Source organism: Platalea leucorodia (assembly GCF_965183815.1).
Source record: "Platalea leucorodia genome assembly, chromosome: 9".
Classification (NCBI taxonomy): Eukaryota; Metazoa; Chordata; class Aves; order Pelecaniformes; family Threskiornithidae; genus Platalea; species Platalea leucorodia.
In genome coordinates this window covers 15,438,461-15,574,913 of record NC_138831.1, presented here as the reverse complement: position 1 = coordinate 15,574,913, position 136,453 = coordinate 15,438,461, and the positions used below count along the sequence as shown (strand labels likewise).

At 45.7% G+C, this 136,453-nt stretch overlaps 3 protein-coding genes across 8 annotated transcripts; 2 read left to right on the top strand and 1 right to left on the bottom strand.

The window, feature by feature from the left end:
- The first annotated feature begins 26,611 nt into the window (after nucleotides 1-26,611).
- RAD18 (RAD18 E3 ubiquitin protein ligase) lies at nucleotides 26,612-88,953 on the top strand. 6 transcript variants are annotated; one of them, XM_082322804.1, is made up of 14 exons: nucleotides 26,612-26,731; nucleotides 27,291-27,372; nucleotides 32,284-32,345; nucleotides 33,815-33,885; nucleotides 41,851-42,206; nucleotides 44,357-44,456; nucleotides 47,188-47,372; nucleotides 51,229-51,305; nucleotides 52,018-52,078; nucleotides 58,400-58,534; nucleotides 61,732-61,888; nucleotides 66,225-66,369; nucleotides 74,376-74,438; nucleotides 88,506-88,953. In XM_082322804.1, exons 1-13 carry the CDS (start codon nucleotides 26,672-26,674, stop codon nucleotides 74,412-74,414), a joined length of 1,530 nt encoding a protein of 509 aa, XP_082178930.1. In that variant the 5' UTR covers nucleotides 26,612-26,671; the 3' UTR covers nucleotides 74,415-74,438; nucleotides 88,506-88,953. The 6 variants fall into 6 exon arrangements, with proteins under 6 accessions (XP_082178930.1, XP_082178931.1, XP_082178933.1 ...); XM_082322805.1 differs by lacking the exon at nucleotides 88,506-88,953 and adding an exon at nucleotides 85,502-85,580; XM_082322807.1 differs by lacking the exon at nucleotides 66,225-66,369.
- A 33,672-nt stretch (nucleotides 88,954-122,625) lies between these two features.
- On the top strand, nucleotides 122,626-128,814 carry OXTR (oxytocin receptor; the record flags this gene model as incomplete). The annotated part of the gene is made up of 2 exons (XM_082321220.1): nucleotides 122,626-123,556; nucleotides 128,582-128,814. The coding sequence occupies 2 exons, from the start codon at nucleotides 122,626-122,628 to the stop codon at nucleotides 128,812-128,814; spliced, it is 1,164 nt and encodes a 387-aa protein (XP_082177346.1).
- Nucleotides 128,815-132,846: 4,032 nt separating this feature from the next.
- Nucleotides 132,847-136,326, bottom strand: CAV3 (caveolin 3; the record flags this gene model as incomplete). The annotated part of the gene is made up of 2 exons (XM_082322710.1): nucleotides 132,847-133,188; nucleotides 136,213-136,326. 2 exons carry the CDS (start codon nucleotides 136,324-136,326, stop codon nucleotides 132,847-132,849), a joined length of 456 nt encoding a protein of 151 aa, XP_082178836.1.
- Nucleotides 136,327-136,453: the final 127 nt, after the last annotated feature.

Sequence of the window (136,453 nt, the reverse complement as noted above, 5' to 3'; positions counted from 1 at the left end):
TTTAGTTCTTTTTCATTCCCTTCATAAAAGCCTTTTTAAAAATGATAGCAAGTGCTGAAGCCTGCTGGAGCCCTGGGGTGGAGCTGGGGAAGTGCTGAGCGGCTCAAAGGCAGGACCCCAACACTGGGAGACCAAGAGCACCTCTGGAGCGGGGCAGCAGCCGAGCCCTTCACAGCCTGGGGCTGGGATCACAGAGCCTGCCCGGGGAGACTGGCACTGCTGCAGGGCCGGAGGGAAACACCAATAAAAGAAAACAGCTGCAGAGCCAGTGCTAATGGGATTATTAACATCCTTTGGTTTATCGCTTGGCTTTCAGGTGCTCCACGGGGCTTGCAAAGAAGATTGCTGTGCCGGGGTGGTCCTGCGCGGTCAGGAGAGAGGCACTGATGTGCGCTGCGGTGGAAGTCACCTCCTTTTTGCTCTCCTCACCACTTTGAAACATGAACTTGTTTTGTGCAACGTAGCTGGTGCACAGCTGCAGGGAGCCCCGTTGGGGTGCTATGTACCTCTGAACGTGTCCATCACCTCCTGAGCCCAAACCCGGGCAGACGTTGGCTCGTCTGCAAAGCCTGCCTGGTCGGGGACAGGCTCATGAGGGTCCCCGGAGCCAAGTGTGCTCAGTCACCAAAACATGGGCTTACATTCTGTGACTGTGGTTTAGAAAGCTCTGTACCTTCCCTCTGTAGCGGTCACTGTGCTACTCAGCAAAAGAAATGGCATTATTCCTTGCGGGAGCAGAGCCCCAGCTTAGCAGCTTTCTCTGCAATCCTGAGGCTTCTTAACTGCCCAGGCCCTGAAATGACTGAGGGTGAGGGGGCTCTCAAGAAGCCTCCGGGGTGAGATGCAGCCTTTTTTTAAAGGAAGGAAAAAAAGAAAAGTCTTGCGTAAGTCAAAACAGCTGCTAGTGCATGACTAATGCCTTCCCTTCTCCCTCCTCCCCTCCTGTAGTAACAGAAGTTCACAGGAATTATATAAATGATTGTTTCCTGTAAAAAGTTATACATTGTTCATAGGTCTTTTGGGGACAAACCTCACGTTCAGCAATCCATTACCTTGCCGTGTTTACTAATAGCTTTGGATCCAGCTGACGAACGCTCTCTGCTGCCCCGCTGCATTTCTGAAATGAGCTGATAACAACAAAGTCCAAACCCGTTGTTCCCGGCCCGGCTGGTGCGAGGGGGGCTTTATTCCTGCCAAAGTCAACTTAACTGGGACAATTCACTACATTTTAAAGCAGAGGTTATTGATGCATAGTGTTGACAGCTGAATTAGCTGGGCTCCGCGGGCGAGTAATGGCGCTGGGCCGTGCGCGGCGCTGCACCCGTCGGCGTGGCTGGTGCGGCAGCCGCCGGCGGCACTGGCCGTGCCCTCCCAGGCCACCCTGCCTGGCGGCGGGGCTGCCGGGGCCTTCCCCAGGGAAGTGCTGACTGGCAGCCAGTGCAATGACAGAACCAAGGATTTGCATCTTTTTGGTTTAAGGGTGTGCATTGGCAAGCTCCTGGAAAATTATGTTATGGTTGGTTTGTCTTATGAAAAGTGCAAGGAAATCCTTTAAAGAGCTGACAGCTAAACTGGCCTTGAGACATTGTTTCATTCAAGCCGTACTTTCCCATTCTGGCAGTGCTTCTCTGCAATATCTTTCTAACTTCTTTGCTCACTTGTTTGCCTCTTGCTGGTTTAAACCTTTGGTGGGTCCGGCTGGCCTGTGTGGCAGGAGGGCAGCAACTGGGAGGGGATGAGGGGCTCCCTGCCCATCTTTTGCTGCTGGGAGCAGCCCCAGCACCCAGCTCTGCAGTGGGAAACGTGCAAAGCCTCGTGCGGGCAGGTGCCTGCTGCCCAGCCGAAGGGTGCTGGCCTCCCCTTCCTCCCCTCCTGTGTCCCAGCGGGAGCGCTGCTGCTGCTGGTCTGCCCAGTACCACGCAGTGGGGAACTGGGATGAATCACTTTTATGCTGAATTTTTAATGATATGTCTTGCTTGAGTCTTGTTCTTGTTTTCCTGCATGGATCTCTCGGTTCTGGATGTTTTGGGTCTGTGTCTCTGTTTAGATTCATGTGAGTTCACAAGTCTGCGGCAGAAAGGATCGGGGTGTCAGCAGAGGTTCCTCAGCCTGAGGTTTCAGGGTCTTTTCTGAAAAGCTTTTCTGAAGGTTCTGAAAGCTTCTAGCACAAAAGGCTGAAGAAATAGGGGTGTGTATATACCAACCACTGGACTTCTTTCAGAGCCAGTGACTCCACAACCTGCATTCAGCTGAGTGATGTGACAGTACATTCAGGCCAGACCTTTCTGTCTGGCCCCAGCACGAGGCATGCCAGCGCTGCTGCTCCCCGTGCTGCTGGGCACGGTGCCGCCCGGGAGGAGCAGCGCTGCTGGGTCCGGCAGGGATGAGCACCCCCGGCAGAAGGAGCCAGTGCCCGAGCGCCTGGAGCACTGGCTGTGCTGGGGGGCTGGAGCGGGGACGCTGCTGCGGCCGGGCACGGGCAGGGCTGGGGGAACGGGGCTGGTTTGGTTTCTTGCAGCTGATGCCTTTCCCCCGAGCACTTGTCTTCCCTCGGCCGCGGCTGAAGCAGCTGAATGGACACACCGTGTCTCTCTGGTTTCCAAATATTGCACTGCCACAGGACATGCTCCCGGTTTCTGCTTTTCTGTGGTCTAGGAGGTAGACTGCTGCTAGCGTTACTAATGGACTTCTGCTTTTAGCCTGAGTGCTGTGGGCTTCTGTACCAAGGTAGGAATCATGGAGTCAATTAAGTAATTACCTGGTGTTTCAGTTGTCAACATATGAGGCTTTGTGTTTTTTGCCGTTGGCGTCAAACCCTACATGCGTCTTACTCCAGACTCATCAGCGATAATTTGTCCAAACCTCTCTGCCCTGTGGGCTTGGGGTGGACGCGTGAGGTGATGCGAGGGAGCCAGGGCACCCTCCTGCCCTTCGGAGCTCGCCCTCCCCCTGTAGCTGGGCTTGAGAAGGTGGCGTGGGGCACCCGGCCGGTCACTGCTGGCTGATGGCACCCAGCCGGCCCCTGTCCTGGTGCTTTCTGACTCGTGCCTAGTGAGACCCGGGGGAGCCGGGACCGTGCTCACTGCTGGTGCGGAGCGTGATCCCTTGGACAGCAGAGCTGTGTGGTTGTGATGGCCGGGAGAAATTAATATTTCAGTCAACTCCTGGACTCTTCAGCAGAATGGGCTTTAAATCCTGAGCATTTCGTCACCGTAACAGGCCGCAGCTCATCACGGCACAGCTCTGATGGAGTCACCCAGCACTGCTCGTGTGGACGCGATGCGAGAGTCCTGAGGCTGCTGATGCTTTGGCACGTTCCCAACAGGACAAATACATCACTGAGGAGCTGCGCTGTGGGCATCTTCATGCTGTGTTGGCCAGAAGGAGGGAGAAGACCAGAAGCAGATGTCACAGTGCATCCTGGCTGTCTGTCGCTGGGTTTGCCGTCTCTGCCATGCAGAGCAGCACAGGCCGATTCGCGGTGCCCGGGCAGCGCTGCATGCACGGAGCGCAACCAGCCCCTGGAAAGGCAATGCAAAGCACTGTCTTCCCTTTGTGGGAAGGCTGCAGAAATCCGGGTGGTAGATTATGCTTTGGAAGTATTAATGAGAGTACATCTTCTAACAAGCTATGAAATAGTTTGTACCTCTGGCTGAAAGCCCTGTGGCGTTTCACTGTGCACAGGACCTGCCTCTCTGCTGCTGGAGAATCTGCATCCCAGCCGGCGTTGCAGAGTCCTGGGCACAAACCCTGCAGGGATCCAACTTGCTTTGCAGCTTTTACTTTCAAAACACTGTGATGTGTTTAAGGTTCTCCAAAGGGAAACATCTCCCTGCTGTAGGAACAGAAATGGTTTAATGGTTTTGGTTTTTCTCCAGAGAAAAAAGTCAGTCTCCTGAGTCTCCCCAGTGGTGGCAGATGCTGTCATCTCGACAGCCAGCTGACGTGCTGGCTTGGCTCCTCAATCCCAGCTGAGGAACTGACCTGGTCCTGGGGAGGAGGCTCTGTCCATCGGTGTGCCAGGACCACCCCCCACCCCCAGCAGACAGTTTTCGAGGTGGTTTCTGTCCAAACCTCAAGCCTCTCTGTTCCTGCTTGACTTGTCTGCAAACAGCCTGACCTCTTGACGAATGGAGCCGGCAGGAGAGCGGTCACAGCCTTTCTGGGGAGGTTTCCACTGAAGCTCTCCAGAGCAGGTGATGCAGGTTGAAGCGGTAGCGGTGGTTTCCTACAGAAACAGGGGGCACTCGCTGGTGTTTGCAGACTGGTGCTAAAGTAGGAAGGTGAATCAGGAGCATGGAAAATGCTGGGGAGTGGCACCAAACCAATGGAGAATGTTGAAGAAAGTTATTTATTTGGGGGGGGGGGGGGGGAAGGACAATAACAAAAATACTTTACAGATCAAAAGCTTCTTTCAGTAATTTTATACACATGCGCGCGCACACACACACACACATACATGGCCGTTCAACCGATCACCCCACAGCAAACGAGCAGGATCTGTCCTGTGTCAGAGACCATGCTCCTGGATTTCTCCAGGGAAAAATGGGACGAACGTCTGTCTGCCAGGAAGGTCCAGTCTTCAGCTTGGTTAAATCATTTAGTGAAATATTTACTGACTGCTTTTAAAGTCCTGGATCTGTCTATGACAAATGGCCAGTTTCTGCTGTTGGTTGTGCTCGCTCTTCACGGCACTGGGCAGGTCCCGGGAGCGTGTGCCCAAGGGCAGCATCGGGACCTGGGCTGCCGTGGGCTCCGGCAGCCCCGGAGCAGCCGTGGGCTTTGCTCTGCAGCTCCCTCTGCACTGAACCCCTGCAGCTGAGACCGGCCCCCCCAAGGGAAGGGGGCAATCAGTGCTGCAAAACCATGGAGGGTTTATGCCTGTTGTAACTTACCGTACGGCAAGGGCTGGTGGGGATTCCTCAGCTGAGGAATAACTTATTCCGCATGTAAAATCTCATTCTGTACAAATAATGAAATGCCTTCAGCAGTTTCGGGATTTCCCCAGGTGGGCTGTCCCCCACACCCCATGGGGTGCTCAGACAAGCGTGGGACAGCATCGCACTTGGTGACAATGTGCTCGTCCCCAAATGTGTCCATGTTTGATCTGATTCATGGGAAATCAGTGGAGTCTGAGTCCTGCTGTGAAGCGTTTTACCCTCTCCGCTGTCTGACCTTCCTGTCAGGCATGCTGAACTGAACTGAGAGCTGCTCAGCGAAGCAGGGGGTAAGCTGGCTCTTGCCGATGACGGGCTTTTATGTCAGTGACTGACTGTAGTTGAAGTGTAGGGGCTATTTATTGCAACATTATTTACAGTTTTTCATCTTTCTGAAGAGCAAAATTATCCACAGAGCAGCTAGCTACCTCCTTCGGCTGCAGCTGGTGCTGGGTACCTGCAGGGAAGCGGTTGCCTCTGCGTGCCAGAGTTATAAAACCAGTATCACAAGGCTGGTTTGTGTGTCCTAGGAGAGGAGCAGCCGGTGAACACTGACTGCTCCGCACGCCGGAGTCGTTTAATGTGAGACACGACTTTGTGAGGGCTCAGTGGAGCTGGTGGGGGTTAATTACGACTTTGGGTACACCTCTGTATTTTGGGAAGCAAACATCACTCTCCCCTCCTGGAGTGTGAGCCCACCCACGGGTGCGGGATGTACTCTGGTGACTGACGGTGCAAAACCGTTCTCTGGTAGTTTTAGTCAAGTTTAGGGCATTTCACTGCAGCATCAGCAGCTGCAAAGGGAACAAATCAAAGCTCGGGTATCTGGAGTGCTGCAGGCTTGCTACGTTTCTGTACTGCTGCTGCCATGGCCCCCAGCAGCAGGGCGGCACTTGCCAGCCTCGGCATGTGCCGAGCCACCGGCGGGGCGCAGGCGGGGGCTCTGCCGGCAAACAGGGCAGGGGCCGCAGCCCTGCCCGGGGATCCGCTGGGGCTTTCTTTCTCTTCTGCAAGCTTGCAGAAGGATCACATCATTCGGGGCCACCAAATCATTTTGCCACTTCAGTTAACTGTTGTGATAAAATAAAAAAAATTCCTCTTGCACATATTCCTTTAAACTTTTCTGTGTTAAATATGTTCAGTATAATTAATGAGGATAAGAGGAAAAACACAACTTTTGAATCTTGAAATTTGTTTTTTTGGAAACAGATTTTGTTTCACTTCAGACTTTTTTGTGTCATGTTTTCTTGGAGCTTTGCATGAATTCCTTTGATTTCAACCAGAGTGTTTGTATTGAAAAGTTGTCACACTGATTTTTTTTTTTTTTTTTTTCAGTGAGGAATGACACCTGCCTTTTTTTTTTTTTTTTTTTTTGGACAGTTTGGTCCAAATATTGTTTTCCATTGCCTGTCTCCAGCTGTCTGTTCCATGTCCTTGAATATTGATCTTTGGGAATACTGATCATCAGAACATGGCAGTATTTCTGTGGTTTAATGTAAAGCTTTTCTTTTGGAAAGCAGCTTCATAGGAAAGAAGTTTGGATCGTTGAGGACTGACAACTAATATTTCTCTGTTAAATTCAGATAGGTCTGATTAGTTTACCTTTACAGCACTCCTGTGGTGCAGTCAAGTATTGTCATCCTCCTGACAGACAGAGGCAAGAAGACATCCTTCAAACAGTTACAGAAGATGTAGCAGAGCTGGGGACAGAAAGTGTTATCTTGCAAATCCCAGGTGAGTGCCCTAGAAAGCCTTTCTCCTTTGGAACCAGATCCTTAAAACTTACATCCATCCATCAGTTTCTCTTTATAATTTATTTCTGCTCTACATATTTCTGCGAATATGATGTTTTGATCTTTTTTTTTTTTTAAGTCTCCTTTATGTTCTGGGATTATTTCCAAGTTGCTGTCTAATCAGATTTTTTAATTGTTTTTATTATATTAGCTGACAAATACAGACAAACATGAAGGTTTGAGTTTTTTTAGAGTTTTAATTTTTATAATTGTTTAGTGAAAGCTATAGAGTAATCTCCAAATTGTCTGGAGAATGAAATAAATGTAATTTTATGGGAATAACATTTAGAGAGGGATTAGAAGATTGAAGATAATTGAGGAAATGTTTTCAAATTACAACATCCAGTCTCTGCACAAAGCACTGTTGCGGCGGTGTGCTCCCCCTGCTCCCCGTCCCCACCTGACCTTTTCCCGTAACTCCGATCAAGTGATAGCCGCCAGCGGTGCCCATGATGGGTGCATCTGGTCTCGATGGCTGCATCCCGCTCAAGGTGGACTAGGGGAGACGGATAGCACCACAATAGCCAAGGGCTAATTTATGGCAATGCGCCCACCTGACCAGTGCTCATCTGTGCCCGACTCAAGCCAGATTTGGAAGAAACTAGCATCTGTGGTTGGTATGCAAATATGACTATAAGTCAATCATCTCACCCCCATAAATAGTGAGCAGCCCAAGAGCCCTTTGTGCTCTCCTGCACGGCAGCGGGCTGCACGCCGGGATCTCCCCCTGAGTAGGGACGCCTCTCAAGGTTACTGCTCGCGGTTGAGAGAATCCTTATCACGTCAGATACTCGGTAAGTGAATTGGGAACAAGTGCACTGAAACTTTGTAACCTTAGCTAAGTAATATAAAGGATTGATTGCGCATATATTATCCTTTAGACATAAACCATTGACCAAGTCTGGGATTAGGATTGTATCCAGCTGCACCTAGACTCCTCTCTGAGGAGTTTATAAAGCAAGGGGGTTCTCTCTGAACCTCATGATTCAATGGGAGGGTCCCCCGACAGTCTTATCTGACCCTGTCCCCATGCAGTAAATAATCCAGTGTACCTTGCCATTGAATCTTGTTAAACCACTATCACATTTGCTATTGAACTTTGTTATCAATAAACATATTGTTGCTTCTCTCTTAAGAGTGAAGTGCACTCTCACTCTATCCACGACAACTATCAAATTCAGAGTTTGGTTTGTACAGCTTTGATTACCTTCAACAGCATTTTTCTTCAAAAAAAAAAAAAAAAAAAAAAAAGAGAAAGTGAAGCCTTTGCAGCCATTAGCGAGCGGCGGGCAGTGGCGGATGGGAAGGGCAGCAGCTCTGAGCAGGGGAGCAGCAAGTTCCCGTTTGCTGCTGGTGCCCGTTCGCAGTCCGGGTGCCAGGGCTGGGGGCAGCTGGCGGCAGCTGCTGAGTGTCTCCAGTGATCGTCTGTGCCCGTGGCTTTGCTGGTGCCCGCAGTGGGGAATCAGACGTTATTTCAGGGAGGGCAATGGCTTTTGTGCTGTGGCTGTGGGAAAAATCATGATGCGTTTGGTTTGCACGTGCTGCAAGATGCGACCCTGGAGAAATAAGTCCCTTCTGCTTAGTAAGATGTATTGTAAATGAATAAATGTCATACTGTCCTGCTCCTGTTTTCTGTATTTCTTATCAGAACCGGCTCTTGAGATGCATCTCTGCAAGCCGACTCATGCTGGACCTTATTAAAATGTCTCCTTTCGACTTGCGTGCCTGTGAAAACCAGAAGGCAAACACATGGCTTGCAGGCAGCAGAGCAGAAATGATCAGCCTGTACACAGGCGATGTAATTCTCGGAGCTTTCCTGTGTCAGAAAAGGGGCCGTGGGATGTATCCTACCATCCAGCAGTGTAAATCTGTCCGTATGGAAGGGACTCCATCTTCCCCCACCTCCTCAATGCTAACTTCAGCTAGTCTCTTCCCATTTTTCTTCAGTGGCTGCTGCCTGCCATCCCTCTGCCTTTATCCCATTAGATGTTTGCCAGAGAACTGTGATTTATTCCAAATGAAATTTTAGTAGTAAAAAGAATAGAGTCACTCTAATTGTTTTTTCCTTTGAAAGTGGGACAGTGAGCAATATTGTTTACCAGGCTCCAGTTAATTTGACTTTTAGTCTATTTTGCAGTTGTTCACCAGCATTTCTTAGCTATGTTGTTCACTGTAGGTATGGATAGTGGAAGAAGTCATAAATCTCGCTGCATGCTATTAAGCTAAGGGAAGCCCTGTGAATTGGCAGCGTTGGCCGGGATGATCTGAAGCGTTCCCTGATCCAATGCAACCCCCCGCACGCCAGGTCCCCAGCGCCCCGCTTCCGTGCCCCCTTGGCACGTGCTGCTCTTTGTGTGAGCGCTGTTGCTGAGCCCAGGGGCTTAAATCACAGTAGTGTAGCGTGGGCTGGAAACCCTGGTGTGGGGAGCGGGGACGGGAAAGAGACTTTCAGCATTTACTGGAACAGGTTAAAGAGGTGAGGTTTCCACAAAATCAGTCAAATGCACCATTTCTTCCTCAAAGTTATACAGAAAAAGAAAACATCAGTAAGCATTGCTAAGGAGGAAGAACCTGATTTCCCATTTTTTTTGTCTTAGTAGCTCACTTCTCCAGAAGAGACTTTCAGTACGGTAATGAAGTGTTTTATAGCGAAGAACATTTTCTGACTACTACCAGTGAGCTGATGTATAAAAAAAGAAGCGCCAGTAGTGAGGCTGATTAGCCACAATAAATTATACAATCTAGAAAACATGTCAGCCACTGAGCGTGCAGGATGTCTGACGGGCGGAAAATCTCATTACTGAGCTGGGGAGAGCGGCCAGGCGCCGTTTTATTCATAATACAAATGTGCAAATTAGCCACAATGAAAGGCCAAGCTGTCAGAAACACGAGCTGTTTACATCTCGTTGCAAATGTGAAAGTAGAGCCCATTTCATTAGAAAAGATGTCACATGCCAGGGATTTGTACTTGAAGATGGTCCTGCTTTCCCAATGGGAAATTCAGGCTTGTGTCCGTGAGTGCGGGGCTTGGTCTGAACCCTTCCGAGCGCAGCAAGCCCAGCAACACAAATGGTTTTGCTGCAAAAGATAATGCAGAAATTTTCCATACTGCGATGGTAATTCCTCTCCTCCAATGCTGGGGCTAATGGACTGGTGGAACCCACCTGTTTTATCCTCATTTCTGTGGGCTCTGGCATCTGCAGTGATCCTGGTATATTTAGAACCAGAGTTTCAAGTACTTACTGAAGAAATGTTAGAAAAAAATACATGGGGGTTTTCTGGGCTTGGGTCTTTTTAGCAAATAAGAACTTCACCCAGAAACAGTTTTTATCAGCCCCCAATTAGTTGTGAATTCATTTCAAATGACCCAGACAGCATTGCTTGGGACAAAAATTAGGAAATGGTCTGTGGGGATGATCTCGGCTGATGCAGTGTTTGAGAGGCTTTGCACGGGGTGCTGGACACCACGCTCAGCTCTCTGCCCTGCCCCAGGGCTCCTGGGTCCTTCTCCCCCTCCTCCTCCTCCTCCTCTTCTTCCTCCTTCCCTTCCCCATGCTGTGCGTGGGGCGCTCTCTGCTCCTCAGAGGGTGCTCCTCAGGCAGCAGAGCCTTCACCAACCCGGTGGGTGCCTGGTCGGTTTGTCCACAGCGAAGCAACTCCCCTCCAAACCCTTTTTCTACTCCGGTTTTAAGACAGATTTGTGCCATTCTCTCCTTTTTGTGCATGTGGCTGGCTGGCAGTTGACCAGAGAAGAGCTTTGTGAATCCCAGTCGTCGCCACTCTTCCCATTCATCCCAAGCTATTAAATACTTGTACACCACTTTTAAGCTGTCACTCTATTTCTCCTCAGAGTCAGCTGAATTTCAGAGCTGGGAGAAGGATGACTCCTATGTGAAGTTTTCATATGCGGTTAAGTTCAGCAAGGAAGCCCCTATGTAAGTGTAAATGATATCCAGCAGGAATGCAGGAGTTACGTGCTGTCAAATCCGCTCTACAGGAAGGAACCGAATGGTTTCTTGGAAGCTGGTACAGTTGTCTGTTGTGGAGCAAACACAGGAATAGCTTTTCCTTTTAGTGAGAAGCTCTGAGCAATGTGGAGAAGACTGGCTTAAGTAAAAAATGCAAATTTTCTTACCCCGTATTCGTGCAGAGAAGGAAACACAGTTTGCACAGGGTGCAAATTTATGGTGAAATTATTTAATGAACAAGAAGACTCGGGCACGACCTCTGTGACCATCTGCCACACTGAGCTTCCACTGATTTATGCTTCCAATAGATTTTTTTAATTAATGCCATTATTTTCTTTCTGTTTTCTTCAGTAATTACAAGCAGAGCATCAGCTGGCAGTGAGTATTGCAGAGTGCCGTGACTGCAGGAGGGGTCGCACAGCCCAGCAAGTACAGCTCTGGGATGGGGAACAAATGTGCAGTTTTGGGTTTATGGATGAGAAAGGTAATAATGTAGAAAGAAATAATGCAGAAAGGTAATAATGTAGAAAGAAATAATGCAAGAGCTAGCTGTGCTTAATGGCTGGCAATGATGATGACAAGCTCTTTTTGCCTGTTAAATGATTTCTGGGAGTCCCAGACAACATGAGTCCAGAGGAGAAAACAGATGATTCTGGGACTGTATCGGAATTTGTACTGGGAGACTTCATTTAAAAGGATCTGGCTAGGGTTTTGATGGGAGAAGTGGTGACAAAGGCTCTTGCTCATCCTGTTGCCCAGAAGATGTGCAAATAAGCAGGGAACGCATGCTTGTTTATGGCGCCATTAAAAAGTTTACCGTCTCTTTGCCAAAGCCTCTGAGGGACAACGCAATTCCCTTCACTTGTACCTCTGACAGACCAGTGTCAAGCAGAGAAACTGGGATGGGAATCCAGTCTCGAGGAGCAGCTTCCAAAGAAAAGGAAATTTTGACCACAGCCGTGTGAAAGCCAGAAGCCTGCAGCGTGCCGCAAGGGACGGCGCCTGTGGGGAGCACCATGGGTGCTTGCTGCCGCGTCCCATCTCGCACATCTCTTCTTGTGCACCAGGAAGGGGCACCAAAGGCGTCGCGTTGGGACGTGCAACTGGAGGTGCAGTAGGGGAGATCACGGCCCCTCTGCTCATCTGCACGGCAGGAGCACGATTTCTAAATTACCTGCTCCAGCTGCATGTACAGCAGCTGCTTCAAAGACTAAAAAATCGTTTTTGTTTCTTTCATCTTCTCTGTTCATAACTCACTTCCTGAGGCTCAGAAAGACAAACTTCCTACAATTTCTCTTTTTTCTTTTTTTATTTTTAACCCTCTTTCTCCCAGGAAGGCCAGTGGGACCTGGGTCCTGGGTTGAGGGGTGCCCTGTCGAACGGCTGGCTGGGCTTGGGTGCCCTTGCAAGAGCAGAGCAAAAATACCAGGGCCATCCACGACTCATGGTTAATACATTTAGCAATGCATGAAAGAGTTTTTTCCTACAATTAGATAGCAGCACATAAAAGCCAGGGGACAGTGATGTCTATTATAGCACTTCACAATTAGGTCATATGTTAGTGTATGAACATATTTCCTGCTGCTTGTTAATTCATAGATAATTAATTAGCAGAGATGTCTGATTAAATTTCAAATTAAAGAAGGGCAAATAGTACACAAGTTCATGTATCCTGATTTTTGCAGATAAAGCTGAATGAAAATTTTCACTGAAATTTTTGGTGGGGAAGCGAGCATTAAACATCTATTATGTTTTATAGGAAAGGGAATCACTCTCATTGGGCACTGAATTAGAAAAACACTTTGTTTTGAATTTATCAAAATGAAATGTCCTCACTTTTTGTTGTCAGAGTCATTACTTGGAAGACTGAAATATAGAAAGGGAAAGAGGCAAACCAGAAGCAGCAGCCATAGAAGTGCTTTAAATTATTGTGGCAATGTCTGGTTAATCTGAACCAACCCTTTTTAAAAATTGTAGATTTCCCCCCAGTTGTATATTTCAGTCCCATTGAATTTGGGTTTGCAAACAGTCTTGGAATCTCAGCTCTATGCTGGGCAGGAAAAGAGTTTTCTTTGCAGGCTGAGTTATTGATATCTATTTATCACCATCCAGAAAGCAGGCTCGCTTCTGCACTGCAAATAACACAAAGTAGCTGGAGCTGTTTTTTTCTGCAGGTGCTCTGGTTATAAATTGCTCTTTCTTTCCCTTTTTATTTTCACTGCTAATAAATAAATCCAGGCATAAAGAGGCTAAGTTGACTGGGAGCCAAAATTGCCTGTTCATAGTTCTCTTGTTCTAGCTATTTTACTACCCGTTTATTTGATGAGCAGCAGTTAACCCAGGGAAATGAAGAGATAAATGCATTGTAGGTGACAGATACAGCAGCACGAGGAGCAGCGAGAGTCTTTGCTGAGGCACAGTTAGCAAAGCCATGATTCAGGGAAATATATCTTCAGTGGCTGCTGGAGACTCATCAGCATCTTGGCGAGACGATGCTGAAAGCGCTAGGGACCGCTGGTGTTTACTAACAAGCAGGCTCGCTGGGACAAACTGCTGCTGGTGGCAGCATGGGCTGGCAGGAGGGGCAGGACGGATTCGTGCCCTCGGGGAGCTCCAGGCAGAAAGTCCATAATCTGCTGTAGGGCTTGATGGCAAAAATTGTATTCCTAATTAAACCAAAGCTGGAAAGTGCTTGAGGGGGGCAGAGCCCAGTGAAAAGATATTCACTGCCTCTTGCACTTCTTAGTAATTAATGGTGGGGAAATAAACAAATGTATTATGGAGCAGCAGCAGGTTTGGGGAACGATGTAGTACTCAAAGTGGCCTTGCTGTCAGCTCCTTCCTACTGTTCGGCTCCTTTGACTGCTGCCCTGTGTTCTTTGAACTGCCTTCAGGGAGAGGGAAATATAAGCCAAAAAAGCTAGAGCAGCTTGTAAATATTTATACAGAATACTTTGCAGATCTGGGAGGACCTCTTGACTTTCAGTCCTTACTTGTAGGCTGCCATTATTTTATCCATTTGGAGGTTTGCGAGATTGGTTTGGCTGGGGGATGAGCAGGGCCAGAGCTAGAAGGTTACAAGATAAATCTTGTAGAAACCAAAAAAGTTGATCAATTTGCTGTATTACATTCCCAAAACAAGAGGTTTACTGTTAAGACAAAGATCTCTTGATGAGGATGAAGAGACTTCTGGCTTATGTGGGGAAATGGCAAAAGAACTGATTGCCCACTGCCATAGCAAAGCAAGCTGTTCAGAGTTGCTGTGGTTAAACAGTCCAGAAAGATACAGCACAGAGCATTGCCTTTTACAATCGTTATTTAAACAACTCTTTACGTTCCTGGGCAATGTAACCTTTCCTTAATTCCACAAACACCTACTGAGCAGAGGAGATTGGGGTTAGAGGTTTGTTTAGATTTAATTTCAAGGCTTTTCCTTTCAAAGTCATATATTTTACTTATCTTTTTAAGTTTTTTCCTTGCATTAGAAAGTGGACTGCTTGGCCCATTGAACACCGAAGGACACCAGGACACAGACAGACAACTCACGACCCTCAGCAAGTCCGTGAAATTAAAAGGAACCTCATCCCGAGCCCCCTCTCCAGGTCTGCATCCCGGGAGCAATGCAGTTGTGCTCCCAGAATGGTGGCTCAGGGATGGGTTCCGTGCTGAGCATGTCCTGGCTGTGTCACTGAAGTGTGGGGTGCTGTGACCCTTCAGAAATTTTGGCTCATGAAAAAGCAGGTGGTGGGAAGGCAAGAGCCCACCCGAGGCTCTTCAGTCCCAGCGCAGGGACCCACCTTACCCCTCTCTGTGTGCTAATCAAATGCATTTTCAATTATCCAAATTGTCCCTTCTTCCTAGATAAGCTCTTTTTAAGCAGGCGCTGGCGATGCTGCTGCACCTGCATCCCTAGGTGTGAGCTCTGCAGCCCTATGGCTTCTCCTTTCAGATCCACACAGAATTACACAAAGCCCATCCTGGCTACAGCCGGCACCTTCTGTGGAGCAGAAATCCCAGCTCTTGCTGCGGTCAAGTGCAGGAAATAAGATTCTCTCCCCCTCTGGTATGTTCACCCAATACAGCATTTTAGAGATTGTCTTGCTTCCTCCAGAGCATCTTATCTTGGCTACCGTAAGACTGAGCTAGATGAAATGCTGCTATGCTCTGAAAGAATACTTGCCATGTTCCCAAGGCAGAGGGGATGTTCTTGTGGTTGCTCTAACTATTTAAAACATAGGGGCGTGGTAGAGGTTGATTTCCATGGATCTTACCTTAGGGATTTACAAGATCTCCAGTAAATCTGACCCCTGGGCACAGTTCTCCCCTCCCAGTCACAGCATAACGCACCACTGCACTTTTTCCCTGCCTGGTGCTGCCCTTGCCTCAGCACGGGGACACCCGCCCCTGGGGAGCAGCCCCAACCGGGCACTGGAGATGGAGTGGAGGGAGCTGTGCCGCCCCAGCACGGCAAAGGCTGAGAACTGCTTAATATTCAGGAACAGGGGAAGGCGTCAATGAAATGATAAGGACAGCAGTAGAATAAACCAAACACAATCTTTAGCAAAAGAAAAAAGTCCCAGTGATGAGCATTTTGGTGGCAAATCTGCAGACATATCACACAAGAGGCTAGGAACAATTTGTATCCAAACTCCCAGGTCTTTCAGCTGAAAAAGGCTAAATCTGTGCAGGAGAGCTGAAATACCACCTGAGAAACACTTCAATTAATGTATTAACATTTTTGCCTTTGTATTCCCATACTTTACCCATTTTTCCTCTGCATGGGAATGCAAAATGTTGTTTTCTATTTGATAGCTACTGTCCGTTACCTTAATTGCAGCTCTTGCTGGGGGTGAATACAGAGCACTGAATGTTGTGCACACCCAGAGACACGGAATAACCACGTAGGAAATCACTAAAAGAAATTTAGCACTGGAAAGTAAAGTAATCTCATGCTGAGAAACGAAGGGTCTTAGCACTGCCTTTCCTGGTGCTTGGATGCTAATTATGGGGTCTTTCTGCTCGTTCTATTTCTCAAAAGCACGCGGCATCCTTGCTTTTCTATAAGCAACTGAATTAATTTTGTTCAGCTTTTTTGGGGGAAAAAAAAGGAATTGCACCCAGGCTGAGAACCAAGCAGCCAGAGACTCTAAACTAAAAAGCCAGCAAAAGAATAAACTATTGGAGATGATCAAATAATAGAATGGAAGATATTACGGACCTACCAATGCATCTAACTGTGCACAGCTTATCAGTTTGATAGTTTTTATATTGGAATTAATCAGAGCTAGTAAGATTACTCATGATTTTCATAGCATTTTTTGGATCAGCATCAGTGCCCAAATGGGAGGTATCTGCATGTGCTAGAACAACGGCTCCCTAACGTCAACAAGCATCTGCTGTGGCAGAAGACCAAAATCAGCAAAGGCTAATTCATCGATGGCTTATTATTTGAATTTGCGTCCCTGTCTTGAGTCAGGGCTCCAACGGGTTTGTCTGCTGCCTCCTCTCCCCGAGCTGCCTGTCAAGCAGTCACTGGCATTTCATGCTGCCCTTAGGTCAGGTCCAACTTGATCAGCATTGGTTTATTATGAAATGCCCACAGTGATTTTACTCATTGTGTCTATCTCAAAACAGTTCAAGAGAAAGTTTAAATATTATTTCTGGCTCCTTCAGCCGCTAACTCTAACAGCTTTTTCATGGAAGTTTCCATGCTGCTCTGTAAAACTGTAAGATTTTTTCCCACTGATTTACATTGGCCTAAAAACATTGAAGTAGACTAAAAAAATAGATGAAAGGATTTCGTTTGTGCTTTCAAGGCATTTCTGTGTGAAACAACCAGACACTCATGGAACCGTGGCACAGATAAATAGCAGCAGAAGGGAGCTGACTGCAGTTCGGTGCAGTGTTACCTGCCAGTATAACCTCTGCCGGGGGTGATTGATAAATACATTTCAGCACATGGGCTGTGAACATTTTGACTAATGAAAGGTATTAGCATTTCCCTGTTGTCTTTTGTGCTTGGAAGGCAGCGACCGAAGCTCTCGGTATCTCTGGCTGCACTGCTGCGCACGAGGCTGCTGCACTTTGCTCGCCAAAAAACAGTAGTGGCGTGGTGGGACTATCATTAAACTGGAGGCTTTTAGCCAACAACTGATCACATGAAGAAAAAAATAGCACCTCTGAATCAGCCTCGGGTGTCTGTTGTCTTTGAATCTCACAGTGATTTATACATGTTCAAAAAGTAACAGACGTTGCAGGGCTGACCCAGCACCCCCTTAGAGACGCTCCGATACTCTACCCCTGTGAAATCCTCCTCTGGCTGCTTTGATCCTGTGCCTGATTTTTCTCTGGCAGAGGAGTGGCGACAGCAGCCGGGATGAGAGCTCAGGCCTCCAGCTCGTTCAGCCCCGCTGCCACCTCCGGGGACGTCTCTTCGCCCGAGGGGGCTGGAGCAGAGCCTGCACAGCCGCGCCACCCTCCAGCGCGGGTGCTGCTCCCGTGTCCTCCACACCACCCCGCTGCGGAGTGCGTATGCACCTTCCCTGATGGCACGATTAGTCTAATTGCAGAGATTGATTAAGACATAAAAGTTAAACCCAGGCTTTGAGGGGAAGGTACTCTTTGTCTCATGAAAGCTTATTTCATGGCTGCTGAGGTCTATTTTTGTAATGGCTCTTTGAAGAGTTCCTGGTTTTCCTGTTCAGCAGACGCAGGGTTCCTTGTTTCATCACAGCAAGGGTAAGAGTGGGCTGCAAACACCAGAGCCTAATTAACAGTGCATGTAAATCCCATTTGGTAATGGGTGCTTGGCCTGATGAAGTTTGGGGAGGTTTGATGCTGTGCTGAGATGAGCAGGATGGGCTCACCCAGTTCGAGGAGGAGGAGGAGGACCAAGCCTGAGTGTCCTTGTTTGTGTAATGGCAGCTTCGGCGGGGGTCGAGGATCTTCTGAGATAGAGAGAGGAGAGCCAGCGGGACTGCTGAACAGGCAGGGAGGGAGGGAAGGCCTCGGGTGGAAACGTGGACTATCAGCAGACACGGCTGCTGCCACTTGTGTTGGCAGAACCACGGCGGAGGAAGCGGGAGGCCAGCGGCGCTTCAGCTGTGCCCGCGGGCGTTGCTGAGGGCAGACCGGGGCGGGCAGGGGCGATGGCCGCCCGGCAGGCAGTAATGCCAGGAGAGGGTGAGGTCCTGCTACTGCAGCTGACAGCGAGCTCGGAGTGCCAGCTGCACAGCTTCCATGCCTTCATCTCGCGTCCTCAAATACATCTAAACTATCGCACGCACTTCTTCCATGGGTGCGTGAAGGACGTTCTCACCAGCACATGTACTCACGGAAGGATCCTGTTGGTATTTACAGCAGCTGAGCAACCTGCCTGAGCTCTCCCGTGGGCAGCTCTGTTCCCCACTGCAGCTAAAGGAAAGCCCGCTGTGGAGGCTCGAGCGAGCCTGGCGAGGCGCATGGGTGGCTGCGACTCCTGACCTTTTCAAAGCCCTGTTGCAGATGGCTGCTCTCCTCCCCAATCTCCCGAGCTAGCGCAGCAAGGTCAGCCTGAACGCGCTGCCCGCTCCCGCTCAGCGTGGGCTGGAAAAGAGAGGATTTATCATTGCATTATGATTTAATTTGGTTGTTTGTCCTGCAAAGAAAAGGTGATGTATAATTAAAAAGAACTTCCCTAGATTTTGGGCTTTTGTATCCTATGCAGAGAAGGGTTTTGGTGTGAGTAGCCTATGATATGGATCATAATCCAAATACATAACTTGCTCCTTACCTCGACTTTGAAGATCATATTTTTGACCTCTCAAAGAGATGCTACAGCAGTACAAAAAATTTTATTCCTTTTGAAATTGAAAAATACACATCAGGAGAACTTTTCATGGGGGGGCAATGTATGAAATGTTGTATAATGCAATGGTTTTGTTCTGGTTGCATGTTCAGGCATGGCAAAAATGGCAATATAAATTGTAAACACTAAAGCAGGCATTCACATTCACACCTGTAGATGTTAAAAGCTTTATAGCAGTCATGTGAAGCCCCTAATGAGCCTAACAGATAAGGAAACCAAGGCCAGGGGTAGTCCTTGTCTGAAGTTGAACGAGTGGGCTTTAGAGCTGGGAATAGACCCAAACTTTCCAGAGAGCCAACGCTGAAGAGAGCCAGCGCTGTTATCTGCCAAGGAACAAGGAGCCGAGCAACAAACAACAGCAGCGATGCTTCAACAGCAGCTGATCGCTGATCGGGTGTGTGCTTCGGGCTGGGTGTTGAGCGCCTTGAGATGAGGGTGGGAAGCAGAAGGTCCTGGTGTTGGCAGACGGAGGTGGGCCGGTGCGTGCGCAGGATGCCTTGCGCTGCCAGCCGCCGGGGAGGGCCAGGAGATGCTAACGCACCAGTGTGTCAGTCACTGCGCCGTCTGCAGCTCGAGCAGCAGAGCAGGGTCATTGCTGCCAAGGGCTGCACAGAAATCATGAGGAAGGGAAAGAGGCTATAAAGTGCACAAGTGTCTTATAGGGCCCCAGTGTCAGCTGGAAATGCCAATCATCGATTTGTAAACTGCCACTAAAGATGAATTGCAGTTTAAATTGGATTTTGTAAAAGCAGCCATAAAACATCTTGCCACGCAATGCCATCTCCTTTATAAAGTGCCTTGTGCAAAATGCCCCCGACGCCGTGCGCTTCAGACAAAGCGGTGTGGATCATTGCTATCTGGTGATCCTGTTTGCTTGCGGTGCTCTCGCTTGCCCAGTTCGCAGCTCTCCAAGGAAACGATGGGAATACAGAATAAAACACCCCAGTGTCAGGGGTGCCTGGGCTCCGCTTGTGCAGCTCTCTGAGGGTGAAGCACACAGAACAAAGTGCTTTTTGGTCAGGTTAGTATGCTGAACCAAATAGCATCAAAGACATAGGAGGGAAGTATCTCCTGACAGCCACTGCAAGGAAACAAATAAGTAGCATTCACAAAGTTTAACTTTCCAGTCTGCCCCATTACTTCAAAGCTTAATTACACCATTTAGAGGACATCAGATCAATGGTAGTAGCAAATGGCAGCATTAGCTTACCCAGCAAAACAGCCCCTTCTCTGTCTCTGCCATACTAAATAGCTTGTTTGGCCAATATCCCCTTTGCCAAGAGGGTGGTATAGGAAGAATTAAACTATTTAATCAACGGTTAGAGGCCGTAAACATTTAGTGAAAAGGCTTGTAATTTTTGGTCTAATATATTATCTCGTTGAAAGTCTTCTATTAATTTCAGGAGGCATTTCATGTACTGCTTGTTTAAAAAACAGGAGGTCCACATTTGAGAAATGCCTGCAGAGCTGGAGGCCTTTCTGTGTTTTGTGCGTTTCATTCCCTTGCCCGTTGCTGGGCTGCCAGAAGTGCTGTTAATGGAAAATGTTCCTGTCGCTCTCCTCTCCAGCACAACTGACTCCTCTGAGATGGACTTCCACCGCCACAGGTCTGACTCCCCCACGCTGCTCCATCGGTCCTGGGTTTGGCTGCTTGTGCCACCGTTGTGCTACAAACCGGCGTTCTTTCCCAGGTGAAAAGCATCACATGAGCTCATTTTCTGTTTGCCAAGGACAAAGCACCTCAAATTCACGGTAATGTACATCAGCCTCCAGTTTTGCTATTTATGTATTTCTTACTTTTTTTTTTTTTCCCTTTGCTTTCTGTAAATTAAAAAAGATTGAGCAGGGTCTTTTATACCAGTGTAGGCACATTTTATTCCATGCTGTTCTTCACTACATGCAGTTCTCAGCTAAAATAGTCAACAATTAAATGACACACACACTGGACAGTGAGTCCTTTTCTTACGGTGCTGGCAAGCCAAGTGCTGCCGTAATGCCTACCCGCACAACCTGACCCATTTAATGCGTGTTCTGTTCTTTGATCCTATGAGCTGCTAATGGCCGAGTGGCGCTTAGCATCGCTGGTTGACTGACAACATCTGGTCCAAGTACTAAAACTGCATCATCTCATTGCTATGAAAAATCCTTGAAGAAGAAATGTTAAATTTCTTCCGTGGCTCCTGTCTCCGAAAAGGATATGAGAGAAAACAATTCTGCATAATCTCGTTAGACTAATGCTATTATTTTTAATGAACCGCTTCAGATTGTGCCTTGAAGTAAGAAGGGCAAAAAGGATAAAATTTTCTGCTTCTGGTAGCTCTTTCTGTCTCAGAAAAGAGAACTTTGGCACAAGTACTAGACATTTGCTATGAATTAGATGCTGACAGTGAGCACTGGAATGTCCCAGTTTTCCTGCCTGTAAAAATGGAAAATGCTATCTCTGTTGTAGGAATATTAAGAGGATAAATACATTGATATTAGTGCACTGCTTCACATATTTACTTCTTGATCTGGCAAGGTGTTAATGTGCTGTGGTCTGCACCAGATCCTAGGAAGGTCACAGAAAAGTGTCCCCTTGGGGACGTGCGAAGGAAGAACCAAGCACCACTGTGCTTGTGCAAGTTGTCTTCTTACCCCATCCCAGGCCAGTTCTAACGCTGAGTACCCTACTGTGGTATGTGAAAGAAGAGAGAGATTTAGCTTTGTAAAATAATACCGTACTTCCAGAGTGAACTTTTCAGTAATTTATGTCTCATTTAAACTCTTCATCTTCATGCCCGAGAAGTCCGTCTGCATTTTTCTCTAATAGTCAATAGGAGTTCTTAAATGACAATCTATCTGGGTAATAGTGACTATTATTAGAAGATTAAGGCAGCCAAATTGAGTACACTCTAGAGAGACTTTTGATCCCAGCTTTACGCACTTCTTTCCATATAAAACTCTAACAGCAGACCTTTTAAGAAGCGCTGGTAGTGCGCTTTGAAAGGGGGGGTCTGAAATAGAGCTCTCAGCCAGAGTTACTCTGCTAACTCCTCCTGATTCTGACACTGTAGTGTGAATAGACAGGAGCTCCCCAAATATCAGAAATGAGAAGATGAGCAGCAAGTCCCTCTTGTGCTTGGTTCACCCTGAGCTTGCTCCTGGGAGCTTTCCTGCGGCTCCTCAGCCTGCCCTCGGTCCGGAGGGAGGGACCCCGCTCCCCAGCTGAACCCCACCTGGACAGGCTCTCTTGTCTTCTCGCTTCAAAAGGCTGCACGGAGCATTTGATGGAGGAGGGGGAAATGATGTGATTTCTTTCGCTTCTGTTGTCCTGAAAGGTCTGATTTAGAGGGAAACAGATTGCAAATAGATTCCTGCAGAAAAAAATACGAGTGTTTAGTGCTACCAGTTACTAATGCAATAAATGTCATGGCTAGCTTACATTTTACTTATAGCATAGAACTAGGGTAGAAACGTCTTACTGGACATTGCAAAGACACCCTTCTACCTCCAGCAATGACTCTAAACGCCCTGTTTTTGAACCCTTGTGTCTTGCTAAATGACAAAGGTTGTATGTATTGATTAAAATATATATATATATATATATAGTTGCAGCTCATAATCTCGACTGCTTACAAAACTTTGCAAGTAGAAACAGGACAAAATATAAATTACTGATATGTTCAGGTGGTATTGTTTTTTAGCTAGAACTATTTATTACAAAATGATGATGCCAGCTGATGTGCTAGCTATCACGTAAGTAACTTTTGACACTAAATAGTAAGTTCACGCTGCGGTGCTAAGCCTTCTCACACGCCCATGACTTACGCAAAGGCTGTTACACGCTACGTCTTTGCCGTGTTGCCGCAGGCTTTTGATCAATGCTGTGCGTTCGATTCAGTCCAGGAAAGAATGAGTAAAGCTCTTTGGACGAGTGCTGGGCATTAGCTATATTTCTGGGCCAAACCTTGTCTTGGTTCACTTGCATTGGTCTGATGGGCTGTTCAGGCTATCTGCACTGGCACATGTTAGAGCTGAAATGCTGTTATTTTGGTTGGCATGGTGAATATTTAATTCAGATTGCTATTGAAAGGATTGCTTTGACAGGGACTTTGTGTAGTCCCGTCTGAAGAGTTTGTACTTCACGGTGGGATTTTTTTGTTCTAAAATTCTCAACATCAGACTAAATTTAGTCATGTACAAATCAATAAATTACTGCCAACTTTAACATAAGGGCAGAGTTAGGTCAATGTTAAATGTTTTTGAACAATCTTACTCATGGTATTTAGGCTCTTCTCCTCTTTAGTTGGGAATGACATGATGAGAAACTTTCCACTGCTTTAGATGTTAAGGAATCTCTGAAAATATTTAGAAACAATCAATTAAAAAATGTTCTATGGTTTGAGTTTTGATTTTTTTTTTTTTGAAGTACAGCATGTTCTTCTGCAGATTTTCATCCAATCTACATGCTTGTGTCCCAGAGGCTTGTTTCCATGGTGCATTTGTATTTCTGTCACAGAGTATGTCCAGTGACACATACGTATGAGAGGCAGATCATAGTGGACTATTTCGTTTTAAGAGCAATCTACTAAGGGCAGCTGAAGAGAAGCCGTTTGTCTGTCAGAGCACAGAGAAAAACAGCAGTTCTGTAAGCAGTGCTGAAGCTGGAGCACCATTTGGGAACAAGCAGTTTTTACATTATTAAGTTGAGCACAACCAGCTGGAAACTATGTAAAACTCCACTTAAATGTTTTCTTTGTCTCAACAGTATATATGAAAATAAGTAGCTTTTGGAGATTTGCTTCGTGTCAGGCTACTCCACCTCCTACTAAGCTTTTCCATACATTTCTGTCTGCTAACAGAACAGGGTAATAAGCTTATAGAAATGTAGGTTGGTTCCTACTGGTATTTTAATTTAAATGACTATTTCAGGGGGTTGGGAGAAGGGTATATGTTCTCTGTTTTGGTGTTCTGTGTATAATAACAAATTGTAATTTGGTACTTCAGCAAAACAAACCAGTTTAACACTGCTACACCGAAGTCCAAAGTGCCAATAAAACAGCGGGAAGCATTCCTACGGAGGAGGAGAACTGTCCTCACTCTGCAGGAGTCCTTGGGTTTAAATCTGCTCCCTGGGACCCATCATGCTCAAGCAAGCTTCACCCGAGCAGGCGGGAGCATTTTGCCTGACCAAATTCTCCCGGCAGTCCGGTAGAGATGGAGAGGGGTGAGAGGCTTCCCAGCGCCTCTCCCTGCGGTGGGATTGCTGCCATGGGACAGCCCTCAGGACCGCATCTCGCAGGGAAAATGCTCACAAATAAGCACGCTCTTTTAGCTGCCAAGGCTGGATGGGCATCCACGGCTCCGCCGGACTGAGCGCCAACTGAAATGTCCTTTGCTGCTTCTAAATGACTGCCCCTCTGTGGGGCGAGACCCCCGGGTGATAACGGCACCCAGCTCCATCCCTGCCGCCCCATCGTGTCTCTCCAGATCCCCCGGCACAGAGCCACCGCAAACCAGAGGCACTGCAGGATGGCTCTGCTGAACGCTGCTCCCGAAACGGAGCAACCCACAGCCCTGAGCTCGCCCCCTCACTGCAGGCTAAGGGGATAATTTGGCTACGCTGCCTAAGAAGGTGGATGCTCTCTAACTTCTGAGTCGCACAAGATTTAAGTGAAAGCACAGGTTTTCCAGGTTTTTTGATACAGTGCTTTTACTGTGGAAATAGTCTAAGTTGCTTTTTATCCAGTAGCAGCCTGTGTGGATGGTGCTCAGCTATAAACTCATTGCACTTTGGTATTCATCAGTCTACCAAAATAAAAACCAAACATGTTGCTGTAGTAATGAAATCCTTGTGTCCGTTCCTGGGGAGGATGAGTTAATCGCCAACCAATAAGCTCATGTCAGAAAGTGTGTGAACCTGGAACAAGATCTGCAGTGTGCATGAGGGAAGAGAAAGAACAGAAAATTGAAAAAGAACCGTAAGAGATTGATACATTAGTTTTCCACAGCTTGCAGAGAAAGCAGAAGAAACAGATTCCTTAAGGTGAAAAGAATGGGCACTTTAATGGCAATGAAATTATTCTGTAAATTCTGGCACTTTTGGCAAGTGTCAGACAGTAATCACATCCATTCAAATATATAAATTCAGAGATTCATAACGTGTAAGGCCAGCAGAGACCATTATGATAATTTCTTCTGACCTTCTGCATCATGTGGGTCATGGCGTCCCTTATACATATATAAAAAAAAAAAGAATTACTGAGTGCCAGTTTATGGAGCTTGACTTTATTTTATCCAATTCAAAAATCAGACTAGTACAAATCAGGAATAAGACCGTGGAAATTACACTGCTACAAAAACTCACAGGAAAAATCAGGCATGCATGCGCACGGTTTTCAGATAACAGCACATTTTAATCACCAGCAGCTACAAAAGTGAAGTGCTTAAAACAAACCTGTGAAATGAAGGAGGCAAAGTGAGGCGTTATTGTTCTGCAGACTAATATATAATATAGTTAAATATGCATTGTGTGTGTGTGGAAGAACCTCTGCTACAACAAATTTAATCAATGGGAAGATCTGTAACAGTGTGCAGCATGGAGTAGAGCGTATCAGTGTATTGCAGCGTAGTATCTGCGAGGGGACTGACGTCGTTCCCCTTCAGTGAGCACCATGTGCCATGGGCACTACGTGAGCACTGGTGGCATAGCCTCGGTAAATGACTGGCTTCTGAAATTTGAATTGCACCGAGACAGCACAATTTGGTTTGCAATTTTATCCTACGTGACTTTGGCAATGATGTGCTAAGTTCCCCCAAACTCCCAGGCAATTATTAAACCTTCTGAAACTACATCAGTAGTGCTCAGCCATGAGCATTGCTCCCTGCCATTTTTTTGTTTTTCATCCATAAGGCCATGTATTTTTAGCCTGGGTTTTGCGATGTCCCCTCTGCAGAAATCAAAGAGCCAGATCTGGCCGTGCCCAGGGCAGCGGTGATGGGGCTGATGCCCATTTCCATGGCAACCCAGCACAGCCCTGTGCACGTCTGTGCAGGTCGTTCCCATAGCAAAGGCCTGACGTACACCTGTACGGAGAAACGTAAGCAGAAATCAGGACTGGCTGTGAGGTGGTGCAGTAGGTTAGTTGCAGAAGGGAAGTTAGGTAGGGGACCGGTTTTCAAAATCTCATTGACACATTGTCTTAGATGTTTTTTAAATGAGTATCTCCTGGAAGATACGGGTGAAGACTCTCACATCTAGCTTATGGGATCACTCAGTGACACATTTCATTTGTTACCTGAGTAAACAACCGATCACAGTGGCCGAGAATCATACTGCATCCATAAGCTGTCCATGGGAGCTCACTGAACGCGACACATACATACATACACAGAAAACGGTGCCATTACTTTAGCTCCTGTGGGGATGTCTGTGTTACGAGGTAACTTCCACGGGCGCGTTAAAAAGGGGAGAGGTAGGTACTGAAAATGCATTTGGTGCTGAAAAATTACCTCACTTAATAGTCATCCATAGGATTTTAAAATTTCCCAAGAAGGTGTTTAATTAAACAGCCTTAGAAAATGGGTGCGGGTGGGCACGGCTCCCCAGCGGCCCGCCGGCAGCGGCGCCCCTGCCCGGCGGAGGCCGCGCCCGCCAGCCCCGCACGCCCGGAGCCGGTTTCGTGTCAACACAGCGGTTTTCCTCCCTTCTTTCCCTCTTTCCTTCCTTCCTTCCCAGGAGCCGTGGCCGCCGCGGGCCGGGCGGGCTCAGGGCTCGGCCTCAACGTGCTCCGGCCGCCGCGCTCGGCGAGGCCCGGCTGCCCGCACACCCGCGCAGGCAGGAGCCCTACTGGGAACGGGGAACAAGACTGTGGGGATGAACCGCAGGGACTGGGGCGCACGCTGCCAAGCAAGCGGCGCCGGCCGAGACGGGGCGGAGGCGCCGGCGAGCTCCGCCGCGGCCCGGCGAGGCGGCCTGGCCCCGGCCCGGTCCCGGTCCCGTTCCCGGGACTACAGCTCCCGGCAGCCGCGGCGCCGCCGGAAGCGCGGCCCGGTGGCGGCGCGCAGGGCTGAGCGCGGGGGATTTGGACTCGCTGCCGGCCGGGCCGGGCGTGAGGCGAGGGTCGGGCGGGGCCGGGCTGGGCCGCCATGGCCCTGGCGCTGCCGGTGTCCGAGCCGCCGTGGCCGGCGAGCCTGTCCCCGCTGAAGGTGCGTGAGGCGGGGGGAGGCGCGGCGGGGCCTGCTCGGCAGGGCGGGAGGGGGAGAGGGCGGGCGAGATGGCGGCGGGGGTGTCAGCGGGGCGGCCGGGGAGCGTCCCGCGGGGCGGCCCGGCCTCAGGTGGAGCCGCGCCGGCACCGCAGCCCCCTGTGCCGTGCGCGGCTGGGGGGCGGCAGGCAGGGCGGCAGGCAGGCAGGGCGGCAGGCAGGGGCCTCCGTGGCTCTCCCTGGCGGCGGGCCGAGGGCCCGGCCCGCTCCTCCGGGCCTCGTCGTGCCCCGGCGCGGGGCCGAGCGCCGGCGGTCAGCGGGCCCGAGCTGAGCGGAGCGCGGCCCGGCCGTGGGGCAGCCCGCCGCCGCTCCCGCCGGCGCTGCCGGCCGTAACGCCCTGACACTGAATCCGCCCTCGCCTGATGCGGGCGATTTGCCTTAATCTGCACTGTGCGGGAGCACAGCGCAAAAGACTACGTGGCTGGAAGTGCGCGCTTGCGAGCGTGCTGTCCACATCCGACGTCCCGCCGCGAGTTATTCGGTGACCTCGACTTTTCTTGCAGGCAGTGGATGACTTGTTGCGGTGTGGGATATGCTTTGATTACTTCAGCATTGCGATGATCATTCCACAGTGTTCGCATAACTGTAAGTACGGCGTAAGGAGTATGGTTACTTCTCGCACTGGGAGTACTGTGTGCAAATTTCTTGCTCCTGTGGGACTCGTCCCATCCTACTGTCTGGTGTGCTAACTTCATGAGTACAAAGTTCATAGAGGTCAACAGAAAACTGTTACTTCCTTTTCATTTTAAATCTGTGCCTCCTGTCCTGTGATAAACGTCATATTTTATGGATGATCACTTAATACATCGCTATTGACTTCGTGGTTGTAGTTTAAACGTACTTGGGTTTTAATAAAAATTGCACAGAAACAGCAATTTTAATAAAAATTGCTCAAGAATAGGAGCCAAGGTAAATGGGGCATTTATGGCAAGTCAATAAAGGGGCAGTGACATTGTCCTTCCCTCTGTCCTGGGGCTTTTTGGAATTTAGAATTAATGTGTTTCATGTAAGTGCACCTTCCCATACATTCCAGGGATTACAGGGGTGGCTGTGATGGGAGTGTGTCTTGTCCCTGTGGCTCCATTTAAACCTGACTTGTCATTCAATTGACAGATTACGGCAAACAGTTAGGGCAAAAGACGGTGTGCAGAAATTTTCAGTGAATGGTTTGGTCTTCATACCTCTTTCCCAGGAAACGCAGGACTAGAGAATGACCTTGTGGGCCTTATGGGCTGGCACAATCCTCTTGCACCTTATCTGAGTCATAGACAACTATTGGAAAATGTCCTATAAAATATTTTCTCCTTTGGACTTTCAGAGACAAGTCATCATTTGACCATTTATTATTTACTGGCATGTAGAGCAGAGATTACTGATCCTTTATTTCCTTTGCAAAACATGTAGCTCTTGTACTTGCAGCTTAGCCAGCAAGGACGTTTTCCTGTAAGGTATTGCAGAGGGGCTCTTTTGGATGAAAGCTGTGAAGCAGCCAGCAACCTTTCCTTTTGCAGTTATGGTTGCACCCTTCTGACAGCACAAACACCTGTCATCTGGATTAATGCATTTAAACACCACCTATTCCTACAATTATTCATTTAAACATCTTTCATTACACAAACAAGCACAAATACAGGCTGGGCAGAGAATGGATTGAGAGCAGCCCTGAGGAGAAAGACTTGGAGGTGTTGGTTGATGAGAAGCTGTCGCAGCCCAGAAAGCCAACCGTATCCTGGGCTGCATCAAAAGAAGCGTGGCCAGCAGGTCGAGGGAGGTGATTCTCCCCCTCTACTCCACTCTCGTGAGACCCCACCTGGAGTGCTGTGTTCAGCTCTGGGGCCGCCAACATGAGAAGGACATGGACCTGTTGGAGCAAGTCCAGAGGAGGGCCACAAAGATGATCAGAGGGCTGGAGCACCTCTCCTTTGAAGACAGGCTGAGAGAGTTGGGGTTGTTCAGCCTGGAGAAGTGGAAGCTCCGGGGAGGCCTTAGAGCAACCTTCCAGTACCTGAAGGGGGCCTACAAGAAAGCTGGAGAGGGACTTTTTACAGGGACGTGTAGTGACGGGACAAGGGGTAATGGCTTTAAAGTGAAAGAGGGTAGATTTAGATTGGATATGAGGAAGAAGTTCTTCCCTGTGAGGATGGTGAGGCACTGGAACAGGTTGCCCAGAGAAGTTGTGGATGCCCCATCCTTGGAAGTGTTCAAGGCCAGGCTGCATGGGGCTTTGAGCCAACCTGGGGTTGGAATCAGATGATCTTTAAACATCCTTTCCAACCCAAACCATTCTGTGATTATATGAACATCTCGAGGGCGGAACAAAATGTAAAGCTGTATGGCAGAGGGCATTAAGTGTTACGAGCTAAAATTTTCCGTGCTGCTCTGTCTGCCTCAGGCTGATATCTGCTGGAATGTGGTAGTGAAGCAGTTTACTGAAAGTCAGATTAGGGGGAAGTGCATTGCCTTTTCTCACGTTAAAATAAATGCTTATAATTGTTTTGTTCAGAAACTATAGCACTTCTTATTCCTTACATGAAGGAGGACATTGTAGTTTGGCAATGAAATTTAGTTTAGCTTGGCAAAGCTACCGCCATTGAAAACAGCATATTTATGGTGGGGTGCGCTGGAAATTCTCTAGAGTAGCTGGTGGTACAGCCTGCCTGTGACACAGCTGGGTTCAGAGGCCCTTAACTTTGAAAAGAATCTGTCTCCCTTCTTTTTTTAACAGATTAGACATTTAACTTTCCCCCATAAATTGCAGCAAACCTAAGTTTTCTACAATAAATCAAGATTTCTTGAAATATTTCCTACTCGGTTGTCTTTGTATAATCTCTTCAGTCCGCTGAGATTGTACAACTAGAGGAAAAAAGCCCTCTGCCATTAATGAGTGATTATTTTCAAATAGATGAAGATGAAATATGTTTGCTTGCAGAATTTGTTTCTCTTTTTCTTAATGATCTACTACAGGGCGTCTAGCCATCTCTATCATGTTTGCACCTATAGCCATTTAAAATTCCTTCCCTGCTCATTCTTGGGTGACTGGTAGCCTTCAGTAGCTCTTTTGACAGTAGTTGTTTAACTTCCACAGTGCTTTGGATTGTACCTTTAGTGACAGAAGAGATGTGCCATTCATATTTTTTTCACATAATAAAAGCATCTGAAGACGGACATCTTTTTTAACGTGGACATCTCCCCAGGTGGAGAGTGAATTGTGGCTCTGAGATTTCTTATACTTTCAGTCCAAGAGGATTGGATTTGGTTAATTAATATGGCGTGGGCTGGGACAGTTGGATCTGAGTTTTTGTCCCGGCCCTGAATGGCCTCTTCAGACCCGCAAAGCTGCGGCTGCCTGAGCCCGTGTGCCCTGCCTTTCAGGTGTGTGTCCCACACCTCTGTCTCATAAACTCGGTCCACTCATGCTGAGGTGGCTGCCTGGTGGCCATGACCGCTGGCACGGGGTGTTAAAATGTGCTGTTCTCTTGAGGGACCCTGGCGGCTGGGACCAGCCAGGGGATGGTGGCAGGTGGCGGGTGAGGGTATCTCAGCTCTGCGTTCTGCTGCCTCTGCCGTCAGGGTGCTGCCCTCCAGCAAGGGATGGAGCTGGTGCCGGGAGCAGCCGCCGGCCCCAGTGAATCAGCAGCGTGCTGAAGTCGGAGCCTTTATCCCAAGCAGAGCTTAGTGCAGTGCAGCCCCGGCCTGGGGCCAGCGTAGCTTGGAAGGTGGGCAGGGGACCCTGGGTCTGTTTGACTTATTCATATAGAAGTGGCTATAGATGTTGGAGGGAGCTCTTTTTTGTCATCCAGGATTTTCCTTTCTTTAAACCTGTATTGAAACTACTACTATGCTTCCAGTTAAGCTTGCTCACTTAAAATAAAAAAGCCTATGGTCTTTGATATGTTGTGTGTAAATTGTGGCATTACTGACTTTTCTTGAGCCAGGCTTGTTTTATTCCTCTTTCTTCTCACAGCCTTGCTACTTCCAGTTTAAACTCAACAGAGATTGTTATTTGCTGGCAGTGACTTGTATACTTTCACTCTGTCATTGTCATTAAGCATCCCGTGATGGTTGTCAGATTAAATTCATACTTTGGGATTTTCTTCGGTATACTGAAATACGGTGCTGTGGCTGAGTCTTATAATTAGTTTGGTAGATGCAGTTTTACAGGTAGGTTTGGTCTGTTGGTGCAGATGGAAGTGAACTTTGTGGCACCATTTAATTCTTGGTGTATGTGCTGTCTACAGTAGGCAGAGACCTATTTTGTTACCCCAGGAATGGCAGGCTGAGACCTGGGCCGTGGTGGGGCTATTTCTCCCATAGGAAGAGGAGGCGAGCGGGAGAGAAGGGACTGGGGACAGAGAATTGTGAGGCCGTTGTCTTCTCTGCACATGCCCAAGGCCAGCCCTAGGCACAAAGATTAAGACTAAGAGTTTATGTCATTTATTATCCTCGAACATGCTTCAGCTACCCTGGTTCTGAACAGTGATGGCTGCAAACACAGGTCAGTCCCATTACTTACTGAAGGTGACTGGTTGTTGGATGTTGGCAGGCTAGATCTATAAGCTGATTCATATTCACTCAGTTGAAATTTCTTTCTTTTTTTTATGGATTCCTCCCCCATACCACATCTTACTATGTAACGTAACTTTTGAGTATTTAGATGGATTTGCGGTTTTAAGTGTTGAATTAGTGCATTAATGCTCCTGCTGCTTTTCAGACTCCTTCACAGAGGGTCTTTGAAATATATCTGCTTAGGTAGCTCTTAAAGTGTGTTGAATGCTGAGACTCTGACTGATAATGATCTAGTAAGTGAATGTCTGTTTTGCTGGAGAGTGATAAAACTTTTTATATCTTGAAGTGGTTATGAAAGCTCAGAGATAAGTAGAGAAAGTAGAATAATTTCAGGAATTTACTGTGACAAAATGAAGCTTATGCCATATTTCACCAAAGAATCTATTGAAGCATCCTGTGATGATGATATGACTTGCTTTTTCTGGGAAACATTTAAGCCATCTCTCAGTTAGCATTCCAGTGCTGTTTCCCATCCTTTTTAGCCTTTTCCCTCAACAACAGGTTGGTATTGTTTTAGAAAGGGGAAGAAACACCTGAGAAGAAGAGGAGATAGAGTTTGTCCGGGGCTATGCAGCAAGGTGAAAGTGATCCAACATTAGTCATGTCAAAAAAAAGTGGTGGTGGGGGAGTGAACCGTGCAAACACACTGCTTTTAGTGGTGGTAGCAGACTAAGGTTTTCTTGTCTTGCAAAAGTAAACATCTGCTTTTGACAGAAGGACTGAGATTAAATGTTGAAAGATACTTGCATGAAATACGGATTTTTTTGCTACTATGGTAATCTTAACTCTATGGAAAAATGGTGTATTTTCAATATTGGTGTATTGTGGAATAGTTTGCATATATTGTATGAAAAGAAAATATACTGGTGAGGATGTTGAACTGCATTTAGAAGACCGCATGTTTAAAAATTATGTATTTTGTTTTTCCAGATTGTTCCCTTTGTATACGCAAGTTTTTGTCCTACAAAACTCAGTGTCCAACATGCTGTGTGGTAAGTGTTTTTCTTTTCCTCAGCTTGTTTTTTGTTTATTTTTTTGTGAATCTTAGGAGCTTTTCCCTTTGGACTATGCTAAATAATTAATTCTGGTCATGTATTACCACCTTTCCTTTTGGTGAGCAGCTATTTGGGCAAAGTGTGGTGCTCTTACGACTGGAATTCTCCTGTTTCAGAGCTACTCTTCTGTCAGCATAGGCAGAAGTAGATGGAACATCAAACCTGGGTTTTGGCTCACAGCTATGTATACAATCTATTGTGAAACATTTACCATTGCCTCCTAACTTGTTACAATACACCATCATTTAAAACATGAGTGCTGAAATTTAAGCACTTAAATTTTCTGTGTTTGAGTGGCCTCACTTCATCTTTGAAGGAACGTTTAGAAGAGTCCACAGACCACCTACACCTAAAACTCACTGACTCTATTGTGTAGCCTTTTGGGGGACGAGAGGACGATGTTACGCACCAGGGAGAGGAGGCGTTTTCCATGGAAATTAGGTTAAATGTGAAAAGCACTAGTGGCAGGTTCGGCCTGCTCTGCAGGTGGGTGATTATTGCCATCTGATTTGAAGGCCTGTTTTGATTAAAGTTCACAGACTGCAGTTTATTCTAGGCCTTAATGTAACTTTTTGTCTTAAGCCAATTGGGCTTTATTGAACTCCTGAAAATGGTAGGCGGCCTAAAAACAATGAATGGTGCTTCAGGAATATTGGCAAAATAGAAGTAATTTTCTTCTGTGTTTCTAAAGCATGAACCAGACTAGACTTTTCGAGACTGGAAAGCAGATCTATTTGTAGCTTTGCCAGTTTTTAAACATTCAAACAAGTGCAGACTACTTGATACACGTTTCTGGGGAATACATTTTACTACCGCCTTCTTAAAAATCACAGGTATTGATAGTAGCAAGACTAATAAAAGCTTTGTAAAAAAAGAGCAGCAGAGAGACAGCCAGAGAGATAAAAATCAGAAATTGTTTAAAAAGAACGAATTGAATACACAAAGCCATCTCATAATTCATATTTTCATTCCATAATCACTCAAAAGATTAACATTTCCCTTCATCAGTTTTCATGCCTTGTTGCTTAAGGTTTTTATCACATTCATGGGATCCTTGGTTTGGTTTTCGAAGTAATTAGAACCAGGCTACAATAAAGCATTGTTGGAGACAGGGTACACTGGATTTTGTTGCTTTAGCTTTATGCTTCATTTTTATCTATTACCTATAATTTCCCGGACTTAAAATTCTCAGGCAGTTATTTTAGTTTGGGATATTTTTCAGGAAAAAATGTTTACACTTTATGCATCTTCATTCACATAGCAATTTAGTGGGGGGCGGTTGAAGCATAGATCCAATAAACAAATTATTGATCACTTGAACATTTTCTGGGTACTTGTTGTTTTCACTGTATTTGAATGTTTATGTTTTTTTTTTCTCCACTTTTCTTTCTTTCTTTTTTTAATAGGCAGTCTCGGAATCTGACCTGAAAAATAACCGGACATTAGATGAACTAGTAAAGAGCTTTAATTCTGCAAGGTATACTGTAATTTTATTAATATTATCTGGTTTGGCAGCTGGAAAGGCAAGTGTGTTACTTTGTGTGATCAGGCCAGGAGTCCTTGTAGAGGAGCAGTGTGAGGACTGAGCGAAAAAATTGCAGTGTGACAGAAATATTGTCAAAGATGCATGCTTATGCTTTTGGAAAAATCCTACAGTTTTCTGGCTGAAGGTTGCTGTCCACTCAGGTGATGTGTCGGGGTTGTGTAAACTTATTTTGGTTTTGCTTCTGGCTAGCTGCCACCTAAGTTACAGTCTCTTTTAACATGTAGGAAGTCAAGCAGATGTGTCAGGATTCTCCAGGGAAAATAATGGTAATAAAGATTTTCTTCTAAGATCCTTCTTATGTGTGCAGGGGAAATCCTGAACAGAAAGATTTTGTCCAGTGGTAATGGTCAACTTGCAAGAGAGTTCTCTTGGTGAAGTCATTGGATGGGAAAAATGTAGGTATTGAGGGACCACAAATGGGAGTTTTTCTGGATAAGAAAAGTAATGGAGTATTGTGCTTTCGCTTGGATTTCTTATCTACTTTTCTGTTTGTTTTTAATTAATTTTTGATCTCCTCATCCCTTTGAAAGACAGGAACAATAGAATAAGTATGACTTGGTAAATGCTTACCACTGTAGATGTATTAGATTTCTTGTATTATGTCTCTGATTTCTTTTGGTTAGAAGCAGCTCTGTGACTTGCGAGGTATTTTGTAGGTGTTCCTATGTCTATGGGAGACAAATACACTATCATCTTTTTCTCTGAAATGAACTTGGAGCTTGAAGTCAATGAGATTCTTGGCTTCATAAGTGATAGGAAGCATAGTTCAGTTTATTGCTTTGTTTCTTGAGAGAGTTTCTCTGTGATGAAAATCTAATCTTCTGTATGACCACTATTAGATTGAATTGATTTTATTTGAAGAATTGAAATTCCACAGTTCCATTATTTTAGCTTGAACTCTGTCTTTGGTGTTTCCTAGTGATAAATGGATTACTATTTTTTTTGGTAACGTCTAATTTTGTAGGGAACAAGTAGTGCTGACTTGGATCCATTATGATATTGAATCTTAAACGTTAATTTTTTTTGACTGCTTTAATGGATCAATATAAATCTTACCAGTCAGCGTAGTTTAATAATCTTTCCTTTTGTGACTTGGAGTTCAATCAATTTCTCAACATCAAGTCAGATCAATAAGACAAAAACTGTAGTGTCCTGTTTAGCACCGGGTAGGGGGTGAGGTGGGAGAGCGCCAGTGCAGGCTTCTTTCTGGGTCTCGGTGACAAAGGCCCAACAACAAATGGCTTGCTAAGATAACTGCTTTATTAAGACAGACTCATACGAGGAATATAGGTAGCGAGTAAATCTTGCGTTGTTTCAGATGCTGGGCACCCCGCATTCGTGCCTCTCTCAGCCTGGGATTGTGTTTACTCTGCAGATGGTCCTGAGTTTGAGGGGAACACTGCTTGCCTGGAGGGTGTTATGTGATATAAGTATCATTAAAGCATAAGAGCATTGTTGGTTTCTGCCCTAGTGATGTTGGTACAGGACAAATCTACTGTCTCCTCCGCTCCTTCCCTATCTGCTTTGTTTCCTTTTAGATGTCCCCAAAACAACTCCAAAGTCCAGGGGTTGATTTGGAAACCTGCTAAGCTCTTCTCAAGTCTATCCAGACTTGACTTTGAGCCTCAGGTAGTTTAGCATTTATGAAAATTAGGCCTTAAATCTTTTCAGTATTTCACAAAATTCAAATGCATTTCCTAAGACAGACCTGTAGGGAAAGAAAATGTTAATGTTGGTAGTACTTAGCAAAGTAAAAGCTGTGCTCCAAGGTCAGTGTGTGCATGGAATAGAAATCATTCTAAATAGACTTGAGTGCTGATCCCGTTTATACTTCTGCTCAACATTTAGCTCGTGCACAAGTGTTTGCAGAATTAGAGCCTTCATGATCATTTGTGCTCAGTGAGCATTGTCTTGGGAGCCCTGCTTCCTCCCTGTAGAAGTGGTGGACTCTGATGTTTCCCAGTAAAAGTGAAGATGTGTTGTTCGTTATGGCCCATTAACATCATATTCTGTGTGAAAGGGTAGAGGAGCAGTTTTGAATAGGCTTTAGTAGGTCTGAATTCACGTTGCCCTGCCCTTGTGTTCAGGTGCACACAGAGATCCTGAGCAGTGGTGGAGTTAAGGGAGTGCTTTGCTCTGATCAATTACGCCCGTCGGCTCCTGTCAGGGCGAGGGCAACCTTTGCTGAGCTTTCTCTCTGCTGCTTATGCTGTGCTTTGCAGGCAGAATTTATCGCTCTGATCAGGTCAGGAGAGCAAGACAGGGAGTGCTGTTTGCACCATCTTTCCTTCAGTTGCAGTGAGGCCAGTGTCTTAAAAAATAATGATTTGGGATTGTTTTGAAATTAATTTCATTGTCCTCTAATAAAGAGATTATTTTGATGAAAATTGTCAGTTTCTGCATCACCTAGTTAGAAAATTTATCAATAGAAATTAGAATTATACTTGCATAAGTAGAAAACTAGTCCTTGCTGAAAATGATCTGTCCTTTTTTCATACATAGGGAAGAAAAATATGTTTTTACTTTCAAGTTTATATCGTAGTTTCCTAATCAGGGTTACTTGACGGCTAGTGAGTCAGAGGAATAAACACATCCACTCTGAGTGCTTGAGAGAGCAGGTACCGTCATTTCTAATACACTGACTAAACTTCCAGGAGGACTGCAGAAGGAATTTCAAGGAGAGAAATTGTCCTTTAGTACAGTTAGGACTGTCCTCTGTGAGCTGTTCCTAGGAAGATTCATGACCCCATCTCTTCCCCAGAATTTATTTATGTGGAAGCACTGGATTCCCACCTACTTTCTCTGCTTCATAGTTGCTTCGGGAAGGGAGAAGTAAACGGACCATAAAATGGGAACCAGGATCTTGATGAAGGAGGATGCTGAAATTTTTTTTGTGGGTCTTGCAGCTCTGAAGAAAAAAAATTTCACAAGATGTTTATAGTGTTATTAAAGCATGCTTGGCAGAGAGAGTATGCTGTATAGAGTGAGTTAAGATGACCATCCATTTTTAGTTAAACTAAAAGAAGCCTAGCTCCCTGTCCTAACCCAAGCCAGCGATTAAAGAGGATGGGTCTCAAAGGAGGATTTGGGCAGTGGTTGTTAAGAGTGCACGCTAGGACTCACTAACATCTTGTTGATTCATCTTTCAGCCTTTAAAGGGTGCCTGTGCTCTTAAGCTAAGGTTTGTCAGCTGTGACGCATTTATTGCTTTTGTGCCAGGAAGGTAAAATTGTATCTGCTAAAACCTTTCAGAGCTGAAAGCAGTCTGCCTTAAATTCTTAAGAGCATGTAATAGGTAATGTTGAACACTGCAAGCAAAACGCAGAGCTTTTTGAAAACGGTGCTGTCCTGAGGTTTACCAATAGAATCAGTTTGTAGGCGAGCCGGACGGTCTGGTGATGGTAGAGGGTGGGCTTCTCCGTTAACTGCATGCGTTCTCTTGACTCTGCTGTCTCTCTCTGAATGACGGATGAATCTTCCACTCTAGTCAGGCTTGTCCTAATCACTCCAATAACAACTATCAGAATTCCTGTGAATAAAGATAAATTTGAGTAATTCACTCTGGTGGTGAAGGAGGGGAGTGGCAGCCGATAAAGGTGCTGTCGGGTAGCTCCGGCTCTTCCATCCCTGGGGCGCCCGGGTTTGGGGTGCCCTTTGGTGGGGCGCAGGTCCGGCAGGGCCACTAGATGTCATCACACGGCCAGTGACGCTGCTCAGCGCACCCAAAATACCGCGTTCTGGGAAAAGCCAGCCTGGGACTTTTCTCTCCTCTTTTGAATTTGGTACTAGCATTTTCTGTGTTTTCCCACCAAAAAAAAAAAAGGCATACAGAGTTTTCATGTGTGTTTTCGCAAACAAGTTTTCATATTCTCATCCTAGTGTTCTTTCCATTGATTCTGTGCCAAAATCAGATCCCTTCGGAAAGTCTATTCATAAGTCTTTATCCTTCAATATGAGGAAAAACGCCGTATGATTATTTGTAGACCAGTGGTGTAATTAAAGCAACCTTTATTATCAACTTATTGTTAGGATAGGTTTTGGGTTGTTTTTCCAGTTTCTCTCTCTCTCTTTGTTTTATACCAGACCATATTTTATTGAGACAACTGTTATTACAGAATCTGAATTTTCTGTTCAGAAGGTTTCTCTATTTTGGCTGCCTTCATGCAAATATTAACAAGTTGCGTTTGAAGTGAGATGGTCTTTTATTTGAGCAGTCTGTCTTGTCAGCTCTGGAGTAACTCTCCTGAGTTCAGAAGTCTATCCTTTCGTGCAGAACTCATTGCAAAAATGCCGAGTCTTGCACTCTGAGCCTTTTGCTGCGTGTCTGCCGCCTGCTTCTGCTGGCCACAGAGCGGCCTTCCTCCCTCCAGCTCTGCCTTCAGCCTTTATCGGAACTGCCCAGCTGCCCCTTGCTTGGCTTTGCAGTCCGTCTCGGGTCCAGGCCCACCTCCAAACATGCGTTTTGGCCCGGTAGCCTTCCTGAGGGACAAATCAGACTGCTGAAGTTTCTGCTTCAGAGAATTCGAGGTACTATAAGCTGTACTACTGTAATACTTCCTGAGAAAAAAGTGTTGAGAAAAAGAGATACGAATCACTCTTAAGTCTGGAGAAAAAATAAACGGATGTGAAGTTTGACTTTTAGGAGTGTTGTCAGCTAGTGTGAACACGTTGGGAAATACATTTTAGCTAGTGAATACATGTTGTGGAAAAATAAACAGACATAATCGGTGGTTACAAATAGTAGAATGTGTTACTTTGACAAGAGGAGGAGCTCTCAAAAGCGATAGAAAATACACTGAAAAGATGAGGGAGATCAGTTGCATTCTCTAGATGAAGACAATGAATATAGGCAACTGGCTAATTGTTCAGATATTTTTGCCTTTTGGGGCTGTATTGTTCTTTATTTTATGGGAAAACTAAACTGTGATGTGATGCCAAATGATTACATTTACGGATCTGTTTTGTGTTTTCTGAGCCATGCAGAGTTTAGCTTGCTGTAGCATAGGACGCTGGGCTTTTGTGTAAAAAATGGTTGCTTAACAGTCAAAAGAATAATATGATAAGACTGTGTGTTGACTTTGATTAGCTACTTTAGTGGTATGCTACCTGTATGAAAACCTGGGGGAGCCTGAAGAAATAGACATTTTTTTACATAACCAAAAGATAAATTCCTTGTTCAAAAAGGGGGAAAAAAAATTTAAAAAGTACATCTTTGTTTGAATGCCCAGCTGCATCCTTTTGAGGATTAAACTTTGCCTAAGTGTATTAGGAATAAAAGGCAACTAATTTGTTTGCTTTTGAAACTGATTGTAGAATATGACCATCTGTGATGTGACAAGTCTTCTGAGGCTATAGTTTGTAACCTTTAAGTTGAAGAATACTGTGCATTTATCTGCAGTAAAATGATATACTTTGTCTGCCAATTATTGCTGCTAATGGCCGTGTTGAGCAGATCACGCTGTCAGACCTTTCTGGTACTTCTGTGTGAAATATACTCCTTGTATACAGCAAAGCAGGAGTGGGACAGGGCTGCGTGAAGGTACTCTGTTTATGGTCCCATTACCTAGCTCCTGAGTTCCCCGTGAAGTTGATCTTACGCCAACAGTAGCTAGACCACTCTGTCTGTGTCAGCTGGGGAATTAACCTCCTTAAAAACTTCCAGACCTTATCTAGGCATAAGCAGACAGAAAAACATAGTTTTGCTGCCAGACTTAATTGCACTTGTTTGCAGTGCAGAAAGTTAGAGCGTTTTGGGACAGACGTGAATTGCCACTGACAGATGTGGTCATCACATCCAGTAATCCAGGAAACTTAAACTCCAAATCAGGCTTCTGAATCTGGCTTGTATACAACCAGTGCAGAGTGTTTGGTGTGCTGAGCTCGTCGTTCTGGTTGTTCACCAGGAACCTAACTTAAACTAGTGTAACTGTGGGGTCAGCTGGTGACTTATGTATCTTTTAAAAATTAGTTGATACATCCAGATGGTTCTTAATTAGTTGTCCTTCTCAGACACAAAAAATCTTTATCATAAAAGACTGAAACGTTTTCCAAGTAGTTACCCAGTGCTGAACTGTCTTCAGCACAGCATGGATTGGGGACGTGGAGGCACAGAGGCACGCGAGGTATACCATGCCTTTTGGTGTAGGGGCTCTTAGACTCCTCAGCATCCTCAAAAGCGATCCCTGTTCCCACCCCTCCCTCTTGTGTTATCCTGCTAGAAAGAGAAGTGAAGGGAAGGTCCTCCCTACCCTACTTAGCAAGTGGGGACAGAGTATCTCTAAGGACTGAACCCATCTCCTCCATTTGTTGTTAAAGGGACAGGTCATTTCCTTTAAGATTTTCTATTTTTTGTAAGCTGTCCCAGTGTGTCAGAGCTTGTAAATGGTTAAACTTTTTTTGTAATTGCCTTTTTTTTGGGTAGGACTTCTGAGGATGCAGCAGGCTGGGGCTTGGTGGGCGGTGGTTGTGAGAATGGCAGCAAGTCAGGGAGAAAGCTAGCAAACACCTGGGCAGCTGTGCAGGCTTTGCACTCTTGGAGAGCTCAAGTGAATGGTGTGCAGGTTGCCAAGGGGTGATGGAGCGGTAAATTAAAGAGGAATAGGTTAATGACTGCATGTGTACTTCTGCTGGCTGTTTTTGGCTGGATGATACAATGTTTGTTGTGACCCTCAGGATGTGAAGGACTCTTGTCAAAGTAGTAGTGGGTAAGTGTGGGACATGTGGTTTGTCCACAGCTGATGTTAGTTGGGAAAGCCTTCCCCCCACCTGTGATGATACAGGAGTGAAAGTGAACCACAAGGTATGCAGGCAGTCTAGACAGCTGCATTGCTATGCCGTCCCCATCTCCCTGCCAAGAATGCAGTCTCTGGCTTAATTTATCTTAGACTGATCTGTATAAAATACATGGTAAAATAAACAGGATTCTGCAAAAACTCCTGGGGTGGGGGTAGGAATAAAACATGTCTTTAAGATCTTTTGCAATTGCCTGAGTTAGGACAACTGTGACTTTAATACTTTTAGCTTTGAAGTAACATGAAGAATTATATTGAGACAGACAGGAGAATGAGCCTTCTGCTGTTATTGTGTTCTGACTGATAAAATATTAGTTTATTTCTTTGAAAAGAGACTTCTGTTTAACTTACGGCTTGACATTTGCTAGCCCTGAGGAGGGTAGGGAGTACAAGTGGCGGGTAAAGCATGCGTAGGTGGGTGGCAAGCGTTTTGGTGGAGGTTGAAGTGAGCTCTTCTTGAGGGCGGTTATGTTTTTCCCTTATTTTATACGAGAAGAGAATGGAGGGTTTGTGCTCTTTGGCTGGTCATCGATGGAACGTGACAGAAATAGTTTGGGTTAGCTGACACTAAATCTCAAGAGTTGACAAGCATGCAGTTATCTCTTGGTGGGGTTCTGTTCAGTTGGGTGGGCGCCGAGCAGCTGTGCTAAGGAGACCCACAGTAAGGAGGGACAGAAGGAATATGGCAATGCTTTCTGCTAAGCTCTTTGGTTTCAGGAGCCTCTGTCACAGCTGGTACAGTGCTTGAAGTACTCTGACTTGAAAATGGTCATCTACCATCTTCAAGTAAGGGGGAGAACTTTTTGTTCTTTACTGTGTTCCATGTGATGTTTTGAGAGGCATTTTATTACATTTGCAAAATGTCATTTATTATGTTTGAAAATCAGGAAGATAATTCTTTGATTCTGTAGAGCACAGTGAGGCTCAGCTGGTGTGCTCCTACTCCTGGTTTGTGTGGGCCAGCCAATTCCCAAGTGCTGCGAGGGGGAGAGGGATGAAGGAATGGAAGAAAAGCTCCATCTGTTTTTGTTCTGGTTTCTTCTCAAAGAAAAAGCTAATAGTGTTCAGTGTAGCTAACTGCATGTTGTCTTCTGGATGCCTCTAGACAACAGCTGTTCCAGTTGGTCTTGGATACTCCACTGATTTCATCTCCATTGGCCTGTAGCAGGCATTCAGTTGGTAAAACCCACGTTAGGAGTCCTGTTTCTTGGCCAGTTTTAAAAGAAGAGGTGCCAGTGATTGACAGTTTCTTGAAAAAGGAAAAAGTTTGCACCTTGACAAAGGCAGACGGCCTGGAAGGAACAGATCAGAAGATTTTCAAAACTGAGGAACATCATAACCTTTATGGCAGTTCTGCAGAGGTTGATGGTAAAGACAATGAAGCGGGATCACGAGAGAGTCCTGAGTACACCAAAAGTCATGAAAAGCCTTCGACATCTGTGGTAAAAGCAGTCAAGAAAGGTGAGATGCTTAATTTTTGTTTTTTTGTGGTGTTCTCTTCCCCAAGTCCGTGGTTGTGGTTGGCTGTATGCATTAGAGTACCTTCAGTAGGTGGCATTCGTCTCATTTCTCTGCATTGTTCTGATCTGCATTGGCATGTTCAGATGCTTCCCGTTTAACTGAACTATGCTTCATTCAGCTTACTGCTTATCTGGGCCAGCTCTGCTACAGGCATATTCTTGATGAGGAAGTTTGGGCTGATGCCAAGTAATTAAATGGAATTCAACACTTACAGATTCCTTTGCTTTGAGTAACAACTCTAAAAAACAATAGTTGCACAACAGACTTGCTCAGTAAAAAATGAAGTAATTTTCTCTTTTCCTTCCTCTTAATGATGAGATAGACAACACTGACATTCATTCTGCTCTCATATCCTTAAGTAACCAGAAGCAAGGTATTTTATAATGTGTTTGTTATTTGAAGGGTGCACCCACAATCAAAATGTTCATGGTTTTCAGTTTTGTTAATGTTCCTATTCATACACTCTCCAGAAGAAAGTAATCTGCTTTGTTCTTCTGTAATTCTACAGTGTTAAGATTAATTTATTTTGAAGCATGAAAATGCCCACTTATGCTAATTAACTACAATAAAATGACAGAATCCTCTTAGTTTTCACATGATGCCAACCATCCTATTGACCCAATTGAAAGCCTAAATTAAAATAAAAGACCATGTAGGAGTGCAACACTGGTTCTTATTAGTTCATATTTATCTGTTCTTTTGTTTAACAATTTATTCAGCTGGAACTCTGAAGTTCATATTTATTCATTAGCTGGGTAGATACTGCTTAAAGATGTAATACAGCCAGAAAAGTAGCCATATGAAAATGGCATCAACTTAGCCAGAAGTTACGTTTCCTAGTTTTATGCATCAGACTTGCTTGCGTTAGTAATTTAAAACTCGCATGAAACTTACTGCTCATTTATTCTTGAGCAATTGAAATTTTCACTTGCTTACCATTTTATGACCTTATTAAATCCTCAAGCATGCATTACATTGAAATTATTTCCATAAATGCAAAGTAGTTGGTCAAACAATATAAATGAAAGACTTGAAATGAGGCAATGCTGCAGTGGTTTTAGTATTATTTGTTCCTGTGTTAAGAATTGAAATGTTAACTTCAAATACAATAATAGACTGCTCAGAACTATTGTGTTATGTTACTGCCCCAACTTTTTTTTTGTTTTTAACCTTTGACTAGAATATGATGTCATGGGAGTCAGGAATTGCAAAGCAGTGTTACCAGATAACTCTCTCAATTCCCACAACATTTCACAGCATTTTTCATAGGTTGTTTTTTGTTTTGTCTTTTAAATCAAAACCAACTTCCTTCATACTAATACAGAGGATGTCAGTTAAAGAATCTTTCTCATACTGTTAATTTAAAATTAGCCTTTTGTTTTTGACATAATGTGACTGCTAAAGACAAATATTTTAAGTCTGTGTTTTTTTGACTGTCTTTACAGGTAATGTTTATAAGTGCTTCTTGACAATATGATGCAAGAAGAATTCTGAGTTGGGTGGGACCATGGTATGGGGCGTTTGTGAGCCTCTGAGCCCAAGTCACAAAATCTAGTTATCTGTACTAAGAAATGAGTATGAAGCATGGTTGGATCGTAGGATTCCTGTGAGGCTGAGTTAACTCATGTATTGACAGCCCTGTTGAGAGCCATAGACTGGGAACATTACGTTGATATGAATAAAGTGTGTGCTATATTGTTTTATCGAAATGAAGCAGCTTCCTTTATTTAGGAGTGAAATACTGCAAAAGTGAAAGACATTAGCATGGAAATATGCTTCTGTTTATATCAGCCTCTAGGTTTCTGTGTAGAATGTATGTTGTTCTAGATTTTTATTAGAGATTTCATTCCATCTGACTGCAGGGAAGTGACAGCCATTCCGATATTACATAGAGAGGGAAATAAGTGTTCTGGAATGAAAACGAGAGCAAAAAATGAAGATTCTGGATAGACGTGCCAGATCTTTTAACAAAAAGAAATCTGGAATTCTGAATTTTCATTTTCTTCAATCGACAATTAGTTTTTCAGATGAAAACATTTGCTCTTTGCTGTAATATACATGCTAGTAAATGCCTTCTCCCTTGCTTTCAGTGGATTGTCCTGTTTGTGAGGTTGCTATTCCAGAGCAATATATAAACAAACATCTGGATAGCTGCTTGACAAGAGAAGAGAAGAAGGACAGCCTCAGAAGGTAAAAAACAACTTTAAGAACGTTTATATGCATGTAGCCATTTTTCTGCACTGCTGAAATAAGAAATATTAGTTGATGGGTTATAATACAGTGGATTGTGTTTGTTTCTTGGTTGCCTGCTGTATAGATCACTCTAAAATCACTGTATAAATAAGATAGCGGTGACTTTCCCCTCTCAAGAAAGTATGTGGATCGCCAGCAGAATTACTTTTTGGCTTTTAGGGGCAAAAAAACCCTGGACAATGTTTTAAAGACTTCAACAGAGGGAGTAAAACTTAGTCTCTGTGTTATTTTCGGCACATTTCTGCTCACTAGCATTAAAATTCTATTCAGATAACACTTATTCCCATTTTTCACTTGGTGAATGAATTGCTTCCCCTGAGTCAGATGGGCCAAAAGACAATTGCTTCACTAGCTGTCAAGTTAAAAAATAAAAATTGTACCTTAGTCTGCTCACTGTGATTCTTTTCAAGTTGCCTCAGTCAAGGTTGTTTCTTTAAGATCTCAATTTCCGTAAGATTAATGCATGCCTTTGACATTATGCCTGTGCCCTAGAATTTGTCGTGGTCACCACATTCACATCAGAAGTGCAGATTTCAGTTTGTTTTACTTACTAGCATAAATTTAGGCCATTATTATTTCTAACTGATCAGACTTAAGAACTGCAAGGGACTTTTACTGCATGCCGTTTTTACTGCATGCTTGTATTTCAAATTCTTCTGAACCTCGAATTAGAAAGTAATTTTATGTTAAAGCTCTTATTTTGCCCAGTCATGCTTAGAATGCAATCTATAAGCTAAAGGACTTGGAAGATGAATAGATGGTAAATTAATATTGAGATCTGATTTTACATTTTAATTTTCATTTGCTATGTTTTTAGTGTTTTCTCTGTTCTTAATGAATGGAAATAAAAGCCAGATCTTTCTTTGGTGTTAAGCCGATGTCCCTAACAGAATTTTAAGCTTTCCTTATTTTATCTAGACTGCTTGGATCTTAAGAAAGTATCATGCAAGATACTTCTCCTTAGGGACTGGCTATCATGTATTTAATACTGCCCTTTTGGCAATGTATTTATTTTATACCAGTGTGGTTCGTGTTCAGTAACAGCACATCTCTAGTTCTTCTCTGAGAAATTTTAGCTCTGTTTATTCTCAAATTAGGAGCACATGGCATGCTATGTTAACAGTTGAGCAGTATTTCAGCGGAACTGATAATTTAGTCCCCAAACCCTGCACAGGATTAATTACAACAGGTAAGTGTATGTTCACAAAGAACACTGCATTTCTCAAGGATGGGGAAAAAAAACCCACCAACGTTAAGATTGAAAACTTGTGAACTGTTTTTACGTAGCTGTCTGCTTGCAAAGCTGTCATCACTCTTCTAGGTCATGATACCAAGCTCTTTCAGGGCTTTCAAAAGATTTAATTATTCAATGACATTTTTTTATATTTCCCAAAAGAATCTGCAAAAAGTCTTTTCCTGAAAAGTGTATTGTGGTAATGCATCTTTTTTTGCCAGCTATGCTACAGGGGCTATATGAAAGTAAATGAATTAATGACAATTTTTGTGTAAGCTTTTTTTTTTTTTTTTAAAAACTTTGAAATTCATTTTCTACGTGATAAGTTGAAAGTGCTGAATACAGTTTTCAAATAAGTCTCTTGCTTTCACAATGGGAAGCTGTTAATTTCTCTGCAATTCAGAGCAGTGCAGCTGAACTTTGTTTTGCTGCAGGAAGAAAAGTGTCTCTAATTAAATGCTGTTCTTCTGTAACTAATAAATGATTTAAGTTGAAGAAGATGAGCGAGGCAGTAGATGAATTTCGGTACCTTTTGTTGTCTAGTTTGAGTGTATTTCACCAGGAGGTGTAGGGAAGACTGAAGTAATTTGTGCAGAAGGAAACCGTTCTGCTAATTTTAGATGACAAAAGTTGTAGTAGGACTTGAATTTTCTATGGCAGTTTCCTGTAATTAAGATGTTTTCCCTGGTTGTGCCAGGAACGTTGAGAGCTTCTGACATAAGGCAGTGTGAAGGAGTAAATGTTGGTTTTAGATGATATTCATCTGAGAGCACTATTCATTCTCTTTAATGTCACTTTCTGTATTACCAAATTACCCTCCTGTTAGAGGGAACTACAGATTTGCTTTCAGGTGCATGACTGTATCTTTCTCGAAGTAATTTTCCCAGAAAGCTGAAAAATCTCCTAATTAAAGTTTTGGCTTGCAGTTTTAATGCTTTTAAAACTTTAACTGATTCAGGTAAGACATGGCCAGTACTTGGGTGGAAAACCTGTGTTTCAGCAATCTGAATCCAGTACACTTCCTTTTGAATTCAGAGTGAATGTAAGCTTGATCCTAATGAAGACGAACAATACTGAGTTTGCTGATGTGATTCTGAAGCCTTTACTGTAGATATTAAAAATGGAGCCGCAGTACTTGTTACATGAGCAGTGTTTGCATCATTTCCTAAAGAAAATCAGTAGTAGACCTATTGCTTTCTGCACATTTGAAATTTTCTTTGTAGTAGATGGAAAAAGTCTTCTGGCTTCCTAGAGCTGTTGCTGTTGCATCTGTGATAAACTGTGTAATTGGTTGTGGGTCTGTCATGGCTGAAATGATTTTTTCAGGTATTTCTTACCCAGAGTCGGTGAAGTACCCTGTAAAAATGTAAATCAGTACTTTAATTTTCATAGGAGTATTAATTAAAAAAAGTTTGTTTCCTTTTCCTTTTGCAGTTCTGCTCACAAAAGGAAGCCTATGTCTAAAGTTGTTTACAACTTGCTCTCTGATCGTGATTTGAAGAAGAAGCTAAAGGAACACGGTCTGTCTACTCACGGGACTCGACAACAGCTCATTAAAAGACACCAAGAATTTGTGCACATGTATAATGCTCAATGTGATTCTCTAAATCCCAAATCAGGTAAGTTAGAAATTCTAGGAAAGTTGTTACCATTGCAAACTATTTGTATGCATTTCTCCTTCTCAGGGTAGGAATAAGGTTGGTTTGAATATTTGGGAAAACTGCAGCTGGAAGAATTTATCTTATATAAATCAAGATGAATGCAAAAAAAGGAAATTTAATGAATACCAGAAATGTGTTGCTGTACTCTGGAAGTATCCATCAAGGATGTAAATTTGTGTTGAAATTCTTTGATAATTCCTGGTTTACTAACCCTGTTCTGAAAAATATTCTGTGTTGTTATTGACTTTGCATTTTAATGAGTGCCTTCAAATTAGACTCTGAGGCTTTTGATCAAAAAATTGGAAATACTTGAGGTCCTTAGTGAGTGAATGGATTATTAATTTATCTTTTGTTCTGAATTTGTTCTCTTCCTCCTATACACAGAGACTTTTATATTTTTATTGGATTTAATTTCAAAATTAGATTTCTTTTTGGAAATGACAGGTAAGGGTAGAATGAATTACTAAGAAGGTGTTAATGTTTTGTTGGAGTTTATATCAATTTAGGTGTTTGGCAGCAATTTTATGCAATTAAACTCAGACTGTATATGGGATAAGGAGAAGTGTTTTAGTCTCTAATGTAGTGCAATATAAACTTCCTTTAAACAGCAGTCTATTGGTTGCATGTGCTCAGGCTTAATGCTTGGAAAATGCCAGGGCTGGAACAGGGAGGATGAGATCAGAGTAGGGTATTTGTGCTGCCTGGTTTTGGAGGCAGTGTGGCCATTTTTTAAATTTTGAATAGCATGTATGAGCTAGAGGGAGAATTGTCCTAGCTCATCTTGTTATATTCTTTTTTCTACAAGATGAAAACATGCATCTTTTTTGAAGATTTGTCATCTCAATTCAGTTCTGCAAGTGATACAAGTAACAGCACAAATACACTGGCATGTGTGGGTGAGGGATACGTGTCAGATTTATAGCTATATTTTTTTATTTTTTTTTTATTTGATTAGAAGCTTATGGCAAACAGTCCTTTTAAAGGAATTTCTAACAGGATCATGTTCTGATACTACTCTCCTGGGAGCTGCACAGCCGTTAGTGTCCTGGAAATTCTCATATAGCTGGTATTGTATTTTCTGCGCTGGTTTCAGGATGTAGCTTGCTGTCTGCTAGGTCTGTAGCGTAGGTCAGTCCTGCGGCTGGCAAGAGCTGGTCTCAGTTACTTCAAAGGTAGAGAGATGAGAAATATTGTTCCTCACCCTTAGTTTGATCTCTTTAATTTTCATGGTTACTTAGAGACTTAAGTCCTGAAGCACAAGTTCACCATTTCTTCCGATAAGATAAATTTTTGGTCTTGCCGACAGTGGGACTGTCGGGAACAGAACGAGTGGGCAGGCAGCGCAGGCAGGGCAGAGCAGCGAGCCGGGAGCTGCGGAGCTGCTCGTGCACGGCGGGGTTCAGCTTCTCTGTGGGTCAGATAGCATACCGCTGCAGGTGCACAGCTAAACTTTGCATTTGCTATTGGTTGCATATCTATAACAGAAGTAATTTGGGGCCAGGGTTGAGAAGTAACCTTTGAGAAGGATGCCAGATTTAAACACAGTAAAAAACACTTAATTTGTCAGTTATAATTTAACAAATTTGACAATATAGGGGAGTATTTATTTCAAGTGAATATTAAAAGCTCATATGTTTACTCTGTGCACATGTGGTTTTATATGTGATCAGACAGTTGGAAACGCTGAATATCCACAACTTCTACCGTGGCATTTCAAAAATAAAGTATGTTTTTGGTGTTCAACTCCTTTTATTAAACAGGCAGAACCACCAGATGCGGTGCTTTTTGAAAAATAAAGCCAGTCTCTGAGGACTGTAAATATGAATTTAGCAGTCAAACTTTAGGCTCCTGCTTCTTGAAATCTTGATTTCACTTACCAGCTCGTGGCTTGGATTGTGGGAGCAAGTGTATGAGAAAAGTGAGTTTGCAACGAACACTATTTTCTTTTTCGTTTTGCTCCTTTAACCATTTTAAGAACTTGACTAAGAAGGTTAAGTGCCTAAGTGATTTAGGTGCCAAATGTCACTGCTTAGTTTGTGCCTAAGCACTTCCAAAAATAAACATAAATGCTTTCAAAAATTGTTTTCTAGGACTTCAGGAAGTCTCTGGGATGAGAACCAGCACACACAGTTAAGATTGTGTTTGACTTCAGCAACGATAGAAGTTTAGGAAGTTTGTTGTTTAACTCTGCGAGAACAGCACTTGTATCAGAATTCAATCCCGATATGATTTATGTTAATCTTGGAAATTTAATTAAACACTCTCAAAGCCCCTCCCCGAGTTCCCCGGGGCAGGACTAGACATAAAGCTGCTGTAGGTCATGGAGGTACGCCGTCATCCGGTGGCTAAACAGGAGCGGAGCAGTTTTGAAGCAGAAGTGAGGAGTGAGCGGGTCGGGAGCCGTGGCAGCTCCGGGTGAGGGGAAAGGAAGGGTGGCGGGGTTGGGGTTGCACTGCCGCTGTTGCGCCGCAGCAAGGTTGGCGTGAGAAGTGGATGCTGATTCGACTGGAGCCTCGTGTCGGCTGAAGGCATGCTAGAACTGAAGCTGTGCAGTGCAGGTGGTTCTCTGTTAGCTCTTCAACGCGCTGGGAGGTACTCGGCTCTCGGTGATTCTTTGCTTGATGCTGGTGATGAAGTAGCTCCAGGTCCCTGTCTGTGTCGTTCGTCCAGGCTAGCTAAATGAAGAGTTTCATAGTGTGTCATAGCATACTTCAGCTAGTCTGCCCTAAATAATGCAAGACTTTTACTGGGTTCTGGCTCAATACCTATTTATAAAGGGTGATTTATTAAACTAGCACTTAAGATGCAGACATGCATTTTCAGTGGTAGCAGTGAACCTAAGGTCACTATATAATATGAATAGCTGAGCTTCTGAGGAAGCATAGGTGCCAAATTCCTGGATTTTGCTTAAACGAGTTTTGAACGGGTTTTATTCCTTCACAGCTTAATAAGCTTCTTGTTCTCTAGATACTTTACTGTCTAGTGAAAGTGTTTGTTTTAATAAATACCCGTAGCTACCTAGCAGCTCTGTGAAAATGATTAAGTGTAGAAACAGATTTGTAAAAGTAAATGTCAGAAGACAGGGTCCTGCATAGCTGTAGTTTTAGTTAAAATATTAACAAACAGAGTTATGTCTGTTTATGTGCTTTTGAGGTGTTGGACTTAACAGTTAGAGTAGGTTGTAATTCATCTTTGGACTATGGATTTTGGACATAAGCCTGCAGACAGTTTTACATTGCCTTGGAAGGTATTCCTTGGAGGTAAAAATAAGATAAACAGTAGATGTCATTATTTTATCTTCTGTTGCAAGATACATGATAACATGGAAACTCTTTATAAAAAACATGCCTGTACACAACAGAAACACTATAGTATGCTAGAGTAAGATCCAAATGCAATTTGAAAAGACTACATTTTCCCATGAATTTAATACAAAGGAAATGAGAGCAGTGGCCCGGGAGGTGGCTGAGAGCCAGCTGCCAGCAAGCACCGTGCGGCTTGCTGCAAGGCGCCTTGGGCAAGGCCCACGGCTCCCGACCTTGCCTCCTGGGACCAAGTCTCAGGCACTGCCTCTGCTGCTCAGCTGCCGCAGATGGAAGCGGTTCCTCTGCGTGAACAAATGCCCGCTGAGCACGGGTGTAAAACCAAGGCGTTTGGATTTGCCTGTGATTGGAGGCCGAGTTTTCGCTGTTGGAGAGCTAATGCCCACTTGTCTCTTTGTGATTTAAGTTCATGGTAGTTTCATTCAGTGCTGTTCAAGCTTTTTATTTAACAGCTCCTGTTTCAATGATCCCTTTCTTGTATTTTCAAACAGTTGCAGAGGTTGTTAAAGAGCTGGAAAAGAATGAGAAGATTCGAGTTCAGCTTGAATTTAATAAAACCGGTGAAAATGTAAGCTAATTATCTTTGTTCTCAAAGAGGGGGATGGCTAGGAGAAATTGCAGAGTGGGCACTGAACATGTTTGCCTATCAGTTTATTAAGGCAATTCCCAGATTCCGAGGTTGCATGTTGGAATTTGCATATACCATCTTATAATCAACATGGTTTTCTCATACCACTCATTTGTCATGGGCAGTTCTTCGTGTACTGCTGATGTTTCTCTGCCCAAACCATTTAAGTAGGAGCATTTTTTTGATTGTGATAAAAATTCTTGAGAAATGTTCCCCTTGGTCATATTGGAGGATTTTGACCCTCCATGGCAGTGTGGGGAATATTTTGCTTCCTAGAATTCTCTAGGATTTAGCTAGCAAATTCCTTGCTTCCGTATCAGCAACAGCGCCTGTTCTTTTCCCATGACATGTGATACTTTTGTGACTTTTGGAGCATGTTTGTGGCACAGTATTAGGAAATATTTTATGGTCCACACATGCTGGGTGTTAAATGGGGTGGTGTGGCTTAGTCCTGTTGATTTTGTGAAAGCAAAGCAAGACAGCATATATACATACTTTAAATATATATTACTGTATGTAGATGAGATGGTAAGAGCTGGTGGGGGAAAAACAGACAGCTGATCCTTCTAACAGTTTTAAGTTTCTAGTTTTAAAGTATGCAGCTTTATCATCTTTTTGTTTCTGTAAATAAACATTTGTGTGATTTCTGTAGAGCTTGACCTTCACAAAGGACCAGACAGAGGAAGAAATAGATGAGATCCACACTGATTATCGTAAGTAATACTCAAGTTTCACTTCTTCATTTTGTTTCTAAATTCACCTTCTTTTCCTTTGTATTAAAATAAACACACAAAAGTGATGCTTTTCATGTGTGTGTACTTCCCCTGCCCCCCATTTAATAAATCAAAGCTGAAACTTCTTTGAAACCTCTTTGAAACTCAGTCTCTGTTAAGTACAGACGTTTGACAAAACTCACTGCCAGGGCTGGATAAGATTGAGATGGAAGCTGATTAGCACATCTCCATTTATGCACTTTCTACTTACCTTCTTAACATCCTCCTCTGTTTGTGGGACATAAAGAACAGCAGTTTTTCTGTCTCCCGCACTGGATGTGCGATGCGTAGTTGTATGGTTTCACTGGGAGCCCTCAGGCAGAAATAAGGAGCAGAACTTCTCTGAAAGGACTCCCTGAGACCCCAGCGGTGCTGGGCGTGCGTGCCGGCCATATCCCGTCGAGCTGCCTGGGCTGCTGGCTGTCACGTGGAGGGGGAGCTCTGTTTCGGTGTCCTGCTCTGCGTCAGACTCTCCGTGCAGTTCTTATGATGCCAGTTCTGAAGAGCAGAAGAGCAGTTGTGACTGCGGTGAAAGCTGATCGTGCTTTGCTTGTGAGATTTCATGCTTCCTTGCCCCAGACTTTTTGGCACGTTCTCTGAGAATAATCTGAATTACTCAAAGAGGTTCATGTAAATTGGTTAATTATTTTGCCAGTTCTATACTTTGTTAAAACTTGGGCTTGCTGATTGTTTAAAAAAAAGGCAGCTTATTACCTACTGTTGTGTCCCCGTGAACAATGGCATGCACTCCTAAGTGTTTTTATATGTACAGAATTTTCTCAGCTTCAGGTTTGATATTGTTTTCCCCTTTTTTTGAGGTTCTGGGCACTGTATGACTTCTGCTCTGCAGTCAGTTCTGCTGGCTGTGAGCCCTCCAAGAGCACCAGCCTGGCTCAGGCATAGCTGAGCCGCTCCGGAGGGGAGGCATCTCTGCCAACTAGGAGTGTGCTGAGCTGGCAGGATGGGGTGAATGCTGGCTGTCTTGGCCCTGCACTCACCAGTATAACCCAGTTACACAGATACTGGGTTTTCCCATTACTCAGGATATTCCCTGAGAACAGTGTTTTCTCTCTCTATGGAACCATCTAACAATCTTTTTTGTTAGTTTAGAAGCAGACGTTCTTGTGAGAGTTAAAGATTGCAGGACTTGCATCCTGTTGTAGTAATTTAGTACAGAAATAGCTAATGTGAACTGATTTTTACAGGTGATTTCCTGACCCTTCTTTGTGTGTGTGTATTTAGGTCCCTAGTGGTGTTTTATTATTCACAAATTCGTTCCTGTTGTTTCCCCACTCATTTCTCTTCACCTGCACTCTGCTTGCTCACTCAAACATGGTACTTAGCCATGTAATGCCAGAACGATATTCAATGAACATTAAACTTCTCTGCTTTCAGCCACAGAGGAGCAAAGCAATGAAGGGACAACTTGTTCTGATTATACTTAAGGGTGTATTTAAATCTGCAATATGGTCATATTTCCTGTGTTTCCTTGCCTTGCTTCAGGCATATAAATTATTCCATAATGCAGCTAGATTTAGCCTTGTTGATTTTAGTTGGGTTTCTGTGAAGGCTAAATAAGGGCCTAAATCTTTAGCAAATTTTTCCCTTGCTTTTTGTTGCTGTCCCTGAGAATATATTTTTTTTTTAAGTGTACATGCACTGTTTGTGGTTTTGAATCTTAAGTGTTCTCCTCTGATTCCAAGAAAGTGGTTAATAATTACTCTCTTGCCATGCAGAAATCTCTAGCAATACCATGTGGGGGAAAAAAAAGGTAAAATGATTTTAAAAGTATTAATCCCAAATTGGGTATTTTCCCTCGCAAGGCTTTAGTAGCTCTGTAAAGAACAAATCCAAAGTTCAGTGACTTCAGGAGAGCCCCAGAACAGAGCAAATGCCTTGTAACTAGCCGTTAGTGCGCCGCTCGTTAGCGTTCTGCTAAGGTGGAAGGTGAGCCTGAACAAAAGCTGTCCGAGGAAGGTACCTGAATTCACAGTCAGCTGTGAGCACCTTCACCCTGATCCTTCTCCCCGCAGACGGGGAATGTTTCGGGGTGGCAGGGCTGGCATGGAGTAACCCAAGAGCGAAGGAGCTGCTGAGGGGGATGTGCCTGGTGCGGTGCCCGCACAGCTCTTTGTAGGGTGATGCTGTCACCAAAGAACTGATCCTGTGCTAGAAACCCACTTAACTTGCTTTTTTTAGATTTTGCATGTGCACAGATTCCTTGTAAAGCTGGATCCCTGGTTGCGTTCGCGTTGCAACCTTGCAAGCAGTTGTATTGCATGACTGGGGTGGGGCGTGGAAACAGTCGGCCAGTTCTGCACCAGGCTGCTGTGCGCTGCTGGCAGTGGCCATGGGGGAATGGCGTTGCCGGTCCTTCCTTTTATTTTCTTGACCTGTTGTACACGTTTTAGAACAAGAAGATATTAAGCGCTGCCTTAATTTTCCAAAACCAGGTATTTTATTGAGTTTGTATGATTAAAAGGATATGGTTTCAAAATTATCAAGACCACCAAGTGAATAAATTAGCCTCAGGCAGCTTAATTGAACATTCAAAAGTCAAAAAGAAAAGAGAGAAAGGAAAAAAAGAGAAGATAGAAATATTTTAATGGGAATATATGGTTTTAAAATTAATAAAAAGTGATGACCAAAGAGGTGAATGTTAACTAGTGTCAGCAAATTATTTCTCATAAAAGCAATAGGGAAGAAATCATAAGCATGAAAAAAGAATTGTACATTAGAATTAGCGGAGATTAAAAGAACTTTTATCAAATGCCTTTTTTCACTGTAGCACAGATGGACTTTAAAAAGCTTTATTATACAGTGAAGGGTTTTTTTTCCTTTTAATTTACAACATTTGCACCCTCGGTCCCTAATTCACAGCTGAATTAGTGAATTAATTAACTATGGCATAAATTCTGAATAAAAAACCCCAACCATATACTTTTTGTTCTGTATTTCCATATGAAACACACAGCACAGTAGAACTATGTAACAGCCTTGTTGAAAAGCAAGATAAAACAGCTGTGATAACCCCCCCCTTTTTTTTTTTAATTCTTATCTTCTTTGCAATTTCCTGTGCTCTTGGCAAATTGCAAATTACACTGTCGGGTTGTTTGTTTTTTTTTTTTGTTTTTTTTTTTTTTGTTTTTTTTTTTGCTTTTTTGTGTGTGAAGTCTTTTTGAAATACCAATTAATATTTTGGCTTGATGAACCTGAGGCTGGTTTATATGCTAGCTGGAAGCTCTGCATGAGCAGCCGCCAGAGTCTGTGCCTGGAAGGTGCAATTAAATGCGCTGTCCCCTACAGTAGCTTCCGCCTGCTCCTTGGGAACTCGGTGACACCCTCAACCCGGTGTCAACCTCATTCTGCTTTTTTCATGGACAGGCCTCTATTTAAAGAGTTAAAAAAATCTACAGGAAAAGAAATACATTTGTTCAGAAAGATTTTATTCTGTTGCTCTTTCTTCTTATAAATTTTTTAATTTGCAGTGTTATTCAGAGGCTTACTGATTTATGTTTTGTGTTTTAAATATTTGTAATTATATCTGTGGTGGTTTTATTATTGAAATGCCTGTAGTTTTATGAAATGTGCGTCGTATGTTGTTTCAGCGCAGTGGTGATTTACAGTGTATCTGAATAGTGCCTTGCTTTGCCAGGACATTTGTTTTTTACTTTACACCATAAAACAAAACAACAAAAAATAGTAATACTGGAAAAACTGAAGCGCCAAAGGAATTACGTAATGAGTGTGCAGCGGCTCAAACACAAGCATCTGGGACAAGAACTTTCTTTTTATTAAGGGAGTTGTTGACCTTATGTGGCGTTTTCAGCTACGCAGGGAGAGGGAGTCGGTTTTAAATCTGTTTCCTTCTGCAGGACAGAACTTGATATGATTTTATCTTAGCTTTTTCCCCCTCCTATCACTGCAGCAGGATGTAGATCTGGGTTAGGCGCAGCAATTATTTAAACGTGCCATACCCCATGCAGCGCTTGGCAAAGGGTGTCCGCTCCTTGAGGCGCTGGACCACCCCGTCTCCACTGCCACATGCGCCCTGGGCCGGTGTGGGGTGCCCTGGCCGTGCCGAGCAGGGTGCTGAGGCCAAGTGGTGCTGCGAGAAGATGTCGTGGTCAAGGAGGAGGTCAGGGCTGTTCACGGGGGAAGCCAGACCCCACCGTTGAGCCAGGACTGGGAGGGATGGGGGAGTGTGGGCAGCAGGAAGGGAAGAAGATGGAGAACCGCCAGTGCACGCAGAGGAGCACGGGGTGACGGCGAGATGCGGGTTGGAAACCCAGGGAGTGCCTGTACTGCAGCTGCGGGGAAGGTCGGGGTTTTTCCTGCGTCTCTCCTCTCCCTAACCCGTGGAGGAAAAAGAAGGTAGTTCAGAGACTGATTTGAAAAAAGAAAACAGAAGCAAACTAACAAAACAGAGAAGTTAGGAGGGAGTTCTTTGTTTCAGCTGGGCTTGAAGTTGATTTCTCAGTATCCCGATTCACCAGGACATTTGCTTTGCTGTCATGAGTTAGACGTTGCTCTCGGCACTTGTGTGTGAAGCTTGCGCGTGTGCCCGCAGTGCAAGGGGGTGCCCGAGCAGGCTGGCTGTGTGCGGCGGGATGGACCAGGTCTGCAGCACCAGCAGGCTGGTGGCCCAGTTTGCCCATCGGTAGCCCTCAGCTCTTGTTTGTCCTGAGGATTCCTGTTCACTTTTCTGCCCATCCTCTCTGCTGGGGTTTAGCTTAGTCTTTCCTGCAAGTGTAACTTGGGCAGCGTGTGTGGCTTTTACAGAGCAGAGACTTTAAACAACATTCAGTTCTGTGTGTGCAAAGAAAGAAAAAAGACTGGGTGTGCGCACTGGTGCGTATAAGACAAGGTATGCGCTTTTCTCACGAGCTGCTTTATTTAGTCCATAGCTATATTGCGATTGCTGGGAAACTTTCCTTGCAGATGATGTGCATGTGCTGCCAGCCTTCTGCATCGGCGGAGGAGGGTGCAGAGTCCTGCTCCGTGCAAGGATGGATCAGAAAATACTCCGGCTGGGAGCTGGGATTTTATTGCGTCTTGGACCTCTGAAGTTTCTATGAGCTGGTTGTCCAGACACTGTTGGGAGAGGTAGTATGGAGCCCAGAGGAAGGGTTCTGTGTGCTTCACCTTCTTGTGCCGTTAAAACGGTTGCTTTGCCCCAAGGACGTTTCAGATGTACGTCGGGCCTTCCTGCCTCTGACGCGGAAAACATTTTGAATGCTTTTTCCGTTGGCTGAAAATTAGGCTAAAGGTTTTAGCTGAAATACTTTATTTGCCTCAAAAGGACAAATCTGTTTCTCAGGGTGATTTTTTTGTTCAAAGTCCTTCCAAATAAAGGAAATTAGTTTAGCTGCCTTCGCTTTAACATATCAATATAAAGCCATGCGTATGGACTGAGACGTTCATGCTGTACTAGCTGTGGGTAGCTACAGTCAAATACGCTGTTTCAGTAGAAGTTGGTGTGTTCTGTAGGGAAAACAACGTTCCCTTCATGGGCAGTGAGGGTTAGGTAATCTGCATTGTCTGTCTGAGGAGACCGGGTATTTTCCCAGCCTCTGAGTAAAGAATGTGAAGTATCTAGATTAAAAAACAACATTGCTTTGACTGAATACCAGAATATTGCTTAAAACATACTAAGTGATTGAAAGTGCGAAGAGTATGCCAAAGAGCAATTAACTGTGATTTAGAGGTTCTGAATCAAAACAGTACAAGAAGCATGACACAAAGGCTTTCGACATTGCTTTACTGCAGAAATGGGGGAAAAACCCAAAGCAACTTTAAAGCAATTTGCAGAGTAGTCATGAGATTTTACTCTTTCTCTCTAGCAGAGTGCTCCTTGCAGGACTACCTAGAACTAAACCACATGACTGAGAGCATCGTCCAGATGCTCCTTGAACTCTGACAGGCTTGGTGCCGTGACTACAATATTAAATGTTGTCACAATTAGGAAAAAAAAAAAGACATCGTATGAAGAAGAAACAAACAGCTCTCCTGTGCAAAAATTAAGTTTGCATCTGTGCAAGTGTTCTTGTCTACTGGGTAACTCTGTAAAAGCATAGATGCAGATTTGGATCGTTAATAGAATATGGAACGTATTGCAGTGATGAGTTGCTTTTCATTTGCTGTAACAAAAATGTTTTTAATTCAGTATTTTTTGTTTATTTCTGTTCACATCCTGTTTACTTTTTATGGCTACCTTAAGAGTCCTGTGGCAGTGATCAGTAATGCACTGTTACATTTCAGGAAACAAACACAGAAGTGAATTTCAATTTTTGGTGGATCAAGTAAATAATCGGTGGAAGAAAAGTGGTAAGAGGAAAACAGAAAGTGCTCAAAACAAAGAAGAAGTCACTGTCAAAGAATTGCCAGTGGCCACAGGTTAGTGATGTTGTTTAATATCCCTCTCTTCGATCCACAGTAATAAGTGGGGGGTTTCCTAAAGAAATATTCTTTCCTCGCGTTGTTCTTCTACAGTCCCTAAGGGGGAAAAAAAGGCATAAAAATCAAACAGACCCTAAAAAGATTGACTGCCATTGATTTTAGTGTGATACAGAAGCACAACCCGTAATAAATATATGATTTGTTTGATTTTAGTGGGATTGTGTATAGATGTGCTTTATTTAGGGGCGTATTTTAATTAGCTGGTTGAAATGGGATCTTAGGTTCCAATCCAAATCTACTGAAGTTGCTGAGAGTGGGCATGTGACAATCTGCATCTTTGAAATGAAGGCGACCATGGGTATTGCTTGCTGGGTTTCAGCTTTTCTGTATCATAATCTGATGGGGAGTTGGTAATCGGGACCTACAAAGATATTTGTGTGGATTGGAACAAGTGTTTTTTTGTCCTGAAGTTGAAGCAATAAAATACTTCAGCTTCTTTTAGATTGTTTCTACAGTATGTTGCCTCTCTTTTTTTTTTTAACTCGCTTCATTTTGTGTTTATATGCTTCAACACAGTGAAAAGTGGGAAGGCACAACTGCAGTTACTTGGTTCTTTATCAGTTAGGAACAACATCCAGCATATGTTCATTATCTTCACTACCCACAACATCAAAGAAATACCCTTGTGTGCTTTTAACTTGTTCCTTATAGGCTTGTTCAGTCTCATCTGTTTTATGTTACTGGTTGCTTTGGCAGCGTACATATATCTTTGAATGTGTGATTTAGAAAAACATTCCTCAACCTAATATAACTTGTGGAGTTATAATCTATTCAAGATACTGAATTTTGGAGAGAATTCCATTGAACAGAATTCGATGTGCTGTTGTCTGTATCCTTGTGAAAATATGGCAGTTTAGTTTGTATCAGCTCTCACAAATCCCTGCTCTCTTGAGTTGAGCTGAACTAATCTTTGGCTATCTCCTCTGCTGTCTTCTCTAGCAGAGCTCTCAAGAATAAAAATAAATGAAAATACCAATATAATAGTATGAATTTTATCCTTATCGTTTCATGCAGACCTTGATGCAATGCATAATCCTTTCCATGTGAGGGGTAAAAATTAAGGAATCTCAAGGATAAAGTTTATCTTGTTTGACATAATTTACAGTGATGTTCCTCTTCTATAGCAGAGACAGAAGCAATGTGTTATTAGGTAATGGGATCAGAGACTTTGAAATATTAATTTCTAGCTATGCTCTGTGGAGAGATTGGCTACTGTGAATTACTGGGTTTCTATCTTCTGTGTAAGCTTTTTCTTTGTGCACTGAACCACAGACTTTGAGAAGCTGAAGTAAAGCCATATAGTTTTTCCAAAAGAGTGCTCAGGTAGAAAATAACTTGTATCAGGTGTATCAAGCTGTATCGTGTTGACTTAAGTACATGATACCACCTCAGCTGGTTCTGACAAACCTGCAAAATATTCATTATGCTTTTTGTGCACTGAGCGTTCAATAATCTTTGAAATTTCAGTTTCTAGTTTTATGCCAAACATCTGCACCTGGTTGTTTGCAAACCATTTAAAAAACAAAACAAAACAAAAAGAAGATTTATGGGTGAAGTGTTCTTTATTAACAGCAATTACCTTTTTATTAAAGTAGAAATTATAATATGTGAGAGGAAGAAAACCAGCAGTGGTCTGATGACTTGCCATTTCAAAGGCTTTATATGCATTCCTTACCCACTTTATTTGGATTCTCATGGAAGTAGTGGAATTGTTCAGAATTAAAACGTACTTTTTTTTTTTTCCAATGCTTCATGTCTCCCATTTCCCTCTACTGTAGTACTGGTTGATGAAACTTAAACCTCTCTGAAAACCTCACTCTGTTTTTGCTGATGTTTTAATCATCCCTTCCTGATGTACATCATCTTGTTTTGCATCTTTAAACTGAAAATGTTCGATTTCCAGTCTTTATAACTTTTAAGCATAGGTTTTTGCTTTGCCTAAGGCAAAGCACCATAAGAATTTGATAAGTACTTGTGATGAACCTCTTCTGGGTTGCATTATTGCATAGGGCCTTTGCTATTTTTAACCTCATAATTTCAGAGTTATGTTTCATTAGTTGGACAACTGACGCACTGTAATCTGCCGGTTGTTTTCAACAAACAAAAATATGCTCCTGATATTTAATTATACATTTTAGCAGAAGGGAAAGGGCAAACTGTAGCCAAATTCAAAGATTGTATAGTTCTTCCACACTCTAATTGCAGTTCTGTTTGGCCATTTCTGTCAAAATCATTTCTGGAGGGTTAGAAAAGTCAGTGGATTGAGGAGGAATATAGCTTGATTCATGAGGGTGAACAGAACACTTCTGTGAATGGCCATGATAAGGATTATTAATGAGATGAGTGTCAGTATGGTTTTAATGTCCCATGCAATTTTGTAGTTAAATAAATAATTTGAAAATATTTGTGGGTATGGCATAAGAGTAGTTTATCTTCACATATCATACTTTCTGGTCTATATTTGCTTTCTCTTTGGAGAGGTAGAAGGTATCTTTTCAGACAACTGTTCATCTTTTTATAGATAAAAACACTTGACACAAAAATAATGGAATGGTTTTACAATTTGTTTCTGATATGTGTTGTCTAGAAATGATTTTTTCCTATTAAAAAATGGAAATGCCAATTGTCTAGATTAACATTGTCTTTCTTAGATGCATAAGGAAATAAATCATAATGCTTCTCTTTGAAAACAAGCCTATTAACTTGATCTGTAAAACTTTAAAGCTATCAAGCTGTCTCATGCAGTGGATGAAGTGAATTGGTAGCAAGAAGCAGAGAACAGTGCTGTCCCATTAAGTGTTTGCTAATTTCTGAAATAAAGTTTCATCTTATGAAACGTGATGAATATCCTTACCCTCTATTTCTCTTCTTGTTTGTGTTTGATACTCCTATCAATGAAACGTTTCTGTTTCAGTCTCTGGTTCTTAGAGGGTGGGTTTTTTTACTATGCAGGAAAAGAAATTAAACCTTTGAAACTGGGAGAGTTTTGGGAAGCAAGTAAGTGGGAATGAGGTGTTGGTATTTAAATATTTATAACTTCATTTTTTCTTAAAATCTATCTCCAGGCTGCAAAAATTTAAACAATAGTATTTTGCTTTGTCATTCTTGCTAATCTCTGCCTTTCTTCTTGGTAGAACATAGAGAAGAGCATCACACAGGTATCGTCCTTGGAAAAGCCCAGATACTCAAAACAGAAACTCCTGATGGCAAAGGAAGTGAATCTCATTCCTTGGAGGAAGGCCAGAGATCGGTCTCTCCTGGATTTTCACTGTCATCTGGATCAACAAGCAGGTCAGTGAAGAAGAGTCTCTTCTCCCTGGTTTGTACTAGATGAGAGCAAATATGGAAAAACTTTGCCAGTAACCTTGAGCAATATGTGTCCTACTTCATAGGATGGGTTCCTAAGCTGTGGTTACTGATTCATTCTCCTCCATGTTACTGGCTGTTCAGTTGCTTGAGGGATGGAGCTGAAATGCATTCAGAATTCACTTAATAGTTTTGTAATGACTTGATAAAGGGATGGTAGTGTAAATGTTCCTTTTGATACAGAAACAGTGAGTGGAATGTCTGTGGAACCAGGAGAACGTTTGGTGTTGCTCTTCCACTGCATCATCTTCCCTTCTGTTTGAGCTTTTATTTAGAGAGGTCCAAAAGTTGATATCGCCTTAATAGTTCTTTGAGTATCGCTGTAAGAAATAGAGCTTAAATGACCCGTTATTTGCAGTCAGTGGTAGAATGCCACTGAACCTTGAAGTCCTGACAGCCATTCACTTTTCTTTATTCACGCGTTTAGTTTTGCTTCCTGAAATTGCCTTATTTGGTTTCAGAAAATGAAGGATCAAGGAAGGCTTTATAAATAATGTAAGATTTTATGCTTTTGATAGTTCAATGATAATTTTATTGGAGACTCAGCTGTTATTGCTGATAAGATCTGTCTAGTTTTTGAAGGTAGTGTTTGTCTCTGTTTAAGATAGTTACTTCATAGATCATAATTTGCTATCTACTACTGCATCAATTGTCAAAGATGATGACAATGAATACGTAGATAAACATCCTTTTGCAATACTGGTTGCTGTGGCCCCAGTTTCTGGAGAAAAGGGGAACAAGTCATTGAAAACAAATACTGAATAACTGTTTTTTGATATGTGTCTAAAAGTAAGAAAGCTAATCTTGATAATAATCTCGTTATCTTTTTGATAACAGCAATGAGAGGAGAAGGCACGCTTTGCAAGTCTGCATTTACTAGGAAGAAAAAGGTTTCCTATGTTTAGAAGTGGGAGATAATCAGAGGAAGTAGCTGAAGGTCAACAGCTGAGCTAGGAGTAACATTTCTTAATTTCCCACCCATTATACCCATAGCGTGTGCCTCCTCCTCCTTGTTCTGCATATATTAAGAATAATGTAGTGCTTGGCTTCATCATAATTTATTAAAAGAACAATTTAGCTGTTGAAAAGTTTAACAGAAACAATTTTTTCTAAATTCATTTTGGTTCACAAAGAGTTTTTAAAAGTTAGCATGGGCATTAAAGATGTTGCCTTTCACAGAGGTAAATATTAAATGGTAAATTAAAGCCTAGGAAGACATAGGAAAGAGGACATCAACTTGGGGGATTAGAAGGCATCAGATATTAAATGTCTTTGTTTTATATGATCAGGTTTTGCTGGCTGTTTCCATTTCCTTGAACTAAATGGGAGCATATAGTAAATATTTGCCTGTAAACAGCAATATGCTGGCTGGGCAGATCTCTTATATGGAGGCAGAAGGGGTCTTTGTTGCTGTTTCAGACTATCATTACATTTTTGTTTGGCTTCAAACTTGCATTATACACCAGTAAAGACATTCCCCTCCCAGCGGCCTTTCCCCTCTTTAGTGTATGTGTCTTTCTGCCTGAATTGTTACTGTAAAATTCATAAATGTAGCATATCATTATATTTGCTGTTTAATGTGTAACAAACCTATTAAGACTACTGATGTACTAGCTTTATCTAAGTTTCTCAGGTTGTCATGCAAATGATGATGGTTTTTCCTTCCCTGTGATGCAGGTAACTGTTATCTCGGTAACTTCTTCACTTCTAAAATAGGGTCCAGTGCCCTGGACTCACAGAGGGATTTGCACGTTGTAATACCTGATGTTTGAGTATCTTATTTTCAGGTCTGTGGTCTTCAGAGCAGAATCCACAGGTCTCAGTAGGACACACTGAATCACAGAGGCTGGGCGACCCCCTGGAGATCACCCAGTCCAACCCTGCACAGAGCAGGGTCAGCTGGAGCAGGCTGCTCCAGACCTAGTCCCATCGGATTTTAATGTCTCCAGGCACGGAGACTCCATACCCTCTCTGGGCAATCTGCTGCAGTGTTTGACCACCCCCACAGTACAATGGCTTTTTCGTATGTTTTGAGGGAATTTCCTGAGTTTCAGTTTGTGCCCGTTGTCTCTTGTTCTGTCACTGGATACCACTGAGAATAGACTGTTGTCTTTGCTCCCTCCCGTCAGGTATTGCTAAACGTTGATAAGAACCCCTTGAGCATTCTCTTATGAAGGCTAAACAGTTCTGGCTCTCTTCAGCCTTTCCTCTTAAATCTTAGAAGAATTAAGAGTTAAGAAGAATTAAGGGCTTCAGAATTAGCTTTGCGTGAAGCAGCATGCTGAGCAGTGAGTTGTAAGGACTTACCAGTGGACACCACAGGTCAGAGTGTCTTTGAAGTCTGCCCTTGGCAGTGTGCAGGTGCCTGGCTTAGCAGTGTTGCCTTGTGATTCACAGCCAAAGCCCTCCTGATTTTAAGCACTGAAGCCCTTTTAGAGATGGACCAAGAACTAAGACCTAAACTGGAGGGGGAGGTGTACGCCCTAAAAGGCCCTTGTAGGCTTGCGCTGTTCTGGGTTGCGACAGTCTCTTCTTGAAGCTGCTCCACTCAGGATCTGTACTGAAAGATGAAATGGGCCAGGGAAAACGACTCTTCAGCGCTCACTTAGAAAGGAAGAAACTGGCACTGTGGCTTTGTTCCAGAGCCTGGTATTATGTGCCTGAAGCCTCAGCTTTCCAGTTTGCGGCCTGGGCCGTGGCTGCTCTGCCGCTGACGGGCAGTTCTGGGGAAGCGCGTGGCAGCAGGAACCTGACGTTTGGTTTGTGTAGCGGTGGCGGGCAGGATCCCAGGCAGAAGCTGTCCCCCAGGGCTAATGCAAGGCCAACTCTTGCGGACTTGTACGTGGTGTCGTGTTTGACAGGTGAGCAGATGATAAATGGAGCTGCTTCATCCTCACTCTGCCTGCTGTTGCGGTTGCCCTAGAGCTGTGACTGTTATTTTAGTTCCACAAAATAAATGCCTTCAGCTTGGCTCTTCATCCAGAATTTAAACCAGGTGTTCCTGTTCTTCCCTATTTTCCTTAATTTTTTTTTTAATTGCAAATTAACCTTTTGGCATTAAGGACCTTGGAAAATTTGGAATTTTAATCTTACAGAGTGAGTTCTTGGGAGGTAGAAAGGGCTTGTATTAGCTCATCCAAGGTATCATTAAATCTCTGTTTCGCTGCCAATTAGGTGGGTGAATGACGTTATGAATGATTTTCCCCATGGCCATTGACATCAAAGTTAAACTTTTATTCTTTATCTTTTTCTGTCTGTAGGCTTGTGTATATCAACTTAAAGTCTGGATGAAAGTGTGTCTAAGAGACTGTAAGAAAGTTTGCTAATGGATATTGGCATGTGGCAGTTACTAATGATCTGAATGTGCTTTCATGAACAAAGTCAGCAGATTTTGTTGGAAAGTGTGCATTTGTTTGCATTATGTCTTGCTTAAGGCAGATTTGTTTATTCCTTCTTTTTATGCATTCACTCTCTCCAAATGAAATATTTCCATAGACTTCTTGAATCAAACACAGAATGTCTCAGTTGTACAGACCAGTGGGTATGCATCACAGATATTTGGACCACCTTTTGAAAAAAACATGCTTAATAGCTCCCTCTGGTTTACTCTTAAATTCAGCTCCTGTGGAACAGGAACAGAACTACTAGAGTCTACATAGAATTGTTTTTTCAGAATCTCTCTGGGATTTTCTCTTCACTTTCCTGCTTTATGCATGTCCCTTGGTTTGTATTTGTGGTGTGTTTTTTATTTATTTTTCTTTTAAATATAGGGCAGTTTGCTTAACCTTAAAAGCTAGCTACTGCACTGGTCAAGAAGTTCAATAAAGTGGTGGGTTGTTTGGTTTGGTTTTGTGTTTTTGGGTTTTTTTGGTCCCCCCTCCCCGTTAGTTGAGTTTAATGCACAATGCTTGGCAGTTGGGCTGTGGAGTGTGCTGGAGGGCATTACACACTGTAGATTCTCATCCTTTACATCCAAACCCCTGTTTTTATACTCTGCTCAAAAAGAGGTGAGAACAGCAATAGTAATACAGCGAAAGCTTGGCTAAAGTGACACAATGCCTTGTGATGCATGGAAGCCCCTCTCGTTTGACCACAGTGTTCCCCGTACCTTTCTGAAGAACACTCTGGTGCATTTTTGTGTGTTTTCTGGGAAACAAACAAAGGTTACAGGGATCACCCCTCTCCAAATACTGATGTGAAGGAACCCTTATGAAAAAGAATTAAATGTGCTTTTTGTCTTTACTGTTTCTGTTCCTGATAGCTACGCTGAAAAAACAGCAGGTCTGATGTCCCACTGCAATACCCAGGTCTTTGGCCCTTTGAGACCTGTCAGGTTCTGCCATGTCTACAGACTAGCTTTGGACTACAGGTTTCTTGCCTCTCTCTTTCAGTTTGCCAGGAATCAGGTAGGTATAAAAGTGCCAGGTGTATGTTGAACTGTGGCTCATACTCCCAGTATGCTGCTTACACGTTTCTGGTAATTAAAATGGACCTGAATTATGGTAAGATTTTCAGAGATTGTAAAAAGTAGGTATAGTCATATAAACTGCGTGAAAGTAAGTGATGTATTTTGTCACTCTCTGGTTACCATGGGGTTAATGTTTTGTTAAGTGTAGTGAAATAAATATAGCACAAATCAAAAAAGAATGATTTAGATTTTGAGGGTTTAAGTAGCATTGTGCTATTGTACCAAGTCATGATTTTCTGAGGCTTGCATTTTATTTCTGATAATAAGAGGATATCCTTTGACAAGGGTAAACGTTTTTCACATTGAAATGTCAAAACTTGAAATATGTTTGGAAGGCCAAATCTGCATGCTGTGTTTTTATGAAGAGGGCACTTCTAAATGGAGGGCTGACATTATGATGGATTAAAAGAAAACTAGGATTTTGAGCAGCATATAGAATATAACAAAACAATCTTGGAGAGTTGAAATGTTTACTCTGTGAAAAGGTGCTGCAAGTAAATTCATGGCTCTTATGCTTTCTCCTTCCTAAGAACATATGCCTTTTGTCAATCTGATATCAATATTTGCTAAGGGAGCAGCTGGTCAATATTAGAAATTCATACATTGTACAAGAATCACTGATGTACTGATATTATTCAAAAGTTGATACTTTAATTGAGGAAAATAAAAAATTTTTATGTCTGCTGGAAAAAAAGTACAGGCCATGCATGGAGGTTATAGCATTGACCCAACCATGTTTGGTCTTTTCATAAATCGATGATCCCACTAAGAGAGCAAAATGTGCATAACAGATAAAAACCAAAACAAATGCTCCGGGGAGGCCTTGTAGCAGCCTTCCAGTACCTGAAGGGGGCCTACAAGAAAGCTGGAGAGGGACTTTTTACAAGGGCGTGTAGTGACAGGACAAGGGGTAATGGCTTTAAACTGAAAGGGTAGATTTAGATTGGATATAAGGAAGAAATTCTTCACTGTGAGGGTGGTGAGGCACTGGAACAGGTTGCTCAGAGAAGTTGTGGATGCCCCATCCTTGGAAGTGTTCAAGGCCAGGTTGGATGGGGCTTTGAGCAACCTGGTCTAGTGGAAGGTATCCCTGCCATCTGCTATAGGGGGTTGGAACCAGATGATCTTCAATGTCCCTTCCAACCCAACCCGTTCTATGATTCTATGAAATTAGATGATTATATATGGCATATATTCAGAAGGACATCAGTCCCTAGTCTAGAGCCATGGGGTTTGGACATCTTTGAGCCCTGAAAACAGAAGTGATAGTGCACCCGTGCTCTCTAGTGCTGTAGTCTGCATGATGTCCCAACTGTTGCCAGACTCCCAAGGAAAGTAGGTAAGATAGATCCAGCAGATCTTTTCCTTTTGTGAAGGCAGAATCTCAAAGGCATGCTCTTGAGCCACAGAGGAGGCCACTGAAAGCCAAGAAATCCTGGAAGGTGTCAAGAAAAACAGTGAAACAGTTGAACCTATGTAAGGTTTAGTATAGACGAGAGCCCTCCGTGGGGAGTCCTGGGGAAGGTCCAAGGCTGGCAAACCTGCTTTCCCCCAAAAACAGGAAGATGAAGCCATGCTCAGTGGTGCCAGGGGTGCGTGGTTTGAAGAGGGGGTGCTGGGAAACCAGGGAGGACTTTGTGGTGAACAGTTAATCTTGGATGTTACACAGGACTTACAGCCACTCCAGCAGCAAGCTTGTATTTATCACAGGCAGGTCAAAGTGGAAGCAGGTTTGCAAGGTGCAGGAAACTATTTTCCCTCACTTCTCTTGACTGGGCATTTGCCTTCAAAGGATATTGGTAAAATGAGACGGCCTGTAGCTCATTTCTCATGCCAGCACTGAGGAAAAAAATGCACAATGCACGTGCCAGAGTTAAGTACGTGATGCACAGCAAGATGGACTGATTAAAGGACACTGGCTGTTCACCATGAAGCCAAGAAGGAACTTAATCTGCCTTAAAATAAACAAATTCAAAGAAACATTTGCTCCTTTCATTTTTAGAACAAGACATGTTATTCACACTTATGTCAGCTTTTTTCATTGCTACTTTGAGGTGGTGTATTTATCTAAAAAAAAAAAAAAAAAAAAAAAGGCGCCTGGGTGGGGAGTCAAATCCAAATGATGGTCAAGAAAGGAATAGTTTATTCTTGGTTGATTATCTGTAAGGGCCCAGAAGAAGCTAATCCTGCAGAAAAGTGAGGCAGAGTTGAGGAACTGCCCGAGTCGCTGGAGCTGCACTTTTCTCAACCTGGAGACATGAATAAGTCCAGGAAATGAAACCTCTGCCCACCCTGTTACCTTGTCTGCCTGCCTCTTGCATCTTGAGCAGTTAAGTTTCAGAACTTTGATGCTTTTGCTATAGAAACTTACTCATCTGGAACTGATACGTAAAATCTTAGTGTAGAATAATGACCTTTATTAAAGAAAAGGACAGAAAACCTCTTGTGAGAAATTGTCTTGGATTTGGAGTCTGAATAAAATCTAAAGATGTATTTCGCTTTGTCTGGCCCCAGTATAGGTGGGTATCTATGCGGTATGGAAAAGGCAGAAAATACTGAAGAAATGAACAAAACTGTTCTGAATTCTGTGATCTCTTTGGGCCCCCTAGGCGAAAATTTGTAGAAACAACATACATAATGAGGTAGCTGTTTCTTTTTTATTTAATTCATTTTCTTCAGTTTAAGTGAATTCATTCAACGATAAGAAGAGCTTAGGAGTTTTCTTCAGGGCGGAAACAAAGAATTATTTTAAAATGTGAATTCAGTTGGTGGTCAAAATTTCTTTTGCTTAGATGAAAATGCTTTTTGATAATTGTTTTTCAACTGTCTGTCATTTTTAAGGAGTTGTTTTAATTTGCAAAGAATTTTTTTCCCCTGCATGTGGAAAGAAGGTATATAATTACTTCAACTCAAGATCAAGCAATTGCTCAGTCTTTGTAAAAGAAATTGATGTTTAAGAGAGACTAGATGCAGGGAACTATTTCTTTGAGTGACTGGCTTGGATCACTGGATTGTTTGAAGAAATTCTGAAACAGAGGGCTTTTTAGCTGCAGCTGGAAAGTTCACAACCCCGCAGCTTGGTTTTGTACAGTTCCGTACATAAATCCTCCGTCTCGATGCAATTACAGCGTAAGAGTTGATTTGGTTCAGAGCTGGTGGGCTCTGATTACTCTTGAGCTGATAGCCCGTTCACATCTACATGTATAGGCTAAGGTGGTAACTCACTCTAGTACATTTTGTGCTCAGTTTTAAAATAATGTGGTAGGCATAGACTGTGAATTACACATGCAAATTATGAACTTGCATTATTGTTCTGTGTGTTAGCCAAATTTTTTCACTTTTATTGTTTCGCTTGTGACAAACACAGTTAGTGATAAATGATAATAACGCTACATTTTTCAAGGCAAGGAAGTACATCATGTTCAGGCATCAAACCTGTTCTTTTTCTATTTTAGGGGACTAAAAGCACATGAATAGCCCTTTGTCATCCATCCCCCGCCCCTTATTTTTTCTAAATGTAATTGGAACATCGGGGTAGGATTTAGATGTATGATAATAACTCATTCCTTGGGCATTCAGTTTGTGTACCGAAAATGAGTTTTTGACAGACTTACAATTTTGAGAGTTTAAAAAAAAATGCTGGACTTCAAAACTTGCCCTATCCACCGTTGTTTTTACAGTGTGTTTTACCATGTTTTTCATTTGAACATTTCATACTAGATTTGGCGCTGAAATAAGATATTTAAACGGTTGCCTGAGCCCAGGCTATGGGAAGAGGCAAGCTTGGTAACGGAGGAGTGCAGTTAACGGTAACAGATCCAGCAGACAATTGCATGGCCAAGATGTAGCCCCATTTAGGTCATGCTTTGAGGAGCAATTGGGAAGATGCAGTGACGCTCTTCCTTCTGTTGACTGTGGCCCAGGGCATCTTGCCTCCACCCCAGCACTCGTGCATGGGGCTGGGGTTTGGGCTGTGCCTGCTCCTCATGCAGTCACAACTTTTAATTTCAGGTGACTTCATTTCCATATTAAAACTGCTCTGTTGGGTAATGTTTGTAATTGGACAGATTTATTCAGCAGTTCATGAAAGTTCCTGGGGAATCATTGAAGAGTTTCTAAAATGGCACGCAAAACTTCTAAATCCATTTTGTTTCATAATAATTTTCTCCATGTGGCACCAGTGCTTTGTGTATATTTCTGGTATCTTTTTCCTTTTTATCTTTATGACGAAATGTGCATGTGTTAAAGGTTTCTCTGATCTAATCTGGTGGTGTTTTTCTCCCATGACATCCTGTTGGTGGCTCTGTAGTTATGGCCACAGTAACATCTGATGAATCTCGCTTCAGAGGAGAGAACAGGCAACAGGAGGAGACAAAATGGTAATGGATGCAAAAAATCCTGCCACCTTATAAAAGTTGCATGCCATTTATTAGTTTATTTAAGAAAAGCTAAGAAAAAAAAAAAAAAAAAAAAGTTTGAATGTGATTCCCAGTCTCCCAGTGTGTCCTAGGAGCTGGCGTTTTCTAATGCTTTACACTGAAGGTGTGGAGATCTCTGAGGATGAATCCTAGCTCAGTTTAGGGCATGTTCAGATGGTGGAAGCAATGCTCTGTGTCCCTGCTGTGAGGGCAAGCTGGCTGGTGTCTCTGGGAGAGATCCAGGCTGATGAGAAGCACTGGGGTTAAGCCATGGGCGTGGAGAACCCGCAGCACGGGCTCTGCTGGCGCAGGGGTCTGGGAGCCACCGAGAGCGTGTGCGTGGCCAGGAGAGCCCAGGATGGCAGTGAAAAACCGTATGGCTGAGCAGGAGCAGCCCAGCAACGCGCTCTTCTGCTGGCTGCCTAAAAGAGATGTTGTACCCAGAGGGCTCTATGTGAACGATCGGGGAGTGCCCAAATCATTCCTAGTGTGCCCTGAGCCTTGTCAGCTGCCCGATGGCATTATTTGGGTTTAAATTCCTTCTCCTGTTTGAATTATTATCTTCTCTCTAATGATGCAATGTGTTGTGAATATTAAGTGTTTTGGTGAACTTCTGACTCCTGTTCTTGAAAATCTGTCAACCAGGTAATGACCTAAGATGTTAGACTTCTGTCCTGCACCTGAGATATGGAAGTTGTGTACAAAATGGTTCTTGCTTTTTAATTTGTAACTCTCCAATGGAGACAGTGCAAAGACAGTCTTGTGCCTCTCAGTAAGGAGTGCTGTTTGCCATATATTTGCACAAAGTGATCTTCATTCAGCAAAAATGATACTGAAACAGTAAAAGCGGGCAGCAGGCCGTGGTACCTGCACGAGGAGGCGTGCCGGGGCTCCCTGCGGCTGAAATGGGCAGCGAGCAGCTTTCAGCTTCCTTCGTCCCAGGGGCTGCAAACGTGGCTCTGCCTTCGTAAAGTGCCCAGTAAAACCACTACATGGGTCTTCTGTACAAAGACAGCCTCTCTAGTATGAGACATGTTGTTTGTTAAAAGGTTTATTTTTTTTTTGGCAGAAATACCATTTGTATACTTCAGAAATTGTCCATCTTATCAGGACTCTGTTTTGCCATGCTGGAGTCTGTCCTGTGAGAATGAGTATTTCTGGTCTGTTTTCCTTAATATGTGTTTTGAACAAACATATAATATGATACTGATATACACTGATATCTGTGTATAAAGTTATGACTTTGAGGATGTATTTTTACAATTCATGTCTGCTGTCTTTAACAAACAGGGATTTAATTTTGTTATAAAACCTTTAAAGTAAATCCAAGAGAACTGGTATCCAAGTGCTGTCCCATGGTTTACACTAAAATCTCCCAACTGTTTGTGTAACATAGTTTGCTATGTAATTTCTGCAATAACCTACAGACTGTTTGAGCTGCCAGGCAACTTTTTGAAAGACAGTTTCCAGAAAACAACATTTTCCAACTTGTTAGTTGATTTCTGCAACCCTGCAATTTGGCATATACTTGAGAACTTGGCAATAGTTTATATCACTGAGCCTGAACGTGCAATAAAAGTTATTTATCAATAATTGACCAGAGTATTGTGTTCACTTAATTCAGATTTTATTGAAATTTGACAAAATTTTCTCACTATTTAAAATACAGGCTGAAATAATCTGTGTAATTGTTTGGGTTTTTTTAACTTTGAGTATGTGAAGAGGTCTGGCTGACATCACTGAGCTCATACCTGTAGTTAACTAAATACGTGTGTGTGTATGTACGTGTGTGGATATATCTACGCACGCATGGATTCTTCCAGTGTTGATGCAATAGTGATAGCTGAATTCAATAACAACCTAATTTAAGTGACCTCTGTGACTACTGTAAAATACATACAAATGTAGCAAGCAAAATTCTGCTCCATCGTCGTTGAGGGCACAGCTGATAAGCAGCTGTGTCACGTTAGTGCCTCGAGGAGATCTGTTAGACAGGTTACTTTAGGAGCTGACATGAACCCCTAATTTCCACAGTGGGACCCGTTCTTTAGCTTTGCAGATGGGTGTTTAGCCCCTAGTCCAGTGAGCATTGTATAACTCTTCACTACTAGCAAAGCTTTAAAAATACATTTAAATTTCATATAGGCCTAAGTGTTTAAAAGAAACAAAATAACCATAAAGACTTTATGCATTTATGTGCTTGCTCTTACAAAAGCAGTCTGGGATGACATTTTGGGCTCTTATTACTGCAATGGCTTGAAGGCTTGCTGAGCGTGGACAGGAGTTGCTTGATTCCGTTGTTAGCCAGGTTGGTAGCTTATTGCCGTAAAACTCATCATGTAAAGTGGTTCTTATTTGTTTTATTTATTTATTTATTTTGAGTTACCATCTTAAATCCTTTACATTGAAGCTTCTCACCTGTCCAGCACTGGTACTGAGTTTGACCTGTTGTGTTCTGTATTTTCAGTATATAAGCACTGACTTAGAAAAGAAATATTGTCCCTGTCATCTTAGAATGTAAAATTATGTGTGAAGATGAAAAACTGAATAATCTCTTCAAGTAGGTTTTTAAAAAAAATTGTGAAGCATTGAGCTTGATTCAATCCTCATTCACCTCAATTTGCAGTATCCAAGGCACTGATATGCTTTTTTCCTTTGTCTAAGAAAAACATCCATTAAAGTTTTAAATTAATTCTTTTAATTAAGAAATAAATAGCTTTATGAAATACATCTTTCAATGGTCAGTTGTATTTTTTTCAGAATATGTGATCAAACCAAAGAGCAAAACCATTTTACTTTGGGGCAGATAGCAGCTGGAGATTGTTATGACCCTGTGTAGCGTATGCTTTTGTCTCTTTTCTAGATTGTGTCTTTTCCTCGGAAGGTAGGTTTGACAAGGAAAACTTGCTTCAAGCAGTTCAAAATGAGCCACCTCTGTTCGTGTGATGAGTTACTGTGGTGGCTGGCAAAGCACATTTCACTTGGCTTTTGTCTGGATGTGCTGACAGTCTTGGCAGTTGGGATTTTTGTCACTAACAATTTCAATGTTAAGGTATTTTTCTTTGATGTTGATTTTTTTTTTTTTTTTTTTTGTTATGGTTAAAATGTAAGCTTACACCTAAGCCTCAAGTTTTGAGGTTGAAAGCACCTTTACTCTTTGAAATGTTGTACTTTACCCACATAATTATCTTGCAAATCCTCTCCAGATAAATTTTCTGGTGCCTGTGAATATAAAGCTATTGTAGTTACCAACAGGCAGACATGAACAGAGAGAATTGTCTTGTATGTTAAATAATGAACATGAGACCCACTAACGACTCTGAAAATTCTGTGATGCAGAGCTGGAACTTTCTGGACTGTCCTGTTAGTTGAAATTACTTCTTGTTGGTTGAAATTACTTCTTGTTGCCAGTGCTGTGTGGAGGGGTCTGTCTCATCTACGGATTCTACTGCCTGTGACAAGTAGAGCCCTGCTTTGCTGTAGGTTTTGCTAAAATAATTTATATCTGTTTTATTTTCCCATTCAGCTCCAGTTCAGACATTCTGAGAGATCTGCAAGGGTCTGAGACATGTTCAGCATCCTCTAACAGGTAAGTAGAATATGCACGTGGAAAAGTCCTTGTGGCTGATTTAGGTCAGTAGTTTCCAGTTTGTGGAATCCTACGTGTTTTCTGCAGGAGAGGCAAATGTCTCTAAAAAGTCAGGTTCTTGGTGAATCTCCACAATTGTGGGAGATACAATTTGGTCAGTGTTTTTGGATCCTTGGAAAATAATACCTGGGTGCTCCAAGGATTTGCAGATGACTAGTTGAAAATCATTGTTCTAAGGTATATTTGAGTATGAGTATATATTTTAAAAAGGAAAAAGAAAAAAAATGGTGGGAACTGATTTTTATGGAAAATTAAGATTCTGATTTTCTGTTGTATTTAAAATTACGTCGTCGTCGGTTTCACATCTCTGTCAAGTTGAACACTCTGGAATTGCAGCATCTGTTTCAATTTACTTCTGTTGGAAGAGAGAAGAGCACTTTCTTGTTTTTAAAATCTTAACATCTTATTTCTTAAAACCAAAAATCTCACTCTATTATATAGTGATAATATTTAAAATTTGGGCCTAGCTGTGCAAAGTGTTGTACAAAGAAATACTAAGAAACCATCCAAGGATTCCTGAGGTAACCCAACGAAATACATGAAGATGGAGAGGAAATACAGAGATATATGGGGGCGTTGAAGGTGTGCAGTTATAGTGAAATTTGGAATAGTGTAGTGTTAGATCAGATGAAAAGCTTTGTAGTTATTGTAGAAATAAACAGGAATGAAGATGGTTGGAGTCTGCAAAAGTAGTACAGTTTACCCTTGCAGTTGAAATTGGCTTGATCTGGGATCTCTCTTCAAATATCACATCCATTGTGGTAGCTGGTCTTAGGGGCGTGATGAGAACCGTACTGCATTTAATTCTCTTAGTCTGCTTTTTAAAGAGTATTTATGACACAGTTTTGTCTATTATCCATTACATACATATGTGGCCAATAGATCGTGGCAGCTCTTAAAATTCATGATTAGTGACAGAAATAACATTTGAAACTCTCTTAAAATGTGTGTTTAGATAATCTAATGGATTTTAAGGAGCTTTAATGGAAGCACTGATAAGACCTTGATTACAGTGGCGTCAGAGGTCAATGAGGAGTGCACCACTGGAAAAACACAAAGTAATTATAAAGCCTTTAATGTAAAGGGAAGCATCACTTTGGGAAGGTGAGTGGTGTTTACTGGAAGAACACTCAGAAGCGCACTTTATTTTGTAGTACCTGCAAGTGACTCATTGAGACAGGCAGTAAAGTAAAAACTACTTGGTTGTACATATTGCAGATGCTAGTCTCTGGTCCCCGGGTGATGGTCTTCTGGTGCTGCTGCCGTGTATCAAAGAGTAAGCAGCCACAGCTATCTTTCGCAGATGTGTTTAGATCTGCTATGAGATTTATGCATGACCCTGATAAACAGGGATCATCTAAAGTCCTTGGTAACCACCTCATTACGTAATTACCAATTACCTGTGAAGTATTATATCTCAGCTGGCTGTTTCTTAGTGAATTGGATTGCTAGGAATTGGGCTTCTGAATGAAGGCTAATCTGTAAGGTTTTGTGGCTCTGAATTGTGATCAAAACAGGAAAGGTGGAACTGTGGGTACCGGAGCTGAATGGCTCACGAGCGAGGGAGCCAGCCAGCAGCCTGCAGCTCCCTACGTTGTCTTGATTAGATGCTTGAGGCGTGAAAATGCACAGCAAGAGGTGGAGAAAGTGGGTGTCTGTGCCTTTAAGTGCATCTTATTCTGTTTGGAGAGGAGTGAAAGACGTGAGTGAAGAAGCCAAGACAACTGAATCATAGAATCGTTTAGGTTGGAAAAGACCTTTAAGATCATCAAGTCCAACCGTTAACCTAGTGCTGCCAAGTCCACCACTAAACCATGTCCCTAAGCACCACATCTACACATCTTTTCAATACCTCCAGGGATGGGGACTCAACCACTTCCCTGGGCAGCCTGTTCCAGTGCCTGACTACCCTTTCAGTGAAGAAATTTTTCCTAATATCCAACCTAAACCTCCCCTGGCGAAACTTGAGGCCTTTTCCTCTTGTCCTGTCACTTGTTGCTTGGCAGAAGAGACCGACCCCCACCTCGCTCCAACCTCCTTTCAGGTAGTTGTGGAGAGTGATAAGGTCTCCCCTCAGCCTCCTTTTCTCCAGGCTAAACAACACCAGTTCCCTCAGCCGCTCCTCATAGGACTTGTGCTCCAGACCCTTCACCAGCTTCGTTGCCCTTCTTTGGAGATGCTCCAGCACCTCAATGTCGTTGTAGTGAGGGGCCCAAAAGTGAACACAGTACTCGAGGTGTGGCCTCACCAGTGCCGAGTACATGGGGATGATCACCTCCTTGGTCCTGCTGGCCACTGAGAGCTGCCCCTGCCAGCTGCATGAGAGCAGTTCTCATGTATGTGCATCTCTGTCCTTGGCAGTATGTACATGATGCTGCTGCTCCTACCACAGTTGCCTCTGACTTACTTGGTGGGAAACCAGGGTAGGGAGGGATGGTAGCTGGACAGAAGTGAGGAGATGAGGATGAGGACATAAGAAGTTAGAAGAAATTTCTTGATTTCCTCTTGGTTGCAGTTGGGAACTTACTGAATTTATGGAGCTTGGTAATGTCCATTCTTACCAGTTGCTGCAAATGCTTCTGAGCTCGTTCTTATCCTCGTAGTCTACTACACTTTGAGGGTACTTCTAGATTGCAGGACAGGTGCTTTTTGCCATGTTTCCTGTGGTCCTGGTTCCTTGCTCCTTGTGACTGTGCTAGCTCCTGCTAAGGAGGATCATGCTGCAGCTCCTTGCTAGGCTGTGAAGCTCCTTGCTACCCTGGCCAGGGCTGGCCGCACCTGGGACATGCTCCAGGAGTGAGCAGTGTGGCTCCTTCCATGGGGCTGGCAGACATTTGCCTGGCAGGGAATGGGTAGCATTGCTGTTCCTGGCTATCCAATAGAATATTTTTCATTTTTTTAATAAATGCTTTACCTTCATTGTACTTCTGTACCTGCCCTGAGTTAGGATATTAATTGTGTATATTTTTCTAAAATTGTAATTCAATCTGTGCTGTTTGTCTGGTTGACTCCCTGTTTGAATGGGAAAAATCCACCTGGTCAGGTCTCAAGTCATTTTGTTAAAATCAGTTTGGGACAAAATACCACATCAGTATTATAGAATTAATACACCTGCTTCATTTTTGGAGGAGATTAGATTTAGGAAGAACAATAGTCAGCTCTAACTGTAACAGAAACTACAGGTGCTTCCTTTGTCAGGACTGGAGTGTTTACCCGAGAGGGCTGGAAAGCCTGGGTGGAGAGGAGAAGGCTTTCAGGAGAAGGTCTGTTGGAGGAATTGACTCGTGCTTGTGCTTGCAGGTGGGGCTCAAGGACACATTTTTCTGGTTATGTGGAAGAATGGCATGTGGCATACACTGCCAGAAGCAGTTTGTTGGCTAGCCTTAGGAGAAGGAACTTGGCATGGAAAACTTGTCTGTCCTGCAGTGGTCCTCTGCATGGAGAGGCAGTTCAGGAGGCTGGCAGCAGAGCACCACGCGAATGTCTCTGTTCCCATGGCTGACATAGCAAACATCCCGCTTTATCCATGACAAACCTAAGAACGTCTGGTTGGAACTGCTTCCAGTTTTTCAAACGGTACCTGTTAAAATCACTTCACCTGATGAGAGTGAAGATGTAAGGGTGTCTGATGCTGGTTGGTGTGATGAGCTTGTGTACTTTTGCTTTTAAAGCCAGAGACCTTTACCAGGATGCAAACATTGGCCTAAAAATGTTCCCAATCAGTTCAGCTTTTGAGTATGTAAAGTGACTGCTCTGGCGTGGTGGTGGAGGATGGGGCTGGAAATCGTACCCTCTGGATGTTGCGGTGCTCCACGCCGTCAGGGCTCTGCTCATTTGTGCGAGGGCTCAGGAGCAGGCCAAGAGATAACGGCCATGGAGTGAATTGTTCTGCAACAGCGCCAGCATGAAGAATGGTAACAAGAGGTATATATTTTTAAAACAAACTTGCACTTAATGATAGAACTGCAATTAATTACCATGGGGAACTGTGTACTTCCTTGGTATTTTCTATAAGAATTCATTGCAGCCTCTTTTGTTGAGGGGAAAACTTAGGTTTTGATGATTCTGTGCTTGCTGTAGGAGGATATTTAACATACTTCTGATGATATTTTAATTGTGCGTGTAATGCCTGGAGTACGTGGCTTCTATTTATTACATCTCGCTTTAACTTTGTAGGTAGTAGCTAGTCTACCATACATGTTAAAAACACCCAGTTTAAAAGTATTTTTGAGAAATTTTGTAAAAGTGAATGGCAAGGCTAACAGTCTTTACCTTCACAGTCGTATTTTCTATTCAGTCATATTTTCTATATCTTTGGAGACTGCTATCTCCAAACTTGCAGATGGTGGACTATAGTTTCTTTATTAGCAGTCAGTGACTTGCAATTAATTTCGGTGATGGTACAATCAAATTAATGTCTATTCTTTTTTTGTACTCCCTGAACTCCATTCCAGAGATGCCAATTGGCAGAATTCTTTTCTGCAGTAGAGGAGATAATATGCTGTGGCTTAAGGGTCTGGCATTTGTGACTTCTTGCATGAGTTGGAAAAACATGTTCCTTAGTGGAAGAAGAAATAGGAATGTCAATAATGAAAACAGTACTAGAGTTTGTTAATGGAGTGTTTTTACCTAGCAGTAATGGATGTTAACAGTAGGTATGATATGTATCCATAGCAAAATCATTTGTTCCTTGGGTAATTTCCTTCACCCAGGAAACTTCTCAGTCATTTGGTGCATTTAAGCTGAGTGGTAGTAAAGTTTGGCCAGGTTGATAAGTGCAGAAGAATGTTAAGCAGATCTTTTTAACTTTTGTTAAAGTTGTTCTGTTCATTGCAGAAGTGTATCCTGCAGGATGCTGAGTGGCACGGTAGGTCCAACGAGGGCTTTGCTTTGGCAAACTTACCATGGGAAGGCACAGGCCAGCATACCAAAGAACAGACAGATGGTGTATTTCATAACCAGCCCAGATTTTTTTTAAAAGTTGAGTTATGCCTGAAAGATATGATCTCTCTCTATTTTTTTAAGAGTTAATAATCAGATATTTGCAAAACAAGAGAACCAAGTGATACAGAAGCTCCAGTTTTTGGCTTTGTGTTTTAATATACTTTTGAACATAAGGTAATTACCATTGTGCTGTGGAAAAACGTAGGCATCAAAGCTAGAAATGGGCAGAATATAAAACAATAAAGTTAGTCTTAAACTAAATGAGATTTCTGCTTCATTCTGTGTACTAAGTAATTTGTTCTTGCAAGTGTAGTTGTATTTTGCAAATTCTCGAAAACAAACAAACAAAAAAACCCCAAAAATAGTAGGGAAGGTGCAACTGCTGATTGATGCTCTTTGTAAAGTGACAGATTAGCAAAATGGGTAATTTGAATGTTGTTTATCTTTGCCATATGTTATGTTATAGTTTAGCCTTCCAGATGCTTAAACTATTGGCTTTGCGTTATGTTGCTGTCTTGCTCTGGAGTGTATTAAACGTTTGCCAGTGGGTGAGTATCAGAAGTAAGGTTTTTCCATGTAGAACAAAAACCTGTAGCTAATGGCCACCTTGAATTCCTGTGCTAGATATGCCTTTCCATTAGCTCTTTGAAGTTTCTTGCTGAAGCTTGAAAGGTGTCGTCCTGGTCTGTGTGTAGCCTAGGCTCAAGGGCACATTTGGTACTGATGAGAATACTTTTAAATAGTCCATATTCAGACTTCTATGTCTTTTAATACCTGGAAATCCCAAATGACATTATTTGATATTAGGGCATGAGGACTAAACATTTCAAAGCGTTACTGTGTGCTGCCCTACAGAATCTCCCCTTTGAGGTGAGTACGTACCCACCCTGTTGGTGACAGGTCTTGTTAGAAACTCACTGAGCCTCTCTGCAGAGCAAGACCAAGGAAAAGAGTCTTCGTTTAGATACAAGTGTGATCAGGGAGAATACGGTTTTTTATACTTTCTTAGTATTTTAGGTGCAAATCCTTATTATTGCTCTTACTTTTACATACTAAAAGACAAGCCAATATTGCTCCAGAGTATGATCCTTAAAAGCAGGATCATTTTGTTAACTGAAATGGAGAAAATTATTTGTCTTTATGTAAATGACTCATTTTTGTCAAATGTGATTTTAAGTCCTTCTAAAAAATATGTTCTATTTTATGCTTTTCCACAGTTTGGATTTGGGGTTTCTTGTGTCTCTGCAAGGGTGAAATTCAAGTTAAAGCTTCAGTGGAAGAAACATGAACAGACTGCTCTTTGCTCAGCAGTGAAAGCATGGCTCAATAATTTTAATTTACTTCATTCAGGGAGTTCCTGGGAGTGGGAAAGAAGATCACTGCATTTTAGCTCTGCTCCTTACTCCCCAGCGGGAGCAGTGAGCTGGCATCCTCTGCACCGTGTCCAGATGATGTGCGGATGCCAGGCAAGCGGTAGGGCACTTGCAGTGGGAAGGCTCAGCTCAGTATTCCCGCTGTAACCAGGATGGTCTCAGCGGTGCTGTGTCGGGGCGAAATGAGCAGGACTGGATCCTTTTACTGCCCATTTTGTGACCGTTTTCTTTTTAGCGTTTGCCAGTATTCCTAGCAGGAGAGTTACAGGTTTTGTATGATTTCAGACTGAAGGCCTCTGAAAGAGAATTAGACTGTGTAAAACAAGCTCAAAACTAGTGCTAACCCTTTATTTTCCTTGAGCAGATGAAAAAATGGCAAAAGTGAGATGGAATGGTTGGGTCTCAATCGAAATCTATGGCTTTGGTTTCCAAGAGCAGCCTTCTTGTCTGTTCAGGTGTTAAGCTGAAGTTGGCCTGACCGTAACAGGCTCTGTAGGTGTAGTTATGTCTTAGCAGACAGTGAGAGACTCTTGTGAACAGATGAAGTCCTAAGCTAAGTTAATGGTTGGACTTGATGATCTTAAAGGTCTTTTCCAACCTAAATGATTCTATGGTTCTATGATATTGTGCCTTTTTCAGGGGGAATGGTGATTTGTTGAGTTCACTTCATTCCTAAGGTGAGGTAGGGTGCTAGAAATGTCATTGCAACATATCTGTACCTGACTTGACCTGACATGGGGATAAACGACTGTGTAGCGTGTAGTCACGATCTTCTTGTCCCTGGACAACCAAACCTCGTTATTACAAAATGCACCATAGGATATGGGAAGGGATCTGACTTATCAAAGTACTACCATTTGCACGTTTCTGTAAGAGGTCAAGTACATTTGCTTTGCATTTTTAATATTGGTGGCACTATGCCATGCGACCAGTGGCTCAAAGTCTAAGAGTACAAAAATGTTTTTACCCTAATTAAAATGAACATAAACCAAAGTTGAACCTATTTTAATAGCCCTGAAGTAATCAGTCTTATGTCCTTGCTGCCCAAGGAGATGTGTGTGGAGAGGCCGTGGGGCTCCCAGAAGCTTCCTGACTCGCAGGGCGCTTTGCAGCGTGGCTCTGCGGCTGGTGCCTTCCCCTTACACCCGAGCATCCCGGTCGGGTTGGGGCGCCCGCTGTGTGGTATCAGAGTCTCCGCAGCAGGGACCGAGTACCACGGGGTGCCTTCCTCTGCTTGTAGATGCTCAGGCCTTCTGAAAGGCATAACAATGCTGTGCAGAGTTTGGAAGACCTCTGAACACTGCCTTAATTCTTAAAAAGAAAGCTCTCAGATATGGAAAGCATATCAAAGATCAGAACACATTCATTATTGTCATAATTCAGTGTGTCTTTTCGGCCATGCAGGGGAGAAATGTTTTTTTTCCATAGGCTTTTAAAATATTCCACTGTAAGACAGTTTGGAGTTAAATGCTCCTTTGCTCTTCTGTAGTTAGTTACTGAAATAGTTGACTTCCTTTTTCTTTGGGTGAAGAACATACCTAACTCAATCAAAATCACCTTTAACTCTTAACTTTCTGGAGACTATTTAAGCAGCAGTCCCTTTACATTAGCAAGATACTGTGTATTAACCAGGTTCACTTTAGGAAGACACTTGATCTGTGACAGTTCACTGACTGCTTTCAGAAGAATGCATTTACTTCAGCCCTGTCTGGCTCCACAAACTAAGTCCTTTAGCCATTTCAAGCAAGTCTTTTTTTCTGTGGTCTCTACCTCCCATTCCTTGAGTTGAATAGGTATACCCAAATCATTTTTCCCCATGAACCGCAATTTTCATTAGTCTGTGCTGTTGGCAACTTAATTTTTATTGGCAGATAAGTGGTTTTAAATTCAGAGTAAAGTTTTAATCCTTCAAATATAAATTAAGTTCCTGATCCTGAGCAAGCATCTTTGTGCAGGGAAGTGTTAATAGGTGAGGCATAAAAATTTGAATGACATGCGACCTGCTTCTGGAAACAGCTATATGTATCTGAATAGCTCTGTTGACTTTGGTGTGTTGCTGACATATAGGATTATACAAATGCCTAAGACTTTGCAGTTTCATGGCTTGATGAGCATTTAGTATTACACTGACATGGACCCTGCATTCAGAAATTGCCTTATTAAACAAAACCCCCAGGCAACAATTGTTTGTTTAACCCATTTTTGTGTCTTGCAGATGACAGTATCGGTCTGCTTACTGATGTTTTGGGGAGAAATGCAAATCTCTGAATCATATTTTTGTGACTGTGATTGCATATTTTGTAATCAAAAGAGGGTTTTTTAGGTTTCGTTTTTTCTCTTGTTCCCTTTACAGTTCAGGAGAATGAGTCAAGTCACAGGGTTCAAAAAATTGCTGCTCCCTAGGAAGGGCCCTCTGCTCCAGATGAAGCAGTGGAGGCGGCTGCCTGCCAAAGAAGGGAGCTGTGGCAACGAAATGAGTACGTCTGCGGTGGGCAACCATCATTCTCCGCTTCTAAAGAAAGCTAGAGAAAACTAACTGGAGATTGATTTTAGAAGACAAAGAATTAATTTTCTATGTCATTTTAGGGCCTATATTATGCTTTCTAGAATAGTTGGGATTGGCAATACTACTTGTTTTTTCCCGGACTTTCAGGATATGTGCGTTCTTGTCAAAAGGTGTTAGCTGACATCTGGCATGGTTAAGTTCAGGTCAAGACAAACCCACAGAGGTGTCAGATGAATAAGAAAATATTTTTCTCTCTAAAGTTTTGCAGGTGCAGTCACTTGTATTCCTTGTAACTATAGTAAAAATACTATCAGATGGAGTTTGGGAACTCGAATGGGCTTTGCTAAATTACTAGGCTGCCCGTCATTTGTCTGGTGTCTTCATAAATCCTGTGCGTGCGATGGTGGGAAAGGGGCTGCTGGGTCTTTATTTCATGGGTTGATGTAGATGGCCAGAGGTGAGGAGTCCACAGTCTCCTAGTGTTAATTTGCTTAACCATTGCCATCATTAAAAGGGTGGTTATTTCTTTGCTGGAAAGTGAGTGACACGTACAAGCCTGGTAAGGAGAGAAGTGGAAGTTTTACACTTTGGAAGACTATTAGCATTTCTCCTTGATCTCCTCTTTTCCGGAGGAAACAAAACCAGTTCCTGTAACCTTCCCTTACAAGTCATGTTCCCTATACCTCTAATCCCTCCAGTTGTTTTTCTTTTCTAGCCGCCTTTGGAGGAGAAGGGAATGATGGGGGGAAAAAACAATGTGCCATGTACACACTGTTCTGGTGTTCCAGCTGAGGCCTTGCTATAGCTGACCCTCCTGGGGGGCATTCTATGAAAAACAAATGTTTTGGTCTGGTTTGTGCCCCTCTGTGTCCCATCGCCCCCGCCCACCTGCTATATTTCCCCTTTTCAGCCTTTTGAATATCTTGCATCCTCCACAAGTTCGCCATAATACAGTGGAGCCTCATTAACCAGCATCTTTTTGGACATTATTACCTTTCTCTCTAGTGAAATGTCACACCTCTTCTGTGGAGCGATCCCTGTGCAGGCATGTGTTTTCTCAGATACGTTACTGGTTGGTTTTTATGCAAAGACTATATTGGCATTTGAGGCACAAGCTGGTTTTAGACTCCTCTGAAGTCACCAGTGCTGGTACTGGGCGCAGATTCTGTCTCTTTGGCCAACTTCAAATGTTACTTACCAAGAATTAGTTATTTGTTTATTTCTGCAGGGCTCGATAACTGTGATAACTGTAACGAAATACGTAACAGCAGTGGCACTGAGCTGTCCCGATGGTATCTGGCTAGAGTGGTGCGACACTGGGCTATTTGAGCAGGTCGTGGGGTGGTGCAGCTGTGTTGCTGTTTGTACCTCGCAGCCTTCTCGGGCTCCAGTATTACACAAGCATCTTATTTAAGCGCTCTCTAAACTTACATAAGCAGCTATAAATCATGAGCAGTCCCAGTTAAGACAAAGGGCATAGTATTTGCAGGGTGGGTCTTTAGATTGATTTTAATCAGTTATTTCTTGGAATAGATTTCTGTGACCAATATCTTCTCTGGCTTAGTGGTAGTTACAAAGCTTTAGACTACTAAAAGTTGTAATTGACTTCTGCGTTTTTTCGGTTTCCTTTTTTTTTTTTTTTTAATTTTTTATTTGCATGGAAAATAATTTATTAATTCCTCATTTAATTCAATGTTAATTTTTTTCTAATGTTTGCATCCTATCTTAAATTCAGCAAAACAAAAGTAGAAAATGTGAGATACTTCATTATAAAACAAAATCTGGATATAATAAAGGGACAGTAGAAGGTGATATCTGTAAGGCCATCTATAAAGTGGATTAAATACTTGTAAATAGAGGCAGGATTGTAAAAGTATTTATGGAAGTAAAAATAAAAATCAGTTGTCCTCAAGCACTTTAAACTGAAATAAATATAATTTTTTCAGCGGGATATTTGGTATGAGAGGAAAGTTGCTACAGAGAGTTTACTTTGCCATTATAAGCTACAAGGACATTTGGAAATACTTTGAGATAATATTCTCTGGATTTAAATAGGTGATCAAGCTTAGGTTTTTATTTACTGGAAGAAGGAGAATACTGATCTAAGACAGAGAACGGTGCTGTGCCAAAGCAAACGTAAAACAGTACAGACGAATGCAACTTTGATTTTCATTCTGCAGCTTCAGAACGTGCCATACAAACCCATCAGCGTTTAGGATACTTGCCTGCGAGTGCCTGGGCTGTCGTCCGCCTCTGCCGCACGCACCAGCGCCGTCGTTGCCTGGCGGCCCTGCCAGTGCTCCCTGTGGCCTGTCTCCTTCCTCGTTACACACGGCAGTGAAGAGATCATATTACTGACTGCTTATCATGACATAGCTGTCGGAGTTCTGCAGACCATCATTTAGTATGCTTTTCTGTGGCATAATGGAGTCCTTGTGAAGGCGGTATTGCACGGTGCCATGGGAGGCAGCACAGCAGGGTTAGAGTCATCGTGGAACCTGTGCTCTGGAGCACACACAGCCTCCCTGTGAAGAAAATGCAAAACAATACCAAGAGGCTTGAAGGGTAGTAGTGAATAGCAGATTAGATGAGCCCCTAAACATTCTTTCTCTATATTAATTATATAATCATATTTGAAATAATTTACTGAATCTCAAGAATTACTATTAATTAATAATTAAATTAATAATTAATTAATAGTTTTCTGTCAACCTATAGAGAAGATATTTCAAGCTAGACCTCAACAATTCATTAGTAAGTAAGCAATGCAATTCTTCCCAAACAGTGCCAGTATGCCAATTCTACCTGACAAGAAGATCTCAAATGAATAAATGAAAATTGATAAGAAACCCCCTTTTTTCACAGCCTTGTCTGTGTATGTAGTTTCTGCTCTTTATAGCCAAATAATGTCTCTGGGCAAGTGCAGCAATTAATTTTAGGCAAGGAAACATTAAGTGTTTAATATATTTTTAGCTTTACTTAATGCAGTTAGTTTTTGGAGAAAAACCCTTACATTGTTTTGTCAGGCTGGTCTCACCGTCGGTAAGTGCTTTGCAGACCATCGGGAGTTAATTTTATTCACCGATTCATTCACCAGCTGTGGCTGCTGGGAGCGATACCTCCGGCAGTGTGGGGCCAGGGAGGTAGTCGTCTTTGTGGGAAACGCCGTGTCAAGGCCACGGCCATTCGGTACCCAGTGGGTGCAGCTGAAAGGCTCCAGCTGGCTTGGAGAACTGTAAGGCTGCTCTGTGCCCATGGGCTAGCAAAGCGCCCTAGGATGGGAAAAGCAAAGGTGATTAAGGTGATTAATAGGCGACACACTGCATCGGACAGGGTGTCCATCCAGCGCAGGATTCTTCATCCATCAGTGGCCAAAGCCATGTGCTCTGGAGAAGGGTTAGTGTATCACTTCCACGTCTTATCCTGTCCCTAAAGAGCGTGCTGCTCCAGTGTCGTTCATCAGGGGCTCATAACGACCTAACCACCAAGGTTAATTATCCTTTGCGCTGTCATACGACTGCAGAATTGGAAGGAGATAGGCAAGTTCTCCGTGGCCTAGAATGGAAGATATGGGCCATGTACAAGAGTTGGGTACGATGGATACAAAGAGCAAGAGCTCCCTTGGGTTTAGTTGAAAATAGCTACTTTAAGAGCTTAATTCAAAGGAAAAAAGTAATTTGTATCATGCCACTCTTAAAACCTGTGTGCATCCATTTGTGAATACTTTCATTAGTTAGCCTGTGTGTTTTAGCTAGGCATGGGACTGCCTTTGGCAGTGAATTACTGTACTGAGAGATTTCACAAAACTCAGCCTTAGCATTTGCATTGAATTTAAATAATGCAAAATTGTGAACTGTAGCAGAGAAAAAGGTGACGTATAGAAAGAGGTTTTGTTATTGTCTAATTTCACTTAACTTTTAAAACCTTAGCTGCTTCTAGGTTAAAATGAGTGATCCTCTCCACTGAGTGAATGCAGGGGATGGAAATCAGGGAGCGAAGGGTACAGCTGGGAGGGAAAGGCCTTCGTATTCGGTCTTCATGCATTATAGAAATCACACTTGTAAGGTTTGTAGCGTTGAGGATTGGGGAGAGTTGGATAGGGTTATGCATATGCATCGTCTCTTCCTTCTGCGCTCTGCAGGTATGTGTATTTAATCACGCTGCTGTCTCCAGAGGTACAGACCAAATCTGATTGTGCTGGGATTCGTGCTCATCTTCCTGGATGTGATTAACGGTCTCACAGATGCAGGAGCTCTGCTGCCGTTGTGGTGCTGAACTGAGCTCTGAAATACGAGTTGTTCCTGTTAATATCTTTTAGTATGTATCTTGCGGCAGTCAACAGGGACATGGACTTCGGCATTTGAGAGTTTTCCATTGTTATTTTCAGTTGTGAATTCCCAGTTTAAGCCAAAATGAATAGTCCCTGCAGGATGGATTCATCCTAGCAAATAGTAAAAAAAAAGTGCATTTATAAAGAATGTTTTATTAGCAATAGCTATTGATGGATCACCGATATCTTTCATGTCAACACTGTGGAATTTTAAGCTCTGAGGCTGAATGATGGAAATTAGCTGTTTAATTTAAATATGGCTAGTTTAACTTCTTTTTTTCCTTTAAAATTAACGCTATGGCTAAAAAGAAAACACTTCTTTGAGTTTCCAGTGGAAAATTCTTTGTCCATAAATGAGAAGAGCATCTGGCAAAGAGCCTGTTTAAAGATGGGAGTCCCACACACTTTCCTTCTTGGGTAACTGTGACCAAAACCACTCGTCCTTTTCCTCAGTGGCTGTGCTGCTGAGGATGACTCCTTCAAGTCGACCTTTTCTGGTATAACATAATCATGGCTTCGTCAGCGCCAGGGGCTCTTCTCCTTTACGGACAAGGGATTTGAAGGGTTGCTGCTGCTCCTTCCTGTTCCAAACTGGTCCCTGGTGATGGGAGGAGAGGCACCGTGACTCCCCTGTCCCCGCGTGCTCAGGGTGAGTGGGATGGTCGGTGGGTGCTGTCATCTTCTTCGAACAAGAAGAGAGAGCAGTGTTTCTCTCCATGATCACCAGTAACACATACGTGTATGTGCCTGCATACCGCTCACGGTGCTTTAATACAGCCTTCAGTATTTGCCGTGTTTAGAGCATCTTCAAAACCATGTTTTCCTTTTTTTTTTTTTTTTTTTTTCCCCAGCAGCAGTTCTCTGGATCTGAGAGTTAGCAAAAGAAAGTCACGTCGGCCCCAAATCCCAGAAAACGATCAACTGCTTCCCAAGAGTAAGCGGAAGAAGAGCTAGCGCTGCAGTGATGTGAAGCTTAAACCCATGCGGAAGGCTTAATGCTGAGAAATACTTCCTAGTTTTTTCCAGTTTTCAGTGTATCTGGGTACTTAATAAAATGCTGAATTTTCGCATAACTGTCATTCAAACTGCCTTAAAATAACCAGATTGCTGTGCTGACGCTTTTTGTTTACAGCACTGTGGGCCATCTAACTCTGAGATAGGGCATTAACTACCGGAGCCCGGCTGGAGCCCTGAGCCGGCTCTTGTGCCGCGCAGCAGCGTCACCGCTGAAGGCCGTGGGTCTGTGCATTGCCGCTGTTCCTGCTCGCATCCCGCAGAAGCTTGTTCTGCGCTCTTGGAAGCCGTCGTGGGACAGCGGTTTGCTTGGGTCGGGCAGATGCTGATGCTCCAGTTACCTGGCTCAGCTGGGGGGCGGCGAGGGATGGGGCGGACTGCTGTTCTACAGGAATATGCTTTTTTTTTTTTTTTTTTTTTTTTTAATTTTTACTATGTCCATGTAAACTTACTCATTAGTATGTGTCATTATTTCAGTTTAAAGTCATTACATTTGAAAGAAATTGGAAGGTTGTTGGACGTTAAGTATTCTAGCTTTAAAACAAATATTAGCATGAAAAGGTCTTATCTTCCTTAGAAGAGGATGGAGTTTTGTAATGAAATAAATCAATGCAATAAAATTAAAGTAAGCCTGAACAACAGAGTAGGTTTTTAAAAATACAACTTGTAAGCAAAATACGTACCATGCAAAATACTCAAAGATGTTCTTACTGAGTCCTGGAGCTTTGGTCATAGCCTTTCATCGGGAACTCTGCAAAGAAGGCATAAAATCTTTTTTTAAGATTGAGGGTTGTGTGTCTTTTGACTTTAGACTATAGCTGTAATTGGGACGGGACACTTTGCTTTCAAAAATATTCCTCCTCAAACCATGGTAGCAGGCAGTATTTTTGTTTATAACAGGCTAAACCTATGGTGAATATAAACTGTAGTAAATCCACTGAGGTAAGTAGATGCAGAGAGAAAACAGGAAGCTGATTTTGTTTGTTTGTTACTAAAAGCAAACCTTTTGAAAGAGAGTAATTATTGACTTCTGCTTTTAGGTCTGCCTTTTAATTATAGCAATTAATACAAGACAGATTTAAATTTTGTGCATTTAGCCAGAGAAGAATAAAAATGTTTGTGTGCATAATGGTCAATGTGTCTGAAATTCATGTATATCAGTTTACATCAGCTGTTGAGCATCCCTTGGTGGTTTTTATCATTATGTTTTAATTATATTTGAGCACTTCATTTTCTTTAATATGGTAATGATATCCACTGTCATACACAGAAAATAGCCTCAAAAAACTCTGTCAATACTATTAGAACATAAAACACGAGATCTGGCTATAAAGAGGAATGTGACTATACCTCTAACAGAAGTCGAGGCGGTGTTTTGCTCAGTTTACCCCCGTTGTGACTGCGCAGTGCTGGCGCGCTGGAGCTGGGGGAGAGGCGCAAACCGTCCGTCGCTGGGCAGCAGCAGGTGTCTGAAAGCGCAGAATGGCTGGCTTGGTTTTTGAGCGCAATTACACCTTGAAGCAGGGGGCTGTGAGCGTGGGAGCCCTTGACACGCTGACTCACTGCACGATGACCAACTCGCTAAAGGTCAGCCTGGAAATTGCAGTCCAGGGGCCACGTACCGCCTGAGGTCCTTAACTCTGCTGGATCGGCAGGGAAATTGGGATCCTGCAGTACTTAACTACCTGGGAGCTTTCCTTTTTAATGCAGTGAATGGGCTATAAATGTGTTGTATCAATAGCAGGTACTTCTTGTGTAGCTTTGGAACCAGGTGCCACTTGCAGAGTTAACTTTGTAGTTAATGATAATAACTGCTGATGTGAGATGAAAATGTATTTCAATACCCAATAAGGAGAAATAGTCTAATTTATTAAGTAAGTATGGGCTAGAAAGTACTTGGAAAAAAATCAATATAGAAGGTGAATAAAAACGTATGAAACGTGAAGTATGCATTCTGTCTGTATTAGCTGTGAAAAGGCCGGTGCAAGCCCTTGTGAGCGTTGTCCCGGGTGGCCAGGGGCTGGCAAGAGCTTTTGTGACTGGCCCGAGCAGAGCGAGGTGGGAAGCTGCTGCTGGAGCCGTGGAGGTCCCAGGCAGCCGCGGTGCTGTCCCGACTGTCGTGGTGCCATCAGAATACGTCCTCTGACACTTGGAGAACGCAAGAAAAAGTGCTGCCCCTGAAGCTATACTCCTTAACGTATAAAAAGTCATAAGCTTTGGAAATGACTGTTTTCCTTCCGCTCATTCAATCAAATTGTTATTTCTCCAAGCAGAAAGCCAGAGCTTGGTCCCTTTTCGGGGTGTGTTTTGGAGGATTCCCTTCCTGTCAGCCTGGGCAGAATGTGAGGAGACATTAACCTTCCTAACAATGTTTTAATCTTTTGCAAATGTTTTGAATATAAACCCTTCTGTTGTCATTTGCAGTGACCCACCGAGCGACCTGCTATCTTGGATCTGTGGTGAGCTTTCCCCACAGAGCTGTTTTCAGTTAAAAGAAAAACCAAAATGTTTATTTCTTATGTGCATCTACTTCGTTTTCTGCAAATATAAACCTCAGATGTTTACTTTTTTTATATTGATTTTGGCATTTAAAGCTGCCTGTTTTGTCAGTGTGGCCGTTCAGCTGGTGCCTGCCGTGTGCTGTATGATGCTAGATGCCAAATCTGAAAATCGCATCTGCGGCTGCATACGAGGCCATTGCCCATCACCTTTGGAGACCCACGGAGATGGGATGGAGCAAACCCCTGCACGTTTGGTTTCGCTGCCATAGGTCACGCTGGCTTCAGCATGGGCTGAGGCAGCGGCTGAGCCGGGCAGCCCTGTTGGTAGCCGCTTCTCTGGGGAGGGAATGTGTTCTGGGCTGTGTTGAACAGATGCGCGGAGGTCGAGGTACGGGGAATCTAAGGAAATCATTCTCAAGGCTCTGTTGGCTGTACTGGTTCTATAATTTGTTTTTCTTGTATTTGTTATCGTGTGACTAAGTGTAATTGAGTGGAGCGTAATGCTCCTGCCCTTTCGTCCTGCAAGGTGCAGCGACTCTCCTCGGTGCTGTGCATCGGGAAGGACAAGGAGGAATTCAGAGGGTGCACCCTCCCCTTTACTAGAAGAGCAAAGTCTTGAGGGGACAAATAACACCAAGCACAAATCACAGCCCTTTCATCCCCACAAATGTCTTAGACCTTCATGTGAAAAGGAAGCCCAGTCGCCAAGGGAGCAAGGGCTCCACAGGCACGGGCAGGATTTTGGAAAGGGTTTAGCGCTGGCTGTGCTGTTCTTTGGGATCAGCATGGGAATAGAGGTGTTCGAGCATACAGTGCTCTGCCCTCTGAAGAAGCTACAGCAGAATCCCTGGTATTACTGGAAACGCGGTGAGTTTGGGTGGGAGAGGGCTGAGGGGGCTGGAGAGGGTTGGAGCAGATCCTGACCCCTCTGCTCCTAGACAGCGAGGGAAGCCCGGCTGGCATTTCCATCCTGCCTTTGAGAGCTGCATGGTTTAATACATTGAATGAAACTAATCCATACAATCTCCTGCTTGTAATAAGCAGAATTTAATTAAGATTTCACTTTCTTTAACCATTTTATTTGTCATAACTCGATATTCAGGGAGAACACTGTAAGGCAATATTCCTTTCCCTAAGAAAACGTCTTAACTTTCCAGTGTAGGCAGCTTTAAATCAATTAATTTAATGATCAGATAAAGTACATCATCATGTATAAATTCCATGATATTAACTTTAATGTGTGAAAGACTCCATTGTGAGATGATCATCCTGCAAGTCTGATTTTATTTTTATTTCTTTTGCTCTATGAGTTCTGTTATTTTAGGTCTGTATTAGGATTGTAAAGGAATGAGAACCACTTCTGGGCTTCTGTTGACCCATCCACTGTGAAACCAAACCATTTTTTTGTCTCGAGTTAAGGCGTCCTGGTTTGCGTTTACAGCTGACATCTGCTGGTTAGTGCGACGCGTCTTGGTCTCCCTTTGCCGTTTCTACAGCACCTTCTGGTAAGGAGGATCTGGGTTGCAATGCGGCTGAAATGCCAGCCTGCGAACACTGAAAATCAGACTAGAGTGTACTGCCAATGTTTCCTTTGGAAATGGGGCTGCTGTGATTTTGGGAGGGTTTGGATCAGCCTGGTAAACAGCTGAACCAACTGCGGAGCCATTCCAGAGCCGTTCCTTCAGGCGCACGATGGCTGTGGAGGGCGGCTGCAGCCCGATGCCGCCGGTCCTGGCTGCTGTAGCTGCGCTGGCCTGTTTTACATCCACAACGTACGGCGGTGCTGGCTGTTCACACAGTTGTCTGTCTGAGGCCATAGTGGGTAATGAGGTACTGAGGTGCAATAACCTGATTATTGTTTGGGTTTAGTGAGCTTACAAATACTCCCTTGTTGGTGTGTTTACTGTTCTGTTTGCAAAAAGCCATTATTCATTTCAGTCTATGGTTTAGCAAATTACAGCCTGTGTTTGCCCTGTGTATTTGGACTGATGTAGAACCAAATTCGGCCACACCGTATTTTCTGAAAGGTGACCTTTCTATGCATCTATTAGAAAATGCTTGGGTTTTCCCTGGGCTTTTTTTGTACCTGCTAGAATACAGCTCAGAAAAAGGAAACCTGGAAGCCAGCCTCCTTCCAAACCAGCTCAAAAGGTGCATTTAAAGAAAGATAAGGAAAAAAAACCCCACACCTGAAATATTTCTCAAAGTTTTACCTTTTTAATAAAAGGAAACCATCTGGGAGCATCATTTATCATTTCCAGCCTCTGGCACGGAAGCTATGACACCAAGAGGTGTCTCAGCTACATACCCACAGATGCTGAATAAGCTTCTTGTTTGGAAAGTATTTGCGATTCTGCACTTAAAAACAAATGCGCAGACAGGAGCACTGATATTTTTGGTACGTGAGCAACTGCTTAGTGAGTCTGAGAGGGCGAGTGCTGCCTAGATATGATGTTGTGCCACAATTAGTTGCATGGGTGTCAGGTTTTCTACCAATCTTGTAATTTCTCTAAGAAAAGTACCGATTAATGTAAGAATAGCATAGATGAGGTGAAAACTGACGTCTTTTTAGAGAGAAGATTAAAGTGTGAGTGTTGTGATTGATTCATCACAAAAGGAACTTATTTATTTTCCTGCGTTATTTGTTCTGTCTGTTCCTTTATACATGCAGAACTGGGTTAGCATCACTGGTGTTAGCGCTGGAAATGGGGCTGCGTTATTTGTTCTGTCTGTTCCTTTATACACACAGAACTGGGTTAGCATCACTAGTGTTAGCACTGGAAATGGGGCTGCCACTGCTGAAGGGACCTAACTCTTGGGTGCTGGGTTAAATTCATGAAATCATTGCAATGATACATTTAAGTGAATATTTGGATGTCTCCTAACCTATGCTGCCAATGGGTTTGAAATGTTTTACTGTTCGTTTCCCTTTACCCCCCCATCAGACAGGCCCTATGTAAAGCACAGTTTTGCCCGATGCCATTGTTTCCGTAGCTCAGCCCAGTTCTGGGTATAGCAAAAGGCTTTGCTAACGTCGTGTTCCAAACAGGAGCTCCCGGGAACTTCCTCGCCTCTTCATGGCAAAGGCCTCTGACTCATCTGAAGCGTGCGAGGTCGCCATCGACAGCTCCCGTGTTCAGGGTGGGCATTTCTTATTAACAATTTGCCTGGCCTATTCAGATAGAAAATTACATCTTGAATTGATCCTGCAGCTCAAAGACCATATCAAATGTGGCTGCGGCTCCCTTTCCAGAGCATTTGCACAGCCGTACGTCACCGCAGGCGGTTTTATTTGTGTGTGTGTGTGTGCGTGTGCAGGGACCCTGCCCGTGGCCTGTTGCCGCAGCTCTGTAACTTGTCAAGCTGGGATAACTTGATTGTTTGTCTGTAAATACTTTGAATGAGTCTGAAATCTCTCTTTTTAGGGCATCTCTTGATATAAGATATAGATTTGAGTCTTCCTGGAAAATCTCTGCATTCTTCATTGTGCCATGGTTTTATGGCTGGTAATTTTCAAAGTTGAAGTTTCCAGCAAATAATAGTGTGTCAGTGGCAATGCTGCTAACAAGAAAAATTCTTTGCACAGAATTGTATCAGTAAATCATAGGTTATGTATCAGTATTTCAAGAAGTAAATCACAGAATATGTCAAGTTGGAAGGGACCCATAAGGATCATTGAGCCCAATTCCCAGTAAATGGTTAAACTAAAGGATCCCTAGGGTGATCCATCCTCAAAAAAAACCCTAGGAAGATTTAACTATTTTCAGAATTGCTCCTCCAGGTTCTCCTGTCAGGTGCCCTACCCACTAAGCTAATGGATAAAACGTGCAATGACAGAAAAGTGAACTTTCACGCCTATTGCTTTCTCACACACTGGTGTTTATGAAACATTTTATTCAACATGACAAAAAATTGTTTGTTTTCTCTTTCAGGGTGAAAGAATGTAAAAAGGTTTGAATTCAGCTCCATTTGAACACCTTCTGCTGAATTGTCCTCTTCAGCAGCTGAAGCAAAAGACCATTTATATCACCTTAGCAACAGGTCCCACAGGCACCAGCCTATCTGGGCTTATTTATGGCACTGGGGAAGCAGCAGCTATGTGAAGAAAGCTAAACTACAAAACAAAAAAACATCAGAAAGGTTTTAAAAAGTGAAATGAAATTTTCAGACTAGGAAGAAAGTGGTAGTTGAGGTTATCACTGGATAACTGCAAAGGCCTCCAGCTACACCACAGTCTGCTTGATTTACTGTAAAAATAAGTAAATAAAGCTACCTTTCTATGTGAGTAATACTATTTATAGGTACATATGAGCATGCACACCCAGAAGGGCCCCAAGGAATCTTCCCTTTCAAGTTGGAGTGTGAGATTAAATGAGCTCCTAATTGACAACTGGTTTCTTAATTTCACCTTATGATTTCTTCTTGCTGCCAACTGTGTTTGCACGTGTGCTGGCTTCAGATGAACAGCTGCGGAACGCTCTCAATTACTCCATAATTATACATCACTTGTACGGTTCTGCACTAAACCAGAGGCAGAGTTTCAGGATTCAGCCTGGGTTGTGGGATTGAACTGGAGCTTGGCATTTGCACACATGGGAGACGGTTGTGGCAAGTGGCGTTCAGTGGCATCTGCTGCCTCAGTTCCTGCCAAGCGCACACTTAGCTGTCGCTTGGTACGGGTGAGTGCTGGCAGACCCTTCCATGGGCTTCTGAAGGAAAGCCTCTGTCAGTAAATGAGCCATTTGTAAATCTGTTTTAAATCGTTATTTTGATATTCTGCGCAGCCAGCTGGAGTTCACTTCTGAAATGCGCATAGGCAGGCTGTGCATCTAAAACCAACCCATTGCCATTTTCACCAAATCTTGAGTACTGCTCCCCTCCAGCATCCACTCTGCCCTGTCATTGTTTAGAGGACAAGGTTTAATAACTGTCTGAAGATGGGTAAATGCAAGGCAAGTTTATTTGATGTAAAGGTGCGCTTTATGTCATTATTTTATGCAGCTGAAGTGCACCAGAAGCAGGGCATCACAAAGCCTTCTGGAGCTTTTCCTCCCCAGGTAATCCCATGTACGTGTGCAAGCACAGGCAGATATCTGGGGCTGTTTCCTTGCAGGGAGTTGCGTTGTTGGCAACCTTTTTACCTGCTCCTCTGGCACTGCTGAGAAGGTGTGGAAACAAGTAATCCTGGCACGGTTTGGCAGGTTGCAGCCCCAGGGGTCAGGGTGCCCGGCGTCTCCCTGGCTGCAGGGGGTGGCTGTGGAGGGTGGTGATGGCCGCGGTGCTGCAGGCCCGTGCAAAGGGCCTCGGGACCACCCAGCCTCCCCGTCCAAGGGCGAGCGGGGCTTCCCCTCCACTGTCGCCCAGGGGGAAAACTGCAGCGTCTCCACCATGGTCACTGGCGTTTGAGAAGTCATTGAACAGCCAGGGCACTTTAGGGATGAAAGTAAATACTTTGCTTTCCTAGGGGGTTTGATCGCTGGCATGGGCTGCGTGGGAAGCCCTTTGTACAGTAATGGAGAGCGCTGCAGTCATAAAGCAACTTCATTAAAAATAATGTTTCCTCCAAACAGCACAGAACTGCCTGGCCACCCTCCTGCCTGACCGCTGGAATCCCTGCTTACGTGGTAAATCTTCACAAAAGCCTTTTAAAATCTTTTTCAAATAATTGCATTATTAAATACTTAATACACCTCCTGGTTACAGCTGAGCAAATAATTCACAGTGATTATTTAGGTAGGATCTTTAGGGAGATTTAACCATGTTTTTTCTCACAGAACTTCCACGTCTACCCCGTAAGTAATTAACAGTTATTTATTGTTCATGTTGGTTCACTGGATTTTTAAATGTTGCATTAGCTTTTGCTGTGATAATCAGTCCTTAAACAGGTCCTTGGAACCATTTCGCTGTGATATTGAAATGTGAGCTCTGCTTCTGCGCTCCACGAGAGGCACTTCTGCCTGTAAATACTATCAACAGTGAATTACAATTTATCTGCTAGAAATATTTGTTTGCCCTCTGTGACTGGTATCTGCTGTGCTCCCTCCTATGCTCTCCAGAAATCAGAGTGAAAGACCCTGCTTGTAGCTGAAGGGATTTCAGTGGAGCCTGAAATGTGGGAAGGATGCTGAAGAACAACCCGCAGGATTTTCTGCCTCTTCTCTGCTATGGGTGAGCATCGCTGATGGAGCAGCAGGTATGGTTAGCGGGGCTTCCCCTGCCCTTGTGCAACAGCATCTGCTCAGCAGGAGGGAGAAAATGCATCCCAACACTTCCAAGGATCTGCAATTTAGAGGGCTGGCAGTATGAGCAGTGATGACCCCGTGATGAGCAGTGATAATTACTGCTTTTACATGTCAGACATCCTCCCAGGCATCAGCATAGCTGCATTGGGCTTTTGCTGCCACAGACAGCGCAGTTTGTAATACAAATTACTGAAAATTACAGAAAAAAGGCCAATTTACAGTAGCCGGGCACGGACCAGAGTTGAAACCACAACAGGTTGTTTTTACCACAAATAATTTAAACGCTTCAAAGCTGCCAGGGCTTTGGGTGTCATTACTGTGGGTGCTGCTGTTAGAGCACCCGGGCGTTGCACGACCAAACGGAGCAGGAGTGGCTCGTTCCAGCCTTCCTCATTCTGCATTCACGTAATGGGCGTTCGGAGCGTGCAGCTCCAGGGATGCCGTCTGCTAGCGGATGTCATTGTCTGCTTCCCCAGACCCGCGTCCACACTGCTGGCTCCTGCCAAAATCCGGTGCTTTGGTACTTGTGAGGAAGCCGGGGGGGATGCTGTTGCGCCGCGGTAGTAACAGACAATCCTGAGTTGGGACAAAAGCCCCGGTTCATTTTTGGGTGTTCTCTGGCCCCCTGGGTGGCATCACACAAATTCTCCAACCTATACAAATGGGTGGAAATTGTGATCTGAGCAGTGGATATGTCATCACCCCTGGAGTCAGAGTCATGAGCACGTACGGGTTTATTTTGTCGTCAATATGGCAAACATCGGTGCTATAAAGTTGCATAGATTTAATTTTTTTCCCCCAGCCAGCTGGGTATGATCTGTTTTTCATAGCGCTGTCTGGTCCCTGCAAGCAAGCGAATGCACCGAGAAGGTCCATCTGATGCATGATGGAGAGAGGCAGGAGCTGCCGGGGGTCCGTGCCCCAGGCTGTGCTGGAAGAGGGGCTTTACTTGTCCTGGTGGGACTGGGAAAGGTGAGGCCAGCCCTGGCCTGGCAGCTAGCTGGACCTATGCATGACATGAAGAGAGGACTGAAAAGATTGGGGTTCATCACCACCACCTTTTGGAAGCCCCTTTGAACTGTCTGGAAGTTGGTCCCAGAAGTCTGTTTTTCTCTTGGACTACATTGAGCAAATTTTCTAGCAAATCCCTTTTTCACCAGCCTTAACAGAAGTAACCCATCCATGCTCAGGTGTCCAGCATGCTGCTGAGAAAATGACTCTGTCAAAATCCCTTCTGTGCTTCCCTCCCCTTCCTCCTGCCCTCCCTCACCCCACTTGTCCCCTTTAGCAAATGCGTGATATATGTTGTCACCTACGCAGTCCTCTGTGGCTTGTCTTCCCCTGGCCACCGTCCATTAAATGATAACAGAACAGCTATTCAAAATAGAAGCAGAAGAATCAGCAGTATGCTGAACATGAGAATACTGCTGTTAGGTTTTGGTTCAAAGTAATGGAGTTGGCCGTCTTGCTTTCCCTGGATGAACTTCCATCAAGGGAGCAGCGACCCACTCAAGTCCCTAATTTTGAGAGCACAGCTGGGACAACTGTCCCAGCAGCAGCAGATAAACTTATTGAGCATGTCTGTGGGGAGATCTCTCTCTGTCTCCATGAGGAAAGCAGGAGCTTCAGCAGAAGAGGGGTTGGCAGCGGGAGGGAGAGACCAGAAACTGAACACGAAACCAAGCCATGCTCTGCAAACACCGGAGGCCACAATGAAGGGCTTAAATAAAAGCAGCAAGATGCGAAACCGGAGTATGCCAGCAGAAATGTCACCGGGGTGTTGTGCTGGTGAACCAATGGGCTGTTCGTGGAGAGCTGGGTTTCCTACACCTGCTTCTTAAAAAACCCTGTTAATTATCCCCAGTATTTCAGCAATAACATTACCGTATCCAGCGCGGATTTGGGATTTTCTTTGGTGAGTTTTATTTTTTTAGTACTGCTGGAAAAAAAGCTTGACTGCTTTATTTGGTGCCATTCATAACAGCAGCTGAATGAAGGGTATTTATTTCAGTGAAGCTCTTAATGACTGGAAAGAAAATGACTCACAAGTAATTATAAATAGCTGTAAAACTAAAGGCATCACATAGATTCATTCACAGCTGAGATATGATAGTTTTTCTCGTGAAAATGTCATCTTGTTTCCCAGAAAGATTCCTTAAAATACCTTGTCAGCCAGAAGACCTGTGCGGTGCCCAGGTACCACCGCAGCTTTCCTTGTGATGAACCCCAGTGAGGCAGACGGCATTACAGAGGCTTAAGGGGATCTGAGGGCATCACCGCTGCTCCGTCTTGACAGTGGTTCACTGCAGCCTTGGTCCCATTTTGCCTTTGGTGGGAGCCCAAAGCCAAGCTGTCGCTGGCGGGAGAAGGACCTGGGTCCCGGGTGTCTGTGGAGGATGGCTACCAGAAAGGAAATAATTTATTAGCAAATGTGCTCGTAAAGAAACCAGACAAGTCTTATTTTCAGCTGAGGAGCAGCCATGTGGCAGTGACTCACTAGTACTTGGTGGTAGATACGAGCCACTGAGAGCTCGTAAAACTATCACTGAGCGGTTTAATGGCATCGCAGTGCTGCCTGCTGCATCTCCACCTCCTGGGGCTGCTGGGGCGGCCATCCCCACGCCGTGGCTGGAGCTGCCGGCGGAGCCAGGGCGCAGGCAACAGCCTCTCCCGCTCCCCAGGGCCATGTCCTACGCATCGGGGAGACACTGCAGCAACGAGGAGCCTTTTTTTTTCCTTCTTGCAGTGTCCGCAGCTGTTTTTCTGTAGGAAACTGGAGCTTTCAAGGCACAACTCCAGCCTTGCAGACTGACCAACATCAAGAGGTTTTTATTTCGTTTCATACTTTGTTGTGTTTCCAGCAGAGACCCTCGGTGGCCAAGCACAGACGTGCCCGAGGCTCCGCAGAGCCAGTCCCACCCTCACCGGTTTGGTGCTGATGGGTTGTAAGGCGCCGGCACAGCGGTCCAGCCCATCCCGCCCCAGTGACCACGCCAGCATCGCTGCTCCCGGGGCAGGGAGAACAGGGCATTTGTTCCTGAGTGAGAGGCGAGTGGAGCAGCGAGGAATTCACATTCTTTCTCAGAAGTGGTGCTTTCCCTCGGTGGGCTGGGACAACCCAAGGACTCCGCATGGGCAGTCCTTCCCCAGCACTCTGATCTGTCTCCTCCAGAGCCTCCAGTTCGGTTTTTGTCATCAGAAACAGAGGATCTGCCTGAGAAAAGGTTTTTTAGAAATATATTTTACAAAATCTAATTTATAGAAACTTAAACAAGGCTGGTTTGAATGGCTTTCACAGGCTTAAATGAAGTTTTAGCATACCAGTGAAATTAGAAAAATATGTCTGAACGTATTTATAGATCCAGCATATCTTTGGGGTGATCTTTCAGTCTATGAAATAATAATTGATAGTGAGAAATATTATCTTATTCAAAAGGGAGACTGCCACATTATGTTTAGCTTAAGATTTAAATTAACTAAAATTCTTAAACGTCAAGATGCCTTGCTTTTAATCCATATGCTTACAAAATAAATACTTGAGCAACAGGATTTCTGGTTGAAAACCTTTGAATGTGGGAATTTTCTTTTCCTGAACCCATGTGCACGATCTGAGCATTCACTGCGTGAAGGTAGAAAGTAAGTTTGATTATTCAAACTATTTTGCATCCAATGATCTGTCTTACCTATGATAAAGTCACTTTGGTGGCCGGCTGTTTGGCAGGGAGCTGTTTTTTCAATGCTGTTGTTTCTCCGCCATTGCTAAATATGTGTGGTGGTGTGGAACGTTCTTTTGTTTCAGAAGTTACTAAAACCCATTTTATGAAATCAAGAATACGATTTGGTGACTGGGAAGACACACCCACAAACCAAGCTGAAAGTACCCACAAACCTGATTTCCAAAAGGGGGAGACCAACATTATTCTGAAGACTAGACCTTGCTAAGTGATCTGAATGCCTCAAATCCCATCATCTTCAAAATTTGGATAATCTTTTTTACATCCACATCTCACATTTGATTTAGTGCTTTGCCTTTCACAATACAACTTCTTCCCCTCAGCATTGCCAAAACAGCTTGCTAGTTGGTTTTTAAGTGTGAAGTTGATATCGTACTTTTAAGATAAGGCCCCCGGGAGGGACAGAAATGCCGAGCAGCCACCCGCTGTGGTCGGGTGATGAGAAAGACGGCGCCTGGCTCCTCCTGAGAAATCTGGAGCATCTTCCCATGCATTCCCAGACTGGAAACGGCGATGGTGGCTGGAAACGTTGTGATGAGCACAGGAAGTGTGGCTGTCAGCAATGATGGTCATCATCATTATCCTGAGATGATCTGAATCACTCCACTGCCACACTCCGGCCGGGCCCTGTCCCCGCGTGAGTGCCGGGGATCCGGGCACTGCTGGTGCACATGGCGGGAGGTGGTGGCATGCGGTGGGCACTTGTGCTGCGCTGCTTTCAGCCCCATCTCACGTCAAGCCGAGCGGTGCTGGTGGTGGCTGGTGGTGTGCTGTGGCGGTTTGATGGTGAGGAAAGTGGGATGTGGCAGATGGGGTCCAGTCTGGCAGAAGGCAGCTGCCCAGGCTGGAGTTTGGCAAGGACAGGCAGGGTCATGTCCATGAGCAGGGCCGTGCGAACTGCAGAGACAGGCACAGCAGGTCAGGACCTCGTCTTTGTGTCGTCTCCAAAAGTACAGAGAATGGAGAAAATTAAAGGCAGCAGTAGGGTGTGTGATGCGCACAACCGCCTGCTTTCAAGAACAAGAGCAAGTGTCTTATGAGACAAAAGAGATGAGGGTAAATGTACGAGTGAAATGAATGAAAGGAAGCAAAAGCAATGGATGAAAACCCAAATAAATGGGTTTAAAAAAAATTTAAAAGAATGAAAATAGGGGTGAGATGGCTGAAAGAAGTACAAGGTGAGGGCCAGGAGCAGCGAAGATCTGGCCAGGAGGCATGAGCCGACCATGGGACGGGGCTGTGGCTGCCTGGGGAGGCAGGTAGGGCTGTGACAGTTTCCAGGGGCTGACCACCTAAATACTTAAAATGGCTTCAGTAATTTTTGCATGTGTCTGTCTGATGTGGTGTCAGGGCAGTGCTGAAGGCACGGGTTAGGCAGCACTCGAACTCCTCTGCTGTGAGGGTGCGTTTCTCTACAGATGCATTGCTGAATGTGCGGGCACTTACTTGTTTTGTGGAAGCATTTAGGAGAATGGCTCCTAAGTGGCTACAGTTAGTCATGCAAATCCAGCATGGAAATAAATGTCCAGAAAACATATTTGATGGCAACTATAAGGCAAAGATGGAAGTGGTTTCCCTGTGTATGGCAGGACATCTTTTTCCTTCTCTTGGCCACTGGAGGAGGGAGAAGCACCCAGACCCACCTTTCCTTCTCAATGCCCTCTGCTACGACTGCGCATAATGGAAGCTCCAGAAAATTTGGTTTTCGGCCACACTCCTCATCCTGCATTATGTCTCAGTTAGAATAACAAACAGCGTTTAATTTGAGCATGCAGAGCAGAGGCTCACTAGGCCTGTGGTTTGCTATTCTGGGCAGGGCTTGGTATTTTGGCTCCAAAGAGACAAAAGAGAGGATTACCGTGGGAAGCGACTCATAAAACTGACGAAGCGTTTTCCATCTCAGGCCATAACATCACACCTTGAGGACCTGCCGTTGCTGGGCTGCAGGGCTCTTGGGGAGCACACTGCATGGCCGTGGCTCTCCGGAGGCTCTGCAGCGGTGAGCCTGAGGCTGGTGCTTTTTCTCCTGCCCTGTGCCCTCCCGCAGTGACCAGAGATGCCATTGGGGCAGCTGGGCAGCTGCCGGCACATGGCCCCAGCTGGGGACGCATGTGGCTTCTGCCGCGTTCCCCAGGATGCCACCGCCCCATGCAGTGGGCGCAGGAGGGGTGCAGGCACCACTGTACCCCTTCGCCGAGGTGACTGTTTTCAAAATGAAACATGAAGGCACATTTTTAGGCATTTTGTAATGAGCTGAGGACTAGTGGGAGGGCAGACCTGCTGGTATGGGAGAGGCTGAGAGGTGGTCCTTCTCGGGTGTCTCCAGCCCCTTCACATTTTTCTGGAGTTGCAGTGCCCGTCTCTCCCAGGAGTGGAGCAGGCTGAGCCTCGGCACAGACCCAGGGAGGGTGATGGGAGCCAGTATGGGCAGCCTGGCCAGGCCAACAGCCAGCGGCTTGCGGGGATGCCCCAGCTTGGGGGGATGCCCCAGCGGGAAGTGATGCTGCAGGATGTGGCTTGTGGAGTGCTGGGGGTCCTGAGGGGCAGAGGATGAAACAGGGGGTGGGGGTCTGTGGGATAGAAAGGTTGTGGCAGTTCTGAATTGTAAAGGACTGATACTAATTCATTTCTTCTCTTCTGCTAAGGCCCCTCAGCTGGTACCAATTTTCAGCGTGCTGTTGATTTCCAGTAAGGAGATCATCCCTGCCTCTTCAGGTTCAATCAAATTCAATTGACTACCACTTTGTATTCTCTGGGAAAAGCCCTTCTTTTTAAATCCCTTGCTGGAGTAGCCCTGCAGACAACCGTTCATTTGCAATTCACATTGGATTTGACTCACAAATGCAGATGATTTAGCTAAAGCACAGCTTCTGGATCGTGTTAGTCTAAATAAGCGCAGAAGTGTCACTGCAGTGTGTTTGATCTGAGCACACAGCTACCAAAAGTAAACCCATCTGCATTCTAGGAGTGTCCCCCAGAAGAGCAAATTATTTCTCTGTAGTATAGGTGTATTGCATAGGTAACACATAGATATTGGCTCTGCTTTGAACAAAATTTTGGGTTTCTATCCCAACTTATAAATTCCACAGTCTCTAGCCCGGAAGATGCTGCATCAAAGTACCTGTGTGCCAGAATTGCACAGTTCCCATCAGGTCAGGTTTTGCGGACTAAGGCAGGAGCCATTTAAAATTTTTCTCTGCAGGTACTGCTGCTTCCCTTGAGGGTTTGCTCTGTGCTCTCCAGGGCTCAGACCAGGCCGGGGTGCCCCTGCAGCACGCGTGTGCTGGCCCAGTCACTCTGCTTGCACGTGGGAGAGCTCGTGGCTCTGGCTGGGGTGGCTGCAGCTTCGGGCTCCGTGGTTCCACCTCAGGTCACCAGGCTTTGCCGTTGGGGAAGGTGCGGTGGGTGTCCCAGGAGAAGGTGCATCCTCGGTGCGGGGGATGCTCCCACCTGACTTCATCTGCTGTAGCGTGGCTTCTGGCCACTGGCTGCTCCCAAGGTGGCGGAAGGCTCCCTGGGGAGGTGGGAAACTCTGGTTCTGCCTGCCCCGTCCCCACAGCCAGCACCGGTCAGCCCTGCAGGGCCTTCCAAACGGCTGATTCCTCCTCTTTCCTCTTTTTTCCTTAGGTGAGGAACACAGCATGGCAGTTCCTTTCTTCTGCAAGCTGAAGGAGGTGGTGGCATGACTGAAGTGGCCAGGGCTGTCTTTGGTGCCTCAAAACCACTGCCCGGGCAGGACGTGCATGGTGTGGGTGCTTGGCCCGACTGAGAGGCTCAAAGGGTGAGCAGGATTCTGTATAACATTTAGCTGCTTGCAGCCTCCATTCACGTTGACCGCAAATGCGGATAGAAAGCTTGGTTGGCCAGATCTGGCCCCTCGAACTTCTGCAGATGTTGTGTGTCTTGTGCAGGGGCTGGGACAGAGGTTTGTGTGGGTCCTCCTGTCGCTGCCTCCCCCTCCCCGGTGCAGTTCCCGCAGGCAGGTGTTATATCAAAGTTTAAACGTGCCCCATTACGTTAGAGAGTCTCTGCGCCCCATGTTTAATTTTTATGCCAACACCCGCAGCCTTTTCTAAGGAGGGCTTTGCACAGAAGAGCTGGTCAGCCTGCTTTCTGCAGAAGCAGAAATCCCCACCTCTGAGGTTTCAGCTCTAACATCCAGGTGTCTGAGCACTGCGGGATTAAGAAGTGAGTTAGAAATCAGCTCTGACATGAGCTTTCATTCCTGCCTTGCAGCCAACCAACGCTGAACATCTTTGGGCTTTAATATAATTCAGTAGAGATTAACATAAATAAATCTTTGTGCTTCCTGATGTCGTTTTAACTCCAAGCAGAGATCCCAGCAAACATGAGTACCTCTCATGTGCCTCATTCAGTGCCAGCGTCAGGCAATTAAACAAGCCTGCAAACAAAGATGCAAATCAGATGCATTTGTTTCAGGGTGAGACCATGGGCCTGGATAGTTACTGCAACTTGTTTGAAGTTTGGTGATGTGTCGGTGAGCCTGAGCATTAAGATGACATCCCGCCAGCTGGGACATCCCTGGGAGAGGCACTCACCCGCTGCGAACCACCGGTGCTACCGGGTAGTGTGGGTCCCCACATGTAATGCTCTGAGCAAGCCCCATGGGGAGCAAGAGTCTCTACCTCGCTCTGCCAGTAACTGCTGTCCTGGAAAGACAAGTTTCCTCCTCGGGGAGTTTTTCCACACTGCAGGAGCATCTAGCAAAACCTGGACCTGCAGGCTTCAGATGCTGGCATGGTATTAGTGATCCTTTCACGCAAATTCGGCTGTTACTGACTCCTTTACTCACTGAGTAAACTGTTAAACCTTTTGTGTTAGAGGAGCAATAATCTTGTAAAGAGCTTTCTCCGAGCAATGGCAAACAAGCCAGGTCGCTGCTGGGTGGTGACTTGGAAAGACATTTGTATGCAGGGATGAAGCAGGTCATCAGTTCTGCAACATCTTTGATCAGTCAGCTGGTGTGGCTGCAGATAATTACATTTCCATTGAAAATAAGCTAAAGAGCCATGCTACCACAATAATTGGAGTGTTAAGATAATGAAGCAATTACTTGGTGTAATAGAAGAGAGACAGAACAGCTATGACATGTTAAATACAGACATAAATCAAACTGGTTTGCTGACAACCTGTTGAGATTCATTTTTTTATATCTCTTATTGTTGAAGTCATCATTTAAATTCTAAAATAGTTGTCTTTGCTGAAGATAGAGATTTTGTATTCACTTAATGTACCTGTTGTAAGCATCTTCACTGATGTACTTACAGACCTCTGAGTTTAAGAAACTGTTTTGGGATCTTTCACAGGCAACTGGTGCATCACGTCTTCGCATGGCTCTGTTGCCTCCTCCCATAGCTTTGCAGGGGGTGAGAAGCTTTGTGAGACCCTGCGGGGTCGGTCCCGCTGGAGGCGTGCAGCACGTGGGGCAGGGACAGCCACATTATGAAGAGCCATGGTCCCACGCTCCTGCGTGACGATGAGCACGATGAGTGGAGGTAAGTGGAACATCGGCATGGGGCCTGAGGCAGGGGTTTTTTTTCCCTTTTGTAACAAGTTGTGGGCCAGCGCCAAAGGCGGGCGATTTTGTTTGTGCACATGACAAACCTGAGCGGGGTGTTCGGATGTGTGAAGTGGCTGTGGAGGAGTGGGTGGAGGCTGCACGGAGCAGACATCCCTGGAAATACGGAGGCTTAGGGAAGACATGTGGATTTGATGGCCTGGTGCCTCTCATTCCTGTCCCGATGGAGCGGGGTGCCCGGGCAGGACCCGCGGCCACCGGCAGGGGCTGTGGCAGCCCTGCCTGCATGCTGCCGGACACAGGGCCGGGGCCAGCTGCGGCCATGGGTGAGTGCTGCTGGGTACGGTCTTTGCCGTGGGTGTCTGCTGGTCCCTGGGGTGCCATAAACGACTCCTCCAGGGCTGTTTGCTGCACATCTCTCACCAGCCCTAAATTCCATAAATTGGATAACGTAAGGGAAAAAACAACAACGCCGAAGGAAACGCAGTGTCCTCACCACACTGTCCTGTCCCCTTGCTCCCTTGGGCAGCTCCACTCCTCCGTCACCGAGTCAAGGGGCAATTGGGGAGCAGTCAGGGACTTGCGAACAAGCGGGCTGGGGACAAAAGTCACAGCAAAGAGGAGCAAAGGCAGCTCTTAAAAGTGGTGACGCTCAGCAAGATGTTGATACGCTTCCTCCTGCCTGAGCAGCGCCTGCTGAGCATTGCCTTTGCCTCAGCAGAGCCGAGTTCTGTCTCAGCTCTCAGCCCGAATGAGGGTGGTAAAGGCAGAAAAAAACACAATTATGTTTTTGAAGTGAGTAATCATAAAGTGGGTTACTTCATTCTCTTTTCATGTTTTCATTGGGTTGATATTTAACGGTGTTATTCACATTTTATAGTCACCCACAACGAATGCCTTGTGCTGGGCTTGTTACCACAGGGGGATGCAGGTTCCAGGGGACCCTCCGCTCCCTGCCCTGCTCCGCGGCAGATCCAGACCCTCTTCAGACATCCCCGGGTCAGGGGAGCCAGAGCCAGAGCCCCGGCTGCTGTGGCTTGCTGGGGTGATCAGGGAATTGCAAGCAGGGCAGAAACTCCCAGCAAGCCTATATTGCTGCTGGCAGCTGGGGCCGGGGGCGACGCTGGGCTATGCAGGGAATTATGACCAGAAAGCTTTGGGAACGGCTGCTTTAGGCAGAAAATCCATTCAGGAGGAAATTAATTTAGTCACGGAGCAGTTCCTCAGGCCAGGGCAAGACGGGAAATCTTGAAACAAAATAATCAAAGAAACAGTAAAAATGTACCACCCCCTCCAAACCATCACTGGGAGCCATGTGAAAAGGCAGCAATTCCTGGGAATGATGGAGCAGCAATAACGGAGGTCACCTTTGATGGGGCACAGGCTCCCCGGCTCCCCGCTTGCTCCTACTGCACGTCCCTCTCTGAAACGCCATAGCCAGTGGGTTTAGGCAGGGATTTGGATGGAGGGGTTATCTGGTTTTGCTTTGCTTTGCAGATGACAGGGAGTTTCTATCAGATTGTTTTTCTCAGGCAGGAATGTCTTGGGAAAAAAAAGGAATCGTCACAGACTGTGACACCCATAGCTGTTACCTAAAGCCATTTCCATGCCCCCGTGAGCGGCCAGTGGGAAACCAGGGGCCGGGCACCCGGGAAAGCGGGTTGAAACGCTCCAGTGCTGGGGAAAATGCAAATGCAGCAGCTGATCTACTTTACATGCTGAAAAGGGTGATGGGGCTATTCTAATATTGCTCTTGGCCCCCAGGAATGTTAGTGTTTTGGAGGAAATAATAAGGAATTCACTTCTTTTCACTGCGGCTCACTGTCTTCCAGAGCGGACCATGTGCCTGCAGTTGGATGGATGTGCTGCAGTTACAATTGTTTTCCTAAAAGGTCTGATTTTGAAAGAGAACTACACTGACGGTCAAATTGTTCCTGTCTTTGTTTTGATCTTCTGTGTCAGAAATAATAGAATAGCAGCTGTGTTTTGTAGATACTTTAGAGTCTAAATAAGATGAAAAATGGTTTAATTTTCTGAAAACTGGTATAGGATCGGGTGATTTGAAAATTTTCATCTCAACTTTTATCACAGAGGAAAATTCATTTTCCCAGTTAATGAAAGCTTTTACAGAAAGTATTTGCTTTCTTTAACTAATGCTCACTTTTTTTTTCCCATTGACTTTCCAGCTCTAATGTCTTGTTGAATTTTTTTACATTTTGGCAGTTAACATTTTATAAGATAAAAAGGCAATATTTTCTGTGGCAAAAGCATCTTTATTCACCAGTACTATAGCAGGCCTTTCAAGGAAGGTCTGAAATGCTTTAGTTAAGCGTTAAAGCAGTGAATATTTGTCCTGTTTCTTGTGACTGGCTCATGGTGAAAGCCTGCATTAAATGCAGGTTCCTCTTTCACTGAATCGTCAGGCAGAGGGCTAAAAATCCAAAACATTCATTTGTTTCCTGGGAAAAAAAAAAAAAAACGACCTGCAAATGAAGCAAAAACAGTTTACCTGCGGGGAAGGGGATCTAGCAGCACGTACCGAAGAGAAGAGGAACTGCAAAAAGGCAGATGCGTGTCTGTGTGTGGATATGGCTCCTCTCTCCCTTCTCACTCAGCTGAAATAGCTGAAAGTGATAGGATTACATTAAAATGCTAATGAAGAAACCAGTTGGATAAATTACAACATTAAATACAACATAGCTTGCATTAAATCGAAATTCAACAAACAAAGCAAACTCTTATGAAAAAGAAAGTATTTTGAATCAACGTGTGCCATTCTGCATTGGTCAAAACTGCAGGAAAGCTGCAGGTGTGGGAACAGGGGAGCTGACACAGAGCAAAGGCAGCAAAGAAATGCTCAGTATAATCCCCAGAGCAGCAAGCGTGGGGTATGGGCATCAGTAATACTGCTTTGGGGGAAGCTCAGAGAATGGAAGATGCAATGGGAAAAGCACCAGTTTGGGTGGAGGAGACGAGGTCTGACCGCACGGCTCAATTGTGTGGCTGTGCCGGTCTGCCAGGTAGGCAGAACATCAGTCCCACAGAAGAGGCTTTATGCTTAGAGTAATATCTTGTGTGGGAAGCAGATTAAGCCAAAAGGGAAGTTTTTGATGCTGGCAGCAGAAGGGAGCATTCCCGCAGAGCGCTGTACAATTCAGCATGTCCCCGGCGGAGGAAGCTCATCCTCACCTGCTCCCTGCGGGGCGAAGCTGCCCGCAGCCTGTCCTCCTCCCTCCCCGGCGGAGCAGGGCTGGATGCAGAGCCACCCCAGCGCTGCACCTGAGGTTATTTCATGTTCGAGATGTAACATTAATTATGCACTCTGCCCTGAAATTTGGAAGGTTTCTAATCACATTTAGTCTAACCTTTTAAAACCGGCACCTGATTTCTCGCTTTGCCCTCACTTGCTTTGGAATATTTGATTCACAGTTAGAAGACGAAGCAATGCAGTGGGTGAAGCTATGCACGTAGGAAGACTTTTGGGCAAAACCTTTGGTTCCCTCAGCACTGTAACTGGGGAAAAAGGCAGTAGTTGGGCAGCATTGAGGATCTGCACTTGAGATTTAAACATATGTGGTCTTTTTGTTCCTGGTTCCTCTCGTTATTCTGGGTGACTCCCCTTTGGCTGTACGTGTCAGGCAGTTACTTTTATGCATATGAAGTGGCTTGATGAAATTTCAGTGAAGCATCTTTGTTAGTAAGTAATTTTCCATTAAAAATGATAGGAATAAAAATCTTTTTTGATTCTTTGTCAGCTGTGGGGCAGGTGGGTCACAGGTAACGTCTCTCTTGGGCAGCGGAGGCAGAGGTGCTTTGAGGTGGTCGGTGGCAGTAAGTACACTGGGCCTGGCGTCCCTAAACCAGGTTGTGATCCCGATCAATACACCCAGGTACGGGCAGACGTGGGCACGCCAGGATCTCCAGGCATGGAATTCGACTGCCCCATACCAGAGGCTGCTGGTGTCCCCAGGGAGCACAGAGCTGGGCTGGGTTTTGGCTGCTTATGAGCCAGGGATATGTTGTCTGGCAGGTCAGGCTGGCACGCCAGTCCCCTCTCATCTCATCACCGGGGGATCTGGAAATACTCTGGTAATATTGTGAGCTCAGTGAGCGAGTTGTGTTTGACTGTGGTTAGAAAGAACCTTTTTTTTAGGTCGACATCTGAATCATGTCTCTTTTTATAGCCAGGCAGTTGTGTTGCTGTGATTGCAGCTCCCAGTCCAAGCCCAGCGCCTGCTTGGGTTAACGACCATCGTCATGCAGGGCACAAGAGAACATATTTTGCTTGTTTCCCAGAAAAGCGAGCCTCTCTCTGGGGATGCTCTCTGTGCGCTGGCTCTGCTGTCCCAACGGGATCCTGTGAGCAGCCCTTGCTGGCGGCTGGAGACGGGCTCCTACTCGCAGGGCTGCACTGGCCAGGGCTGTGCCGAGCTTGAGCCTGTGCCCGTGCTGTGCCACAGCCGCACCGCGCTGCGCCCGTGCTGGGGGCTGCAGCTTCGGTTGCTGCTGCCTGAGAAAAGGCAGCAAGGATGACGTATTGCACAGTTGCGTCTTCTAGGATGCTACATCCCCACCGCTTGCGACAGCTTTTGAAGTTCAGGAGAATCAGACTGGGGCTGTGATTGGGGCTTGAAGGCCTGCTGCCCCCGTGAGTGAGGGGCTCTGTGGCTTGGGTCTGCGTGTGAAATCCACGCGTGGCTCTCCCCAGGGTCCGTCACTGCTGGTCAAGCTCACAGTTTCTATGTTTCATGGTGGATCGGCCATTCCTCATCCCCTGCGCTCTGGAAAGCCTTTGGCAGGGGACCGCAACATGCTGGGCTCCTGTTTGCACTTAGTGGCAATTAATTAACGAGCTGGCTGATTTCCCTTTACCTTGATAACTGACAACAGATCACAGCTTGGGTTTCTGATTTGCTCATTAATTCCTACATTTGTTTGTTTAGTTTTCATTCATGCCTATTAAGACATGTTTGGCTGCTAGCTCCTTTTACCAGTAATGGTCTGGATTCACCTGAAGACTACGCCATCACTGACCCTGATGGAAAGGGTGTGATTTAAAAGCCAGCTGAGTATGTCTAGATACATAAGAAATAATCAGTGTATAAAAAAAAATTACTTCATTTGGACTTAGTTTGCGTGAGTGAAAATTGCTGTACATGTAACATCTCCTCTGCTTAGGGGCTTTTAGAAAAATTGCTACTGTCTTGTACTCCATTGTGTTGACTTTTAAAGTGATGGTCATACATGAGAAAATTTAATTTGAGGTTAAAAAAACCACCACATAAAACAGAGTGAAAAAAATATGATTACATAGCTTGATCTGTTGGAAGGACCATTGTGGCTGGACACTTTTGTTCGTACAAGCTGTCGTCGCTCTGTGGGAATCCATGTGAGGAGAGTCCCACCCGCCGCAGATTTGGGGCACTGTTCTCCAGTGTGTAACTCTTGTCCAGTGTCAACACACGTTTTAAACTGAAATGTTTAATCAGCAGAAGTATTAATTTTGATATTAGGATTTTTTCCAGTCGATGCCTTTCTTTATAAAGCAGCTATTTAACTTCTGATGTTTAAAAAAAAGTCTGGGTAAAAGTAGTCCATGGCGGTAGGCATTTCAGTGTGATCTTTCCATTTTGCCATATTCAATGCAATTGATGGAATGCCAAAGTGCATGTCGGTGCTGATATTTTAATAGGAATAACACTGTGCATACAGCCTTGCGAAGCAGGGATCAACCCTGCTGATGAGGGCGGAGACAGAGAACTAGCGAGGTAACCAATGTGCGAGATGAGAAAATGGAGTGTAAAACCGCATGAACACACAGAGCATGAAGCATGCAATAACTGGTGGGAAATGCGTGTCGTTTTGAAAATTTAATGCAATAATCCTGAAAAGTGCCTTTAAATCTGTCTGTTCAGTGCATGCTGTGGTTTTAGGGGTTTTTTTTGTGGTTTTGCATAAGTGGTTTACACATTTCTTCATGCAAGGTTTCAGCTGAGAAAAAGTTTCATAATAAATTATTCTGTCCTGATTAGTTTAGACACAGCAGAAGTATTGAACAGTACCTGCCTGGAGTAATAAAGACTGAGCAAAGGTAGCCCACAATTCTGTGATTATTCCCAGGAGGTTTGAGTTGGGTCTGTTCAAGTCTTGCAGGCACTGCCCCCGGCTTTGCGGTGTTTCCCCGGAGCTGCCCAGCCCCGTCTCGCAGAGCCAGCGCTGGGTGCAGGCGTGTGAAGCAGCTGCAGAGCCGCTTCCACCAGCCGGCCAAAAAGCAGCCTGCGTCCAGCATCCAGCATCCAGCAGCTGTATTTGGGGCACCTGGAGCACCTGCGCTGAGCAGGGCCACGTGTGGGCCTGTGCACACGTGCACGGTGTTGGCACGTACGCGGCACGCTTCCCATCTCTGCCGGGGCGGTGGTGGCCAGGAGCACACAAAACTGCTGTGTGTTCTTCTGGAAGGTGGTTTTGTAACGCTGTTTTAAAACAGACAGCCAAGAACAAGCAGTCAGGGAGCTTTTCTGCTTATATAAAACAGATGTTACTTTATTCCTTAAAAGCTGTCTACAATAATTGAGTGTACCCGAGCCTTGTGGGATGCTGACCCTAGCGGTGATGAGTAGGGCAGTCTGGGCTGGATGCTGGCTGTGGTTTTGGCCAGGTTCTGCTCTGAATTTGAGAGGTCTTCATCGCAGCCAGGACTGGGCGGTTGGAGCCGAGGATGCGGCTGGCGGGCTCTGTGCCCCTGCGATGGACCTGTGGAGGCTGGAGGTGGGCAGGGGACACGCCGGGTCCATGGTGGCATGTTTGCTGGCAGGACTAATTAGTAAATGATCCTTTGGTTTAAGGAGAGTTTGTTTTGATAGAAGAACAGACATTTTGGAATTTGAATGCCTTACCCAGGTGCAGGAATTTAAGCTAAATCATCACTGGTGCCTGTTGGGCAGGCCTAACACCAGTCATTTTCTCTTCAGAAGAAAGTAAATAATCGTGTTTTTTTCATACCCGGGTGGTGGAGGAGTTGCTGCGAGCACTCTGAAGGAGATGACCCGAATTCAAAATGTTTCTAACAAATTGGTGAGTTGGCTCAAAATCAGCCACCTGAAATTAAATAAAGAGAAGGACAAATTACTAACTTGGGGAAGGAGAAGGTAAACACATTACTGCAAATGGGGAATAATTAGCGAGGCAGAAAAGTTTGTATAAATGTAGCTGGGCTTCATTTTCAGAGCGAAAGCTTGCTGCCCTGGTTAATTATTTGGCCCCACAGATGCATTCCTGGAGCCTGGGCTGGTGGTTGCATGGCAGGCATTCGGTGTGAGAGAAACAGCTTGAGTCACGGGGAGCGGGGAGCGTGTATAAACACACACGCCTGTATGGACATTTCTGGACATATGCCTACTTATATACTCACACACATTTATATATACACACACATATATACTTAATTATCTTGAGAAGGACTGCAGTCCGTCGTATCACTCAGCACAGATTTTGTTGCAGTAATGATGAGCACCAAAGTTGATTCACTTTATTTATATATATATTAATTGTATAATTTACATATGAATATATATTAAAATAAGCAGATACATATATTTCATTTTTGTTCTGGCTCCTCTGTCTTTACCGTAACAAGGTAAGATGTTATGCTCAAATAGAAACGCACCTCATTTTAATGGACAAAAGCGTTCTTCTGTAGCTCTTTGTGTGCACAAATTGAAGCCTGAAGTACAGGGCCAGCACTTGCACATCAGGTACTTGGCATTAAATGAATGCTTATGGTATGGAAATATTTAGTTAATATCTGAGGTGCCAGGAGGTGATGCTCAGTAATACGTCACTTTGTACCTTGGTTTTGCAGATGCCATAAAACTCGTTATTGCTGCACATGCATTCTTCCGATGGCTGTTCATCAGCGCCTTGGCTGGGTCAGAAACCGCATCGCCCGCCCAGCGTGGCTGTGGGCAGCAGCCCTGTCCCCGTGGGTACGGCCGTGCTGTCCCGAGCTGGAGCGGCCTCGGGGGGACGGAGGCAGGGTGCCGGATCTCACTGTATTTGTTTTGCTTTTTATTTCTCCCTGTTGACAAGCAAGCACTCAGGGCAACTGAAGTAAATAGCATGAAGTTATACAGAAGTACAGTAAAAAACAAACAAAAAAGTAGTAAAATTATTATATAATCTCCCAAAAGCTTGAAACTGAAGTCTGTTAAAAATCATATGTGTATATATTTCCACCATCCTGTATTAAGGCAGCTTATTATTCCAGGGTCTGTGCAGGCTCCATTGATTTTTATGGGCTTTGAGGCCGTAATGGGATGAAGCGAGAAACATTTTAGCATGAACAATGTCATTCTGGAGCCATGTAGAAAACCCTCAGCCAGGCGGGTTCCATTCCTGCAAGGAGGTGCATGGAGCGAGTGTTTATTACCCTTTGCAGAGGTTCTGTACGCTGGGCATAACCCGTGTCATCCCCACCACCCTTCCTCTCTCCCCAGGTGAAATGCCCTGCGGTGCCTCCAGCCTGGCAGGGCCAGCCTGGCTGGGGAGGGACCCCGGCGCGGTTTTGAGCCGGGCTGTGATGCACAGCGCCGTCAGCACCCTGCCTGTACTGAGCTCCTTGGGGCTCTGCAGCACCGCAGCACCGGAGCGACCCAGTGCAGCCGTTGCTCCTCCGTGCCCGTGGCTCCCGTCCCCTCCCTGCCTGTGACAGGTACCCCGAGCCTGCGTGCGGTGGGCAGAAGATGGGAGCGTGTGGGCTTCCCTATAGAAACCATGGACGTCTACCCTGTGAAGATCTGCCACAGCCTAAATAGGACTTTCTGGATTATAGGATCAGCCTGGATTATAGGATCAGCATGATCCACAGCCTGCTCTAGTTTAAATAGGTTTAAGCTCATTGATTTGAATGGAGCATTGCTGCTCTATCCCCGGGGGGAATCGTGTCTCGGAGCAGGAGATGGCATCCTTCTGCACTTCTTGGCACCAAGCAAAAAAACAGTGCCTCTTCAGAGGCTCTGGTGAGGATTTTTACTTGCCGTGCTGCAGTATTAATGGTCATGATTATGGAAATGGGTGCTGGTTTAATGCCAAGAAATTCAGTCTCTTTTTCAAGACTATCTCCAAAAGTTGGATGAGCATGACTTGGGCTTCTGTGCTGGTCTATGCAGAAGGCCATGGGAGAAGAGGCTGACAGTTCTCAATAAGTAGAGGATTTCTTTGAAGGAAATGGTTTGAACCCCGTGAACCTTACAGCAACATGATGTAACAGGATCTTAACACTGAGTTCTCTGAGTAAGTTCCTAGTGTTCCTAGATAAACAAAAAGAAGGGAAAAGAAGAAATGGTCTTGATACGTGGCGTGAACTCGTGCAAATTCTCTTTTTCTACTGCAAGCGCTTTCTGAAGCTTGAGACTGCAGCATCCAAGTTGTCCTTCCCTTCTTTGTTTGCCTGTGTGCAAGCCAGTTTTTCCAGCTCTTTTTTCCCTCCCAGTAATGCTTTGATGATATAGTTTCCAAACCAAAACAACAGCGATCAGACTAGGTCTGTGCAGAGCCCCAACAACAAGTTGGTTTGTGCACTAGGGCAGGAATGCTTGAAATGACAATGATGGGCTTCAGCTGTATTTTCCCATGAGTTTATTTACTACAGTCATTCTGAAGACTAGTTTTTGGGTTTGTTTTTTGGTTTTTTAACTAACAAAAAGAAATACCATGGCCAAGAGCATGATTTAGGCAGTCAGGTGATGTAACTGGTGGTATGACATTACCTAAGAGTGTAACAGTATTTTACTCGCATCTTAAAACGATGTGTAGCACTGTGTTATGTTACCACTAATCAGCGAACTCACTAACACAATGAATTTTGCATAAGTGTTCGGGACCAAATAATTTTGTGCATCGCTTGTATTTCCATGTTTTGTCTCCAAAGACTTGTTAAGTATGGTACATTTTACAATATTTACTGTCAGTGTGTATTCCTCTGAAAATCAGCGTACCAGATGGATAGCTACGTAGGAATTTTGTATCATACTTGGGGATTTACTCATGTGCACATTTAAGAAACACAGGGGAACACTCATAATTTTCTCTACCCTTAGTATATTCCCAAGCCTTATCTAAAGCCCACAACATTCAGCAGCTTTTTATTGAAACACTAATATGCTTTTTCCAGGGAGGTGTGTGCATGGGACTGTACATCTCTGTATTTTTAGTGAACTTACCAAAGTTGGGCCTCTTGCAGACTAAGTGCAGGGGGTGAGGACTAGGAAAAAATTCTAGGATAAAGAGAATTTCCCATGCAAAAGCAGCCAGATAAAATATCCTGGCTTTCTAGCTTGTAATGCCTGCTATGGGCCACATCCATACACGAGAGTTCATGAGCGGCTGCAACTCCATCTGTAAAACAGTGGCCCGGACTTGAAGTTTTGCCAGACCTCTTGTATCATGGGGACCGTAAAGTTGGGATTCAACATAGCTATTGGAAAAACAGCTATTTCAGATGCAGCAGTAAACTGAAATGCAATTAAATTTAGCTTTATGTAGCGTTTGTGCTTTTGATTATTCCAAAGAATGTATTTTTAAAATAAAAATGTTTCCAACTCTATGGCATCATTGAATTTTTAAAGCTGGAAGGAGCTAGGAGTGACTCAGAAAGCCCTTTCATTCTCACAAGATTCTTTGCTTTTAAATCACGTGTGTTTGGTTTCTAATTGTGGGGCAGACACAGCTTTGCCTGAATAAGGACCGAGGGGCCGTGAGGGGTTGCGAGGAGCTGCGAGCATCTCCTGCTGCTGTGGGGCCATGAGCATCTCCTGCTGCTGTGGGGCCAGCGCCATTCCGGTGGGACCGCCTGGGGAACAGCACCGGGAGCTGGATGCTGTCCCCAGCCCCCAGCGTCCCGTTCGGCATAGGTAGGACATTTCGCTATGGCAGTTCCCTTCGCTCTCTTCCCACTACAGGCAAAGGGAGTGGCAACTGGAACCTTATGGCTGGATCCTCCAATCTGACCATGACTAGACCCCAGCCATGACCATTCAAAGCCCGTGGAGAAGGTCCATGGGGCTCAGCTCCAGCCGTGGGACGCGGGGCTGCTTCCCCACTGCCGCCGTGCCCAGGGCTGTGCCAGCGCAGCAATGACCTTGTTTTCAGCAAGTGCCTCTTTACTGAGCCCCTCATGGGATTTTATACTTGGTAATTTATGTGAGAAAACTGATGTATGGATAGAACGATGAAATCTTGTATTTGACTCTCACGTCTCTATGAAGGGAAATCCCCCAACAGTGGTGTCTGCCAGCAATACAGTTTCCAGCTGCAAACCCAAAATTGTTCCTCCACTGCACAGACACACAGCAGGCAACAATCCCAGACAATTAACAGTAAAGCATTTTAATTTCACACAGTGACAGCGTTATTGTCTTTACGGGTCAGGAGGTTGAACTTGCTGGCCAGCTCTGCGGGCCACAGCCACCCGCGGCGGGCCTGATCCACACACCGGCTGCAAGAGGGCCCTTCTCCCTCTGCACGGGCGCCGTTATCATGGGCTGCGTCCGCAGGTACCGGCTGCGCGGCGCAGAGCTGCTGTTTGGTGCTGTCGTTATTGGCTCAAATTAACAATTATAGGCACAATGAAGTAGTTGCAGGGTGAGTTTATTTTGACTGGATTTAGTGGTTTTGAGAACCGCTTGGAAATTTTCCTTTAACAGAAACTGAGAAAAAGAAAATAAGCAAGGGAAGGTTGAAAAGAAAAAAAAGCCTGAGTTTTCTGCTTATTGCATCTTTTCCTCCCTGTGCCCCAAGCACGATTTGAAGATCACCCTCAGCAGCTGTGCTCACCACCCGTGCACCACGCAGGGCTGGGTGCTGCACAGGGCCAGTGGCACTGGGGAGCTCTGGGAAGGTCAGGAAGGGGGACGGTTTCCTCGGCAGCTCCTGGAGACACCCCAGCGAGCCTGGACAAGCTCCTGTGCCTCCCGTGCAGGCTTGGGCTCCAAGGGAGGGCTCAAAATCGTGCAGTTTCCATGCAGGGTGTGACCATGAGTGCAATGGCAGCCCTGGACAGCTCTGCTGCAGGCTGGAGCACTGCCTGTGGATAGCGATGGCTGGGCTGCTCTGGGAGCTTGAATCGGTGCTCCTGGAGCTGCCGAAAAGCTTGTTGGTTGGTCTAGTAAAGCCTTGCCCTCACCCTGCCACTTGTCAGTTAGCACCGGGACACTGTCAAAGGCTAATGACAAAAACCAGAGCCACGCAGCAGTGAATGTGACAGTGCCTGCACAGGCAGCCTGTGGCGGGGTAGTGGGTACCCACTTGGGCGTTGGTTTGGGTTTTTTTACTTTTTATCAATCAAAGTGTTAGTGCTGTGTCAGCCGCGATGTCTCCTGTGAGCCCAGGTGACAGGCATGCACATGTCCCAGAGCTGGTTCAAGCCATTTAGCAGTTCTGGGCTCTAAGATGACATAAGCCAGGCAGAGTCTGCTGGGAGCTGGGCTGGGAACACTGTGGGAGGGGGATTTCTGGGACCGCTTGATCCTCGCAGCCTGCCTGGCTGCGCTGCCGATCCCCGGGGTGGAGGCACCGTGGTAAAGCACAGCCCTGTGCCCAGAGCCCGTCCGCCAGGTGCAGACCTGACCGAAGCCGGTGGGTGACTTTCATCCCTGCAGGGTCCCTGTGCAACTGTCCCAGCACTGTCTTGGGAGCAGCCCAGCGGTGGCACGCAGGAAGGAAGCAGCCCAGGGCTGGCAGCCTGTGGCGGGGCAGGAACCTGCTACTGAATTTGTTTTCAACCAAAGAGGTTTCTTTTTCTTTCTCCCCTTTTGGGAGAATCTTTTGAGCTTACTAAAACAAACATGTTAGCTGCCAAATTGTGACAGCCAAAATACAGGGTCATAGATGAGAAAATACATGGAAGAGTTGGATGTTGCATAACTGGCGAGGTCGATGCCAAAACCCCAGTGAACGATTTCTGTCTCCAAGCTGCCCAGGAGGGAAGCAAAACTTTGTGTGGATGAGGATGCTGTCGGTCCTGGTTTCCCTGGGCATGTCTTCATGGCTGGGCAGCGGGAGCACTTTGGCTGTCTTGGCAAGTGGAAAATCAGTTGAAGCTGCACACAAAGCTCTGACTGAAGTTTGTCCAGCAACAAATCCAAGGGAAATGGCTGCTGGGGAGGTCCCAGGCTGGGTAGGAGACAGGAGAGGAAAGTGATGGCCATGGGGAGCTGCCTGTATGCTGAGAGCAGTGTGGGGCCAGGGGCCACCCTACCACAGCCAGTGGGTGCATGTGCACCCGAGGCACGCAGCAGCATCTGCACCTCTTGAAATTCAGTTCCCTTTTTGGATGGGGGGGGGGGGGGTAACAATGCAGGCCCCTTTCATGAGAAAGCAGAGACACTCCCCCTCGCTGCTTGCGATGTGGGGCTTGGCTGTGTCTGGTGTAACCAGCCCCTGGCTCCCTGCTGCAGCTGCAGTGCTCCCGTCCAGGCTCCACCGCCAGTGAGGCAGGGGAGGACCCTGCCTCTGCAAGTGGGACGTGAGCACAGAGCCTAGACTGTAGCCAAGACACTTAAAGTAAAACTAATGAAAACCTTCCGTGACTTAGCCTTTTAAATCCAAAGTTCAGTCCTCAAGGCATATGATCCTTCACCTCGACAGCGAGCAGCTCACTAAGCCGCTCCTGCACTTCTGAATCACAGCAGACAGAGCGTTAGAAAACGCAGCCCTGGGAACATTTTGGCATTGACAAGGGGACAAACAGAATGAATCCTAGGAGAGCTCTTTCACAGCTTAGCATTTATGATTCACTGTTGAAATAAAATGTATTCCGCAATTACACACCAGTCTTCGAGGCATTCAGCTGCTGTATGTCTAAGCAACACAATGGCATAAGGCTCTTTTCTGCATTAGAAGTGGCTCAGTTCTAGTCTGTGAAGAAATTAGTGTCTGAGTAGCTATGAATGACGCCTTATCTGAGGGCAAAGAACAGTGGCTGCTCTGTCTCACCTGAGGCGAGTGTCTCAGCAGCGCTGCCATCCCAGCCAGGGCCCGAACCAGATTTACCATCTCTTGGTGCCCTGCAAGATGCTACAGGAGCTGTGCAGAAGCCATGGGCGAACCTCTCCTTGACTCTACTGGAGCCAGGATTTCACCCCCGATCACCTCCTCCTACAGAACCCTCCCGAAAAAGGCAGAACAATGAAAAAAAAAGCATTGCACATGGTGAGTTGTTATCCTCAGCGATTCCCACAGCCGTTTTATTGCCTGGAGGAAGAACGTGAACCCTGGAGGGAAGAACTTGCCAAAGTATTTAACATTTCTACATCTTGCATGGAGCTAAAGGTTCCCAAAAATCTTTAAAAATAACTGCAGAGATGTTTATTCAAGGTCTAAGGCTAGGCTAAGTAGAGTTTGAGATGTGGCTTTCAGGGGAAGGCGGCAGAGGGGAATGAGCACCAGCCTGCTGGCTTTTGCTTGGAGTTAGGGGGCCGCAGTGGCCAGGCCAGGCGGGTTCCTGCCAAAGCCACCTTTTGGGTTAGAGGGCCTGGTGGTGGCTCGGTGGCTGCTGCCGCTGGGCTGAGGAGGGGAGCCGAGGCGGTTGGATGCCCTTCTGAACACTCCCCCCTGCACCCCTAGGTCCCTGCTTCCCTCGTAGGGGGCCTGAGTCTGGGGAAAAGCAGTGAAATGTCCTGCTGAGGTAGTGGGGCTGATGGCAAACGATGTCAGACATAGCCCCCTTTTCTTCCTTTATATAAATGGTTTAATAATACTCTAAAATAATCCTCCTGAAAGAAAAAAAAAAAAAAAAAAAAGGTTCTTGGTGGTTGTTTTACCTGCCAAGTAACAAAAGCATGAGCCTCCCAGCTGAATGAGGCTGTGCTGGTAGATACGGTGGGCGCTTTGCTGCCAGCGCCTGCGCCCGGCAGCTCCGGCAGCTGAAATCCAGCTCCTCCAAGGCACTCGAAACGCCCAGGGCGGACCGGGCACCTACCCCTCCGTGAGCAGAGCCCTGAGCTCAGAACGGCGTTTCTCACTGCCGCCACATTCTCTTACAGCCTCTGTCAGGCAAAAAGAGCCTTTAGCCTGCCGCTGCAGACGGCCGAGCGGCCGGGGCTCCTTTCCAGGGGCTCGCCGCCGTCCCACGCCGGGACACCAGGAAAATCGCATCTCGCCTGGTCACGCCGCGCCTGCCCGGGTGTTGCCTGCTCTTCCCAGCCCTCAGAGGCCCGGCCGGCGGCTGCGGACACCGGAGGGTCAGGGCTGTGCTGGAGAAGAGGTGAGCCGGGCGTGGGTGCCCTCCCGCCCCTCCGCCTTTCACACGCCCATGCAGGGCTCTGCCCGGCGCGGCAGGAGACGGGCCGGCGGGGGACGCGGTGACCGGTGGGCTTTGGGCTAGCGGGAAGGCTGGTGGCCATCGGGGCGCTGCAGCCCCCGCCGGACCCGCGCCGCCAGCCCCCGCCCATCACCGTGGGGCCCGCCGGCAGCCTCCGGTCTGCCGCTCCCTCTCGCGGCCGCCGCTCCCAGCGCAGGCAGCCGCCGGCGGGCAGGGTCCGGCCCCGGGCCCCCGGCCCCCTCCCCGCCCGGGCGGGCAGGACCCGGCCCCCGCCCCGCCCCGCCGGCGCTGGGGACGGGGACCCCGCGCCTCTCTGCCGGCCCTTTTCCCCAAACCTCCTCCTGCGCGGGGGTTTTGTCTGGGGGCAGGAGCCTGGGGAAACGTCGGGTGCCCTGGGAGGGGAGAGGGTGGAGCCGCCGGAGAGCCCTCCAGCCCCGGGGCCGGGGCCGGGACCGGCCAGGCTGCTCCTCGGCGGAAGGCGGGGACGGAGCGGCACAGCCCGGGGAGGGGAGCGGCGGGAGGGGAGCCGTGGCGGGGACACGGCTGCCTCCATCGGGGACGCGTTCGTAGAGGATCTGCCACCCACCCTCTCTGCTACCAGGCTCTATGTGGGACGGAGCTGGCCATGGAGAAGTTGTACTTTGCGGGGAGCAGCGTATGGACGATCAACAGCTCTCTGGGGAACGGCAGCCTCCGCCTGGAGAACCAGAGCTCCGGGAGGAACAGCACCACGGACCCCCTGAAGAGGAACGAGGACATGGCCAAGGTGGAGGTGACGGTCCTCTGCCTCATCCTGTTCCTCGCCCTGACCGGCAACCTGTGCGTGCTGCTGGCCATCCACACCACCCGGCAGAAGCACTCCCGCATGTACTTCTTCATGACCCACTTGAGCATCGCTGACCTGGTCGTGGCCATCTTCCAGGTGCTGCCCCAGCTCATCTGGGACATCACCTTCAGGTTTTATGGGCCAGATTTCCTTTGCCGGTTGATCAAGTACTTGCAGGTAGTGGGGATGTTTGCTTCCACCTACATGCTCTTGCTGATGTCCCTGGACCGGTGCTTGGCCATCTGTCAGCCGCTGAGGTCTCTGCACAGGAGAGCGGACCGGGTCTCTGTCCTCCTCACCTGGCTGCTGTGCCTGCTGGTCAGCATCCCTCAGATCCACATATTTTCTCTGAGGGATGTGGGGAATGGGGTTTACGACTGTTGGGCAGATTTCATCCAGCCCTGGGGACCTAAAGCCTATGTCACCTGGATAACCCTCATGGTCTACATCATCCCTGTGTTGATGCTGAGCATCTGCTATGGCTTAATCAGCTTCAAAATCTGGCAGAATGTGAAGCTTAAGACGGCTCACGGGCCCAATGTGGGTCTGAGCTCCAGCTCCCGCAACGGGATGGCGTTTGCCAGGGTCAGCAGCACCAGGCTCATCTCCAAAGCCAAGATCCGGACAGTCAAAATGACTTTCATCATAGTGTTAGCTTTCATAGTGTGCTGGACTCCCTTTTTCTTTGTGCAGATGTGGTCTGTGTGGGACACAAATGCTCCGCAGGAAGGTATGTCCTCTCCCTTCCCAAAGCCCTATGTTTGCATATGCCGCAGGGACACTGACAGCGGACTCGGGGGGCTGCGAGTGACAGCCAGAAATTGTTCCAAGCCGGGTCTCATGGGGCTGGGAGGGAGGCAGGAAAAAGCCCTGAACATGGAAAAACCACCCGACAGGCAGCAGTGGCTGTGCCTGAGCTTCCCTGGTGCAGGTGAGGGCTTGCTTAGCCCCTGACCAATTCAGGCCCATTACAGGGTTCGGGCTGTGTGGATGGTGGCTTGGGAGGTTTTCACTGTCCCTCGGGGCACAAGCTCAGCCCTCCCAGGGCCGCTCCGAGGTCCCTGGTGGTTTGATTGCCCACCCTGGGTGCTGGGGTGTGCAGAGGGCTGCGTGGGAGCTCAGCCCCCACCGCTGCGCAGGGCTGGGGTGATGGCAGGAGAAAAATGCACAGCGTTAGTGCCCGACTTTTCTTTTGCCATATCGTTTTGTCCTCACTGACTTCTGTGCTTTCTACTCTTTTGCCCTCTTTTCCCTCTCCTCTTCTCCCATTTCTATCCACCCCGGGACTGTGCTGCTGTTATTTTATCTCTGACTGGAGCACGGTTCTTGCGGAAAGCCACTGATTTATGAGCAAAGGCTTTTCCTAAAGGATATGGTGTCACTGATTTGCCGTTTTTTATACTTGGCGCTGGCTGCTCCTGTCATCACTAAGGTTGCAGACAGAGTAAAATATATTACCCTCGGTCTCGCATGCTTGTAGCTGTGCAAGTCTGTGCTGTCCCCAGGAGGAGGTGGCTGATGGTCCCTCTGCACCCACAGGGAGAACTGGCTAGGAAAGCTGAAAAGAAAAACTGCACAAGTTTGTGAGGTGGGAGAAAGGGCAAAAAAGTGCATCCAGGGACAAACCCTCCTTGGACAGACTGACCCAACTCAACAGAAATGCTGAGTCTGGGGATGCCAAAGACTAGTGAGGAGCTGTGACCCCCTCCCGGCTCCCTCGGCAGCCCTGCCGCAGCAAGGGCTTCACAGCGGAGGGCATGGCTTGCTTACACTGTGCGCTCTTTTCCCTTCTTTAACCCTATTCCAGCTGTACATTGCTCTGTGGAAAACCTGATGTCTCCTGCAGTCCGTGCATATCTGTTCTTCTATAAACGAAAGCTGGTAGCCTACCTGGCTCCAGCTCTCCTTACTTTGCCTTTATTGCTTCTCTCAGCTCCTTTTATTTCAGGTGAAGAAGTGAAGCACAGATTTTTAAACCTCCCTAGGTGCTCCAGGCAGCTGTCTCTTGGTTTTCTACCCGATTCAGGCTGGTTGAAACTTCTAGCTTTTGGATACGCCCTGGGATGATGCCACATCTCTCCCTTTTGCTGTGTTTCAAACCTGCAATCTCAAGGGCTTCCACCTGACTCATCGGCAAACTAACCTCTGCCGCTCTGCTGATTGCTGTGGCGAGGAGCCGGGGGGCGGCCAGGGGGTGGCCAGGGTGACGCCCTGCCTGCTGACTCGGGAAACTTTCCCTTGCTCACCCTGTGCAGGTGGCCCTGTGACACCTTCGCTTTTCTGCTTTGGTTTGCTTTTATGTAGCAAGGGAAGCTCCAGCCGTGCTGAGTTGTAATCAACTCCCCTTTCCTTCACATTTCTGTTGCTTGGGGGCCCGTGTCTGCAGTAAAGGGTGGGAGTTTTGCCAGAGCACTTGCTGGAGGCTTTCATGGCACGGGGAGGAAAAGCCTCGGGTGGGTTATTGTGGATAGCAAATGCAGGGATACCCCAGCCCTTCCTCCCAGGCCCACCCTCCTCCTCGCTGACTGCCCAGAGGCACGAGAGGGATCGCAGGGTCAGACCTCCCTGCAGAAGAAACGGGCTTTGCCTGCTGTGTTCCTGACAGCGTTGCCCTGCGTCCCGGATCTCTTTTCCTTTGCACCGAGGCTTATGTTGCCTTGGCTGGGCAGCATCGTGGGGCGCCTGGCAGAGGTGTACCCTGCAGCAGAAAGGGAATTTGGCTGTTTCTCATCTTGCAGGCTTTGCAGTCTGCATGGACATAGCGTCAGAGAAGGAAGAGAAGCTTGCGGGCAGGGTGCTGGCTGTGCAGCCTGGCAGCAGCAGGGTCCCGTCACGGCTGCAACACCGACGGGCTGCACCCCAGGAGCTGACAAGCACCTCACAAAGGCTGTGGGATGGAGGGTCGCTTACTGAAGAAAATGTTTAGGTTTCTCCGTGTAGGATGTCATAAAGAGTGTCCCTGGCAAGGGAAGAGCTGTTTATACCTACCTGAATCCTAATGAATCCTGAGCAGGCACACTGCAGCTTTCTGCCTATGCATTGCATCCCAGAGCGTGGTGAGACGCAGGTCTTGGGTGTTAGCAGAGGGATGCAGAGCACTTGGTCTGACATGGGTAAAACTCGCATACTGCTCCCGCCCAGCGCCTGGCCCAGTGTGCCACGGACCATGCTTTCATCTTTGCAGGGTGCAAAGTCTGCTGCGGTTTGGCATGTGTCAGGGGTAAAAGATAAGACTGTAAAGAAAACAAACTGAAGAAGCCCTCCTTTCCTAGTTGGTAAAGTGATAATCAGAGAGATCTCACCCTACTATTGCTGATCCGCTTCAGTAGCTTTCTGTACGGGTCTTCCTCACTTCATAAAACAACTTAAATGAAATAAGGCAAGTGAAGTGCAGAAGCTGCACCCTCGCCCTGAGCAGTGCCCAGCGGAGTGGCAGGATGGGGCTGGGGTCCCACGCTGCTGCCCGCCCGCATGGCCCCGCTCCCCCCTTTCCCAGCCATGCCATCGCCCTGCCCCGCACCCCGGCTCCGTGGAACTTCAGGGCCAGGCAGCCCCTTCAGTGTCCCTTCCTCGTGGCTGCCGTGGGGCAGATGAAAGTGCCTGAACGTGAAGGCTGAACACTGTAGTGCCAGGCTTGTCGGTCTGCTGCGTGCCTGGGGAGGGGCTGGGGTTGTCAGCGAGGTATGGCATACCCGGGCCAGGCAGCGCTGATCCCCACCTTTGCTGGCCATGCAAACCTCTGTAAGTGCAGGTTGGAGCTACAGGTTATGATTCAGGTGTTGGCTTAAGTACCAGGGATCCTTCACAAAACATTAGTTTAAATGAGGTTTCTGCTCCACACACCTTTTACAGATAATTTACATGTGGCATTTTGAACTTTGAGTCAAAGTTGGCTTAAAGCATCTGTGAAGATAATAGTGAGGCTGTGAAGCAGCATAACTCTGTTATATTGGTCCCTTAATCTTGGGAGCTGGTGCCCTGAAGTGTGGGCTGTGAGTGACAGCATCTATCTGTATGTGGGAATTAGGGAACAGTTCTCATTTCATTTCACTCCTGTAGCAGCGTTTGCAGCAGAGGTCCTGCAGCCCTTCCCCGGGCACAGCCTCCTGCCTCTGCCGATCCCTCCTGACAGCACAACATCCCCAGCCCTGGTGCAGGGGGATGTTCGGAGCCTGGGGAGAGGGAATGTCCGTGAGGGGCAGAGCTTGCTCTTTGCAGCACTTCTCGGGGATCTCCAGCAGTCCTGCCGGGGAGGGGAGAGATCCATCCTTAAGACCTGCCCTGCAGTAAGCTCCATGAAACTCAATTTATCTCCTGCAGAGAGAGAAGAGCTGAGTCAGCCACGGGTGGATTTTTTAAAGTGGATTGAAATGCTATGATGTATTTCAGGTCTTGTGCCTAGGACTTGTAAGCCATTCCCCAAGGATTTCTTTTAGCGTATGCTTGAAATTGAAAGCAGTTGGACCAGACATCACTAGAGCAGGAATTATGCATGAGTTGGTTAAAGGTGAATTTGGAAACTAGTATTCATTATCCACACTTCTTTTCTAGTTTAAAAACTGTGAGTGGATTTTTGCAGAGGCAGAAAGGGACCAGAAACAGCCAAACCCAAGCATGCATCCTTACTGCTGGCGTGTCCCCTGAGAGCACAAGGAGACGAGAAGATGAGCTGAAAACAAGGGGAGCAGAATAAAGGCTCTGTCCCTGCCCGCAGCCACTTTATGGAGGTGCTGCCCCGCAGGGGCGGGGGCTGCCCCTCCTTGTCCTGGCTTGGACAGGGCTGGCTGCCGTGATGGGTGCGAGTCCCACCGTCCCCTTTCTCACCAGAAGACACTGGTCTGACCTCTCAGGTGGGACAGTCGGGTACTTTGTGCTGTGGGAATGGAGAGCAGCAGCCGGAGACTTGACGTCCTGGCACCGTGCCGCCACTGTCGCCTCCCATCCCCAGTGCCACACTTGCAGCCAGGAGCCATTGCCAGCCTCCCAGGCTTCATTACTGAGATGGGAATGGCCATCATTTCCCCTGGCAGAGCGTCATAGGAGAAAATCAATCCAGAGGGAGAAAAATGCCACTGTTCCCAGGGCTGGGAGAGTACTGGGCAAAGAGGCACAGATAGGGCTGGGCTGGTGGGCACTTTCCTGTCGGCTGTGCGTTGGTGGTGGGGACAGCCCAGGAGCAGCAGACACCCCGGGGCCAGGGGGGAGCATGGCTTCCCCACAGCCTGAGTGGATGAAAGCTCCTAGTCAGCCCCAAGCTGGCCACTGGTGGGGAAAAACGAGTGACCCAGCTCTTTTTGTTCCCGGTCCTGCTCTTTGCCATGGCAACTCCAAGAGGCCCCGCTCCCTCCTCCCCGCTTTGGGGATGATGATAAAGGCAAATTGTGCAGATGATGCTGGGGGCAGCTCTGCCTCTTCCCAAGGCATTTCTAGGGTAACGCCGAGCAGGCAGCAGCGCAGGAGCTGAGCGGGGGAAACAAAGCTCTTCTGGGGGAAAAAAACTAAAACCAAGTTGCTTAAACCCAGACTCACTTCCCCCCTTTTTATTCAGCACTGCTTCCTCACCGATGTGCTGACCGTGGTGTTCCTGCAGGCAGGGCAGCCTGTCCCTGGTGTGGGAGGAGGCGTTGCGATGCCGGCAGAGCTCAGGGCTCTCGGCAGAGCCCTCCGTGGTGCATGCCCGGCACCTGCCTCCCCTGGGTGGTGGTTCTCACTGCCCGCGCCGTGCCCTGACACTGCCGTGCTTTCTGCCTTGCAGCCTCCCCCTTCATCATCGCCATGCTCCTGGCCAGCCTCAACAGCTGCTGCAACCCCTGGATCTACATGCTGTACACGGGGCACCTCTTCCACGACCTGATGCGGCGCTTCCTCTGCTGCTCCACGCACTACCTGAAGTCGCGGCCGGCGTGCGACCTGAGCGTGAGCAAGAAGAGCAACTCCTCCTCCTTTGTCCTCAGCTGCAAGAGCACGAGCCAGAGGAGCTTCACGTAACCATCCACGACATGAAGGCATCGCTGGCTGGGACCTTGCACCATCGCCGTGCTGCCTCCAGCACTTCCCTGTGAAAAGCTGGGATTTGGACAAGCAAGGGGTTTCTATATAAATAGGTGTATATATGTCTGTGCACGTGTAAGCATGTACAGTGGTCATTATTTAACTGGGGGGGGGGAGGACTTCTGTGGTCCAAGTTTCAGTGCTGCCTGGGACTGGATTCCATGAACCTGCTTCTGAGCCCCCAAACCACTGACATCGGTGGCTTTTAGATACCACCTGGAGGGACAGGTTTTGCCCTGAAAAATCCGGCGCTGCTGAGGCAGGTGTGCTATGTCCCCATTGGATGCAAGGGGCTGCAGCACAGGGTGACAGGTGCCACCCTGGGCATGCGAGCATCGGGAACCCAGCCCCACCTCCGCCTGCAGCAGGAATCCGGCAGGATGGCGGTGCCTGGCTGGGACAGAGCTGTGGGCACTGCTCTCTCAACACGGGTGTGCTTGCTTCGCTTGGAGCGCTGTGGGGCAGAGGCAGCCCCATCCCCGCATCCCTGCACGGTGCCAGCCCTGCTTCCCCCAGCCCGGGCCCACCGGTGGCACTGCCAGCACAGAGCAGGGCAGTCCTGTCACCACAGGCTGGGGGGAGCAGCGGGGACAGGGCTGGGGACAAGCCTCCCAGGAGACAATGCTAACGCCTGGGTGTCCCTACCCACCCCCAGCTCTGCTCCGTGTGCTGTGTGAGGCTGTGCACGTGGGTCAGCAGGAGCCAGGGGAGCGGACACGACTGCAGGGTCAGGGGATCTGTGCAATAACACATTTGCTGAGTGTGCTCAAAAGCTTCTCCAAAGGCAGGTGTGTGGGATTACAGCTGGACTCCATGGGGATTAATAGAAAAACTCCTGTCGAGTCCCCTGAGGCCAAGCTTTTGCTTTGGGTTTACCGCAGGTTGCATTTAGTCTTTTACACCAATGCAATTTTCTTGCTCTGTAACGCACAAGGTCATGCTAATGGCATGGATTTTTTATTGTTAAGAAATACCTGTAAATAAAGTTTTCTGACTGTGTCTTGATGGAAGGGGGGGGGAAGTGCAGAAGGAGCACTAGACTAAGAAAGCAAAGGAAACTGATGGGAACCAACGCTTTAAACACAAGACCCAAGTATACTCAGTGTAACGATGCTTTTGTTTATAGAGTACTGCACCAAGCACTTAAGATCTACACACCACTTTATTCTGTAGCATGAAGCTCGCTGTGACGCAGCCTTTGGTGGGTGGGACAGCTGGGGTGAAGTGCCGCTCTGGCTGAAGGCAGTGGGAGCTTTCCCATGAACTGGGTGGCAGTGGGATCCAGTGACTGCAGAGGGATGCTCCTGCCTTTGCTCATGCCACCTCCCAAATCTGCAGCCGGGGAGATGTGCAGCAGCAAGGCCTGCAGGCAGTCAAAGGGTAATATGATTTGGCCTTACATGTTAGGAATGAATATGAAAAATGCATTTAAATGTGTACTTTATTTTTTCACTGTCATCACAGGTACATTTTCACCTTACATATCCTGGCATTCCTTTGATTTTTTTTCTAGTAGCTTCAAGTGAGCTCTCAGCACAGTTGCTGAATATGACCCAGCACATTCAGTCTCAGCATATTTTACCAGACTGGTTTAAATCCTTAGGAAAGCATATAGCATTTTCCTTCCATGTTCACCTTCTTTCTCCTTGAGAGTAATTAGCTCCTGCACAAAACGAGGGGGGTGTCCCATTTTATTGTGAACCCTGGGGACCTGGTGCATCTGCCGTCTGCCAGGAAGGAAAGTCATCGTGGCGACAGATTTTACTGGGACTGATGCACAGGGCCAGGAGGGAGCTTTGGGAGAGGCAGGGCATTGCCTTGCGAGCCCTGGCTGCAATTGCTGGCTGTGTTTATGGGGTCAGGCAGGCGAGGCTGTGCCCCGACGTGCAGGGACACTGCCATCTCCAGCCCAGTGATGCTGCAGCCCACGGCCGAGCTCCCGCGCTGTCCCCGGGCTGTGGTGAAATGAGGATGGGGAGAGGAGTTCCAGGTTCGTTGCAGTGGAAGAATATCGAATGCATGCCGAAAAATTTTTCATAAGGGTCAAAAGGAAAATAGAGGTGCTGACATGAGTGGTGTGTGCTCCACGTGTGGGGAGCCCATAGATCACTGTGGTGGGGAGATCTGAGTTTTGGAGGTTTTTTGGGTTCAGGCTGTGAACTACTAGAAGAAAAAAAAATTAAAAAGAATATAATCCCAGTATTGTTTTTAATTATTTTTATTCTCACAAAAAGCTTTAAAAAATGCTCATGATAAAGTGTTTTTGGAGACTTCTTTTCCCCTACAAATATCTAAATAATTTTTTTTTAATCACTCCATCCATCTCTAAGCCCAGTGTTGCTAGAGCATGGGTGCTATATTGCTATGGAATAATGAAAGTCCACAATCCCAAGCCATTGGAAGAGCACCAATAGAAAATCTGGCTCTTTCTTGTCCTTGGCATGGCACTAGAAGAGACTTTGGTTCCAAATCTTTGTTGGAAGCCAAGGAAAAAAAGCACATGAATACAATTGAGAATAACCTCTGAACAACGAGACCTCCTGGGCCCTGATTCAGCAAAGCACTTAAGGCCAGAGCCAAAAAAGCATTTAAGTGCCTCAGAGTTAAAGTACGGCTTCATGGAAGATGGACTAAACAAATTAATTGGCAATACAGGGGAGGAAATAGCTCCGAATTAGACTTTTTTCCCCTCATCCCTGTGTTTTCACTGGAGCTGAAGCAGCTGGGAGCGTCCAGTGTCCTGGAGGATGCTCCATCCTCTGCTCCGGCAGGCACATCTGGGTGAGCCCCGTGGGATGTTATGGGAGGGGGACCGGCTGGAGGGAAGGGCGTGAGGCAGAGCGCTGGATGTGGTCTCTTCCCTTAGGGCAGAGCCCGAGGAGTTGGCGTGGCCCTGCCCCCCCTCCCCACCTCGGTTGCTCCATCCCAGCGCCGGGACGGCAGCTAAAGCAGGGCAGGGCACGGAGCAGAGGCACAGCCCTCGCTGTGTAAGATAAACACATTGCTGTAGGCTAGAGCTTACCCAGCATCAAACAAGCAAGCATGTAGTAAATATTCTCCCTGAGAAACAAGCCAAAGCTTTACTTAAAGCCAAGCCTGTAATTTCTCAAGTGAAGTTATCAAAAGCCATTTGTTCTTGTTGCTCCCCATGGTGCTGCCTGGCCGCCCTCTCTGCTCACGGGCGATGCGCAGGACAGCTGCCCACCTATGCTGTACTGCCCCTTGAATCCTGACCACAAAGCGTAACGATGCCCCATAATTAAGTAGTGAGTGTCGAACTGCCACAAATGGTTTTGCAATTGCCGGTGGCCCAGGCTCAGCACATACTCCCAGAAGGCAGACAGAACATTTCATGCACTAATTGATCTGGATTTCAAAGCTTTGCTGAAATGCAAACACACATGAAAAAAAAGTTTGTTTTCACTATTCTATCCATAAAACTTCTGTGCAGTGTGATTTAATACAGAAGCTTCCACAACAACAATTATTTGCAGCAAATAATAATTCATATGCAAGTATTTCTCTTAGTGTCATGCTAGACCGAAGGGATGGAGAAGCAGGCAGGGTTTGGTCTCTTGTCCAGCAGCATCTCCGCACCCTTGCTTCTCGCTCTGCAGCTGCAGGTCGTGGCCCAGGGCTGTGGTCCAGGAGATGCTGCGGTCCCTCCCACAGGAGCAGGGCGCGATGCTGGGGGTCCTGGAGGGCAGGGGGCTGTCCCTGGGCTGCTCGCTGAGCCTCGATGGGCTTCTCTTCTCCTAAAGCTGCTGGATTTGTGATGGACTAAGGAGCAGCCTGGCATGCCTCTGTCTGCAGCGAGCATCCCCAACAGCCAGCTCTGCCGTGGGGCCCCGCCGCACTGCGCAGGTCCTGGGGTGTCCGTGTGCCCGAGGGCAGGGCACGCTGCAGGAGCCAGGGAAACCTGCGCAGAGGGATGGTTGTGTGAGGGCTGGCTGGGACAGCTGTAGGGACTTAGATCTCCTTCCGGAGAGCAACTCTGATGTTGCTGCAGATCTTAGAGAGTGCCTCAAAGAGCGGGTCGCAGAAGGTGTGGATGCAGAGGGAGTAGATTCGGCTGACGCACTGGATCTCTATCAGGTAGCTCTTGATGCAGGGCACCACTGCCCAGATGTGGCAGAAGGAGATGAGGGCAAAGATGAAGCCCCAGATGACTGCCAGGGGGATGCCCAGGATGGCAGAGAGCAGCCGGTAGCACCAGTACTTGCTGACAGTGAAGGTGGTGTAGCTGGCTTTCCAGACACCGTCAAAGCTGTATGTTCCCACAGGCTCAGCTATCACATCCTCAAAATCCACCTGGGAGGAGAGAAGACAGAGGTAAGGGGGGCCTGGGGGGGTTAACAAGGGCTCCAGTGCAAGAACAGGGATCTGCTGCAACATGAGAGGAAAGCCTGAATGCAGAGGGCTGGGGAGAGCAAGGGCCGTGCTGGGGGGGACAGATCCCCTGCATCCCCCCAAGCAAGGACAAGCCCTGGTGCAGCAGGAGAGCCCCTGCCCTTGCAGAGGTCCAAGTGGGAGATGGCGCAGGGCTCCCAGCACTGCCTGGCCTCAGCCCATGGGCAGCACAGCACGCAGGCTTAACCCACGGCACGGGACGCCAGGCTTGGCTGCTCTGGGACACATTCCCCGGTCCCAAACCCCAAACTGTGGATGGTGCTTCCAGGTGCCAGGGCCAGGCATGAGCCCTTGGAACAGGAGCTGTGTGTGGGAGTGTTTACTCCGGAGGAGGCCAGAGCCCGTTCTTACCCTTTTTTAGCATTCAGGGACACGGGCTGCCTGCTCGGCAAGAATGTGGTTTATGCTAATAAAAATCCAACAGCCCTCTTGATTTGTGATTTATTTATTTATATATGTGGAGACGAGGTGCTCAATTCTGTCTCTGGGCCTTCTGTCCAAAGAGCGAGAGAGATCGGCTCAGCCATGCCCTTACAGGGGTAGTGCTGTTATGTGCAGGCATTGTCTCTGAATGACAAATACTCTTAAAAGCTTCTGAACTACACACAGAGATCGCATTGTGGTGTAACTCATTTCTAGGGAATACGTGAGCCAAGCTATTTGTCTTGAAAAATAGCATGGCCTTTCCTTGGGAAGCTAATGTCTCTGTTTGTACATTTATGTTAAATTGCAATATCCATTCCGGTTTTGGAAGCACTTTGATCATAAAATCATTCTGCATCATCTTTAATTTCCTGGAGCGGGCAGGAGGTATTGGGAGAAATATTGTCGCGGATTAGGAAGCAGCAGCCAGGTTAGCTGGTCCTGGAGCGCCTGTCAGCAGCTCCCGGGAAAGCCCTGCTGCCCAGGTGGGCTGGGAGCCCAGCAGCAGGTCCCTGCACAGCTGCCTGAGTGCCTGATGAGCTCATCAGGGGAGCAATTAATGAAGGGAGCAGCAGGCTATAAGAGAAGAGTCTCTGCCTTGCTGTTTTTTTTGCTAACAGTGCACCAGAAGTGGGCCTGGAGGAGTGGTGGAGGCAGAGGCTGAATCCTGAGCTGGGCCTGGGCACAGCCCCAAAGTATTCAGGGACCAGCAAATGCAGGTACTGCTCAATTGCTCTATTGCATGCCTGGGAGGAGGCTTTTGAAGCTCTGCAAAGCCCCTGTGGCTGGTGCCACTGCTGTAACCGTAACACGGTCTCAAATTCTGGCTGTTGCACTGTAATGCTCAGCATGGGTTTATCTATGGCCATGTGAACCTTCAGCCTGCAAAACACTCTGGTTCCCTGCTTCCCTCCACTGGATGCCTCTTACCTGCTGTGCTTTAAGAGCATTATGTGCTTTAATGCCCAGGGTGTTTTCAAGTGTGCTGCTGCCCACTGGAGAGTGGGGAGGCTTTGGCTTTTCCTTTGGGACACTGTTGAGCAACAGCGGGGTGAGTTGTGCTCCCTGTCCTGGGGCTGGCTCTGCCCTCCCTCCCCAGTCTTATCGGCCATGCTATTTTTAAGGTGGGAGGAATGCTTTAGCAAATGCTCTGAAAACTTCTAAAGCTGATGAAGCAGCAGTGTGGCCATGTCAGTGGGTGAGCTTGAAAATCCTCTTACAGGCTTTTGGGGATCCCTGAGTGGGAAAAGACAGGGGAGGGGTGGGGGAATGGACCTGGTGTGAGGGGTTATGGATGGCCTGGAAGGCGCTGGCATTACCTCCTAGTAGTAGCTGGCAACATCTCCAAGCTGGGGAGCAGGTAGGTGTGCCCCGGAGTGCTGCCTGGTACTGGAGTGAGCGGGCTGAAGGCTGCCCTGGTCCTCGCTGCCCCGGCAGTGTGGCCGATGGCAGGGTGGTGCTGCCCAGAGCACAGCACCTTTCCAAGCCCCGGGCCAAGGCTGTTGAGACGTGCTGGCACAGTGCGGCACAGATGTGGGACATGCTGCTGGGAACACGCTCGAGATACCGTGGCAGCTGTCACGGGCATGTCTCACTGTGCCAGAAGGGTGCCCATCTATGGCTGTTACTGTCACAGCCCATCTGGGGGGGCTTTTAATTTGACCATGCCATGGTTTTAGCTGTAATAGTGTTTTAATGAACAAATGCAGGCTTGCATTTCACCAGTGTGATCAAGGTCATGGCCCATTACAAAGCCTTTGTGAGCAAGCTTGGTGCATGCTGTCCCTTCTGGCATGTCATCCACTTTGATCTCTCAAATACAGTTTTAACAAAACCCTCCCATCTCCTACTGTTCTCCTTTGGGCCAAAATTGTCTTTGGCATAATGCTAACAAAGCTTAGAGCAACCACGTTTCAGTGGTCAGCATTCAGGAAAATGTTTCCCTGTTCAGCTAGACTGAGAACTCCTCTTGATCAAAAATAGACAGAGGAGGCTTGCTGCACCCTCCTGCTGCCGTGTGGGAGAAACAATCTTCTTCCAAACAGGACAACACGTATCTAAATGCTCTGGTGCTCAGATTGTCAGGTCTTGAAGATTAGCAATCTTTTTCCAAGGTTCCCTTTAAATCAGTGATATGGGCTTGACCCTGTTTTATTTTTGGCTCCCCACTTACTAGTACAAAGGAGGGCATCTCCATAAATTTTCAAGCTACAGCCCATGAAGTTGGAGAGTGCATTCAAGGAATGGGAAATATTGCATTAATTGGAGCCATGCACACCACACAGCCACCCAGCTGGTGTCTGGACGCCCCTGGCAGCAGGGTTGGGGCTTGCAGTGGGTTGCCTCCCTGCAGCCTGAGGTAATGCCACCTCTTGAGGCACATATATCAGGGACTTACAGCCCTGGCTGAGGTCAAGCCAAATACAGAATGACAATACCGATATACTGATTGCATTAAGGAGGCAGTAATGCTTTTAAAACACAGTGCTGAGAAAGTCCTACCTTTACAACGTCCTCGTTTATGTGCTTTGGGTCTCTGTTCACCAGGTCGATCTCCTTGGTGTGCTGATCCTTGATGATGATCCTCTCCTCCAGCTCGGTCTGTTCCTCTGCCATGGCTGCTCGGCCGCCAGCTTGGCTCCGGACAGTCACAGAGCAGGGAATCGGGGTTCTGCTGGGGGAGGACCTGGGGGAGGGCAGGGTGTGGAGGCACTGGCCCCCCCGCTGCCCGCAGCAGCTGCCC

Excerpts from the sequence above, each read along its gene's own strand:
- RAD18 (XM_082322803.1), top strand. The coding sequence starts at position 26,672 with ATGGCCCTGGCGCTGCCGGTGTCCGAGCCGCCGTGGCCGGCGAGCCTG. Across the intron at positions 32,346-33,814 it reads AGTGTCCAACATGCTGTGTG|GCAGTCTCGGAATCTGACCT; the intron begins GTAAGTGTTTTT and ends TTTTTTTAATAG. Across the intron at positions 42,207-44,356 it reads GGTAAAAGCAGTCAAGAAAG|TGGATTGTCCTGTTTGTGAG; the intron begins GTGAGATGCTTA and ends CCTTGCTTTCAG.